Source organism: Tauraco erythrolophus, chromosome 6 (genome assembly GCF_009769465.1).
Source record: "Tauraco erythrolophus isolate bTauEry1 chromosome 6, bTauEry1.pri, whole genome shotgun sequence".
NCBI classification, from domain to species: Eukaryota; Metazoa; Chordata; class Aves; order Musophagiformes; family Musophagidae; genus Tauraco; species Tauraco erythrolophus.
Window position 1 is genome coordinate 46554011 of NC_141470.1, and position 106348 is coordinate 46660358.

The following is a 106348-nucleotide window of genomic DNA, read 5'->3' on the forward strand; positions in this document are numbered from 1 at the left end:
TTAGCATTATCATGTTCTATATCCATCTACAGGGCAACATATGGTGGAAGGATAATGTGAAAATGCCTGGTGTCTGCGACTTCAGTAGATCATCAGTGCTTCGCAAAGTTAAAGAACACTGATAAATAAAAACGTAGTGGGAGAGACTTTTATTCAAAGAATTTTCCTTCATGTAGGATTTGAAAGGAGATAGAGAGGAGCTGCATGGACATATGCATGAGCTATGTGTCCACTTCCACTGGGAAAGCATGCTGAGGAGACTAAGACAAGTAAGGCTGTGCTGTAAGAACTCAAAAGCCATTGTAGAGGAGATGGAAGAACATAGGGAGATCAGGTCTGTGACCTATCGGTATGAATCCACTGAAATTTGTCTAGACAAAGAGCAAGGTAGCTTTGAATCAGGTGCTGAAATAAATGACACACAACACACTTATGTGACAGAAGTGGGGGAGAAGTGACACTTCTTTGCACACTGAGGGGATGATGGCAAACATTGTTTCTACTGGGATTCAGGATGTCCATGGACACAGAAGGAGGCTGGGAGAAAGTCAAGACTGGATGAAGAACCAAGTCAACCCAATATGTGTGCCCTGAATGAAGGACAGATTTGCAAACAGAAATGGAAGAAGTGGAAAAGTTCAGCATCAAGGATAACGAAGCAGAACAATGGAAGAAGGCAAAGGATGAGCTGGATCAGGAAAATGTGAGATAGATCTCAGGCTGCTGAGGTGCCTCTCCCCAGAACAGTATTTGAGCCATTTGGCTGAGGAAAGCTCAAATAAAACCAGAATATATTCTGATCAAGACAGGCTGAAAAGGTTGCCAGAGATTAGTCACAGAGGTATTGAAATATAAGTAAGTATTGAAATTTAAATTCGGTTTGCTAATCACAAAAGCTTGCAGAGAGGCAAAGAGGAACGAGAGAAGGCATACTGAAAAACAGAGAGCCAACCACTGAGTTTTGCAGCTCAGTGATCAGAAACTCACAGACAGCTTGGCAGAAGAGGACAGAGCTGTCCTCACAACTTTGGAGGTATGGTCAGGAGAACAGAGAGGCCTCCAGCACCTCCAGGAGAAACAAAGAGGTGAGGATATGCAGGGTGCCACTGGGTGACGTTCCACTGCAAAGCCATCAAGACACCCCAGTGGGTAGGTGATGAAGTGCTTGGAGCAAAGCGATAGAAGTGCCAAGAAACTCCAGTATGTATCAGCAAGACCCGATGTCGATATCTCTACAGCCTGGCAGTGTTAAGAGCATTAACTTTGTATGAACTACAGTGCTTGCTTCAAATCACCAATCAAGGAGGCACAAAATGGTAAAGGTGACATATGCTGTAGAGTGGATCTCAGGCTGGCAAGCTCTGATGGGCTTGTCAAGTTGGGCTCTGTGGCAGCACTGCTTGAGCTAGAAAATGTTGTCATACTTGAATAACCCACGGCCCTGTACCTGTCCTTGGGTAGGGATGTAGAGCTAGGTCTGAAGGAAAAAGGGGAGGAAGAATGGTGCACAAAGAGCAATGAGAACGTGGGCTCAAGTTGAGAAGCAGCCCCTGTGCATCTCCACACCCTATGCGAGCCCTGGGCAGTTCTTCAGGGAGACCCACAATGCATGCCTCCTCACGCCAATACTGGTACCAAAAATAGGTAATTGCATCATTTCAGAGAGCTTCAGACCTGGTGCTCTTTGTTCTGCAGCAGACTTCAGCTTGGGGCCATATAACCCAGACAGTGCAAAGCTGAATCAGAGATGTGTGTTGAGGAACTCTTTCTGGAGAAATTTTAATCAGTTCCTGAAGAACTTGAGAATTAAAGGAATAATCAGAATATAATTCTCAATAATTTACTGCCAACCTGATAGCTTGAATTTTTACCCTAACAGACTCAGTCATGCTGAGGCAGGGTTTATGTAAGCCCAGGCTGAATTCTGGGGAAGGAAAATGCATACCATACCTGGGGAGACCCAGCGGGATGGTTCAGAAGACAAATCATGCATTAGCTAACATAGGCAAGACACAACCAAGGTTTGAGGTGGCAGGATGGCTTGTGATGGCCCTGTCAGCACCTGTAGTGTGGCCTCCCCACCTTCTAAGAGTGAAGCTGGCTGCTTAGGGTCAGCTCAGCTCACCAATATGGGCTGTTGTTAGGAAAGACCTGGAGGGAGCCTCAGTAAGGGTTGCCCTCTCCTTTGCTTGGCAGCTCCTTCTAAGCTGGACCTTGGCGCTTGCCTGAGCTACACTGCAGCTGTGCCTGTACCTGGCCTTGTAGCCCATTCATCCGCATCCCCACCCAGGGACTTGACTTCGCCACTTGAACTGTGATCTGCCTCATCCCCATCAACTTGTCTAGTGGTCTGGATTGGTGGCTCATTCTGGCTACTGCCCACAAACTGCTCTGCTTGCCTTGCTCAGGTATGGTGGGATGGGGCCCTGGCTGGAGGAATCCTGCCTTGATGACTGTGTTACCACACTTGGCTCCTGGCTTCCTGTCCCTTAGGGAGCAGCCAGCCCCTGCAGAACCCTGGCAGTCATCATTCTCCTCTTATGAACTATTTCCATCACTGTGGAGACACAAATTACTTCACAATTACAGCCGGGAATACCTGAAACACCAGGTCAGTACATGACTCCCTTGCAGCTCTGACAGGAGACGACCTCAGGAATACAGCCATTGGGGCGGAGATGCCTTCGGTTTGCTCAGGGAAGGTATGATATCCAGCATCTGCAGCAGCCTCAATCCTTTGTCAGGCCAAGACTCTAAACCAGGATTCCCAAAGTACGCAGGACATGGCCTGTGGGCAGTCAAAAAAACCTGTGGCTATCATGGACAGATTACACGGATTTCGAAAGCAGTTCCCAGCCCTCGCTGCACCATCACACACCAGGCACTGCAGAGCCTCCTCCAGAGACCAGGAGAGCCTCCATTTCAGAGGAAGGCAGGAGCTGTTAGACCTGATGGACCACCCTAGGGGCCTGCAAAGCTGAGAAGAGGAGGAATAGGGAGCTGCTTTCCATCAGAGCTGAGGTGGAAGATGGGCTTTTTGTGCTGATCTGGAGCTGCAGTCCCAGCCCCAGCTTGGTGTGCCACTGATTGAGTGGTCTCCACGAGCAGACTTTAGGAGCTACACTGTGGATTATTTACCACTATCAAAGTATGTGCTGTGGTGGAGCTTTTGCCTCAGCTTGAGTGAAACGGGGGATGCCTTAGGCTTTCTCTTAATTTAGCATCTTTTGTTGGGGTAGGGCTAGCAAGGGTGAGGTGTGCAGTATCCTGCCCATGGATAGTGAAAGGCGGTCACAGCTCCTGAAGAACCATGTGGCTCAGAAACAGTGCTCATGGGCAGGGGTGCCTAGAGAGTCCAAGCCACGATTTCACCACCTCTGATGGCATGAAGCCGGAGGTTTCTTCAACACACAATGTTCCCAGCTCTACACTGTTTCAAGGAACACAGCTCAGCTTTAATCCTTAGGTTTCCTCTGTGCACACGTATTGCCCTGCTGACCACGTATTTATCTCAGAATACGGGATGAGCAAGAAAGCCGGGGATGCCGGTGCTGCCCTACACGGCTGTTTTGCGCATTTTTCCCCCGGGGCCGGTGCCCCTCGCCGTACGCGGCCGGGCTGGAGCCGTGTTTATGAAAGCACGGATGCCTCCATCCTTCCCTAACCCCACCTTCCCCAGCACGGCTGGAGGCGAAGCCGGGCCGGGGCCTGCCCCACCGGGGCGGCCCCTCTCGCCGCGGGGGCGGGCTGCGGCCCCAGCCCGCCGGTGGGCACCGGCCCCAACCCGCCGAGCAGCGGCCCCGCCGCCGCCGGTGCCGGCTTTTTGGCATCCCTAATCGCGGCTGGCCCCTGTGATTGGCTGCGCGGCTCTGACCCCGCTCGGGCTCCCGGCTGGGCGGATAAAAGGGGACTGAGCCGGGGGCTCCCAGGCATTCCCGGAGCGGGCACCAGGGACCACCGGCCGCAGCATGACGGGCAAAGCGGGCGCGGCGCTGGCCCCCAGCCTGCCCGGTAAGCCCAAGCCCGACGGCGCGGCCGCCGCCACCGCCGCCCCGCCGCCGCCTCCGCCGCCCCCCACGGCCGGGGCCAAGCCCAGCTCCGGGCCCACCCCTCCCCGCTGCACCGGTTTCGGCATCCAGGAGATCCTGGGCTTGAACAAGGAGCCGCCGTCGCACCCTCGGGCCGCCCTGGACTCGCTGCCCGCCGGGCACCTGCTGGCGGCCCGCTCCGTCCTCAGCCCCGCCGGGGTGGGCGGCGTGGGGATGGGGCTGCTGGGGGCCGGCGGCATCCCCGGCTTCTACACCCAGCCCACCTTCCTGGAGGTGCTCTCCGACCCCCAGAGCGTTCACCTGCAGCCTCTGGCCCGGGCTCCCGGGCAGCTGGACAGCAGCCAGACGGCCAGCTCAGGTAGGCACGTCCCCGGCCCCCGGGGACACCGCCGCGTCCCGCCAGCGCCGCCGCCCGCCCCCAGCAGCCGCTGGCACCCGGCGCCCCTGCGGGAGGCCCCACGCCCGGCGGGGCGAAGGCGATTTCGTTTCGGTCCCGAGGAGGAAGAGAAGGGCGGGAGGGCGGGACCGTATTCCTCCCCGTCCGGGGCTGCAGCTGCGGTGTAATGGCGCGGCCGAGGGCGCCCGGCCCGGGAATACGCGGAGCCCCGGCGGAGAGGCCCCCGCGCGGCTCCAGCCGCCCCAACTCGTTGTCGAGGAATTAGGGGCCGCTCGGCATCCCTTTCCTAGACGGCAGCAACCGCCCTCAACCCTGCCCGCAGGCCCCGGTCCTAGGCCGCCTCCGGTCTCCCCGGAGCGACAGGCAACAGCGCCCGGCCCCGGCCCCCGGGGGCGACCCCCAGCATCCTGCCGGGAGCGGTCAGAGGCGTCCGGCGCGGTGCCCGGCCCGGGAGGTGCCCGCCGCTCCCGCCCGCAGCGCGGCCCGCCGAGCAGCGCGGCGCCGGGGCCGGGGCCGGGCGAGCGGCGAGGCGCCGCGGGCAGGAACGGGGTCGGACCGCAGCCAGAGCACGGGCCCGGCCCCGATCGGAGCGCGGCACAGGGGCGCTTATCGAAATGGGGGTCCCGGTTCCGTCCCCCGGCTGCTCCTTCGGGGCAAAGGCGGCGCCTCCCTGCCCTTAACACCCCCCCGACCGGGGCTGCCCTGGGGACCGGGGGGCCGCGGGCAAACACTAGCTCTTCCAGGTTTTTTTTTTCCTGGTAGCTCCATAAACCTCGATTTTTTCCTCCCCGCTCCAGTGTTTCTGCGGGGAATCCCGTCATCCCCAGGCTGGGGCAGGCGGCCGCGGGTGCCCGACCGCGGGGAAGGGGCTGCAGCTCCCCCATTTTCCTACGGTTTCGTTGAGATTGCCGGGCTCGGCGTTTTAGCAACGAGACAACAGCAGTCCCAGCAAACGACTCCGGGGGAGAGAGGGGAGAGCGAGAGCCCGGTCCCGGCCCGCAGCCTTCCCTGGCGGGGGCGGATCGCCCCAAACCGCCCGGGCCAGGACCGGCACCGGGACCGAGGCCGGGAGCAGCGCTGAGGCCGGGGCTGGGGCCCCGCCGGGCTGGAGGGAGCGGCCGGCGGCGGGCCCCCTCCGCGGCGCGGTCTCAACGAAACCTTCGGCCGGAACCGCCGGAGGGAGCGGAGCCGGCGGGCCCGGCCCTGCGCGGGAGTCCCCGGCGGGGAGGGAGCCCCAGCCCACGGCCACTGCCTGTCTCTCCGCAGATTCCGAGGATGTCTCCTCCAGCGATCGCAAAATGTCCAAATCCTCCCTAAACCAGAGCAAGAAACGAAAGAAGAGGCGGCACAGGTAAGCGAGCGGCCGCCACCCCGCCGGCTCCCGCCGACCCCCTCCCCGGGGCACTGGGCACCGGCAGCGCCGAGCCCCGCCGCCACGGCCGGGTCTCCGGCGGGGCCGATCCGCTCCCGCCTCGCTCCGGCACGGAGCGAAATATTCCTCCCGTCTCCGGCCGCCGGAGAGCCCCGGCGCCCCTGCGGCTTCTCCCACAGGCCCTTTCCTTTTTTCTTTCTCCCCATCCAAAATAAACCGGATTTGGGGACGTGCCTATAGGGAGCGGGAGGATCGGCCACAGGTGTCGTTTTATTTAATTTTTCTGGCTGCGGATCCAGGTATCCCGAGCCGGACACCCGAGCAGTCTGTGGGCATTCGGGCGGGATGCGGATCACTGTTGTTTGGCGGGGTGGAAAAATCATCAACCTGCCCGAAATAATCAAAACCGTCCCCGGCTCTGCATACAGCGATCTTAATATTGGTTGTCAGCAAGAGAAAATTTCTGTCAATGATTTAAACATTTTATTACTTATAAATAAATGGTTTGGCAATAGATCAGATAGTTGAGAATCAGACACAGCCTGCAGAGAAGGTGAAGAAGGCTGGAGAATTGCTTAAGGAAAAGAAGATCCGTTCTGGGAGATCCGGACGGGATTTGGTGTCCCCTCGGGAGCGGTCAGGGCACTAGACTTAGCCTGACTTCTCCCACAGCTAAAATGGAGTTGGATCTCGTCTGCACCTTAGAAACAGAAACGAAAAATCCTGTGCTGGGTTCTGGCATTGCTGTGACCGGAGACTCAGGACAAAGGAAAGCCCACCGTCCACCGTGGGTGATTTAGGAATAATTAAATCAATCCTGCCATGATGCAGGAAGGGTGGATTAAAAGACGCCCCAGTGAAAGCTTAGCAGGATGCGGGATGGAAGGAGACCAACTATCCCAGGAGACGTCCTGCTATGCGTGCAACAGGAGACTTGGTCTGCAGGACTCAACCCAAATCCGGGGTAACTCCCCAGGCAAATGCTCCCAGTTTGTGTGCTCCAGAGTAAATACGGGTTCGTTTTCTTTTTGGACTGGACTGGACAGGGCTGGGTGAAAACAGCAGGGGCTGGTGTACAGGTCACGGTTTGGGTAGCAGAGAGGAAAAGGAATTCACTTTCGTTTTATTTTCTGTTCTAGACAGAAACAGACCGGCAGCATTTAGCTGTAGTTGTGTACTCTGTAGTAAACGGTTAAGACCTCTGGTTGGATCAAGAAAGAGCTGGGAGATGACAGGTCAATCCTGCAGCTCTCTGCAGGGTAGAAACGCCAAAAGGGAAAGTGGATTGTGTATTGCAAAAGGGACAGGGGCTACCCAGGGATGAGAGCTAACAGGGGAAAACTTCAGCTGAACGTCAGGCAAAACCCTCCCGCCCGTGAGCCCTACTGGGCTTGGGTGCTCCGGTTAGAGGAGGGTGGAGGGGAATGCTTGAAATCTAAACTGGATCAAAATTGGAATAATTTTTCCTGTGGTCCCAGAGAGAGAAAATACACGAGTTAATACACCTCTGCTGTCCCCAGACTTCAGAGATTTGTCGGAGCTGAAGGAAAACTGTTTGAAAAGCAAATGGATTTAGGAGTGAATTTAAAGAAGGATCTGCTTGCAGGCAGGTCCCTGGCATTTGCATGCTGCTTTTGTTAGTAATGTTATTGATCTGGTGGAATCCTTTCTGTTCTGAATAGCAGAGGATATTTCTGAGATTTTCTGTTTATGCTCTCTGGAATTGTAGGGCTTTTCTGAAATTCAGATGTATTTTTAAAAAGACTTTTTTCCTCTTTCCTTCCCTCTTCTGGGAGACACATGTTTCTTAGTTTGATAATATATACATTTACTTTGAACAAAGGCTGCAATTCGTGTTTGGTTGGTGTTTTGTTTTTTGTGGTTTTTTTTTCCCTCCATTGGAACGTTGTTAGTTTTTATCAAAAATCGTGTTTCATATACCAGAAGGGTTGGAGGGGGGGAGTTTTAACCCTCGGGGGAGTGGAAGTGGTCCGAGACCTCTCATCCATCCCCTGGAGAAGGGCTTTCATCCGTCTCGCCTTTCCAGCTGCTGATTTTTCAATCTGGTTGTCCCAAGCTGAGAACTGGCTGTGCAGAGGCGGGTTGGTCTGCTGCCTGCCCAGGGCGGTCCAGGAAGATTTCCACTGGATAATGGGGTAACACAAACTGGCAGGGAGCAGCTAATGGGATATCGAAGTGGAAGCAACCAGGGTGAAGGCAGAGGAAGGGAGCTGGCACTGGCTTTTGTAGAGAAAGACTGGTGAAAAACAGTGGAGAGCAGAGTGGATAAAACCTTTGGAGGATTCAGGCGAGGACCAGGGCTCCAGGGGAGGATTATTTGCTCGTGGAGATTGAAGAGGCTGCGGACCAACAGCTGGGGAAGGGTTCGGCACCTCTCCAGACAGGGTGCTGAGGGGATGCTGCTTTATCTCAGCGTGACTATCAAAGAGTTAAGAAACCTCTGGATGCAAGAGGAGGAGGGGGTTGTTTTTGAGGCAGGGCAGGGGTGGGTGCACTGCCCTGTCGGTGGGGGGTGGGTGAGGGATAGGGGCACCCCCAGGTTTCTCACAAGAGGCAGCAGGGTCTGAGATGTAAGAGCAGCTGCTGTCGCTGTCGGTTTCGGGTGCTCACTGCTGGGGAGGGACCGTCTCCAGAGGCAAGTCCCTGAAAGGGAAAGTGATTTGTAACTGTTCAAAGCACTGTCTTCTGGCATTTTCTGGTTCTCCTTTCACCCTGGCACCTGACCTTTTTTGTGCACAGAAACACAGGAGATGGGGGGGGGAAAGCTATGCATTAGTGGGTTACCTGGGTTTCTGTAGCTTCTGTGTCCATTTCTCTGACTCTTCATCATCTTTGCTTCTTCTTCTTATGTTTTTTGATCAAAGAGTTTTACTCCCCTCAGGACAATCTTCACATCCTACCAACTGGAGGAACTGGAAAAGGCCTTCAATGAGGCCCACTATCCTGACGTATACGCTAGAGAGATGTTGGCCATGAAAACAGAGTTGCCAGAAGACAGGATACAGGTAATCATATCTCTCGGGCTCCCTTATCCTGCCTCTCTAAGCCATGTTCATCCCTCCCTGAAGAAAAGGTAGCAATATGGGAAGGCAGACATTGCTCCGAATATATCTCCCCAGGCTGTCCGCTCCCCGGCTCTTGATGGATAGGCAGACAGATCAGCTGTTCTTGGCAGATTTGTATTTGGTGTTTGCATGTCGACATGTGCTGTACATGGTGTGCTGAAACAGGGATCCACGGTGTGTGTAACAGATGAAATCCTGAATCATTGAAGGGCAACTGGTGTGCAAGAAAAGACCGCAGCCTTCCGAGGTCCCGGTGGTATAGGCAACGAGAGCCTCCTGGAGACTGGGTTTGGGTGGGCAATGTGGAAGGGAAAGAACTCATCTCTGCTCCTTCAGGCACAGGAGGATGGACGGGGATGTCGCAGGTGGATAGTTCCACTGTGGATAGGACAGCAGTGTGGCAATGAGGGCTGAGTCCCAGGGAAGTGTTTGCACCGTCTCTTCACTTTCTCTGCATCTGCTTCCTCAAGTGAATCTTCCCTGAAAGCTTCTGGGGATAATTTTTTATTAATGATTTTTAATGCTTGGGGTTTAATTGCGTGGCAGTCCTGTCATGCCACTGTGAGGAGGTAGAATGAGGCCATGTGGAGTATTGCCAGTGTGGTGAATCCTCCGGTGGTAAGGAGCAGCCTGAGCCGTAGGGCTGTGCCAGCACCAGCTTTTGGCATGTGTGGCAGCCAGTACACAGGCAGTCATTACTGCCCAAAATGCTGGAGAAGATTTACAGCTGCTGCGTACAGCGTGGGAGGCACAATGTGCCTGGGCAGACCAAACATGAAATTCACAAGGGTAAACTCCAGCAGCTTCTGCTGCCCCTGTACTCCCCATGCCTTGCTCCCATCATGTTACTGTACAAGAGCTGTAATGGCCAAGGCTTGAATCTTTTTTTGCTGATGCAGGTGATGTTTTTTGGCTGGCTGCAGGTTAAACTGGCCCAGTCACCCATGCAGTGGCCGTGGCTGCCTCTGTGGCTGGTGCATAGCGGTTCTTACAAGAGGCATTGGCCTGAGGGCCACATGGTGTTGGGAGGGTCCTGCTTTCCCTGGTTCCTCCTTCCGCTCAGTCCCGTCTCACGGACACTGAGCACCCACTGATCTGTTCCTTCAGACTGTGGTCTTTCTTTGCTGAAGAGACAGCCCAGGAGGCTGCTGCCTCGTGGGTTTGGAAGGTAGATCAGAGGGCACTTATCAAGGTAGTGCCAATGCTGGAAGCTGCTGAGATGTGACCCTGTGCAGGGACAGGGAAATCCTTCCAAACAAAAGTACAGCATTTTTTCCCTCAATCCTGAGCCCCCGTCACCACCCTTGTTCTTGTGCTCAATCAAGAGTGACATTTTTATAAAAGCAAGTCGTGCTTCTTATCCTGTTGTGCCGGCAGGACTCCCACTGACCTAACAGCTTGTAGATAACCTGTGCGCTGACAGGATTTCCACCCGTCTTCAGAACTAATGGTCCATCATCTGAAATCCTACCTGAGGCATTAGTATTTTGCTCTGAGCAACAGGCCCTGATTCTTTGTCTCTAGAGAGAGTGAGCTGGATGGAGGGTCACTTGTCCACTTGTGACCCTGTAGGACATCGAGTCAAGAGGGGAGAGACCTGGCAGGAGTTTGGTGTTGCCTGCACCCATCATCTGATGCTGGGCTGGAAAGAAGATCCTTCGATTTCCCAGAAAGGGCCTTTTCAAGGGATGAACTGCAGAGGCACCATTTCTCTGGCCAGAGCTGAGGGTCTTCATTACGGGTGAGGCGGAGGGAGATGTTATGCCAGACAATGCAGAGCTGGACGCTGCATCTACTGTTTCAGCATCTGGAGCATTCTTCTAGTGCTGAGACTCAGTGTTTTATCTGATTTGGAAGTGAAATAGTGGCTAACGTATCTTAGCTGTCACTGACCTGCTGCCAGCATGTCATTCAGCAGCTGGCTAATGAACAACCGCCTGCTCTTCCTGCACTGCAGAGTTTTTAAACCTAGGAATGCTCCTTACTGTGACTCCTCTGCCCTAGAGATCAGGTTAGACTCGAACAGCAGAAGCACCTCATGGTGTCGCTGTTCTGAACATCAGTGTTGCTAATGACACGTGTATTCCAGGAGAAGGTCCTTGTGAGTAACACTTCTGCTCATCACGAAGGGGGAAGTAATGAGAAACAGCAGAATTTCTGTGGCATCTGTTATGTGAGAGCATGAGCACCCTGCCAGGGTGAGCATCAGGGTCACGTAGGAGTCCTGGGCACCACTGGTCTTTCCAGTGCGTCAGCACCCGATCATCCCTTGCCACATATTCTGTGAAGTTTCCTCGTCCATACTTTTTTGTGTGTCACGAGCCATGACAAGATGATTGCCAGCCTTGGTCATGCTTCTTGATATCTTACCTGATGTTCCTTTTCAACTTTAGCCCGTTTTGTATGAGCCTAATTCTTTCCCCCTTGCTACGATATTCACACTCTTTAAATAAATCTAACCAATTTATTTTCCTGGCTGTCACTTTTGGTTTTCATCATCGCTTAAGCAAGCTGTGAAGATCATTTCTCAAATGGTTCTTCACAAATCACATGCTAGTCTCTGAATCATGTGATGTTTCTTCTGTGAAGCCCATCCTGCCTGTCAGTCTTCCTGGAGACTAAGGGACCACATGCCTACAGTGGCAACTGTGTGTGTTCACACCAACTCAGCTGGACGTCTGAGTCCTTGCAGAAACAGCCTTGGATTAGCACTGGTCTACTTGCTTCCATATTTATTCATTTATTTTTATCCAATTCCGTCACTTCAAGTTTTTTTAGACAGATTTTTTTTTATCCTCAGGATTTTTCCTTCAGTGTTCTGGGTTTCATATGGCATTTTTTTAACTTTAGTTAACAAGCATAATAAAGGCCCTACCAGCTCTGACACTGGCAAGAAGTTCTCCTGGGACTTTGAACACATGTAAATATCTTAATATCCCACAACAAGAAGTTCTGCAGCAGAACTGCACAAGTGAAGTAGATCTTGCTTTGAATCTATTAGCATCATTTAATGCCCCTTGGAAGAGACAGCTGACAATGAATCTTTATTCCCCTCTTCATAATATTTATAATTTCATGTTATCATTGTTTTTTTCTTGCATGAGTTTCTAACTGCTCAAGGGAGTTCTATATTTTTGCATTTTCATTGTAGCTTGCAGTTCCTCCCATCTTTCAACATTGTTCTCTCCCTCTTGTAGGTCATTAATGAAAGTGTTTTCTAAGATTGTTGTGAGTTTCACATGCTGTGGACTTTCACAGCATTTCATGTGAGTTCCCACTGGATCCACACCTAAGAGTGATATCTACCCCTTATTTTCATTCATGGAATTATTTCTCAGGAGGTAGTAGTCAAAGAGAAAGTAAATCACCTATGAAATTCAATATGAAAGTGAAATTCACAGAGTGCAATTGAGAGAATGATATATAGGAACTGCTTACATGTAAAACCTTCAGCAGAACACTACAAATAGCCATCAGAGGCCAAGAAAGTTATTGGTTTAAGAGAACATTGAGTTCAGGAAAAAATATTCAAATCCTCCATTTAAAGAGAAGATGAACGTGTCTGGGTTTTTTTCAAGACAGCACTTTCACATTGCATGCATCTTCCTCCCCATTGAGCTGGCTGCTCCTAGAAGGAACGTGAGCATCCTCCCATTGGGCAATGTGGGAAAATAATTTAATTTTCCTAGTGAGACACTTTGCACGAGTCAGAGCAGATGTCACTGTGGCCATTTTGCAAGATACTTGAAAAAGACTACATTAATCAGTGCATTTGAAAGAATATTCAGAAGAGTTGAAGTGCCGCTATTAGAATAAATCCAGACCATTCTGTAAAATCCAGGCAAGGTAAGTAGATTCCTGCAGGGAAGTATATCCTTAATAGACAACTTGAAGTATTCAAAATGGCCTCAAGCTGGCAACTATTCTGACACCTGACTGAAATCAATGTGTTTCTCATAACAGATACTCTGAAGTGTAATGGGTAAATTTTAGATAAGTTATCCCTATTGTATTTATTAATATGTGACATTTCCAAACTTTAAACACCAGCATCTACAATATTAAAGTTCAGTAACAGTTTGATTTGTGGTTATTGAAATGCCCGAGTATGTTTGTCATTACAGCATGTCTCCTACTGATCAAACAAATTGTCAGTTCTTGTTGTTAAATGATTGTATGGTAATTATGTGGATGAAGAATTTTGGGACAAATAAGATTGCTCACGTAAGCAAAAGGAACCCCAAGGAGATGCTGGTGCCATATGTGGGGAGTGACTGTGTATCCAGCAAGATTTGTCAGGCAGCTAAGATGCCAGTTTTGGCTAGGAGCAAAACAAAGCCAACTAAAACTCTAATTGGAAGTGTAAAGTTTTAGCTGCTATTAGATTAACAGGGTTCAGAATCACTGTGAAGCCCTTTAGGAGTTGAATGGGGATGGAGGAATCAGGAGGGGTGGTCACTTGGAGGGAAGAATTCATACCAAAAGTATTTTTCTAGAACAAGAGGCTTACCTTACTTCAGTTTTGCAAAAACATTCTGTATGTAGAAGTGAACATTATTTGGAAAGGTCTGAGGAACCTGTATTGCTCTGAGCAGGAGCTCAGGAGTGAACCCATGGAGTGTCCTCAAGAAACATGATAGAAGGTTTGAAGAAAATATTTGCTTTATGCAGCTTTAGCAGCCCTGACTTCTCCCGCTCCCCGTAACTTTTCCTGTGTACTGCAGAGTGTTGAATTGTAGTCCTAATCCCATGGCGTAAGTGTGGAATGGGGATGATTACTCCATGGAGTTGCTGGCCTTTCCTCAATCTATGCCTGGAATGGCCACTAAGGGATTTCTTAGTGCTGCAGAAAGCAGTGGTGGTGGTGGTTCTCTGAAGCTTATGTTTGTCACTATTACTCTCAATAAGTGAGGACCTAAACTAAAACTTCAGATGACTCTCACACTTAGAAGAGAGAAGGGCCAGCTGGAGGGAAATTACCAGAGCAATTAGGGTGGTTGGAGGTAAATTATCAAGGTGATGGAGAAGTGAAAGTGTTGCTGCTGTGTGAGCCAACAATTTCAATATCTTAATTTGGTTTTTTAAGAACACTGCAAGGCCTGCAAGAAGTTAATCATGAAATAGAGCTGAGCAGCTAGTGCTGACTACCTTTGCCAATAATTCCTGAGCACTGGGGCGAGCCACAGCAGTGTGATACCAGTTAAGTGTCATTAACTTCCCCTATGCTTTTAGAGATGTAGGAAGTGTACAAGTGAGAGCAATAAAACTCATCAAACTTACTGGCTTGGTGAGAATATTGTTATGAGTGTTTCTGGTGGCGTATGGTGCGTTTCTGCCTCCATGTCTTTAATTGGTATGTGAGGAGCTCATCTACTTTGCTGCCTCTTCAATAATGTGCTTGTTTAGTTGATCTAAATTCATATTAATTTCCATTTTTCAATTAAAAGTTGTTCAATTTGGCCCTTTCTGTAATGGAGTGTTTTCATTACCCTTTATCTGTGGCCCATTTTCAGTCCATGTGCTAGAACTTCGTTTACAAGTGAATTACCAGAGCCGAAAACAGAGGGGCTGGGTGATGGGCAAGAGCAGTGGCCCAGGCAAGCCTTCCCAAAGGGATTACTGTCTGAAAAATCTTAAACCACATGTCTTTGGACAGAGGAAGAAAACGTAGCAGGAGACAGGAAGGAAAATGGAGGGCCAGGAACATCTCTTCAGCTTACTGTGAAGTGGGGACTCTCCTGCTTGTTGCTGGACCATGCAGGTTACCTGCCCAGCTGGTGAGATATACCCTGCTGTAGCTGGGACTGTAGGTGCAGTTTAAAAGATGTTTTTAGTGCAGACATGGAGGTATGGAGTTATGAGTGTTTTGTATACCCAGGTACCACTTTATCCCTCTATGTTCAGTCCCTGAGTTGCTTCAGCCACAGACCAATTTTATAAATGGGACAGAAAAACAAATAAAACCAAACTTGCCTGTCCTTGTCTTCTGCTCTGTTCCTTGCAAGATGTTTGTGGCTGTCACAGCATAAGGGACAGTGTGACCACTCTGCTCTGCATTTATCCCCCTATTTTGTTAGGAACAGTAGGTTAAGGCTAGTGCTTCTGCAAGTTAGCTTAGGCACTGCGGGTTCCTCGATCACTTAAGCTCTTCTGGAAATGCTACCTTAAATCCCTGTGCTGGGAACACTTGCATTCACTCCTTCTTTTAATGATGAACTTTCTTTTCTGATACCACTGCAGTATTTCACAACTGATTTTTGAAAAAAATAATTGGGCAGCCCAGCAAGTTCAATAGTTAATTACCCTCCAGTCTTAGGATGCCTGGCAGAGGGACCAGCTGATGGTTGTGTGTTCAGGTTTTCCTTTAATGATCCTTTATTATAAAGTTTCCCTCCTTTCCTGACTTTGAATAGAGATTTTTTTAACAGTTCAATAACACATGCACTTTAGAGACATGGTTAATTTACTCTCCCCTTTATTTCTTAATGGATCTATTTTTCTCTATAGTGTTTATCTTTTACCCTGATAGATCTCAACAAGTTCTTCTGATTCTTCTCTGGCAGCACAAATCTCCTCTGCCTTTTCATTGCCCTTCTTTGTGGGTTCTGTGAGCCTGGCTTTGCACAGGCCTGTGCTGTTTTGAGAAGTCTAGTCCTCAACAGACGTACAGATGACCCTGATCTCTGCATGCGTGAGGCTGGCAGGTGCTTCTGTGGAGCAGAAAAGAGGAACTGAGCTGGAGAACAAACTGTTCCTACAATATCCTACAGCGCAGGAGGCTTCCAGATACCATCCTCATCAGAGGCTGTGAAAAAGCACTAGGTGCTCTTCTGTCTACTCTGAGTGGCATTGCCTTGGGAGAAGCAAGAGATGTTCAGTTTAGGACCTGCCTGGTGTGAGAAGCACAGTTTGCTCCCTGCTTTCTGTTTCAGTGGGTTTCTGTTAGGCTCCCAAATGTCTGAACAAACACAGAGCTGAAACTTTGGCTGGTAGTTATTAGAGTTTTCAGCTGCAGCTTTCTCTCCAATTTCATAGTGTGGGAACACAAGTGAAGCTTTTCTTATACCTGGTCACCATCCTGTGACTATGGCCTATATAAAAGCCCACGGCATGTGTGTTGCACATTCATAAACATAGGGATTATGTCCCCTCCATGGTCTAGAAGTAACCTACTGACTGACTCCTGCCTGGCTGCTGGAGCTGACCTGCTACAGTATAGATAAACAGCAGCACTTTACCAGGCTAGATTAGCCCGTACGCATGGTGTTCAGCCAGGCCAGTGCAGCCAGGCTGCCCACCCACACCTCTGGCAAGCTCTGTGTCACCTGCAGCTGCAGGCTCCGCAGGGTACGCCACTGCAGGAAATACCTTCTCAGCTGTGCTACCTCTCTGAAGGCTCTGCTCGGCTTACTCAGAGGGAGGTTGAACAGTGAGTATTGCTGGGAAACACCCCTTGGAAGGACCTAGCTGACCCATCCATCTAAATGTACCTGATAAGTGTCTGTGCTGGTCGCTGCTCTTAGCCAGACATGCTGGTCATGTCTGTTCCAAGATAACTCATTTTATGTTGATCAGGTGTTTCTGATATCTCCAGGTCCCTTCATATCTTTGGCTTCCCTGCCCTCCATCCAACTCAGAGTGTCCCATGGCTGTCACTACAGCATCCCACCATTTGTTAGTTGATTAGAACAACTCGTTGAGCTTATATGATGACCATGACTGAAATCAAGGCTTCAGTGGCTAAGTGACAACTGCCTGCCTGGGAGATCTTAGCTTGAGTGGACTGAGCATGGGTGATACCTGGGAATATCCTGGTGAGCTGGGATGTGCTGCCCTGGCGTGAGCAGCATCTATGAGCAGGTTGAGTGTTTCCAGCTCTGCAGGTCACACCATTAGCTGTGCTGTGCACTAGCCCAAGCTGACAATGTCAGCTGCAGGCTTCAGTGGCACAGCAGCCAGCGCCTGGAGCACAAGTCTTCTGCAGCTGTAAGGTGTCACATGAATACTCCTGGAATTGGGAATTACTCAAAGAAGGTTAAGGGTACACAGAGCTGAGAAACATGTAGAGCCAGTGGCAGACGTGATAGGAGCAGAGTGCTGAAGGGCCACGCCAGTGCAGCCAACAAAACTGCCAGTCCTGACCTGTTGGGTGATGGTCAGGGGACAGAACGCTGTTCTGGCCTGCTGTTTGACTGGTGGTGGTCTTCCTCATTCCCTAGATTCAAGAGAGCCCAGTGAAGGGTTTACTGAGTTTGGGCATTTAAATATCTCTTATTGCATGAGGCAAGGAATTGCAAACACCATCCTTACCATGTATCTTCCTAAGGGAAGATTGTAAAGGATGGCAATGTTCTCCTTTTGGTGCTCCGTCCAAGCTGCTGCATGGAAACTTATTACAATGTTTTACAATACATGGCACGTTTCTGTAGATATCTTCCAGCTAACGTTTCAACACACCAATAGTTGCTGTGCACTGGTGAGCCCACACTGTAGCCCTCAGGGGGCACATCGCAGGCTGTCCTGTGCATGCAGGGATGTGCTTGAGCTTTATCTCAGGAAATGGTGGGCAGCAGGTAATGCTGCAGACACCATCTCCTGCTGTGGCACAGCTTCTGTCTCCTACGTTTTTTTTTTTCTGGAGAAGGCCAGAGCACACTGTTGTCCTTTGTGCTGTGTGTACTGATAAAGGGCAACATGGAGCTGCTTCTGGCCTGCAACGGACAGCCTCAGAGCACAGGCAGTGCTCCAGAGCCTCTGAGGAAGCCTGGTGACCCAAGCTCTGATTTTAGTGTCCATTGAAAGACACCATGAAGGGCATGTGACATTTCTCCTCCGACTGCCCTGACTTGCCATGCTCTAACATTAGGGTGATAATATGGTGTGTCCCCCCATGTTCACAGAATGCATTGCATATGGCTATTCATGAAGACCTATGCTAAAGCTTCCTCTGTGGCAGAGGACCTGCAGAGCAGTGTTAGTGGGAGATGTCCTGTTTTTGGCTGGGATAGAGCTAATTTTCTTCTTAGGAGCTGGTATAGTGCTATGTTTTCAGATTTAGTGTGAGAACAATACTGATACTACACTGATGGTTTTGGTTGTTGCTAAGCAGTCAAGGACTTTCAGCTTCCCATGCTCTACCAGTGGCACAAGAAGATGGGAGGGAGCATAGTCAGGACAGTTGGCTCAAATCAGCCAATGGGATATTCCATATCATATAATGTCATGCTCAGCATATACACTGGGGGAGTTGGCCAGGGGCAGGAGATCGCTGCTTGGGAACGGGCTGGGCATTGGTCAGCAGGTGGTGAGCAGTTGTATTGTGCATCACTTGTTCTTTATATTCTTTTATTATTGTTGTTATTGTTAATTATTATTACTAGTTTTCCCCTGCCCTATTAAACTATCTTTATCTTAACCTATGAGTATTTTTTCCAATCCTCCTCCCCATTCCATTGGTGGGGAGAGTAAGCAAGCAGCTGCATTGTGCCTAGTTTCATCTGGGGTTAAAACACAACAGGGAAAAGGAGGCAAAATTGTTAACAGAGCCAGGCATTGTGAGCACCTAAAGGATGGATATACAGTATTGCCCTTTGTGATGATGACAAATGTCTCCCTGGGTTTGTGTAGACTAGGATAATGGATGCACACTTTCCAGCTTTCTTGGGACCATCATGAACCCATGACCTTGGTGTTTTTCCTGTTTTAAAACCAGCATGTTAGGAAAAGAGGAATTTGGGTGTTTATCTGCTTTGTTCCAGCATCTGGCAGCCTATATGGAGCTGTAGCTCCAGCTAAGCTGCTGGTCAGCTGATGTCATGGTCTGGCCATGATGAAGTCAGTGTCTCAGGGCTGCATTTGCTGTGCAGATGCACAGATTGAATGTGTGCTGAACCACTGATCTCACTATACCTACCATGCACATCATGTGCACACTTGGTTTTCTTTGTGGAAGATGGGAGCCCTGCACCTGAAGAAGTCCTCCACTTTGTGAAGGTTACAACAAGTGAGAAAACATGTCGCCCCATGAAGTGGTAAGGCCGGGTGAAAATCCCAGATTTGTCAAGGGGACATGGTTTCAGACATGTTCCCTGGTCAAGAGAGTTTTTACAGCTCTGGCTGTGTAAGTCAGATAAGTTGCAACAGGTAGCTGTACTTGGCCCACGTAGAGCTTTTAAGAGCAAGATTCAGAGGCAGGCCTGGCCCACAAGGCCAGTGACATGATAATAGCATGTGCATTTTTGCTGGGTGCCGTATTGAGCCTGTATTCAATGTGTGCTCTGTGCTAGTTTAGCTTAGAGGAGACCCAAGTTTGGATGAACCATCACATCTTTGCTCAAGAGGGATGAGTACCATCTCACGGCTCCTCTCAGTACATCTGGTTGGACCTGTTAACTGAGTGCATCGGACACAACTCCAGCTATTACCAGGAAGGGCTCTTGCCATGCTGTGTACGGAAATTGCTCTTTCTAGTGTGAGCTCAGAATGGTCTTTCCTCCCAGTGTTTAGTAACAGGAAGAGTGATGGGTCCTGTGATCAGCTATGCAGCCCGTGTGCAACCTTTACTGCTCTCATTTAACTTCATACCCACTTTACACCAGCCATAGAAAGTGATGTCACCATAAACAGTGCCAATGATTTTGACACTACATTTGAAAAGACAGCAATAAACGGTTTCCAGGCTTGCACACTGGTGTGATCTCTATCAGCAGCCTGGGGATGGGAAGCTTTCCTGGGGTGATCGCTACAGGGGAGGGATTTGGGCACCAGTCAGACCTTACACGCTTGTGCCAATTCATTAGAAAGCCACAGGGCCCATAAGAGTGAATGGGGACATGCTCTAAGGAAGATATGAGTCCGTTCTTTGCAGTGCTGGCATCCTCAGATTGAGCCCCGCCAGGGCCACCAGACCTGTCTAATACAAGGGTGAGGACATTGCTATTTTTTCAGAGGAGATTTTCATTTTGATTGCTCTCATTGAAGAGTCTTGGGTTGGAAAGGAAGAAGGTAGAAAGGGAGATGTGTAGTTGTCAGGAGGAACCGAGTGCTGAGGTGACAGCAGGGCCCCAGGCGTGGAGGTGAGCTGGAGGTGTTCTCTGGTCTGCAGCTGGACCCACCAGAGGGCTTCAAGTGGAAAAGTGACAGTTATGCCACTGGGCTTGATTTTAGGAGCAGCGTTCTGCTGTGAGGGTGATAGCGAGCCTGACCAGGTTTTTCTAGTCCAGGAGAAGAGAAATCAGTATGCAGGCAGAGGTGTGAAGAGCTTGCACTGGGAAACGGAGCTGCTCTGTGCCGATGCTTTGCTGTGCATACAGTGAGGTGACAGAATCAGTCCAGAGTAATGCGATAGAGAAAAGGACAGGGTGTATGAACATGAGAAGTTCAGCTTCCACATGGTTCAGCCTGAGATGTCTGGATCCCTGGGAGAAGAAAGTGGTGCTGGATGGATGTGAGTATGTTGGGTCAGAAAGTCATCAGCACCATCATGTCAGGTACAACCATGACAGCAGAATACAACCCAAGACAATGTCACAGGAGAAATTAGGAAACTCCTAGCTGAGCAGGACAGCATCTCTCTGCTATGCCCTCACTTGGTGAGCTCAAGTATCAGAAATGGCTTCTTTGCAGGGATTGTACAGAGCGACAGTTTGTCTCCCTGATGCTGACGGTTTGTGCTGGAGAATTGTCAGAGAGCAAAGATCCACGATTAGTTAGTCCATTGCTGCTGAGGAGGACTTGGGATTTTTTCCCTTGCCTTAGTTGCCAACAGCGGTGTGCAGCTGCTCCCCGCAGCCTGGCAAAGGCATGTGCTGGGGGTGGGTGGGGTGTGTGTGTGTGCGTGTGTCTATGTGCCTGTGTCTGTGTGTCCGTCCGTGCAAACGTGCATTTACTTGTGGCCATCTAGTGGACGTTTCCACCTGCGCTGCTTTGAGCCGGGACCATCTCGTGCTCCATAAACCTTGTTACTTTCAAAGACCACTGTTGAAATGCTGCGTCAAAGGTAGAACGTCAGAGTTGGTGAAGCAAAAATCCCCCATTATCTGGCCTGGAGTTTTCCTTTGAGAGATGAGGAATGCCTGGGCACGGAAAATGACTTTTTTTTTTTTTTGTTAGAAAGACAGAAAAGGTCACTACCAATTCTCCCGTCTGTGTGCCCCAGCTTGGAAAGTAGCAGCAAGAAAGTGAGTGTAACCAGTGAAAATTTTAGGTTGCAACAATACAGAAACAATACACAGTAACACCCTAGATGCCTTAAAATATCTCTTTGCTACTTCAAATTCCTGGCTCACGGCCAATCTCAGGGAGATTTCTCTCCTTAGCAGACAATGTTTCAGGAGCTGATTAGGTAAACAAACTAACTAATATGATGAATGCGGGTAACAAGGACACATCGAGACTCACGTCCCTTTGTAAAATGAGAGATTCCTCCTACTACAATTTGCTCTTCTGCATCATCAATAATCTGAAGCAGTATCGGTCATAATTTGGGATGCAGAGGAGGAAACTGGCAAGAATAACCTTGCCAGTCTTGACTCCGAAACGCTGCAACCCTGCAGTCGAGCACAGAGTGCCTCAACTTTTACCACTTTCAGCAGTGGGCACTGAGGGTGAGAATTAGATGATGATTAAGGTTAGAAACACCCCCATTTATAAGGCTTTGCAGTACTGCTGATTTTGGTAAGGGGGCCTCAGAAGAACAGGCATGTGGAACAAGGATCCAGGAGATGCCACTGAAAGTGCTGGCGTTTGCTGCTATCTTGGTTCATAGGCTGTGGCTGCTCTTGGAAGAGACAGTCAGTGTGATGTGCCCAGTGGGGTTAGAGAGTGTGGGATGCTCAGCTCTGACCAAATGATAGGGATTGAGCTGATGGGCAGATCCTCTCTGAGCAAGGTGTTATGTTACCACCCTCTCTCTATTTGCCTGCCTCATATAGAGAGCAGGTTTCACAAGGTGATGGGTTTTGGTCTTGCAGTCTTTCTATGCCTAGAGGACCAAAACCCATGGATATGGAAGAGCCTGCAGCTTCTGCAGGGTGTGCAGGCATGCCCAGCTTGTAGTGTGTAATGTGCAGTGAGCAGTGTCTTATCCTGCTGCCCGTGCAGGGAGGGCACCTGGCAGCTTTGCCAGAGGTATGCTTGGCTGCTGCCCCCAGCTCGGCCACAGCAGCAACCACCCCAGATCCAGCCCTTGGCGTGCCAAGGGCAGCACTTGTGGAGCCTCAGGCGTGGCCCAGGAGAGGGCTTTGGGCTGCTAAACAGCAAATGTGCATGCATGGGCTGAACTTAGATGCTAACACATCTGGTGGATAGCAAGGCAAACCTGTCCTTTTTACTCTGTTGTCCATTTTTTGAGGGTAAGGTTCCTGGAACAAGCTTCTCATGTTTCACAGAGGGTGCCTATGTGATAATGAAAAGGTGTAAATCATCTTAAGATGTAGGACATTGGTCCAAGAGACACCTTTGCGCATCAGATTGTGATAGCTTTGCACAAACATCTAACATGCTTCAGTCTAAAACTAACCAGGGGTTTCCACCACTACTTATGAAGTGTGGAAGCACAAACACAATCTTTTCACTGTACTGTGGGCTGTGCAACGGAGAACCAGCTGAAAGCAAGTGAGAAGGAAGTTGCGGGGTACACGGCCAAATCAATAAAGCATTTCACAAAGCTGGGCCAATCCACGTGATGGGAAGGGGCAAGAGGAAATGTGGACAAACCTAAACGTTGCTTGAAGCAGACTGAATTTTACAAAGCCGGAGGAAGTTGTAGAGTAGATCTCTCCAAGCGAAGACAACAAACAGCCAAAGAAGACGTGGAATACCAAAACTATGAGTAAACATACGTGTAAGGTTGAAACGCTCTCCAGGAAAAGTGAGGTGCCAGTAATAAATAACTGCATATTTGGGAGTTGTGGCTGATGTACCAACACAGTTGGAAATACCTCAGAATTACTACAACTGTTGCATAATTCAGCTCAGAATCAAGGCACAGGAAAATTTTGGTAACACATCAAGAATTCTGAAAAAAAGCAGTGAGATCTTCACACAGAAGAAAGATCCATTGATGGAGCCATCTGAATGAGGGCAAAATCCCGAGAAGGGGCCACGGAGAATAATTCTGCTGACCTGAAGCAGTGTGGGAGCTGCCAGTGCCATGTCGGAGCTCTTCCCTCCATGCTCCTGGGGACAGGCTTGTGGCAGAGGTGCTGGGCTGGGGTCTGAAGCCAACGGTATTCAGTATTGAGCACCACTGGTTTCACTCAACTTCATCTCAGATGATATTAAAGCAGCATGGTCAGTGTTGCCTGTTTCTGTTCTGCTAGAAATTATGGGATTTCAAACTTTCCTTTTTCCTAGTCAAAACCAAGAGGCAATTCCCATCAAATGACAGACTTTGGTTTGAGAAATCTCAGAATGATCATGCTGAGGTGTTGATGTCATTTCAATTTTCCCATTTGGCTTTAAAGCATAGATTTTGCATGTCTTAAGCAGCTAAGATTAAAAGACAGCATTGAGAAGAAAGCCATAGACAATTTTCATTACGCTTCCAGTGGCTGAATGCAGTTTTTCCTGTGCAATTTTTGATTGAAATTTTTCCACCAGCTCTAGTCAAAACTGGGCTGCCAGCTGGCAAAGCTTCTGCTGGCTCTGGCATTTGTGTGGCCCTGCTGTGGGAAAGGGGATGCTCCAGGGCAGCAGGTTTAGCAGCAGTGGGCAGCGCTGGGGCAGGCTGAGACCTGGCCAGGGAGAAGGGCAGGGAGCATGAGGCATGGGGATGGATGTTTGGGGCATCAAGGCAGGAGAGAGGGGAAAGAAGAAGGTAGTAAAAGCATCAGTGAAGAGGCATCTGGGTAAAAGAAGATTGAGGAGAGTTTAAAAAGTTACCCACTTGGTACTTGATGGAAAATCCTGTTCCTGGTTGAGATCCCAGGTGTGGCAACTGGTGACAATAACAGGCGTGCAGAGCTGAGCCCTGCAAGCTGCTCTTGGTACATGGAAAAGTGTCACTGCAGGCCCAAACCCAGGCAGATTTACAGAAGCCGTCCCTTGGGTTGCACAGGAATTTCTCCCTGAAGCCAAGGGAGACTGAGAGGAGCTCTGTGGTGAGGGATATAACTGTACTGCTTTTTCCAGGGCAGAACAGGCAGGATCCCTCTCCTGACCTTGGTGGGCCGAGCTGTTCCCTTGCAGCATGGAGGTGTCGGTGGTGGCTGCCCCACTGCCCCAGTTTGGCCGGTGAGAAGGAACCCCACGGGTTTGTGCCAAGGCTGGAGAGGGAGCGAATCGGTCCCTTCCATCTCTGCCCGCTGGGCCCTGGGATTGGGAGAAGTGTATGGCCTGGAGCGAGGAACACTGTCAGCATCCTGCCAACTGCACAACCCAGCAAACCAAACCCGTGTGTCACACAGGCATGGAGGAACGGGTGGAGAGAGTGAGCCATGCACTCCTGAGAGTCCTTGCTCCAGGCCCCAGTGGATTCACAGCTATCTATGGTCCAGGGGTTACATATCGGCAGTATGAAAGTGTAAATCAGACTGTTCCTCATGCAGAGATGACACGTGTGACAAAGCAGCCTGTCTGTCAAATCCCCTTGGACACGCACAGAGTGTATTCTGCTGGGAGAAGCTTGGATCACAGCCACTGGGTCCACCACCCCCGACACCCTGCAGAGCTCCCTGCAGGGTGGCCAGCCTGGCTCCCAGGAATGGCCAAGGCTGGCTGTCACCAGTGCTGGTGACAGTGCTTCCTACCCTGCAGCTCTGTCCCCATAAGGCTTCAGTGCTGGGCGGTTCCCCTCCGCACAGGTAGAAGCAGTGAGCTTGCCTTGCCAACTGAGAGCAGGACATCACTCCACAGCATCAGTCTCATGGTCCCTGCCGCAGAGCTGGGAGTCTGCCCTTGTCCCACAGTGCTCCCCACTGCGGCCTGAGCTCCCCCACGGCTATGGACAGTGGGGAAAAGAGAGGGTTAAGCTGTCAGCTCCATAATGTTAAACAGGTGTCAAAGGCACCTCCATATATCTGCAGATTGAAATCAAATTCTTTGCAGTATAAAAAGATAAATTACCCAGGCGATTCCCGCCTCATCCCACTCATCAGGCCAGCGCCAGACGGCAAGCAATTTTTTTTTTTAATGTGCTAACGACCTAATCAAGCAATCAAGTCGGAGAAGATTGCAGAGTGACCCCGAGCATCCATCTGCCAGCGAGACCCCGCCATTCATTTCCATTCTGCCGTGTACTTTCCGGGAAAGGGAGGGAAAAAAATAGAAAAGAAAAAAAAAAGCCTAAACAAATTAACACCCAATTTTCTGTGAGTCTAATTAGTTAAATGAGGAGGTGTTTGGGGTGTCCGCAGGGAGGGAGGGGCTGCCTCACGGAGAGGGGCCTGGTAACTCCATGGCATTAATTAGCGCAGGTCAATGGCGTGGTTCCCTGGGGACCAGCTGCTTTAATTTCCCGTGATATTTCAGTGCCTGAGGCCCATCGATTCAAACTGAAATTAACTTATTTTTCAATCAGGCCTGGGCTGCCCCTGGGGCTGACTCTTCCTTTGCCTCCTTCTGAATAGACCTCGAGCAATTTTTCATCTAAAGCTGATGCCTCCACTCGGCGGGAAGGGAGGGGAGCAGGGGAGGGAGGAGGGTGAGGGAGACAAGAGGAATGGAAATCGGAGAGCGAGTGCTAATAGATTTCTGCGAGCATCCCCCCCCCGCCCCCTCATTGCCACTCGCCTCTCTGCTGGCTGCCCCCCAGGTCACAGCTCAGAGATTATTCTGCCAATTTTCTGAGAAGATGAGGGGCTTTTCAAACTGGGAATTCAGGGCGAAGCACACGGATCAGCTTCCCCTTCTCGCACCTCTCCTGAGCATCCACCCCCATCCCGATCCTCCCTGCAGGCACCGCTGCCGGCAGCTCAGGCACCCAGTAAATAATGAAAGAGAATCCCAGGCACGAGAGCCAAAAGCCACTAGAAAAAGACACCGTGATGGCAAATTAATTACATCCTGCGGAGACGGATGGGACCTGCTCTCACACTTGGCCCTTGCCGCTCCTGCAAGGGAAGCGAGGGAGAGATACATGGGAGCTGCTGCATGGGGAAAGAGGTCGCAGTGCTTTCAAGATGAGCATCCACGCGTCCACCTTCCTCCCACTGCACAAGCACATGTGTGTTCCCATGCAGGAAGGGGACTGACACACCTTGTGCCCCCAAGAAAAAGATGTCCTTCTTTGTCATCCACCCCAGGTTTGGTTCCAGAACCGCCGGGCCAAGTGGCGGAAGAGGGAGAAGTGCTGGGGCAGGAGCAGTGTGATGGCTGAATATGGGCTCTACGGTGCCATGGTGCGTCACTCCATCCCACTGCCCGAATCCATCCTCAAGTCTGCCAAGGACGGCATCATGGAGTCCTGCGCCCCATGGCTCCTGGGTAAGCAAGCAGCCACCTTCATGGGAGATGGTGGGTGGGTTGAGATGAAGTGGGGTGATGCAAGGAAGAAACTGGAGCTGTGCCAAAAACGTGGGCGGAGGGCGGCGGGGCAAGGCCACCTTCCACCTCCTGTTCCCCAATGGCCCCTCCTCAATAGAATCTGACTGCTCATCCCAATTCCCTACCGGTCCTCGGATCCTGACCTGCAGGATCTGGCCAGGGCAGGAGTTTGACCCCTCGTGCTCAGGCTCGGTGTTGGCCTTTGGCTCTCATGGCAGGAGCATCCCTCACACCCAGCCCTGGAGCACCGGCTCCAACCCTTTCCAAGGCAGGAGGCCATCTTGATCCAGCTCCCTTGGCCCTGTGATGCTGTGTGGGGTGCTGGGACCTCCAAATGTGCTTCCTTTGCCTCAGATCCTGAGGCAACACGCTACTGCCTCCTCTTGCTCTCATCACCTGGAGGAGCTGCATTTCTGCCTGTTTTTGCTTGGTTTTCCATGCAGCCACGGAGGTAGCAGCTACCCTACCATGCTCCCGCTCTCTGCTTCCCACTTTCTGACCTTTCAGGCTGATTCTGCCCCAAAACTAATGTCTGACATCTTGACGATGGGCTGTCCTGTCCTTCTGTCTGTGTGAAACTGAGAGGCAGAGGGGTGGGTTGCATGAAGAGTGGGTTGATACAGGAATAGACAACGGGGGATTTCCCTTGGCAGCCTCAGTGAAGCTCAGGCAACTGTGCTGCTGTCTGAGACCTTCGTCCTCATGCGGGGACAAGTTAGCTTTAGGTTCACGGACAGAAGTGAAGGGGAGAGAGCGGTTAGAGACCTTTGGGGGCAGCCTCCAGCCATGGCTGTCGTGGCTGGGCTGCCCCAGCAGGCAGCTGCCTCGCCTGGGCTGCCCTCGCGCGGGGGCCACAGCGAGCGTGAAGCGAGGGTTTCTGCTTTTCCTTAATTCTGGCCTCTCTTTATCTTTGCTGTTTTCAGTTCAAGATGGCTTTCCCATGCCCAGGCGCTTTTCTAAACCCGAATACCAACAATTCTTTTTAGGGATGCACAAAAAGTCTCTGGAAGCAGCAGCTGAGGCGGGGAGGAAGACGGAGGTGGAACGCCAGGCCCTGCCCAAGCTTGACAAAGGTGACAAGGAAGAGAGGGGCCCAGATCCCAAAACCACCATTTCCCAGGAGGAACTGAGAGAAAACAGCATTGCTGCCCTCAGGGCCAAAGCTCAGGAGCACAGCACCAAAGTCCTGGGGACCATCGCCGGGGACACCCCGGCCCCAGGCAGGAAGACGGAGGCAGGGGAGGATGCAGCAGTGGAGGATGAGAGACAGACGGAGAAGTCAAATTCGTCGCAGAAGGAGGAGAAGCTGATCTAGGGGCGGGAAAGAGGTGGCAGAAGCCAGCCCTGACAGACACTGTGTCCTCCGGGGGCTGCAGCCCCCTTTGGACCACCAGCCCCCCAGCCGCCTCGGCAAGGAGCGAGACCCCAGTCTCTGTGTCCGGGGCTGCCCGGCACGGATGCCCCCGCCTTCCCCCCTGCCTCTTGCTCCTCCACCCTGCCAGGCCGTCCTCATCCCCCCACCCCTTTCTTTCGAGTGGGAAGTGTCTCATCATCGTCTCCACCTGGGAGAACACCAAGGCTCTGGGTCCCTCTGGCTTCGCAACCGGCTCCGGGGCTCTCTCCTCCTGCTCCAGACCCCACCCGCCATCTCAGAGGGAGCCTGTCCCCTGCTACCATGCCCCTCCTTGGTGCGCGTCTCTCCCCAGTGCTACCTGAGCACCTTCCCCTGGTGCCCTGTCCTGCCGTGTGCCAGGCAGACCCACCACCTTCCCCCCAGGCTGCCGTGGGACAAGCCCACGGCAGTGTTTGTGTGGAATGGCGACTCTCCATCCAGGGTGCTTTGCACCTTCCACCCATCTCTCTCCACCCAGCGCTGGGGTCTGCTGGGGAAGGGTCGCAGCTTTGGGGCGGTTGAGTTTTGTCTTCGTTTGGCAGGGAGAGGCAGGCTCAGTCTGCGGGTGTCGCTCCCTGGTCCCATCCGGCACCTCGAGGTGAGCCCAGCTCATGCCACTGGCTCCGGCAGGGCCAGCCACTGCAGCCGGCTCTGGCTCTGCTCCGAACGCCAAAGCCCGGGGAGCCTCCCACACCCCTGCAGAGGGGTACAACAGCGAACTTTTTTACCGACTACATTATTCCAGGCGAGAAAACAACATCCGCCCAGTGCATTTATTTAATTCTGTTTGTCCAGCTTGCTCTCTGAGTGTTAAAGGGAACGACAGCCATGCAGATCCACCCTGATACACCCCATAATGTGTGTACATGTCTCCCAGTCAGCCCCATACAAGCACATGCAGACCCATGCAGCCAAACCTGCTCCATGGTACCATCGCTGTCCCATCCCAGTAAGGCGCTGTTCCCCCTCGAAAGCTGTAGGACAGTGACTTCCAGGTGACCCTTTCTGTCCTGCTTTCAGCTGTGAGCACCCTTTCCCTAGAGCTACTGTTTTCCGTCAAAGGTTAAGCCTCCCCATCCATCCCGTTTGTCTTCATCCCCCAGTTGTTTGATGTGTTAGATGATAGCCCATGGTGTGTAAATAATGTATATACAGTGAGAAAAGAATTCAGTTTTGAGGTGTTTAAGATATGGAGCTGTAACAACTTCTAGTCATCCAGCATCTGTGATTTATGTGCCATTTTCTGTAAAGATATGAACAAGAATAAAACTAAACTGGAACACTGTGTATGAGTCCAGTCACCCACGTTGAGGGAGGGTGAATTCAGCCAAAGCTGAGAGGGAGTTGGATGTCAGGCCATAGCCAGAGAGAGGTGGCAGCTCCAAAGCAGCACAGAGAGAGGTCTTCAGCTTCCTTCTCATCCAGCCATGGAGAAGATGGGGTTTGAGTGCTGCTCTCCCTTTGTGGTGAAAGACAAAGCTGAAGGAAGAGCATTTTTACCTGGAGCAGAAGTTAAGTGTCACGACATGAAACTAGTCAGAAGACAAGTCACTTCAGCATCCAGAACAGCCTGGTGCTTTGGGTCATCCCCTATCACAGGTGCCCGGCGTTAGAGAGCGGGGCAGACCTTGGGGCAGGCTCAGGCTCTCTGCCAGGAGCAGCCTGCAGGAGTGGAGGGAGCTTGTTGAGAGGGAAGAGCACTGATGGGGATTTTCAGCAAGGTGAGCTTCGATTTGAGAGCAGCGGGAGCCCACATTGAGTTACCAAAGGAGGAGCTGAGATTTGCCTGCCCTGCTAAGGGCATCTGGGGATACTTTTATGGGAAAACTTGATGTCCTAGAGGGGAAAAAGGCTGAGGCAAAGCAGATGTGCATAGGAAATGAGACTTTGCTTGCGGAATGATGAGGCTGCTTGGGCTTAACTTTGTGGAGGAGCTGTAAACCCACAGGACTGTGTTTCCCTAGGGGGACAGAGCCCTTGTAGGTCCTCACCTGTCTCTGCGGGCAGCTCTGATACAAACCCAAGCATGTGGTCTGGGATGAGTGCACCCGCCGTCAAACAGTACCTGTCTCCCATACTAGTGTCCAGCCTGTTCAAACATACCAGCCCTGCAGACCACGAACAATGTCACACTATGAAGAGCAAAGAGATCTATTAACCCTCTCATGTCTGCTGTTGATCCCACTGGTGTGCCCAGCTGAGGACAGCCCTGCTTGCAGGTGGAGCCTTTTTCTGCTCTCGTCTTGTGTCTTATGGAAAGAGAGGGGAACTTGGTCAATAAATAAAGGAAATCCGCAAGCTTTGCCTTAAGAAACACTACCTATGTTGGGCCTGAAGGAAAGGAAGGCAGAAAAAAAACCTGTTTGGAGGCAGGGAGGCAGCTGAGCTCTGCTACAGTGGGTGGTGTGAGGTCTCAGCGTGGGGAGATGGGAGGCAGTGTTTTATGCCAAGCCACCACCCCCTTGCTCCGCCATGCCCTCATTGAGTGTTCCCAGTCTGCCCTGTCATATAGACCAGTCTGAAGTGCTTGGGAGGAGGCAGAGAGCCTAGCCCAGCTTGCTGGAGGGGACAGCTCTGACAGCTGCCCGGCAGTGAGATGGGATGGGATGGAGTATTATCCTCTTCTTGCAGCTGACAGCCGCAGGAGAAAAACCTTCCCCAGCCCACCAGAGACTGCACAGTCTAGCACTCTGCAGGGAATGAGCCTTAATTCTGGGAAGGGGATGGTCCCGTTACTCCCAAGATGAGCACGCTAACTTTCACAGGCGGGCTGCCCTGACTGCCCTCACAGCTGGCGGAGGACTGAGGGGCTGCAGCAGGGTGGCTGTGGGGGTGGGGACGAGTGGAAGGAGGGAGGTGAGCGAGGACAAAGCAGAGGGGTTCCGGGATGCAGCCCCAGGGGAGTGGTACAGGCTGTTGGAGCCTGACCCAGGCACCTTGGCCCCTGTGGGAAGCTCAGGCACCCGCTGAACCTGGCTCCTGTTCAAGGGCGGCTGTCAGGACTCAGATTAGCCTGGAGTCTATTTTCAGTCAAATATTTCTACAGCCCGCCCCTTTTCCCTCCCTTAAAGGGATTGAATTTCTTTTTCCACCTCATAGTGCTCTGGGAGAGGAGGAGAGGAGCAAGGCAGAGGAGAAGAGGTACCTGGGCTTCCTCCACGGGGGAGCTTTGTGTCTGGTCAGCTGAGGGACACGTCACCCCAGCTTCCACAGGGCTGTGTCTCGCCTGGGCCAAGTGTACTGAGTGGCCACCTACCTCTTGGGTGAGAGGCAGGTGCCCTGCAATGATGGCCAGGCTGCTGGTCAGGGCTTGCTGCCCCAAAGCTCTTCCTCAGGCACCAAGATGCTCCTCTGGCTCGGTGGCTGCCCGAGCCTGGAGCCACGGGCCCCTCACTGCCTGGAGCCAAGGGCCCCTCACTGCCTACATGCCCGAAGCCATCACTTTCCCTGGACCCAAGGACCACCAGGGCTTGTACAAGGTGTCGGTGGAGCAGCGGGACGCCTTCTGGGGAGCGCTGGGGAGGAGCCGGCTCACCTGGATCACCCCCTTTCACTCTGTCCAGGACTGTGACTTGCGCCAGGGCAAGGTCTCCTGGTTCCTGGGCGGGCAGCTGAACGTGGCAGGTAAGGAGATGGACATGGGAGCCCACCAGGCACCTGCAGGCTCCCGTCTCTGAAGGGCTTTGGGCCCAGGAGCAGGTCAGAGGAGTACAGAGATAAAGGGTTGGAGGGAAGGGTTTCCCTGAAAGGTCCGGTTGTTCCTGCAGTGACTGTAGTGTAGGGATGTGGCTGGTCCTAAGGGAACAAGCAGGTCTCTCTGGAGGGGCTGTAGCTGGATGAGGATCTGCTGAGAGCCAGGTGGCTCTCCCTCAGCCTCCATGGATCCCACAGCAGCATGACGCCTCCATTCTGCAGGATCATAGGCAACAGCACCAAACCCCATACTTTCAGCAGGCAGTATTGTACTGGCTTATCCCTGCCCGGTGAAGGCAGTATGTATCCACAGAAAGGAAAGTACAGGAGCCATGAGCGGTACTGGATGTCCCCATAGCCATGGGAGGCTCTTATTCTGTGGGCTGGGGCTCCTACCTTACAGGGACTATCAGGGGAAGACATAGGGGCTGGTGACAGTGTCCTGCCCACAGCACTGTTGGTTCCAGTGTTCAAAAGAGGAGGCAGATCTCTCAGAAATCAGGTCTTACACAGTCCATTTGGGCAGGAGAGCAGGAGTTATTTGCCTTTGGGATTTGAGATCTTACTGTTCCTCTTTTTGTGTGTGTTTCTTTTTCTCCTGGAAAAGTACAAATGGTCAGGAGAAAAAGGCATTTTGGTATGCAAACTGGGGCTGCTGCATCATCCCGTGACCTCAGTAGCAGGTTTAAGGAAAACACAGAGTGGAACAAGGCTTCTGAGGAAATTGCAGCTGCCAGCAATGCAGGAAACTGTTTTCAGCAGAACTACAGCTAAAGCCTCAGCCTACCATGTCCCTGGAAAGCCAGGGGCTGCACGCTCCTGGCCCTGGCTCTCTTCCATCTTGGACAAATGCACCCTGCAGCCTTCCTGAGCAGAGCTTTGCTGCGTCCTACATTGGTTATTTAGGAGCAGCGCCAGTAAAAAACTGCCCTAGTCCACCCCAGAGGCAGCTGGAAGGCTGTGTGGAATGATGGCCGAGTTAATGTTTGCCAGGCCTTCTGAGGGCACTGGGGATGTGACCTCCAAAGGGACGTCAGGTAGTTTCTGCTCTGGACTGCGTTACGTTGCAATTAAGGGGGAAGTTGATAGTGGGAACTGGTAGGTATTGGAGTGGTGAAGAGTGTAAGGGGCTTGGGATGGTGTTTGTGATCTGTCAATCGGTACCCACAAAGGTTGTTTCAGTGGATGCACAAGGCTAATGCTGAGAAGACTCACACACAGCCCTGACTCTGAGCTGAAAATGGGACTGACAGTGCTGGTTTTATGAGAGTCAAGAGGTACTGAGGGTTTCTCTGGCAATGAGACTGGGTTGTCTTTTCCAGTGAATTGTCTGGACCGACATGTCCATGTAGCCCCAGACAAAGTGGCCTTAATCTGGGAGAAGGATGAACCAGGAGAGCAGGAGCAGGTCACGTACAGGTCAGTATTTACGTCTGAGCATATGAGAGACATATTGCAGCGTGCATGAACACTGCACAGGGCTCATTGGCTGATGTGAATCATGTGAGGGGATGCAGCATTCCTTCACATAGATAGATCAATAATATGGTGGCTGTTGGCTTGCCTGTGCTGATATGAGACTTAGCCTACTTCTTGATTAACCCTCTGAGCCCTGAGGGATCCCTACCCAGCTGGGGAGGCAGATGTAAGCCTCTCATGGCAGCACTGCGATGCCTGTAGGTAAGACCACGTGGGAAAGTCACACGTGTGCCTTCCCAGCATGGTTTCTGGTGTCTGAACTTGCAGGTAAATGGTCTGCAAGAGAGGCCAGATTGACAGCCACATGACTGTTGAGAAGTCCCATGCTCATCTGCACGTCGGCAATGCTGCTGGGTTTGGCTCTCTGGGGGGACCGCCTGTCCAGCCCTGCTAGGCTGGGCCCCCGGCTAGACTGGTCTGAGACCCCAGATCTACCAGCTCCATTTGCCTGCTCTCTTGAGTCTCTGCTGCAGAATCCACTTAAATCCTTTTGCACGCAGAACAAATCCTTCTGTCCTCTCAGGCTCCAAACCTCACATGACAAACATGACCATTCACCCCTGCCAACCTCCCTGCATGGAGAGCTCTTCCATGAAATAAGTCACTGTCAGCCAAGCCATGGTTTCTGGGAGGGACAATTCGCGGGAGAGACATTGTTTTGCTTACTGCTTTCCTATAGCTGTTTTTCTCACTGGTGGGCAGAAGGTCTGGAGGACTCAATCTTCCCAGCTTTTGCAAAGCATGGGGCTCTGTTTTCATGGAGGGAAGATATCTAACTCCTCACCTGTAGCCCCCAGCCTTGCAGGGTTGCTCCAGTTGTATGGGCTGATAAGAAGCGTGCAGGCTGTCATTGGGAAAGTCAGCTGAGGTGTTGTGGGCTTGCTGAGCCAGAGGAATTGCCAGTGGCCATTGCTGGCCCTATGGCTAGTTCCTCATGCTGGCCTGTGAGAATGTCATGCTCGGAACAGAGGTCATTCTGATTTCTTTCTTTTCCATAAATAACAGCCCATGTTAGTCACTGTCTTCTCCTTTCCACCCTACTGACATTATACAGTTCTCCCATGGATGCCCAGTGGGGGGGGTTAGGGTGCGTAGGGATGTAGGCTGTGTACCTGTGGCTCTGAGGTCCCCCATCTTTATGCACACAGGCAAGACCTGCCAGAAAGTCTCTAACTGTGCCATTGCTTCTTTGGGCAGGCAACTGCTGGAGCTGACGTGCCGCCTGGGAAACACCTTGAAACGACAAGGGGTGAAACGGGATGACAGGGTGACAATCTATATGCCCCCGTGCCCGCTGGCGGTGGCAAGCATGCTGGCCTGTGCCCGCATCGGGGCTGTACACACCGTGGTGTTCGCTGGGTTCAGTGCAGAGTCCCTAGCAGACCGAATCCGGGACGGTAAGAGCCAGTGGGTAACAGGGACACGTGTTTCCCTTGGGGTACAGTGCTGAGCTTGTTGGTTCAGTAGCTGAGGGGCTCAGGGTTGTGCTGATGGTAAAGGTAAAGGTTGTGCTGATTCTAAGTAACACTCCCTGGGCTCACCGAGGACCTCTTGCCATGACGTATGGCCATAGAGCAACAATTAGCACCCCAGGAAATGGTATGGGCTCACTAAATATCTTCCAGCCCCTGGGATGGATGGTTCTCTCCTTCATCTGAGAGACTGAAGGGCTGGGATATGGCATCTCCTCTGAGGGGATGCAGCACAGGCAGGAATGAATGGCAAACAAAGATGCAAAGCTGCTGGTTTTGCTAAATGAAGGACATGAGTAACAGGGGCTGGGAGACAGAGGAAGAGGTGCAGGGTCATGGCAGAGCCAGACTGCTGTGTGACTGATGGAGAGGGGCAGAGCTGCTTATGTGGCTCTTCTGCCTTCTGCAGCCCAGTCGGAGACGGTGATCACAGTGAACCAAGGGCTGAGAGGCGGCAAGGTTATTGAGCTAAAGAAAACAGTGGACCAGGCTGTGAAGCAGTGCCCAGGAGTGAAACGGGTTCTGGTTTCCATGAGGACTGACAGCAGGGTTTCCATGACAGCCCTGGACGTGCCGCTGGAGGAGGTGAGAGGCTGCCCAGTGCCACTGCTGCTTCCTCTGGGCAATGTGCCCGCTCTGGGAGCAGGGAAAGGGGGTGGAGAGAGGGTCCTGCCTTGCTTGACAGTTTTTCTGGCATTGACACGATATGAGGACATTGTCCTGCAGCAGCAGCAGCAGCTCGAGCCGCACATAAGTACAGGAGAGTCCCAGGAGCCATCAGGAGGGGTAACTGGTGGCTCTTCCCGCAGCACCAGCCCTGTACTGTCAGGGGCAGGCAGTGCAAACTAGGGCTCGTAGCACGGTGGACCAGGGGCTAGAAACTAGCCCAGACACAGGCCGACACGTTGTGAGCCCAGCCTTGGACTGCCACTGCACTGTTACACTCCACTCCGTGGGCAGACCTGACATCCTCTGGCAGTGCTGCTGGCAGCTCACGCCCAGGCAAGCAGGCGGCGAGGTTGCTTGCATGCCCGTTATTTGTGGCATGGAGGATGGCCAGGCTGCCAGCACAGACCACTGCTTCTGAAGAGGTGAGCACCAGCCACGCGTTTGTTAGCTCCCTGGAGCTGCACAGAGGTTTCCTCGACTCTGCTCATCCCATCTGCAAGCAATTAGTGCTGGAAAGGCTTCCTGGAAGGCTTCCGTGCTGGTCAGAGCAACGGCAGCATAAAAACAGCTGCCTCTTACTCAGCAGGTCTGCTCTGGCTGAGGAGAGAGTTTGCCAGCTCAGCAAGGCGAAGGAGAGTTCAGGCTGGTGAGGAGGAGGGAAGGACAGTCCAGGGCCAGGAGAGTGGCACAGGTGCTCAGAGGGAGGCTCGGTGGCGAGATGGGCAAGTGGGTGTAGGGACAACAGAGGGAAGCCTGTGAGACCCCAGTAAACAACCACTGTGTTGTCTCCTGCAGGAGATGATGAAGGAGGATGTGCACTGTGAGCCTGTTGCCATGGACAGTGAAGACATGTTGTTCCTCCTCTATACATCAGGCAGCACCGGCAAACCCAAGGGTCTGGTTCATTCCCAAGCTGGTTACTTGCTGTTTGCTGCTCTCACACACAAGGTAACGGAGCCCAGCCACAGAGCACTCACAAGCTAGCGGTTCACAGGCAGTGCAGGGAACAGATGTGCTGCCTTGCTGCTCATCTCTACCCAGAGCAAAGTCTCTGGGAAGCCCTCCTAAGGCATCAGCCCAGTAGAGCACAACTGCCCACAAGTAATGGGGAAGAGCAGTGCATGCTCCGGAGCAGGGCCTCCCAAACGCATACTCCTCTGAGCTATCTTCTTGGCTTTCTTCTTTCTTTCACTGCCGTATCCTGGACTGAATCATTGTGTGGGATGCTCAGCCTTGCAAGGGTAGTTTTATATTGTTAAGTGAGGAGAAAGAAGCCAATTTGCTCCTAAAATCTCTGGCTCCCTTTTCCGAAGTGTAACTACTCCAACTCAGGTGGGAGATGGAAGGTAGCGCTCGTGGGAGATGGAAGGTAGTGCTCCTGGGAGGGGCACATTTGAGGATATCTGTAAAAGCTGGTGAGTGCCCTCAAGACAAAGAGTCTATACCTGAAGAGTATGGGTCATCTTTGGGAAGAGGAAGGCCTTTAATCTCTAGCATGCCCAAAGGACACTCTAACAGAGCTGGCTAAAAGGGCACTGAGCACAGCACAGAGCTGCACTCGGCTGAAGGAATGGTTGCGAGGGACATCTTAAGATATAATATGGAGTCGTCTGGAAGAGGGACTTCCTCTCCGAACAGTCCCTTAGCTTTGGGTCTGGCTCTCCCTGTGCGTGACCAAAGTTCCAGTAGTGCCTCAGACCACGCAGCCTCTAAGACAGCAAGCTCAGGGCTGGCTGGGTCTTATCTGTCAGCTGTGAGTGCTGGAGGCCAGACCTTCTGGAGTGTGTGCAGGGGGTGTGTGGAAGCCCTTGGTTTTCCAGCAAGCTAAGCTGCCTGTACAGTTGTGCCCAGCATGATACGTGACCCTCTCGAGATCATCAGAGCTGGTTTGTGAGAGCCAGTGCTGCCATCCCAGAATGGCAACGCAGGGAGCAAGCAGCACATGGCCATGTTAGCGCTCAGGAGCACTGGAAACCACGACACAGGGCTGGCACGCTCACATCTCTCGGTTGGGTGGGGCAGACCGCTGCTACCGTCATTCATCGCTCCGTTAGAAAGCCACAGAGCAAGCAGGGGAATTTTCCATTATGAGAAAAGGAATTGAGGCACCGGAGTCCCCAGCTGGAAGTCTGCAGACGGGGCTGCGGGAAGAGATAGGAAGGTCTGAACCAGCAGATGCCAAAGCAGAAGGTGAGAAATGATGGGGTAGTGGGAGACAGGCCTCTGGGGAGTTTTCCTGGCACCTCAGCGTCAGGAAAGGAAGGAGAGGACTTGTTGCTGCCAGTCTGATGGCACTCCATTCTGCCCTGTGCAGGGCAGGCATTGCTCCCTCATACTCCAGCCTTGCAGCCAAGGGTTTCCTGAGGAATAAACAGGGCAGCGGGAAGAGAAGCTTGTTCTGCTTTCTGCCTGCCTGCGCTTACCTAGCTGAGGCAGAGAGGTGCCAACTCCTGCGGGCAAGCTGGGGTGGCTTTGGGCCGAGGCATCTCACAGTCCTTCTGCTTGCTGCCTCAGTGCTCCTACGCTGGGCTCCTTGCTGAGCTCAGGGATTTCCTGAGTGTTTACTGTGCATTTGGAGCCCAGCAGTGCCTGGGGGTGGCTCATGGAGCCCTCCACCACATTGCCCTTGCCTACAACTCCTCTCCTTCCATGTGGTCATGTAGGTGTAGAAGGACCATCCTCATCCTTTCGATGTTACAGGATACTTGGATCAGCCTTGTCTAGACACCAGCAGAAGGAAGGAAAGGCTGTAGCTCTCTCCTTTGGAAAAGAGCAAACTTGGCTGTGGGTTGGTTTTTTTTTGAAGTCTGTCTCTCCTCCTGCACCTTCATAAGGCACCTGACATTTTAAACACTATTAAATAATGTTTAAAAAAAATTCTCTGCAGGAAGAAGGCGTCCCTGCAGGGACGGTGGGAAGACAGAAGGATGCAATAACATCGAGGCTGAAGGAGTACACTGCTCCCAGTCGTCCCCCTGGCTGGGAGGGCAGGGCCAGGCTGTACCCCTCACTGCCTCTCCTCTCTTGCACAGTACGTGTTTGACTACCAGGACAGGGACGTCTTTGGCTGCATGGCGGATATCGGCTGGATCACGGGGCACACCTATGCGGTCTATGGCCCCCTCTGCAATGGTGGCACCACGGTGCTTTTTGAGAGCACTCCTGTCCATCCCAACCCTGGTGAGTGAGAAGGTGTCTCAGGGGAGCTGGGAGATGCCACAGCCACCCTGCAAGACCCACAGCAGGCAGGGAGCTGGCAGCTTGATGCCAGGACACAGGCAGCCATGGTTCTGCTGCCACAGGAGCAGACTGCGGGCTGTGCCCATGAAGGGCTCTGAGGGGAAGAGTCTTTTCCTCTGGTTAGGAAGCCACTGCTGCTTCTCCAGGGGTGAAGCTGTTTCTCCCTGCCCCTCCCTGCAGCACAGACAGTAGCAGAACTAGGTGATGTGGAGGAAAAGGGGCTGCTGCTGCTCCTAGACTTCTTTAGTCCTTCCCAGCTTGTGATTAGGTTGGCTGAGCGTTCAGGCACTGCTAGAGAGCCCTTGCTCTCACCTCCTCTCCCTCTGTCTTGGTCTCAGGCTGGGAGGACCTGTGTGGGTGGTTACTGGCCTTGTTTCCATTCCAGGCCGCTACTGGGAAACCGTGGAAAGGTTAAAAATTAACCAGTTCTACGGGGCACCCACTGCCATCCGCCTGCTCCTGAGATATGGTGATGAATGGGTGAAGAAGTACAACCGCTCTTCTCTCAAAGTGCTCGGCTCAGGTAACTGCTGGTGGCATGGGCTGGAGCAGCAAATCCTTGGGCACCTGGTTGTGCCTCTTCCCACAAATGCCAAGAGCAGCAGCACATGAGAGCAGGAAGTTGGAAGACTGCACTCTTTGGTGGTGGCTCTCTGAGCAGGCCCTGGGAAGCTGTGTCTTTGACCTGATCTTTTGGCATTGTCCCCTTGTCTTTCCCTTTGCAGTGGGGGAACCCATCAACAGGGAGGCGTGGGAGTGGTACTTCCGTGTGGTCGGTGAGACACGGTGCCCAGTAGTGGACACATGGTGGCAAACCGGTGAGATGCGTATGACCGCTTCTTCCAGCTTCTGCTCTCCCAGGCTTTAGGAGCAACCTGCTGCTTTGCTGGCCAAGTGGGAACAGTTGTTACTGACACTTTTGTATGAGCAATGGTCATAAGGAGCTAGGGGCACCAAAACAGGAAAGAGAGAAATGGCCTTTAAAGCTAATGCAGAGAAACACAGGGGAGTTGATGGTATGGAGATCTCTGCTGAACTAAATAAGCAGGATCATCCTTCTGCAAAGAGCCTTCCCCAGCTCTCTGGCAAACCCGGCCCCAGCCTGCGGTCCAGCAGGGTGCAGTGAGGGCCAGGACAAAGGCTGCTGGCCAAGAGATTCTACCTGGCTTTCCTCTTGTCCCTGACTTTGATGAGCATTACAGTTTCTTTTGCTTCAGAAACAGGAGGCATCTGTATCTCACCCCGTCCTTCTAATCCTGGAGCTGAAATCCTTCCAGGCATGGCTATGAGACCCTTTTTTGGGATCAGCCCCTCCCTCCTGGACAACAAGGTACATTTATAACCTGCAGCCCAGGTACTGGCTAAGCCCACATTCCCCCAGGTGCTTGCAGGGTGTACTTGCTGACGAGAGCGGAGATCTGTAAGCATGTCTTTCCTGCTCACCTCTGCTAGACTGCAACCATCTTTACCAGAAAGGGACTAACAGTGAAGTTGTTCTTCCAACTAGTGCAGAAGTTGAGACATTTTCTAGCTCACTCTGTCCTGAAAAGACGGGTTGTGCTTAGGCTCCCTGGCATATGTCCCTCCAAGCTGAGGTAGCTGGGCAGGGACAGCCGGCCTCCCTGGAGGGGCCCTGCGTCCCACCATGGTAGGCATCTGCTGGGAGAGTCTGAGTCTGTCCCCTTGCAATCAGGGGCATGGGACTCTCCTCATTGCATTCCCTGACGTTTCCATCACTGGGCTGTTAAATAGACAAAGACTAAACATCCCAAGTACCCTCAGCCATGGTTACTAAAAGGTCACTATTTCACAGGGAAACGTCCTTCAGGAAAACAACATCTCTGGAGCCCTTTGCATCTCACAAGCCTGGCCGGGTATGGCACGAACCATTTACAATGACCACAAGAGATTTCTGGAAACCTATCTGACTCCTTATCCAGGTAAGGAAAATGCGTAGCAGGCCACTGCCGAGGTGCTTGGTTGGGTACAGTTGGGTCTGCCTGCTGGCTTTCTGCACGGAGGCAGGACTCAGGAGAGCTGGCACTATTGCTTCATTCTACAGACTCTCCACAGTGTTGAGGCCCTTCATCTCCCCCTGCCTGAGACCTCATCAATGCCACGGCAATGGGTCTCTCACCCACATTCCCCATGGGATCACATGTAGTTTTAGGGCAGCAGATTCTCCCTTCTGCCCCAACTCCCTTGAGCTCAGAGGCCTCTTGACACATCTCTTGCAAACCCTGTTGGTTCTTGTCACTCATCCAGAGGGACTGAGCAAGCCCAAGAGAGTGTCTCAATGTGAAGCAAAGGGGTGAAGCAGCAGGACCACAGGCAGCTGCACTAGGGCAAAGTGCTCCCAGCTTGTGGCTACGAGGTATGACAGGCATTAGCCAGCACACTGCAGAACGAGGGAAGCAGCCCAGTGATGGTGCAGGTACCAACAGAGGCAGAAGACTAACAGGGAAGGTAGGCACCTTCACCCTGAGCAGCTGAGAGGAAGAAGCAGAGTACATGAGCCCTGGTGCCAACAGAGAGGAGCAGGGGGCAAGGTGAGAATGTGGCTGGCGAGCAGCTCACATGCTCACGGCAACAAGTGACCACGGCACGGGTCTGGCCACTGCAGGGTTCTTCTTCACCGGGGATGGCGCATATCGTACCAGTGAGGGCTACTACCAGCTGACAGGACGGCTGGACGACATCATTAACATCAGCGGGCACCGGCTGGGCACTGCAGAGGTGGAAGATGTTGTGGTAAGAGGTGTGGGGGGGAGGTAAAGCCATCCGTGGGCCAGTAAAGATCGTGGGACCTGCTGGAGCAACCTGGAGGCACAGAACTGAGTCTAGAAAGTGCAAGCCTAAAGCAGCTAGGGGCACGGGGGAAGACTTGTGTTTGCAGACAGACCTGCTGAGGCAAGAAGGAAAAAGCGCTGTGGGCCATCGGAGACCCTTCCTTATCTCTCTGCATTACCATGGGCTGCAGCAGCCAGGCCAGGCCAGGGCAGCTCCCAGGTGGCAACCAGCCTGCCGAAAGCACGGAGCCAAACCCCAGCCCTCTTCTCTTCCAGAATCACCACATGGCAGTGGCAGAATCTGCTGTCATCGGCTACCCACATGAGATCAAGGGAGAAGGTGAGACGCTTGCTTTCCTGCCTTTAAACGTCTCTCCCAGGGCTATTGCATTGTGGTGGGAAGTGGCACTGTCACACCAATCCCTGGTAGCAATGCTGTGCCAATGTCGTACAGCATGTTAGTGGGGACCTCAGCACAGACATCACAACCTACACGAGACCAGCAGCAGCAGCAGCAGCAGCAGCAGCAGCAGCATGGCCAAAAGCACTTACAGCTCAGTCTGTAGAGCAACCCCTGAGGCTACCAGCAGAGAGAGACTTCTCCTGGCTCTAGGTCCAGGCAGGCTCTCACGGTCCTCAGTAACCTGGTGGTCCTTCTGCCAGGAGCCTATGTGTTTGTTGTGCTGAAGAAGGACAGTGGCTACACACAGGAGACTCTCGCTGCTGAGCTACGGGACATGATCTCAAAGAAGATTGCCAAGTATGCAGCTCCAGAGTACATTCAGGTAACACATGCTGGCTGGTCCAACACCTGCTCTCTGGCAGCCTGGCCAACCCTTTTCCCTCAGCCTTAGCTCTGCGCCTCCCTGTCACAGGTCACACACCGACTGCCCAAGACACGCTCAGGGAAGATTATGCGTCGGGTGCTACGGAAAATTGTGGAGGACAAGGCCAGTGAGCTCGGGGACGTAACCACCCTAGATGACCATGAAGCTGTGCAGCAGATCATAGAGGGACACAAGCGCTTGGTGGAGGGGCAGAAGAGCTGCTAGCTGGGCTCTGCCAGCAGCCACCTCCTGCTCCTCCACTGCAGAATGGGGGCCACGTCTAGAAATGTCCCTGGTGGCCAGTAAGTGCTCAGAGACTGTACCTCCACTGCAGTCTGAGAATGACCTCTCCACAACACAGAGACCCTCAAAACCTCTGTCTCCACACACCCGTGGGAGGCAGGGGAGAGAACATGACTCATCATAGACAGAACAGTAAAGGGAGGCAAGCTCTGTTTCCCCCCCCCAAGAGCAGAGGGCCAAAAGCCCTCCTTGGGGTTCCTTGTGCCTTCCAGTAGCTATGGAGGTAGCAGCAGGGCAGGACACCCAGCTCTGGATAGATATATTACTCCTACCCTTGCTCTGCTCTTCGGCAATACTGTAGCCAGGACCATTGCCAAGACACAAGCATCTCCTCCAAAGCAAACCCCAGAAAGAAAAGATGCAGCAGTCTGGTTAACAAATACTGACTCTTCTCCATAAATATCGTTGGAAAACAGGCCCCAGATTTTAATACAAAAATGTTCCTTTAACCCACAATCCTGTGTCATAAGGAGAGCAGAGACATATCCTTTTCTTTGCCAGCATTCTCCTCCCCTTACAGGGCATCCCTTGGCTCCTGCTGGGGAGCACAACCCTCAATAGAGCCACAGGTAGAGAAGCCTGTTCTGCAGAGCTGCATATCAAAGAGACAGAGGTCCCAGGGAGGCATAGAGGGCAGAACAGGAGGCTGCCTCCTAGCCTCGCACCACTGAATCCTGGACAAGCAGAGGTTCCTCTGGCCATTGCTTCTACAAGCCCCATGAGGCAGGATCTTCTCTTTGGGCAGCCTAGCAGCTTAGCCGTTTCCCCCATGAGAGGCAGAGAGGAAGGAGAAGGGGGCTGGGAGAAGGATGGCATAGACGTCTGCTTCTGGCAGAACCTCACACCATGAGTTCAGACTTGGCTCTGTGTCTATCAGAAAAATCCAGAACTGGTTTGGCACTGGATGAATCCTTTGTTGACAGCTGCTGGCTCAGCAGCTCCATGTCTCCTATTCAGAGCTCTCCCACACGTGTGCAGGTTTTGCGGCTGGCCAGACAATGGTGTGTTTTTCAGCATACTTCTCCAGCTGGGAGTCGCTTCATCTTCTCGCATCGAATGAGCTCCCATCTTCCCTCTCCATGAAGTTTCAAAATCCAGCTGTGGAACTACAATTGAACACGACGACTGAGGGATGTCTCTACGAGGACATGTCCTCCCACAGTGAGGCTCTCCAGCCTTAGTCACTCCCCTTTGCTGACCAGGGACCCTCTCTACCTCCACTGTCTTGCCACCACCAGGGAGGCCTGGAGTGCTGTCTCCCCACCTCACCTTTTCCAGGCTGGCCCTGTGTCCCACGCTGATCAGCGTCATGCCCAGCTGAAGGCACACACGGTACAGTTCATGCTCCACCTCTTCTGTCAGGGCACTGGTGGCTTCATCTAGCACTGAGAGAAAAGTTGTTAAAACCCACAAACCCTCTCCCGACCAGTCATCTCCCCCTAGGCAAAAGAGCAGCAACTGCAGAGAATATTTCACATTATTAACCAGAGTTCACCAAAAGCATCTGCAGAAGGCAAGTGAGGAGAAGCCTAAGGACTTTGATTTTCCTCTGACATAGCTGGTGTCAGTCAACCAGGAAAGCTGCCCTTCCCCACAAGTCTTCGAATCCACTCAAACAGTGCCATTCACCTCATTCCTCTCCCTCAAAGGCTGCCAGCCACTGCCTCGTCCCCACCATTGTTAAAGTCAAGATGCGACCTTCTCAAGGCAGGCCACGTGCCAGAGGGCTGGGCTGAGCGGCAGCCTGTGCCCCCCTCCAGCCCAGACCCCACCTGGAGCAGTCAGGACGGTCTGAGGCACCTTCCTGTCAGTTAAGGGTAAACACTATAGATCTGGAACAGATAAATTTGTTTTACGTCATCTAAACAGCTTTTAGTTTGCAATCCACAGGTTCCTTCTGCCCATACAGCGCCAAGCCATGCCGCGGGCTTCAGGGGAAGAGAGGTACTTACATGTGGCTACTCCGACAGTGGCTCTGTTCACCCACACCCATCCTCATGACAAGTCCTCCAACAGCCTCTTGATCTACCACCCTCCACACAGATAATGAAAGGCTTTCACCCCTGAATCCTCTGTGTGCTACACTGCTAAAATCATGGCCAAGACAAAGAATGTTCCTAGCAAAGGGATTTCATGAGCTGTCTCTGTACCAGCTTCTCTTTACATAAAAGACCTTGCCTTTTTCTCCCCCCCTCTCTTTTCTTACACAGTCACTAACTCACCTGCGTATTTTGGCTGGAGGTAGAAGAGCCGTGCAAACGAGAGCCTCTGCATCTCCCCTGGGGACAGGATGTCATACCTAGACCAGAGTCAAGATTCAAAATCTCCTTCAACAAAAAGAGTTTGTTTGCTGAAGAGCTTATGCTTGCTGATATCGGAGAGCCCAGCAAGCAGCTTCCCGAGTGTTCCCCTCCACAGTGGGACTGGCTCTGCAGCCCTGTGCACAGCCAGCTGCCTGCAGAGCAGCACGGCTGGTGATAGTTGGCATTGATGCTTTGTCCCTGTATACTGCGCACCTCCCACAGGACACAGCTGGGCACCGAGGTTCCTAAGTCCAGCAGCAAGAGGCATATGCTTAGAAGTGTTCCCCACCCAGAGGGATCACCTAAATTCACACAGACAGCGAGTTCCCTTACCAGTTCCAGTCCACCTGCTCATCCAGTCCTCCAGCCCTCGCCAGCAAATCAGTCTGCAGAAAGCACAGCAGACTGGTGAACACAGTCCCCAACCCTGTCATTCCAGGGCCCAGGGCATAACCACCCCCTCCCTGCTACTCCCTCTTTTCCCGCTTGAGCTGAAGTTGCTCCATATCCCTCCTCCTCTGCCTGCCCCAGCTGCAGACAATGTCCCCACATGTGTCCAGCACATGGTCATGCTGTGCTGCCACAAAACATCCTCATCCCTTCTTCCCTCAGTGGCAGCACCAGGAAAGAAAGCAGCAGCACTGCTGGGGACTCACCAGCCCAGCCAGCTCCAGGAATCGCACAATTCTCTCATCATCTGCAGAACCTAGGGGAGAAAGCAGCAAAGCATAAGCAGAGGCAATGTGTGCTGAGGCCATACCTGCAAGGAGGAGTTGGTGGGGCAGGAGGGAAGGATTGGGGGATCTCCTGAGGTCCAGTGTAGCTGACTCAACCACTTAAATATATTAGGTCCCGAGCTTTGGCACAGAAAGCTCCCGAAGACTGACCTTCCTTAAAAATGTTAACCATGCCTGTGAGCAGCATGCCAGGAGGTAGCTGAGCTCCATAGGTACACCTGAGACTTGGCTCAGTCCATGGTCACAGTCAGACACAGCCAGAACACAAGGATCCAGGCTTCAGTTGCCAAGGCCCTGCCCACCAGCCACTCTCCTATGGCTGACTGCTTATTGTACACTGCAGGTGGTGGAGTCATGGGAACAAGGCTTGAGTAACAGCCAGCAAAAGGATCCTCCATGGGATGGAAAAACCTCAGGGTGAACTAGCTGCGGAGCAGAACATACCCTTAAGCTGATACAGTCAGCAGCTATGGAAGCTGAGCAGAAGGGCTGTGTATCTGCCATGGACCTCTCTGAACCTGCTGAAGAGTCACAACAGTAGCTGATGGCTGCAGTTACTTTCTGCAAGACTGCGACTCCCAGGTGTTTGAAAGCAGCGCATAACACTGCTTCACTCAGACAGAAACTTAAACATGGACATCTGCAAACTGCAGCAGACCACTTGTGGTCTGGCTTGCAAAGAGGACAGGGGAGAGAAAGGGTCCATGTGGTCTGACCTCAACAGCACACAAGGCGCTAGGTCATCATTTGAAAAACAGGAGCAGTGAAAGATGGAGGTGGATGGAAAACAAGATGAAGGCAAACATAGCTTGCCCAAAGGTAGGTTGTACCAGACAGATCAGACGTATCCCAACAGCAAGGTGCCTCAACATATACGTATGTCTAGCACAACATGCAGAGTATGGTCAGGTTGTCCTCACTGCATTGAGAGAGGACGTTCCCTCCCTTTTGGGAGGGAATGTAGAGCTGACCTTAACCTACAGTGAGGTAAATCTTTCAGGGAAAAGCAGAGCGCAACATTAGTGAAAGAGACGAGCACTCCTGATGGTGTGTGGTAGGGGAGAAGCAGCACTGGGTACAGGACAGGGAGGTGACACCACAGGATTGCTCTGATGAATTTCCACCTACCTGAAACTGGGTAAATTTCCTTCAGGGGATAGATTACCTGTTTAACAGAGCAAAAGAAGCCATGTCAGAGGGAGCTGGACACAGACCATCAGAGACACACGATGGTGGCATGAACTCAGGCTCGAGGGAAGGAGCAGTCACAGGCACCCTCCCTTTTGCAGGCCTTTCTGCAGCACTCGGGTTCATGGGGCACGACCACAGCTGGGGGCAGAGTTGGGGGCAGAGCTGGGGCCAGAGCAGAGACAGTCCCTGGGCTCACCTGCTCGCGCAGGCTTCCATCGGTGAAGAAGGGCCGCTGCGGCAGGAACATCACTCCCCGGGGGCCGAAGCAGGTCAGCATCTTGATGCTCCCTGCACAGAGACACACTCATGCCAAGCCTGCTGTGCCAGCCACCAAGTCCCCACCACCCCTATGCAGTCCTGCCCCATGAAGTAATCAACGAATCCCAGAAAAGGTAGATTCGCAACACGGGGCAAAGCAATGAGAGCCAGAGTAGAGTATGCAACAGAGAGATGGGTGGCTCCAACACGTCAGCGACACATTCACCATCACAAGGTGGCACTGGCCTCACAATCCCACACTGCCACCAAACTCAGGGCAGCCCTGGTTGAGAAAGAGAAGGCAGAGGCCAGCAGCAGCCTTTACCCCGTGTGCTCTCCCACAGTCCTCCGAGGACCCTCAGGAGAGATGTCTTCCCCGTGCCAGTGTTCCCCACAATCATCATGCTGTTTCCTTGGGAGATCCTGAGGTTCAGGTCCTTGATGAGCAGCTTGCCAGTGGACGGCACCGAGAGCGTCACTCGCTCCAGAAGGAAAGCTGTGTCGCTTGACATTGGGTCTTCCTCAGAATGGCTGCTGTGTCACCATCAAGACAAAGGAGGAGAGATCTGGGGGTAAGCCATCATGCTGAGACTGGCAAAGATCAGGCACCTTAAACCTCCTGTGCCTCTGTGACAGCAGTCCTGCCCCACACACCCAGGAACAACAGATTACAGCGAGCAGTGCCTGCTCCAACCAACTGCATGCAACAGGCTGTGACACCAAGGGCCACCTCCATCCCGTAACAGCCCCACGCTCTGGCACCTAAGCTGCAAGCCAGCCAGCTGCTGAGGGGAGACTCACCCATCCAAATCCCAGCTGGCTTTGGCTTCTGAGTAGTTATCATCTTTTTTTCTACCAAGGCTCAGTAGGGTTTCCTGCAGTTCACCAATCCTGGACAACCAAGAGATTTAAAGAATGTCAGGGACAACTCCAGAAGCCTCTTCACAACATCCAACCTTGTCCATGCTTGCTCACAAGAGACTGGGTTTCTTACATATTTAGCACGGACCTGGGCAAAGAGTCTTGTCCCACACTTCCCTCTCCTGCAGAGACCTGCTTGCAGAGAAGCTCACCTGTGCGTGTAGCCAGCTACATCGGTCACGGTGCTGGAGAGATCTATGAGCTGGCTGAAGCAGCTGATGAGGTAGATGGAAACAAAGGCATTCTGGGGAAAAATCGCATGCCAGAGCAAGGGTCAGCACTGAGCTGGGGCACTGCCCTTTCCTCCATGGCTGCGAGGAGGCAGCCAAGGAGTTTAGAGCAGGATTAATGAAGGGCTGAGAAGTCACCCAGGGCAGTAAGAGTGAAGGAGAAGATGGCCATACTCAGATGGAGCAGGGCTTCCCTGCTTAGTACAGTTCTGGCCAGGGGTACATAGCTCCTGCCACCCAGGGATGGTGTGTGCAGAGTGTCTGCTGGCCAGCCCAGAGCCCAGTACACTTGCCCCATCTAAGTCATGCAGATCCATGCCACCAGCCCTGCCCTGGCACCATACATGGCTCAGAGCAGAGTGTCTCAGCCTGCAGTGCCTGCTTAGCTATTTTTAGCTCTGCATTCTCTATCACAAGCCAGTTTTGAGTATCTGGGAATGAGTCAGGCCAGGAAGGCTCCTCTCCAGCAGCCTGGCAGGCAAACGCAAGCCAGCTCAGTCTCACAGGGGACCAGGCTCACCATGGGCAACAGCCCAGGGCATAACCTGCTTCTGCAGCACTGTGTGGACCTAATCCCCACCCACAAGACTGAAAGGCAGAGGCTTTCTGACCTGCTTTTTAGACACAAGAGGTCTGAGCTAGGAAACATTTATGTAGATGTGTCCTTGACAGCTCTCATGCCCAGATTAATCATATACCAGCTGGCTCCAAGCTCCCATTTCCATGTCACCAAGGGAAGGGACAGTCTAACCTGAAGGTCAGTTGCTGTAGGTTATCCAGCCCCAATGTCATCAAGGTCCATCCTCAGCGCCCGCTCACCCTCCACATTAGGGTCTGGGAGATCACCGGTAGCTCACCTTGCTGACCAGGGCGCTGAGCTCTGTTGGACTCAGGCCACTGTAGACCCCAGAAAAGATGGGAATGGCAATGACCACGTAGCTCAGGATGCTGCCCAGGTAGTCAAAGGTGTTGATCCCAACTGGGCAGAATCACAATGAGAGAAGACAGTGAATTGGGGTAGGAACCTCTGTCTCAGCCAGGCCCAAGCGCAGCCCATGAGTTCAGGCAGAAAACAACCCATGGTCTTGCCTCAGCCCTTCACGATGCACCAGAGCAGAAGAACCCATTTTGCAGGATAGCACGAGCATCAGGGTGAAAATTCATTTGCCAAGCAAAAAGCACTTTGGGGCAGGCCCCTAAGCAGAGAAACATGATCCAGGCACACAGCTCAGGAACCATCACAGGGCAAAAGCCACTTTGCCTGCTTGTTACTACTCTTCAACAGCCTGGCTGACTCCCAAAAAATAGAAAGGAGGGCAAAAAGGAAGCTCTGGGGCAAGATGGTTGGCCACAAAGTCTGTCTTAGAGCACAGGACAGGCAGAAAGACTTAAGACCCCAAACACCTACAGACATGAGTGTTCAGGGCTATCCGTCCCTTACGCTGCTCAGAAGCTCACTATGCTGGTGAGACGAGGAAGAACTGTCTTGATAGTGGTCGTTTAACACTCAAACCTGGACCCAGTGACAATGAGAGAAGGGAGATTTTCAGGGGACAACTATGCTCAAGGGACAGGCTCTACAGGAAAGAAGTCTCCACAGATCCCAACCACATATACAGAGTCGTCTTCTTCTCCACAGCTCAAGCTCTTCCCTCTCTTCCTGGACATTGAACACCTGCCCCACAAAAAAAACACAGATTCCTGCCGATTGCTCTTTTGGTGCTTGCATTCTCTGACTTAGCTGATTCCTCCACAACTTTGCTGTCTACCAGACTTTTTCGCAACAGGATTCCCATTCAGTACTGCTGTTTAGGACTGCAGGAAGCACCCTCTGTTCACTCTCAGCACCATGCACCAGCAAGAGGAAAACCCAGCACTGCTGCTCCAGCAGTCCAGTTCCCCAGCCTGCAGGCCACTGCAACGGAGCTACCACATGTCCCAGTTCACCCTTCAAACTCCCCACTCACTGTATAGCCACAGCTCCTTGCCTATCAGCTCCCTCTGGGTCTGCAGCAGGCTCTGCAGCCTCCGGTCCGTGCGCATGTGCTCCACTCGCCCAGCCCTGTAAAATAAAGATTGCAACATGCCAGATGTTCCAGCAGCACTGCGATGTGGTCAAAGCACAGGTTTTAGGACTGAGCCTTGGAAAGGGTCTGGCACCACAGCCTCCAAGCGACAGCTCTGTGTTGAGCAGAACTGAACAGTCATGAGCTCCTTCCTGAAGGCATCTTCACTGAGAAACTCACTGAAACAAGCAGCCCTGCAAGTCTCTCACAGAGCCCGTGGGTGTTGCTGTTTCATACAGCAGGAGGTGAGGCAATGCCAGACACCATCAGACAAGCCCTGGCCTGGAGCAATGCACACTCAAAGTCACACACACTTTCCAAGCAGAACCTGGCTGGAAGAGAGGGACTGCACTGCTACACAGCTGAAGCTAGAAAGGAGAGTGCAGAGGTGAGCTCAGGAGGTGATGGCAAGCCAACGTCACCTGCAGAGCTGGCAGCCCCAATCTGCCTCTTCCCCTACCCCTCCCCAGAGGAGTGGGATGTGGATGTGCCTCAAGCAGCGTAGCCCTCAGTACAGGTGACCCCAGCCCCACAGTCTCCACTTTCCCAGGGGTATCCCCACGGCATGGGGGTTAGAACACCACCTGAGCCAGTGGGGATGCTCCTACAGCCAGGCTGAGCAGGTAGCAAGGAGGCACATCTCAGCTCTAAGCCATCACCTTCGGAAAGCGCGGCAGCTCCTTCTGCTCCTTCGCAAGAGCTGGGCTGCCCTCAGGTGGCAAAATGCAGAGAGCGCTCCACATCTCGCTCCAGACTCCCACCAGCCGCGGCAGCTGTTGCTCCTGCCACCCAACACATCCCTGTGCCCAGCACACACCCACACTGCCACCATGCTCCCAACCGGGGAGTCACTGGGGACCGAGCAGATAGGGCCAAGAGGTGCACAAAACCCCACAAATTTAGATTTCTGAAGAGTCTCAGTTCTAAAGATTTTCAGTTCTTGGAAAAATACATTTTCTTTCTCAAAAACGCATCTGGTTAGAATTCAATTTGGCATTACTGCCCTAAATCCCATCTCAGGTAACTACCGAGCTGCAATCTGTGTTGCTGGGTATCCGGAAAGGATAAAGCCTTGGACAGGAGTTAAAGGCAAGGAAGGCACCGGGGACCAGAGCTATTATTTCTTTTGCAGATGAGGAGAGACTGCTGTATTGGTTTCGGCTTTTCCTCCCATTCAGTTCACTTTTAAAGCAAGTTTGCCAAAGGCCTGGAAACCAAAGAAGTAAAAAGGTGACAGTGCTCAGGTTTTATTTCTTCCTTTACCAAAACAATGGTTAGGCAGCTGGAAGAGGACAAGACCTAACAGCTTCTACATGTTAGAGAAGTCCGGCAACCAAAACCAGCCATTTGCTACATGCTTCTCCTCTTGCAGGATTCTAGGAATGCAACTTTTTAAAAAATTCCTTTATTTTTAATTAAGATTCATACCATGAAAACGCCTGGGTTTGTGCAATTCAATTAAATTCTAGTTTCCCATAAGGTGAAGCTTTTCTGCTAACAAACTGTACTGAAGTAAGACACTCCATTTTCTGGTATAATAATACACTTTCCATTTTCTACTTAGTAATAGAACAAAAAACTTCAAAGTTGTGAGGAAAAGTACTGCAGCTTAAATAAGGGCACATAATTAGAGTATCTTCTCCATTAAGAAAAACTATCATCAACCAATAAGAATCAATCAGTCCACAAAGAAATAACTCGAACTTGCCAATGCAAACCAAGATTGATTTCAGTTATTTAAATCAGAGTTTCATGCCTGTCAATACAAATCTTTACGAAATCAGTGATTTTTGAATCAAACCACTTTGGGGACAACACCACAACACTTCAAATGCTCAGTCATTACAGCATGAAGGAGTCAGAGGTCATAGGCAGGGAAGACCAGAGACAGGACAGCTGGTGCTTGCTTAAATTCCTGGAAGAAGTGTGATTTCACAACGTGCGGGGCAAAGGCAGACACGTGACAAGAGAGGAGCAATGACCTCCTGCTACCAACCAGGCACCTCAACACAAGCTACAGTAAAATCGTGGCTATTTTCCTGGGTCCTAGACATTTCTGTGAAACACCTTAAAGGCTCCAAGCAGCAGCTCAACAGACTTCAGGGCATCAGTAAGCACTGGAGGTGCTGCTGGGCTCCCGACTGTGTGCTTAGCTCTGGGGTAAATGGCACTGAGCAAACTCAGAGTAGCAGTACAGTGTTGGGAGGGTCAGGGCACAGGCTGACCTAGAGGAGCAAGCAGAGGTAAGGAGGCCAGGAACAGCTAGCATACCCACAGGAGACACGCAGATCAGCAGCAGCAAGACAGGGCCAGAAGCAAGCTGCAACAAGTCCCCAGGAGAATATCCTGACAAGATGCAATGAGACCTTGAGCAACCTTCCAGGTAAGGACCTGGCAAAACATCAGCAATGGTCTCTAAGCCAGCGCCGAATCTGTATCAGGCCTCTGGGGATGTTAGCAGGGAGGCAGAGAAAAAATAGTTGTCTCCAGCTGCTGTGGAGTGTTTCTGCAGACGCACAGAATGCAAAGGAGACGAGTGTAAGGGCTGTATGATGCTGCAGCAGGATGGAGGGGGCAGAAAGTTCCAGCTGCAGCAATAGGACTTGGACTCCTCTGGGATACATGAATATAACAAGGATGCCTTGAGCTGGGAGGATCCTTACAAGGACGTAAAGAAATGAACACTACTAACCTGTAAAAAGCAGCTGGTTCCGCATTGACACGAATCTGCATGTGCTTGAACCTGGATAACCCAAAAAAATATCATCAAGATTCTGCACAAATGCCCAGTGAATTATATAGCCAACATCCTTGCTAGAGGAAACTCATCTTGTATCTGTCAGAGGACTGATCTGAGGCTTCTCTTGACAGAAATACTCTATAGGCTCAAAAAGGCACCAGAGACCAAGGCTTGGTACAAGGTGACATCTTTCTGGGCCAGCTCAGTGGTGCATTTTTTTGGTATTCCACTCTCTGTGCACATCTTCTCAGACCTTGGGCTTCCCATTTGCTAGCCCAGCATCTCCACTATACAGAATCACCACAACCAACTGCCTTGGTCTGGGCTCCCTATGCCACACCACCTTCTGCTGCTGTCCCTGGATGCCCTGAGCTCCAGGAAAAGCTGCAGAGCCCCTGCCACACACCCAGCCAGCCCTGCAGAGGAAGGGGAGGAGATGAGTTACTGAGCATATGGAAAGACTGTGTTGTTTTGGGCATTTCAGAAAGGTGGTGGTGAAGCAGAAACCTGATCTGTCAGTAAATGTGGTTCACTGAACTTGCATCTGCACCCAAGGAAGCTCCACGTGCAGTTTTCTTCAACATATCCAATGCCCTAGCAGAGGCATCAGCAACAGCAATGACCAGGCAAGCAGCCTGGAGCCTGAACCAGGAGCCTGAACCAAGGGCATTGACTGCCATGATGCAGGGCAGTGAAAGGGGTGGTGGGTGCTCAGTACACTGACTTTGGGGCAACACTATGCAAGCAGGTTTCTCTGAGGGTGGGGAAGGTCACGGACAAGAGAAATAGTTCCTTACATAGCACTGAACAGGGACAAAAATGCAGCTTTCGCAGGAGCTGCCAAGAGGCAGTGAAAATACTGCTCTGCTGGGACTCACCTGAAATCTCCCTCCAGTTTTTCCTGCTGCACAAGTTTTGACACAATCGGGCTCATCAATACCTTGTTGACAATCGTCCCAATGATGAAATACCCAAAGATGCTCACGGGGCCTAGCCAGCCTGTGCTATAGAGGAGGAGAAAGAGAAGTCAGCTAATAATCCAAGCGAAAGGATACCCCAGCACCCTCAGGCTCAAGCAGTCAGAGCCCTCAGCTGTCACCTCTCTTGGCTTCCATAGAGGTTTAGGGGCCAGCACCACACACCCCAGCAACCTCAAGGCAGAATTCCCTTTGGAATGCAGAGACCACTCACCCACATGTACAAGCGTCCATCTGCAGAGCTGTAACATAGGTGCCGGGCTCCAAAAAAGAGCATAGGCAAGAGGCGTGAAAGCAGGGCCAGGCTAGGTCCTTACCTGTGGAAGCACTGGTATGTGTAGTAGGCCAGTGTGAAGGGCGAGATGATGAGCTTGCTGGCCATGGAGCTGAGCTGCCTGCAGAACCTCTCCACATCCTGGCTGATGCGCTGGTCCCTGCTCAACACAAAGAGCCATTGACACCATTAAAGCCCAGAAGCAAGAACCAGTACTAACTCCCTGACAGGGCACAAGTCAGGCTGTTTTATTGCCTGAACTTAGGACAGGGCGCAGGTGAATAATCCTGCCTAGGAGGGACCTGCAGCTGTGACTCCCATTGCTCCATGGGGGACAATTTCAATGGCCCAGCAGGACCCACCTAAGGGCCTTCCTGGGACCCAGGAAGAACTGCTCCTACTGTTACTTTCACCCTGTTCCTTCTATTAATCCCTTGTTCCACTTTCAAGAACATTGTCCAGCTCTGTGCCAAAGATGTCTGCATCCTTGCCCTATACTGCTCTCCTGGACCCACTCCTGTACTACCAAAAACTACTGACTCTCCCTCAAACCTTCAGTACTGGTGCTGCATCTCAGGCACCAGTGCTACCAGGACTGGCTAGGGCACAGGCCAGGCCTTTGCCAACTGTTGGATATTTACAAACGCGCCCATCAAAGCCACGCTTCCACAGTAGCTGGTCCCTTCGCTCGGCATGCTCCCTTTGCTGCAAGGAAGAAAGTGCTTCTGCTCACTCCCATCCCACAAGAGCAGGCAGCAGTGCACCAAGCCTCCTCACCCATGGGCAGCACATGGGTGACAGACCCTCAAGTCCCACTGTCGTGGGTTAGGTTGAACCACCCCACACACACACAGCCGGTCACTACCCCTCCCCCACCCCCAGGAATGAGGGAGAGAATTAAAGGATAAACGTGAAATCCGTGGGTTGAGATAAGAGTGATTTAATACAGATGATTTAATACAATGTAGATGCTCACCACCCCCTCGTATGCGAAGCCCGTCTTGTCCCGAAAACTGCAAATCCCGGACGAACGCGAGGCCCCGAAATAGAGAGGGGCAGAGAGGGAGAGATAGTACTCCGAGAGTGGGAGTACTGGGAGAGAGAGAGAGGAAAGGAAAAAAAAGAAAAGCAATAGAGCGAAAAAAAACCAGCAAGCACAAAAGAGCAAAAGCGGCAAAAGCGCAAAAGCCAAAGCGCAAAAGCCCTTCTTCCCATCTGACCCTCGCTTTTATACTGGGCATGACGCTGCATGATATGGAATACTAATTGGCCAGTTTGGCCCTCAGTCTTAAGTTCCACACAAATCACAAGGGGAATCATGTCCCCCTTGTCCCATCTATGCTCCCCCCTTATCCCGCCGTGCTTCTGCACTCCGGCACACTGAAAAGTCCTTGGCAGCTTGTTATCAGTGTTCTTCTCAGAGTGAGCCTCTGAGTAAAACCAAAACATGGAGCTTTTCTAGCTGTTAAAAAAAAACAAACCCCTCTGTCCCAGCTAAAACTAGGACACCCACCCATCCCACTGCTAAGCAGGAGTTGCACTTGGGGTAACTAGAAAGGATTTCAGCATATTTACTCCCTCGGCACCTCATCTGTCCGGAGCACATGGATGAGGGCTTTAGCCTGATGTGCTAAGCACAGGTGGAAAGGTCATGACTGTGACGGCTGGAGTCCAGAATGAAGAGCAAGGCTGGACTCCTGCTTAGCCATCAGCACAGGTACAACCACAAGGACATTCATCTCCACTCTTTTGCCGTCCTGGAATAGCAATGGATTTAATTTTGGGGCAGCTCTCACCCTGACTGACCTTACAGTCATCATTTTTCCTTTTCCTCAGACTGTAATTGTTCCCATAAAGTTATAACTTAAGTCATGCTACAGACTCATGCCAGGATATTGCTTTTTACGAGCTATTAAGCAACACGCAATGATAACGCATAAACATCAACTCAAATGCCCTGCTAGGAGCCGCAGGTGTTTGTATGCCAATCAGAACCCGCTCTTTATTCCTTCTAGATGGACGACACCGTGCATCTAACACTCAGTTTGGTTGGCACTGCATAACAGGAGGTCACCCCGTTGCTCCAGTTCATTCTCTAAGTACCCAGTACAGGGAAAAATTCTCATCAAGGAATTGAAAGATAAAGAGAATTTTTGTAGTGGCACCAAAAAAGACACTAAACAGTAAGACTGAATGTTTGAGCAGAAGCAAGGTGGTAATGAAAAGTACTCTGCAACAATCCCACACATTCAGTCTGCTAAGGTCAGAAGAGCTGGCTCTGTCACTGCGGGGCAGACCGACCCAGTTATCTCATGCATTTCACTGCACAACATGAACACATTCCCTGGTTAAAAATAAACCTGAGTAGGAGAGTCATGTGGTGAGGGGCCTCTGTCCTCCCCTTCTCCCTCCACTTCCCAAAGGAAAAGACAGGTGTGCAGGAGCTTCTGGCCACAGCCAATGTGCTATGCTGCCTGGGATGCGCTGCATGCCTTGGGGACAGGCATGGCTTTTCAACCTTTCCTTGCAACTCCATACCACTGCAAAACACTATCAGAAATGAACATTTAACGAGGGTGGGAGTAACTCTGACAACGGCTGGAAAGTGCATCAGCATTTATTTATTATTATAAATATGTATATTTATAAACATACGTATTATACATAATATATATTGTATATTTATTATAAATATATATTATTATTAAGCTGCTATTTCATGTTTGGCAAGAGGGCTGTTTGACCCAAGCTAAGCCCTCTCCTTGCTTGCTGCTCCCCCTGCGCACAGCTGGTTGCTCTTACTCGGGCTGTTTCCTAGCACCGGGCCTGCAGAAGCAGCCAGGGAACAGGTCTGGCTGAAAAATCATAGAATCATAGAATGGCATAGGCTGGAAGGGACCTTAGGGATCATCTAATCCAACCTCCCTGTCATGGGCAGGGACGCCTCTCAACTAGATCAGGCTACTCAAGGCTCCGTCCAACCTGGCCTTGAACACCTCCAGGGAGGGGGCATCCACAACCTCTCTGGGCAATCTATTCCAAAGTCTCACCACCCTCATACTGAAGAATTTCTTCCTAAGATCTAATCTAAATCTTTTCTCCTTCAACTTAAACCCATTTCCCCTTGTTCTATCAGTGGACACTCTTGTAAAAAGTCCCTCCCCAGCCTTCCTGTAGGTTCCCTTCATGACACAGACTAAAAACCATCCGAGATACCCAGCATGACTTCACTGTGCAGCCACGCAGACCACCACACCGCGCAACAAAGGCGAAAGGAGGGCAGCCAGGAGCACTGGGTAGCAGAAGCACACAGGCTGCTTTGGTTCCTTGAGGTCACCGCTATCAGCGACAGTCAGGAATCCCTGCAAGACAGCCATTGCTCACAGGGACACCAGGCTTGGACTCCTCTGGTGCCATCAACATGGGAGATGGGACCGGCGCAGTGACTAGACCAGGGGTGCCCCCTCCAGGACAGGAGCGCTTGGGGTCTCAAAATAATTGTATAAGGCCACACAATCTGGAAAAAGTTATCCCCTGGTTTCTAGTTTTTCAGCACGTATTTAATAATAACTTCTTCAAACTCTGGAACTAAAAAAAGCCTCTACCTCTCACATGATGCCTAATATAGGATCTTTAACTCTTAAAAGTGCGTAACTTTGAAGACAGGCTGGAAAGTCAGGGTCAGCAGGTAGTTGTGAGGAAGGGAGGCGTTTGACCTTCGCTGCACAGCCCAGGTAGATCAGCAGCTCTGCAGTAAGCAGGACAGTGCATGAAGAAAACTGGAAGGGGATCTCAGGGTGGGCTGGGATAAGCAAGGAGGGACTGAATGCTCCTCCTTCTCTCATATTTCAGCTCACCCCTGACATTTCCTTCCTAGGAACGGGAAAGTGGAAATGCAGCCCTCATACAGTGCAAAACAAGGCCCTTCCTGGATGTGGCTCCCGTGGGTTATCAAAGCCATTAAAAACCTAACTCAACAAAACTGCGTTCAGCCAGAGATTCTGCTGGCTGAAGTTCAAACAGAACAACAGGGAACATCGTAACGTCCCGGCTGCGTGAAGGCAAGGAGAAGCAGTGCTCTCTGACTCCAGTCAGGCCCTTTGACACATCACACTGAGTGTCAAGGGTTCAGTTTGCAGACATCAAGTTTTATAGCAGCACTAGAACTTTGTTCTGCCAGGCCTCCATTTTCCTTGTAACAGAAATATCCTACCGCTAAAACCATCATGACCAGCAGTCACGGGAGTTTCCCAGCAACAGGCACTACCCCCCACCCAGGGCAGATGAGGGTATTTATGCCTAGCTGCCAAAAGCTTCTAGGGCTAAAGCCCCTACCCAGAGACACAGAGAAGCCAGGAAAAGGCATGGAGCGGCCCACTAGAAGCAAAGCAAGAGTTTGAGAGAAGCTGCAGGCAGCCTACGGGTTATCGATGTCCTCGCGCAGGATGTGCAGGCTGTAGTAGACCTGGCCCTGGAAGTAGCAGTTGTGGAGGTGTTCAGTAAGGGATTTCCTCCAGCTCACATACATCAAGTTGCAGATAAACTGGTCAAAACTTTTTAGCTGGAATGAGGGCAAGAAGACAGACAGGAAAAGATAAGTGAGAACAAGCATTTCCCAAAATGAAATAAAAACTATCAGTTTGTACCAGTGATCCATCCCATACGTAGGTACCTAACAGGGCAAGGGTAGACCTAGATCCTTTGTCACCAGGATCACGCCAGGAGCCGCAGGCAGCCTTCCCCTCCCATCCCAAGACAGGGGAGCCTCTGGCCTGTCTTACCGTGGAGTTCACTACGATCAGAGTCAGGGCAACAGCAGTCAATGTTTTGAACCCGGAGAAGTCCTTGTTCCCGAGGACCTCGTAGTACTGGCTGGGGATGACACCGACCTGGTAAATAACCAGCTGCTCTGGAGGAGAGAAGCGGGCACGGGAAGGAAATGAAGAGCAGCTGCGGCACGGCAGAGGAGGGGAGCACGGGGGAACGGGGAGGGGAACTGGGAGCCGAACGGGGGTGCAGCCCTCCCGTCCCCACCACCCCCGGCTCACCCAGCAAGGCGACGCAGAGCAGCGTCAGGAACATCAGGGCGCTCGGAGACGGCCACCCGGGGAAGAGCACAGCCCGCAGCCGCAGGAAGCGCCGCAGGAACAGCCCGTCTAGCCGGGGGCCAGGCCTGCGACGGAGGAAGACGCGGGGGCCGTCTGTGAGCTCTCGGGGGTCCCCACCTCCCCTCCGCCCCACCGGGACCCCGGCTGCCGAGGCACCCCCGAGCCCGCCCCTCTCTCACCACCGGCCCGGCCCGGGCCGGGCCAGCCCAACCCGCCCCCTCCTCACCGGCCGCCGGCCGCCCGCGCCCTGGCGCTGCCTCCCGCCATCAGCCGACAGTCGGGCGCGGCCCCACCCACCCGGGCGCTACAGCCTGAATATTCGTCACCTCTCCTCGCCGTGCATGAGCCCCGCACCGCCCGCCAGCGCTTCCGGGCGCGGCGTCACCATAGAGACCCCGCCCGCCAGCACCGCCTCCCCCCGCAGGCGACCGAGCGGGAGCGCCCCCGTGCGAGGCGACACGCCGCCCGCGGGACACCGCGCCCCCTGGCGGCGCCGGGAGGTAGGGCGGAGCGCTGGGCGCCGCCCGGTGCCGCCGCCGCCGCCTCCTCCGGCACCCGCGGCCACCCCGCGCGGGGCCGGGCAGGGCGGTGGGCTCGCGTCCCTCGCCGCCTCCTCGCTGCCTGCCTGACTCACGCAGCCGGCCCGCTGGCTGAGCCGCGCTGTCCCGGCCGCCTCTTCTGGGAGAGGAGCTGCTCAGGCACGAGCTGCTCCCTCGGGGGCGCCGGAGGTCCCCGCGGGCAGCCGGCGTCGCCTCCTTGTCACCGGGGACACGGGAGAGGAGGGGCAGGGCTGATTCCTGCGCGTTTGGGTTATTGTGGGGCAGGCCGTGAAGTTTGAGGGTGCTTCGAAAGGACACACAACTTGTGGTGGCCACTGCCTGCGGAGGATTTCTCGAGCAGGGACTTCGGGATAAGGCAGCGATCCCCAGCGATGGGTGAATGGCAGCGCCTGCGCCCCGCTCTCCTGCGGGAAAGGGAGCGAAACCCCGGGCGGAGTAGGTAGGGAGGGACTTCCAGAAAGCAGCAATGGGGTGTGTCGGTGAATTGACCCTCTGTGGCTTCTCAGTGATGTCAAGTTTAATACCGAAACCAACTATTTTTTTTTTTTTTCCAGGTTTGGATAGTCACCTGAACTCTTGGTTGTGAAATGTTTCAGCACAAGTACATTTCTGGAGTAGTCTAATGATAAGAGACCAGGGATCCTATGAGATGGAGTCCCTTCCTTCCTCAAGCACCTCTCACACCCACCATCCTGTTCATGCTGCTTCTTCTGTAGAGTCTTTGGGCTTCTGCACACACCCTTTGGGTCTCTCTTACCATGCACCATGCAGCTTCATTCTCCTGCCAGTCCCCCACCTCCCAGCCCTCTCTTTCTTCTTCTCCCCCAGCCTTGTCTCCCTCGTCTTTGCTCTGCTGCTACCTGCTCAGGGGTCCAGGCACTTCAAAATGCAAAATCAGAGTATAGACACTCAGGGATGAAAGAAGGCACATCAGTCTGTTTCCTCAGCAAATGGCCCTGTCCCTAAGCGACGTCCCTTTCTCCTTGCCCTCATCTCCCTTCTCTCAGCTTTTTTACTGCTGGAATTCACAATGCTATCAGTCATACCTAAAGGTTAAGCTCCAAAGGGCAGAGATCAGCCCTCTGAAAACCTGACCTCAGCGATGACTAATTTTTATGTTAAAAGGATCTTTTTTTTTTCTCAGCTGTTGCATCAGACCTGGGTGATGATTGCTCCTAGGCAGTCACATCCTCTCACATTGCGGTATTGCAGCTGTGGCAATTATGTGTGTCACCTTGTCAGTGGTTACCAGGACTGAACGGACTCCATTGCTCCCTCACCCACCTTACAGCAAGGAGTTATTCCTCCCCTTCCCTCCCCTGGTGATCAAATGGCTTCCCAGCACCAAGGGAGCCAGGGGATCTGACATGGAGATGACGTGATCACAACTGTCTATCCCAAATCTTTCCTCCTACCTCCTCCTCCCTGCCCTTTGTCCCATCCCTGTCGCCCCACGACCACCACCTAATAAAACATATGCTGTGAGCTCCCTTTACTGAATCAGCTCCAGGATTTTTCCTGGGACCTCTCCCAAGGCAGCCAAGATCAAGAACAGCAGAGAAGTGCCTTCTCAGTGCCTCTCCATCCCCCCACCGAGGCTGTGCCCTAGACACTCCTGCCCTAGACGTGCTGCTCTCAGCACGGAGACATTTACATCTTTTACAGCACTCTGGCTCTACTTCTCACGTTTCTCCCCCAGCAAACACCATGGCCGTTTCAAAGTGTGCCTGGGGGCAGGGCTCGGGAAAGGACTGGGGAATCACAACTTGAGCAGGGTTGTATGGTTCTGTTTACACTGCAGGGCCATATCTCAGCTCCCTGACTAGCTACAGACCCAAGAGACCCAAGAGAAACCCCCTCGGCATTGCTAACCCTTCACTAAACAGTCTGCCGTGGATGGAGGGAAGGCAGAGCCGGGCATGGTTTGCTAAATCCCAGGCTCCTTGTGGCAGTGCAAGTTAATTCCTTGTGGCGTTTAATCCCAGCCCCATCTGCTCCTGCTTGCTAGGTGTGAAACATCCCATCCCCCGTCCTCCCCTGCCTGCTGTCCGATGCATTTTCCCCCTGCCCAGGACCGGTGGGGTAAACCCCGGTCCAGATCCTCCCACACCCCTGGCCTCCCAGCCATCCCCACTGCCTCCCTGTCCCTCTCTGCCTGCTGGCTTGTAGCTGGCACGTAGGGAGCAGCCTGACAAACCCATCGTTCAGTGCCTTTGCAGGGTAAGCGGCCCTGAGTGCTCTCTGAAAAAAGCAGCAGCTGCTGTGAGCACCGAAAGAAACACAAAACCACAGCCTTGTCTCCACAGCTTGCTTTCCCTCGGGTTTCCCATCCCAGGTCTTTCTCAATGCTGCCGGGTTTGTGCAGTGTTGTGTAACAAAGCACTGCCAGAAGAAGATAGCCTTCCCAGGTTTTCCAAAATTCAATTTCCTGTTTTCTGCCTGTGTTTCCAGTCTCCAACCTCTTCTTATGTGCCTGTCCTCACTGGAGCTTGCAGCTTCTTCAGTTTGGGATCACCTGCAAGCTTTAGCCCTCTCTCTGATCATTAGCATCTCTCCAAGATAATGAAGACTCCCATCCTGAATTTCAGCTCTGTCTGTATTAGGGTATGAACTAAACCAACTAATTTTCAGCTGGATCAGAAACCTGAACTGACAGACAGAGTCCCCCACTCTCCTGTGCCACCCTGAAGCGAAGGGTGGGAATGGAGAACCAAGGAGGAGTGAACAGCAGAGGCCAGGCTCAGCATGGCTTAAACCTCCATGGAGCCCCACCACCGGCTCCTGCTGTGATACCTTAATGATTCTGCCTTTTCCTCCTCCACGCTCTGTGCCTTAATTAGCCTTTTCCCCTCCTGTGGGCCAAACTGCTCTGCTTTCTTTTCAATCCTCTTTCCTCGTGCTTTGCCCCTACAGTGTCATTCTACTGTACACTTCAAAGGCTTTGCTTAGCTGCATCTCCCCCGTGCAGGCAGCAGCTGGTAACACCCCAAAGCGGGCCAGGTCTGCCATGAACTCACAGTCATTGAAATGGCTTCAGGCCCTTTGGATCTGGGCAAGAAGCAGGCATGGGGGAGGAGGGGTGGAAGGATTTTCACCATTTCACCTCTGGGAAGAGTTATTAGTAACACAGGAAAACGAGGGGGAAAGCAGCCCCCTCCTCCACTTACCCTCCCCAGGGAGAGCCTGCTGAGGGCAGAGTGCTTTTATGTGCAAGTAGGAGGGAAGGAGAGTGTTAGGGCTTCAGAGAGAAACGCTTTGATCTTGACTTTGAATCTCCTGCAGTTCCCGGCTCTCCCCCACCCCTCCCACCTATGGCCAGGACCCCGAGATGTGGCCAAGACTCCTGGTCCTTGCCCGACGCTGTGGTACTGCGCTTGGTGCTTCATGTTTAATTCCCTTCCATCTGGCCGGGAGCCTCGGGGAGCCTCAGGGAGCAAGGGCACAGCACAGGCACCAAGTTCGAACCTTCCCTCCCATCTCATGGAATGGGAAGGAAGAGGGAGCCCAGCTGGACAGAAGCCAGAAGGGAGAACAGCCCTGAGCCAAGCAGAGGAGAATTAGACACGGGACCTACTGTCAGGGCTCCGCTACCCCAGAGCAGGGGATAGGCAGACCTGGCTCTCCTGTGTACTCCTGCTGCATTAGACTGGTCAGTCCTGAACATCACCTGCAAGATGAACTGGGAGGCAGCCACCATTAGGAGAGGGACAGGGTACTCTGGGTGACTCTCACGGGGCAGCACTGAGGTCCCTGGAGGGATTTTAAGTCAGAGAGAACAGCAATGGGAGCCCCAGGTGTTCTCTACAGGACGGGGAGGAGGTGGCACTGAGAGGTGCTGGAGGAAGGGGAATGACCCCGAACTCTGAGTCACTGCAGAGAAAGAGGGTGACACGGTGTAGGAGAGCCTTAGAGGCCTCCGGTATCTTGTATAAGGTGCCCAGACCAGCTCCCCACTTCCCTTGGGCAGATGAAACTCCTGGCTGGGCTTTGCTGTCAAACTGTCCTGAAGTTAAGGCCGCATTCTTCTGCCCTCTGTGCCATCCCTCTGTCCTTGGTCACACAGCTGAAGTCAACCATGTTAACTGCTCTTCCTCACCGAGGTTGATGCACTTGGCTGTCCCTGCCAGCCAGTTCTCACTTCAGCACCACTAAATAGATTTTGCTCCTTGCGTCATCTCCTATAATTCAATCACTCCAGCCCCATTGCTCCTGGCTGAAAATTCCCTATAGTTTGTCACTCTCCCTCTCAGTGTGATGTGAGCAGAACTGAATAAAATTGTCATCATCTGTCTGCTGGTGCCCAGCATCATGCCGGGGCATTCACAGGCATGAGGGTGCCTCATGGGACCTCTCTGCGGAACCCGGCAGTCTGTCTATCTGAGCATCCCTTTAAGGGCTTCAGTCCAGGCATGAGGCAGCAGGTTCAGAGATGGTTTCAGGACTGGGAATGAGAAATACCAGATAATGTGAACCCCAAAACAGGACTTCTGTCATTCAGTCTGAACAGGTTACTACAAAAATTGGGGCGGACTCCATGTTTTCCAGGTCCCTTTTGGGCATAGTTACACCAGAACCACGTGCCCTTCCTTCCCCCTAAAACTGGTAGGCAGACTGCAGCTGCAGCAACCCTATTTCTGTTGCCATCTCAGGCTGTGAGCTCTGCTCTTTTCCTCATGGAGAAACTCAGGCAAGACAGCAGGCACTTAGGACCCTCCTGGAAGCCCACATGCTCTCAGTCCTTCCAGCCCCTCAGCAGTCTCAACTCTGCCAACTTCCCAGAAGGAAGATTCTGACTCTAAAGTTCTCTGCAGGGAGAAAGATGGAAAAAACAGAATCTGGGAGACCAGCAATGGCTTTGAGGGAATGGACATGAGGGACAGCTCTGGAGTCCCCAACACAAGAAGGACATGGAGCTACTGGAACGAGTCCAGAGGAGGGCCACGAAGATGATCAGAAGGCTGGAGCACCTCTGCTATGAAGACAGGCTGAGAGAGTTGGGGCTGTTCAGCCTGGAGAAGAGAAGGCTCCGGGGTGATCTTATAGCAGCTTTCCAGTACTTAAAGGGGGCCTACAGGAAAGCTGGAGAGGGACTTTTTACAAGGGTGTGTAGTGATAGGACAAGGGGCAACGGATTTAAACTGAAAGAGGGCAGATTTAGGTTATATATAAGAAAGAAATTCTTTACATTGAGGGTGGTGAGGTACTGGAACAGGTTGCCCAGAGAAGTTGTGGATGCCCCATCCCTGGCAGTGTTCAAGGCCAGGTTGGATGAGGCTTTGGGCAACCTGGTGTAGTGGAGGATTTCCCTGCCCATGGCAGGGGGGTTGGAACTAGATGATCTTTGAGGTCCCTTCCAACCCTAACCATTCTATGATTCTATGACATGTCAATTTAGCCCATTTAGGTCAATCTCTTCCAATTCCAGAGGTGGTTTTGGCAACTGGTCCACTGTCTGACCTGCCCTGAATGGCAGCTGGCTGCCCCAGGTGTTTCAGCCATATCCCATCCTATCTGAATGGTCTCCTCTGGTCCAGCCATGGACAGAGCTGCAGTGGGTAGGGTGCTCTGCCTCCCTCCACCCCTGGAGGTCCCCTAGCTGGGAGTGGAGGTGGGACTGAGTAGCTTTCCTGCTACCTGGGGGGGATAACTGAGTGTTTGAATCTTAACGCCACATGTGGCACTGTTAGGATTGTCACATTCCAGTGACAGAGCCAGAGGAAGCCCTACCTTGTACAAGAACCCAGTGCCAAGTCCTCAGGACACCCTTCCTCATCAGATTCAAACCAATGAGAATTTTATCTGTTGAACAGAGAGGTTGCTCTTGACTTGGGAGAAGACTCCATGCCCAAACCTGGCACAGTAAAACCTGCCTTCCAGTGTGACTGGAAACACAGTGCCCTGAGATTCTTGTGCAGCTGGATGTCTCTGCGCCTTTGCTCTGAGACTCGCCTGAAAGCGGATGGGCTGCAGCAGGCAGGTTAAAGCACAACTGGCAGAAAATCTTCTGGCAGCCAGAGCTAAACTGCAAAGGTCTCCATGGCCTACTGTCATGCTGAAGCATCCCGCACTAAACCAGGGAGCACTCTGGTCCCCCACCGAACTCCTCCAAGGAACAGAAAAATGCTAACTACTTGTTTATGTGCTGGAAGCTGGTGTGTGCAGTCATCTGCATAACAGAACTGCCCAGGCTGTCTCTTTGTGTGTTTTCCAGCTCCTATGTTAATCACTGACCCTGCTGACTCCGGCATTTACCAGTGTCTCACTGCCCTGTGAGCACCGTTTTGCATTTGCAACCAAAGAAGTTAAAAGGATGAAGGATGAGAAGGGGAGCTCAGCAGCTGTGGATATGAACACCAGCCCGCAGGGGAAAAGATCCAGGACTGGCCAGGTTGATAGCGAGAGCGGAGCTGGCTTTGGAGATATGAAAATTGCCCGAGGGGGGAAAAAAGCTCACCAGGGGATGGTTTAAGTCTCTCTTCCTTGCCTGTAGCTTTCCTATGTCGAGTGAGAGTGAGCCCTGTGAGCACTGAAGGCTGGAGTTCGGTGTCAGCTGGAGTGGTGGCTCCTAGCTGAGGCTGGAAGGACTCATAGCGGCCAGTCCACAGCTTCCAGGGAGCCCGTTTCTCCTGTCAAACTCTCCTTGCCTGGCCTCCCCCTGTGCTCTTGGGCTCAGAAGTGAGACAAGAGAAGTGGGAAAAAATGCTCTGGGGTATGTGCTTCTGGGGGAGGTAGGACACAAGGAAGGTGTGCCTTGATGTGTGCTACAATGCTTCCTCCTGGACTAACACAGAAGGGAGGGCAGCTGGAGAGGGAGCTGGGCACATTTTCCCTCTTTGAAAGGTCCATGTTTAGTTTTCTGCCCAAATGACACAAGAATCCCATACATGGTGTCTCTACGAGCCTTCCTGCCCTCTTGTTGCCAAACGCTGCAGCAGAAATGAGTGATCACAGTGAGGTTCCTCACAGGTGGTGGCATGCGGGGCGGGAAGCCCTTGCCGTCTCTGACATCAGGAGTTACTTTGTACCCCTCACTGGATGAGGGGGTTGTGGTGGGGCCCGGGCTGATCCCAGAGGGTAGTCTGGGGAGAGGAAACCAGATGCTGCTTGCAACTGGAGCTAAGCAAACAGGGGATGTGAAGCACCAAGACCGGTCGGTGAAGAGCTCAACTCCTCCCTGTTGTCCAGGCTGTGTGTCCCCTCATTATAAGGCAGCCAGCCCTCACACCCAAGACTAGATAGGTTCCTCAAGGACCCGTTTCAGGGTGGCGTAGCTTGGGATGAAGCAGGCCCTGGAGGAAGCTCTAGATGTTCTGGGCTTGTGAGGAGGATGCGGGGTGGAGCTGGCATTGGCGGCTCAGGGATGCCGGAGTGAGATGCCTGGCGCGCCTGCTGTTTGCACAGCCTCACGTGATGGCCGAGGGACGAGATGAACCCATTGTGCGAGTGGGAGTTAAGGAGGGGGACCTCGGCCACAAGATTAGGCTTGGGAGGCAGTGGGGCAGATAGCAGGGAGGAAGGCTGCTCCACTGAGGGCCCAGACACAGGCGGGTTGGATGTAAGCCTGTCCGGGAGGCTTCCCAGACCTGAGACCAGGGAAAATGCTGCCATCATTTGGGTGCCTCATACAGACAAATGAGAAGGTTTTGAAGGGCAGCCCAGCTAAGCTTCGTCAGCCCTATGAGCCCAGGAGTCCCACCAGCATTGCCTTGCTGGGGGGAGAACGGACACCACTTAGGGAGGGGAGAGGGAAGAGTAACCATCTCCTAGCTAGCAGCATGAAGGAAGGATCACGGCCTCGGCAGGAGCGAGTGGGGAGAGGAGGCAGACACGCACATGGGCCATGCCACTGCCACGGTCCCGTGGCTACAGTGACACCCACTCGAGGCATGCACTCCGTGGGACACCCACCCTGCAGCCCCAGTGGGCTCCATCGCCCACTCCCGGCCGGGGCAGGGTATGGGGCAGGAGGATGCTGCGGGGCGGCTGGGTGCCGGGGCGCAGCGGGGCAGGGCGGCGGGAGGCGGCGGGCCCTTTAAGCGCGGCGGCGGCGGGACAATGGCCATTATCACTTTAGCTTTGGAAGTGACCCCCGGCCCGCTCCGCTTTCATCTGGGCCGGGGCCGCGGGGATGGCCCGCTTCCTGGCGGGGGAGGGGAGGGAGTGGGCAGGCGGGGAGGGGCGGCCCGGCCCGGCTCGGCCCGGCCCGGCGCCGCCCGCGGCCGCCCGCTCCCGAGGGTCACTGCGGGGCTGGCACCGGAGCGGCGGCGGCGGGTCCGCGCCGCTTCCTGCCGCCGCCCTTAAAGGTGCGCGGCGGCCCAGGGCGCGGGCGGGGCGCGACCCGACTCGCGGAGCCAGGTGAGTGTGGTGCGGGGCCGGGCGCCGTCGGGGCCGCGGCTCCCCGCCGTCCCTCCCTAACCCTGACCCCGCGGGCTGCCCTGCCGCGGCGGGCACCTTCCTCCGGTGGCCGGGCGCCCCGCCTCGCCTTGCTCTCGGTCCCTGCTCGGCGGCTGCCCGGCTACCGGCGACCTCTCCCCCTCCCCGAGGCTGTTCGTCCTTTTGTCTCCCGGGCGAGAGGAGCGGCCGCCTGTGCCCCCATCCCGGTCCCGGGGCTTTCCCCGTCCCAGGGCGGCCGCACGGAGCCGCCTCCGTCCGCCGCGTTCGAGAGAGGCGTGAGCGGCCGTGGGGGCGGCCGCGGGTGCGCGCTCACGGGTGGCCGTGGCTGGAGGCGGCTGTCAGGCACCGCTCGCAGCCCGGGCGGTCGGTGAGACGGCAGAAGCCGGGCTCAGCTGCAGAGCTTTGGCCTGGGGTGAGGCAGGTCCGTGGTTTTCCTCTCTCCAGGCAAGTGTTGCCCCATTTCTGGGCTTCGGTGGAGATGTGGGTGTCGGCAGACAGAGTGGGCTTCTCCTGCTGCCTGGGCTACCGGTGCTGCTCACCCACCAGAATCCAAGTCCTTGCTCTAGGATTTCTGGTGTGGTGACGTTTCTGGCCTAGACAGCTCCTTGAGATTCCTACTTCCGTTGTGCAGTTGCAGTGGTTCAAACTGTCTCCTCAATGAGAACCTGTACTGCTGGGACGGCCTGAGCCCGCAGCTGGGTCTGGGCGTGAGCCACTCAACCCAGCGGGGCTGGGGTGCATGGACGCCCCTGCTCCTGAAAGTCACAGGCAGTCGTGAGCAGCCGGGGCAGCAGGAGCTGAGGTCTCCTGGATTCCTGCTGGTGGGAGCGTTTTTGGGGCTGGCTTGGGGAACTTGCACTACTGGATGCCACCAACCCATCAGTTTAGGTGAGGGAACGTGATCTGCAAGTGCTTGCTTATCTGCTACAATGCAAAAGTGGCCAGGTTAGGTAAAGCCTCCTTTATCAGCAGCAAAAAGCTCCTTTGGCTGCCTCTTGGTGCTGAGGCGGTTTACAGAGCACTCGTTCAGCTGGCTTTGCTGGGGCTGTGCAGGTGAAAACGTTCCTTTTGCAGCAGGTCCTCCGTGTTGAGCTGCTGGGTTTGATCTGATGATGAACCCAAGCCCCCAGCTTGGCTGACTTTTGCTTCTGACTTACCCAATCCCCTTTTCGCTCTGCCCCAGGAGCTCGTTTGTGCCGCTTCAGCTGGAGGTTTTGCCTCAGGATTGCCTTCAAAGTCCTGGTGCTCGGGACAGCAGGAGCTGGCAGTGACATTGAGGCTGGGGGGTTATTGCTAAAGAAAAGGATTCAGTCCTGTGCCTCCAGCTCTCCCTCTCACACCACACCCCCCCACCCCGCATTTTTCCCCACAAGCTATAAGGGGGTGGGAAATGCCCACCAGGCCATAAAGACCAGGGTTGTTACTGATGTTCTCTAGCCTGTCAGCTCCTCACTCCCTCCAGGGGAAAAGCTTGTCTTGCCTTCCCTGGCTCTGCCGGGAGGGGCGAGTGCTGAGCTGGGCTGCGGAGGCTGAAAGGGGAGCCGGGGGCGGCTGCTGCTGCAGGGGGAGGTGGCCAGCCCTGAAAAAGCTTGGCAGGCTATGCCAGCCCTGCAGCTCTCCTGAGGGATGTCTTTGCTTCAGCTCCTCGAGCACATGTTGTTCACTACAGGCTTAGTCAAAATTTCTATGAACCTCTACAAACTACGGGAGAACAACAATGCAGACCTGACTTGAAGTGACAACCCTATACGTGCTCAGACCAGGATCTCCCCTGCTTCACAGTTGTGTGCGTTCTCCTGTGTTGTCTCTGACACCTGATGCCCCACAGCTGTGGGAACAGCTGTAAGAGAGGGCCCTGGCGCTTGACATGTGGAAGACGGTGAAGGAGCTTGGAGCAGGGGAAGAGAGTCAATTTGGTCATGAGCTGTGACTTGATTAATGGCAAGGGGCAGAAGCAGCATGGAGGCTTCTTGTGGTGAAGTAGCTAGGATGTGTCTGTGTGATTCTGTGGCACCTCGTTTTGCTTGCTGTTTGGTCATGGCCAGGGTCAGTAGATGCTACAGCAATAATAACCTTACCTGCAGCAGGGTGCAGGGCTGAGAATTGGGAGAGGTCAGGAGGGACATCTGCTTTACTGCAGAGCTGCTGCTTTTCCTGCCTGGTTCTGCTATTTCCCCATCTCCCTGTGGAGCTGCAAGTCCATAGTGATACCTGTGAAGTGCTGTGAGAAGGTGTGTTTCCAGCTGGGATGTGAATCGAGCATACTACAAAGTGATGCCCCACACATTGGGGGTGGCATGTGAATGAGCCTTAGGAGACAATAGATCAGATTTGGTTTCCTGGTTGAGTGAAGTGTTGTAGTGCCTTGGTTGAAGAGGGAGGGACTGGACTGGCGAATGGGGAAAAGGGTGCTGAAGAGGGATGCGCTGGTGGAGCTGGATCATGGGGTATGGACTACAGCCATCATGAAAGCTCCTGGGGCGGTGAGGGCAGAGCCACGTAGGCATCAGGACCAAAGCTGACAAAGGGGAGGAGTGCAGGTTTGACCCTTTGGATTGCCTGAGTGGAAGCTGGTGTGCAGAGGGACGAGGGACAGGACTGGGATGGGCTTGGGCAGGGAAGAGGGCTCCAAACAGCCTCTGAACTATCCACCCAGCACTCATGCTCTGACTGCGCTTTTGGGTTGTCTCCTGCCTGGTAGCTCGTCTAGGAGAAGCCCTCCTTCTGTGGCTTTTCCCTGGCTGGTGGTGTGTGTCTGCTGAGCAGCAAGTGACATCTAGTGTCAGCTCGGGCAGCAGTAACTGTGGCTTGGGCTGCCTCTGTCTCTTCCCTTCCCAGGTTCTGTGACAGCAGTTTTTGGTGCATGCGATGGGTGCAGCTGCAGTGCCCTGCTCTGAGGCAGGGGAAAGCTCCTTGCCCCTCTTGTTGGGCTTGAACACCTTGACCGGGTCCCTCTGCACCCCCATACAGTATTGCTCTGTCACAGGTCCCTTCCTGCAGAGATGACAAACGTTTCCCCTTTGAGGCTCTCTTCTCTCTGGGTTCTGGTAGAGGGCTGGGATGGAAGCGAAAGGGATGGAGCTACTGGTGGGAGAGATGGATGTAGGAGTGAGGTTGGTGCAAAGCCAGGTGTGCAGGGGCAGGAGGTGACCTGGCTTCCCACCCCGATGGATGCAGTCACTCCTTGGTTTCACCTAGGTGAGTGTCTCTGGAGGCTGTGCGCCATGTGTGCTGCCCACAGGAGGTCATTGGAGAGCAAGCTGAGCCCGTGTCCCTGTCCCAGGTCTGCCTGTGCGGACCCAGGCTTTGTCCTCTGTCCTTGGGAGTGTGGGTGGAAGGGTGAGCAGTGGCCTTTCTTCTACCTTCTTCTCTCGTCTTGCCCTTTGGGGAAGAACTGAACCTGGAGGCCAGGCCCGTGGCAGTCTGGAGCATGCACTGCCTTCATCTCCAGTGACTTCTTTCTTTTTGCCATCCTTCAGGATGATCCAGCGGCACCAGCTGGTGCAGTCTGTGCTGCAGGAGCTGCAGGAAGCCACGGAATGCTTTGGTCTGGAGGGCCTCACCAGTGCTGCGCTGGAGGCAGAGAGGACCCTGTCATCTTTCTCCCTGCCTGGCTATTGTGCAAGGCAGTTTCAAGAGGAGCTGGAGGTTGACCGGGTAGCCAGGAGCCTCTATCCTGAGGATGCCCCAAGTAACATGCTGCCTCTCGTTTGCAAAGGTGAGGGCAACCGCCTCTTTGAGGCTGCCAGTGTGCTGCTCTGGGGCAACCCCAGCCTCAGCCTGGAGCTGCAGGTGCGTACGGTGGTGGAGATGCTGCTACACAAGCAATACTACTTGAATGGCATGATTGACTCCAAGGTGATGCTGCAGGCTGCCCGCTACTCCCTCTGCACTGAGGAGACCCCAGAGATGACCAGCCTCCCCATGGCTATCCTGGAGGCCATCTTCGATGCTGATATCAAAGCTACTTGTTTTCCTGGCACCTTTGCCAACATGTGGCATGTCTATGCTCTTGCCTCAGTACTGCAGTGTAATATCTACTCCATCTACCCTATGAGCAACTTGAAGATCCGGCCCTATTTCAACCGGCTCATCCGGCCCAGGAAGTGTGGCCCACGAACCTCAACGCTCCACATCATGTGGTCGGGGCAGCAGCTCTCCCGGCAGGTCTTCAAGGCGCAGTATTTCGTGGCTGTGGTTGGCCTGGAGGAGCTAGAACCCACAATGCCTTCGCCAGAGCCTCCTGTCCAACCCATGAAGACCCTTGAGCTGCTGAACAGTGACCCCCAGCTGACCTACTCCAACCTGCGTGACCGGTACAGCATTACCAAGAGCACCTTCTACCGCTGGAAGCGCCAGTCTCGTGAACATCGGCAGAAAGCAGCTGCCAGGTTTGCAGCTAAACACTTCCTCCAGTCCTGCTTTCAGGAGGGCAATATAATCCCCCTCCAGCACTTCCGACAAATGTTTCCAGAAATCTCACGATCCACGTACTACGCCTGGAAGCATGAGATGCAGAGCATGGCCAATGGTGATGCCTCTGCTCTGGCTGAGGCCCACAGGTTGCAGGAGCTTCACAGGGTTGTCCCAAAAAAGGCTAATGTGGATGAGCCAGCAAATTCAGGGGGGAGCTTAAGATGCCCGAGTCCTTCCCTGGACCCCATCCAAGCAGGGATCTTCATGCAAGGAGCCAAGTCCTACCTGGAGAAATGCATTTCCATGAACACTCTGGTGCCTTACAGATGCTTCAAGCGCAGCTTCCCTGGCATCTCCAGGTCCACTTACTACAATTGGCGAAGAAAAGCAATCAAGGACAACCCCAACTTCAAACCCCCCCAGTCTCCCTTGGATAACCAGAAACCTCTAGTGATAGGAAAGCCATTCCTGCAGTTGAAGCCAAGTAGCATGCCTGTTAGGAAGAGGCTGAATGGAGACCAACTGGCACCCAGGAGTCTCCTGCAGCTCAAGCCCTCTCTGTGCTGGAGAAAGCAGCTGCGAGATGTGGCCAGGAGGCAGGTCCAGCAGTGGCGGCTGCCGTTCTGCAAGTACCGCCTGCGTTACCCATCTCTCTCCTCCACAGCCTACTGGTTTTGGAAGGGAAGTGGCCGGGCTCTTGGGCAGCATCGCCTGCCCTGGACCAGCTCTGGCCAGCCATTGAACCGAGTGGCTTCCCTGGTGCCTCCAAGAGCAGAGCCAGGCCTCAAGCCCCAGTGCCACATGGAGGTAGCCACCAAGCACCTAGACAAGACGGTGCCAGCTACACCATACAATGCCACCATTTCAGGCTATGCCATGTCGGAGAGAGCCAACAGCCGGATGTTTGTGATGGATGTGATTGCCACTGCCCAGTTCAAGGCACAGGCCAAGCTGTTCCTGCAGCAGCGCTTCGAGTCAAAGACCTTCCCCACCTACAAGGAATTCAGTGCCCGCTTCCCGCTCACAGCTCGTTCTACATATTACATGTGGAAGCGCGCCCTGCATGATGGGCTGACGCTCGTGGATGCTTGAGTGCTGGTTGCCAGCTGGCTTGGCCACAGCTCCTCTGCTGATGTGCCCTTTGGCTCTCTGGTGGGGTGCCTGGGCTGGGGCCCCAATCTAACTTTTGTTCCAGTTTGGTTTTGTTTTGTTCCTAGTCTCTGGTTTTCTTTTGTGTGTGGCTCAATCAGGTATGGGAGCATCTGCACAGTGCCCGTTCCCAGAGACAGGAGGAGTGGAAGGAGAAGGCACTGAGCTGCCCCGAAGGAGAGGGGCTGGGAGGTTGTCCTTTCTGTGCTCGGAGGGTGAGCGAGGGAGCAAGTACCATGCCCGTGTCACAGGATGCTGCTGGGCCTCTTGAGATGGAGGATGTGAAGGTGTCTTTGCCCTGGACACTTGCTTGAATGGGTAATGTAGAGGTGCCCAGCATGCCTGTGGTGAGCAGAGCAGCATTGTCTCAGCTGTGGGTGAGGAGGGGCTTGGATAGTTTTGAGGAGCTCAGCTTTACAGGAGGAGCACCTTTGATCTGGGTCCTTTTCAGCTAAGGAGAATATAAGCTTCGCTTGGGGTCAGCACTGATGCCACCTTGGCTTGCTGACTCTTAATGCCTGCCTCTGGTGGAAGAGGTAGCAGAGGCTGGTGGAAGAGGAGACTTCTTCATGTCTCCACTGTCATCTGTCTGTGGAAATGCTAAGCTAGGAGCCAGTGTCCTTTGCAGGCTCCAGAGAAGCTGTCCCTGACAGCTAGTCTTGTAGCAATAACCTGTCATGCAATCCTTAACTCACACAGCTGGCAGCTGCCTTATTTTCCTGGTGTCTCTCTTCCCTGGTGTCTGGGAGAAGGCAGAGAGACCAAAACTTGTGTGCCCAGCATCCCTGCACCTCCAGCGCTGTGCTGCAAGCTGGACGCAGCATGGGTGTCTCCTTGCAGCAAGCCTAGGTGCACGTATCTCACTTGTAAGAAACCAAAGCAATAAAGAATCTTCCACTCCTAGTCTTGTGTGGACCCTTACTCTTGCTTGTGATTTCTGGGCAGGATTCTCGCATCCACATCTGCTTCTAAATCTGGCTTGTGGCCAGGGAGAGCCTGTGCATGCCTCAATCCCTGCCTGTGTGAAGGTTCTCTTCTGCTTCCTGGGACCTGGTGGGGACCACCTGCTCAGTGGTGCTCTGGAGGCCTGGCACGGGCTGAGCTCTCCCTGGAGAGAGGCTGGGACTCGCCTCCCAGACACAATGCAAGGCTAGGGGATGACACAGTGGGCACAGCTCTGTGTGACAGCAGGGAGGCGGTGGCAAGCTCTGAGATGTCAGCAGGTGGCCCTGCCCTGGTGCTGTACTGGGAGGCTGAAACCAGCTGTTTGCATTTCTGCCCTGCCAGCATCTCAGGGTGTGGGGGTTCCTGCAAGCCCAGGAGCTGCTGGGAACTTCCAAAAAGCCTTCACTTTGTAGTGTCTGAGCTTCCCTGTGCAGGAGAGCATGGCTGTGCAGGGATGGGCTCTGGGGCTGGTGCTACTGCTGAGGAGGATGGTGACAACTGCAGTACCTGCTCTGATTTCCCACTGAGCTGCTGGGAGTCAGAGTGCCCTGCAGATGTGAGAAGAGAGCTTCTTGAGCCCTGCATCTACAAGATCAGCCCCTGAGGCTGGGTCTAACAGCAGGGTTGAGTCTTGTCTTCCTTACCCTCAGGCCTTTGCAGGGGGATAGGGAACTTCAGTGACCTTGATAGGAATTGAGATGCTATAACACCCCCCTCAGCCTTGCTCGCAAATACCTTTTCTTTCTTCAAAAGGCTGGGACCTCTCAGTCCCTACTGCAGCCTGGTCCTGCTTTAGATGCAATCTGGCTTTGTTGACCACCAGTTCGTTAGGCAGAGGGTGACCTGTGCTAGAAAGCCCAGCTGAGCTTTCCTGGGCATCAGCCTGTTTGAGAAAGGAGGGCTCAGAGTCTTTCTGTGGCACCTTTGGACCTGAGCTGTGTGCTGGAGTGGTGCTGAGCCAGTGGGGTGTCTCTTCACATACCACTTAGCTCCATGTCCTTGGTGCCTGTGCATTCTCACCACCAGCCATCCACCCCAACGTACCCTGTGCAGTCCCTGAGGAGGGGATCCAGGGCAGTGGGTGCCCTGGGGAGCTGCGGAGCATCGCCGAGTGCTGCTGCAGAGACCCCTGGGCTCTGTGTGTCAGCAAGTAATTGGAGTAATTATCTGCCAGCGACTTCTTACCAGTGAACTCCTCCAAGGGAGTAAGCTGGTAATTACTCCAGAATGATTACCTGTGTCTTTAAACTCCTGGAGGCCAGAGCTAGCTGCTTTCAGCAGCGGCTGCAAAGGTGGACGCGAGACCACTGGAGTGTGCCCTTCCTCAGCTGAGCTGAGGGAAGGAGCAGGGAGGGTTTTCTGACCATGGGTGCTAACACAGGCCCCGTTTGGGTGACCCTGAGGGTGGGGCAGAGTGTGCCCAGCAGCAGGGCAGTGGCTGGGGCATCCATCCGTGTGGCACAGCGTGGTGGGTGGCTGCCAGCTGCTGCTGGGGGCAGGTGAGCACCAGGGGAGCCTGGGGGAACCTCCGTGGTGGGAGGTACCCGTTGCTCTGCAGGGCAGGGGGATGGCTTCTCCTGCTTCCCATCACCCTCCTCTCCCCAAACTGGGAGCATTGCATGCCTCGCACTGGGGTGTGATTGCAAGATGAACCTGTCCCTGGCACAGGCCTTGGGTTTCTTCCCCCATCCTCCACCAGCCCCTTGGAAGACACTTTTGAGGAGCCCTGGTAAAGAGATCTAGGTGTGATGGCTTTTCTGCCCTTAGCTGGATGACTGGGTGGGGCATGGTTGGAAAATAATACTCATCCCTCTGGGGAGTTCTACAAGTGCCCTTTCGTGTCTCCTTCCCTGCACCTTGATGGCAGCAGAGTCATGGTGGGTCTCTGCCAGTCAGCACCACCTAAATAGCAGCTGCTTGGTATTTACTGATGTAGTTTGTGGCAGAGCAGAGTTTAAACGGGGGAAACCGTAGCACTTGATTCATACCTGTCGCGCTGCTCTCACTTTGAGCTGGTGGCAGGAAACAAATCTGAGGCAGCCTCAGCTGCTCGGCACCATGCTGCTGGGCACGAGCCCGTGCATCTCTCCCTTTGCATGTGCAGAGCAAGGTTTAGCTCAAGTGCCACCTGAGCTCCTTCGCAGGTGGGTGCTTAAAGGCACCAACCCCAGCAAAGGTGGAAATTCAAAGGTAAGTGAAATGCAGAGCCCCCACCCACCTGCAATTTAGGGCTCTGCTCCACCACTAATGCACCCGGTTCATGTCCGTGGGACGGGGTTTGCAGGTGCAGGAGGTGGGTGACAGTGCAGCAGAGCCTGCCTGGACGCTGTGCCATGGGAAGAGTTGATTATTCCCAAGCAAAGCTTTGGGGCACTTACCTGGTACATGTTAGCTCAAGCACCGCTTTGCCTCCAGATTTTGCACAGGCAGCTGGTTATTGGTGCAGAGAGTAGTAGTGTTGGTCTTAAAAGCATCTCAAGGTAGCAAAAGGGTTGAGGTTGGCAAGACAGGTCTTGTGCTTTGCTGGCATCGTCAGAGTGGAGATGTAGCAGCAACAGGAGGACAGAAAAGTCAGTGCCACCACTCAAAACTGCTCCTGAGCTGACAGGCACAAAAGCAATTCATTATCAAGAATATCCATGTGGGGAGGGAAGGAGAGAAGAGAAGGAGAAAAAGGAAAAAAGTAATTCCCTCCATAGGTCCAGGCTACAAGCGACTAGCGCTGCTGAGCCAACCCAGTTGTTGAGAGGAGAGTCCTTTTCCTTCTGTGCCCCCAGGGTTTTTGTGGGGAACCATCTGCCTCCGTCCCAGCAGGTTACACTAGCCATGGCCAGGTCCCTGTTCTCATTTTCCTGCCCCCCGCTTTTGCCTCCTTCCCATTAAACCCCATATCGTGCGCACCATGGCTGAGAATGTCTCCTGGAGTCCAGCTGTGGCCCACCACTGCCCTGGTGTTGTCCTGCATGGATCTGCTGACCAATTTGCCCTGTAGATCTTCACATCAGATCCACCTTTTTCACGTTGCAGCGATGGCTCAGGCCTTTCCCTGGTCCCTGCTGGCTGAGGAGCTCCCTGCCTGCAGCAGCAATTCCTGCTGGCAACCCCTCATCGCTTCTCCTTGAACTTCATCCAGTTTTCCACCTCTCCTGCCTTCAAGACAGCCCAGTTTCTTTACTCTTCCTCTGTGTTTCCAAACCCTCCTGATTTTGTCTCATTAGCCAATGGCACCACGGCACCCCTCCTATCTATGCTGACTTGCTAGGGAAGATATGGATGGCCAGTCCTCATATGGATCCCCAAGTATTTTGTCCTCCAGCCCAACAGATAGATCTTCTAAAATATTAATAACCCATTAATACCTGTCTTAGCTTTCTTGAACCAGCCCCCACCTGGCAACTGTTGGTGTGGCACCATGCCAGCAGTCTGGCCAAGGTCTGGATGCTGCGTTCTGTGTCTTTCCTCTTCTAGAAAACAAGGGAGCTGACGTGTAATGCTAATTTAGCACAGTCAACATCTGCAAAACGCTGGAGTTTCAGAGAAAATACTCAGATATGACAGCACTTCAGGAAGGAAAAACTTCCATCTTTCTAGCCTAATACTGTCAAGAGTTTACTGCCTGCGTCTCGATTTTGATATATTACTTTGAGGAAGGTGTTTTGGCAGATACTGCATTTATTTGCATTTCATTTCTCCTTCCCTGGCTTCTTCCTTTGCCCCTCTCCTCATCTGTCCTCCATTGCTTCAGTAGCCACAGCACTGGGGGAAGGTAGGAGAGCTGCAGCGGGATGGACACCTCCTGCCAAACTCAGATGCTTGAAAATAAAGTTCTGTCTTACTAGAGCTTCTGCAACCAGGTGAGTGTGGGCCGGGGGCAGGCAGGGAGCCTGCCTGTGCGGCGGGAGGGAACCCTTGCCCATGGGGCTGTCCCTCAGCTCCCCATGGCAGGAGAAGGCAGCATTCCAACTGCACTCCGGCTTCCGCGAGACACTGGGTTTGGTCCTGCCTGACGTTTTGATTAAGCAACAGGATTGATTTAAAAACAAAGCCAGCAAGTGCTGACCGGATTAAAAACCAGTTAAGTGCCATGTCTCCAAAAGTAAAGAGGGAGCCCTTGCGGAGCCAGGGGATTTCTGCTGCGAAGCCTCCAAAAGGCTCCCAAGGACGGGAGCGAGCTGAGTGCAGCCCTGCAGCCAGAAAAGCTCCTGAGCAGAAATGGGCACAGGGGTTGTGTTGTCTGTGTCCAGCGCTAGAGCAATTGCAGGACATCACAGCGTTTTTCGGAAGTGAATAATCTGGAAAAGCCCGGATGAACTGGGGAGCTTCAGAGAGGAGCAGCGATGGGGAAGATGTGCCCTACGGGGACAGAGCCTGGCAGCTCAGCCTCTCCCAGGCAGCAGAGATGACGGTATGAGCAAAGGGAGCCGGGTGGACCTTGGTGGCACCAGGGCCGAGGGCTGGCAGCAGAAAGGAGCCCCATGCACGTGGGACCTGAGCAGCACGTTTGAAACGTCAGCGGAAGTCATGAGAGGGAACCGCTTCCCCAAGGGCCAGATGGCTGCTGCTTTTGCTTGCTGGGAAAAGGAGGTGGAAAAATCCCGGCTGTGCAGAGTGTGGGAGCTGGGGGGAGAAGAGAGTCTCTTCCACCAGCCACACGTGAGCCCATGTCCCAGTCCCATCCTGCTCTCTGGCACGGCTGAAGAGGCAGCACCAGCTGCTCTGCTTGGGGGAGCTCCTGCCCATTGGGGTGAGAGGACACAAGCCCTGTCTGACCTTGCAGCTCGCAAGTCAGACTCTTTGGCACTTGTTAGTCTGGAGTCTCCAAAGCCCCCAAAGTTTGACTTCTGAGGATATTTAAATTGCATTTTTAAGATACACCTTCTACAGGGGAGCTGTGGTTCACTTGCAAAGTCCTTGGCTCTGAGACACAGCCCGGGCACCAGCGACAGCAACACAGGTCTGCTCAGAGGAGGGGTACATCTGCAGACATGGTCTCCTGTGCCCAGACACCACGGGGACATGGAGGGGGACAGTGGAGAGGGCGTCGTGTGGGGGTACAGCCCCTCCGTGCTGCAGAGGGGACAGATGAGCAGCGCAGAGTGATGCCAAGACCCTCCAGTGCATCACCCTCACTAACCAACCCCTCCCGTGGCATCGCACCGAGACCCATGGATCACCGCATGCCATGGGGACAGCATCTGCTGTGTCCCCAGCAAGGTGTCCTCACCTGGCACTCTGTCCCCTCTCAGCACCGCTTGTCCTCCTGCCTCATGGGGATAGCTCAGCCCCACCAGTGCGTGCCAGCATGTGTGGCTACCGGAGGCGGTGGAAGTGGGAGCTGGTGTCTGCATCTGCGGGGAGAGGAGAGGTAACGAGCCTCCTGATTTCACAGCAGCTGATGCCTGAGTGATGGCTCTTAATTGGCTTCTCTCTGCAATAATCCTCTCCTGCCAGCCCCAGGAGAGATGGCATTGCCACAGGCTGTGCCTCCCTGCGCTCGCTCCGCTGCGGGCTGGTTTTGGGGAGCAAAGGGGAAAGGATAATCTAGGCAAAAAGCTACACTGCTAAATGGGTTTTTTTGTTGTTTTGGTTTTTTTTTTGACAGGAGTAGAAAATTTGCCCTGTCTCAGATAATTAGCTATTTCCTTACGGGATTACTGTGAAGGGAAAACACTGACTGTGCCATTAAGTGAGGTGAAGGACTTACTCCGCTTTTATTTCCCTGTGTCTCTTTTCTCGCCAGCCTCCAGAGGACAGGTAGGGGGAGAATCGACATGTTTCTGCCCCACCACCACTGCTTGCAATCCCACCCCACCAACGGGCACTGCTTGGAGGGCAGGCGGTGGCTTTGCCTCTGCAATGGGCTGCGTCCTCCCGGGGAGCTGGAGGTGCTGGGAACGCAGCAGGAAGGACACCCCGCACCCCACCCCGGTGCTTTCCACATCACCCACCTCGGGGATGACCCCAAGGAGAGGCAGGTTGCCTGGGAGGATGCGGGAGGAGCAGTGCCCCAGTGCATCTCTTCAGCTGGTGACAGGGTCCTGCAGGGGTCTTGTATCCCCCACAAACCGCACCAACTTCTTTTCCCTTCTTCTCCGTCCTCTCACCTCATCCCTGTGAGAAAAGGAATGAGATCCAGAACAGCCCCATCCCCACATCCCTCATCACCACTCCGCAGCCCTGGTCTGCAGCTAGTGACCCCATTTCAGCATGCCGCAGTGCTTGCTGAGGGGCGAGCAGCGCTGGGGGAAACTGGCAGTGGCTCAGATGCATCAGTTGCTCAGATCTTTGGACGAGGCACCAGCACTTTCCTTCCTCGGCAGCCTTCTCCCTGGCTGCATCCCAGAAGGAGGCAGGATTCAAAGTCCGCCCTTGCCCTTCTCATGGACTCCATCTGCCTTGTCCTTAGCTGTTTCCAAAGAAAAATGCCTGCCGGGAATTGCTCACCTTGATGTTGCAGAGGTTACGGAAGGAGCTCAAGCTGGAAGACAACACGTTTTTCACTGCTGGGAAAAGAAACGGGAGCCCAGCACACCTCAGACATCGATCCCCGAGCTCTTGGCTGAGCGAGGAGCATCCCCAGGGCAGGGGAGGGAGGGACGAGGTGTTCAGCCGGCCTTGGGGAGCGGGGAGTGGGGCTTGCTCATCTGCCTTGTCATCACAGCAGGAGGGCATCTGGGACACCTGGTGACAGCACTTCTCGCAGTCCAAAAGCCACCCAGCATGTGAGAGAAGAGAGGGGTGGCGGGTGTGGGCAGGGGAGAAGAGGCAGGGGATAGGCTTTCTGGTGGCTTTCTTTGTCTCTTGGTGGCACCACCTTGGAGTGAGGACTGGAGTTGCTGGTGGGGCAGCAGGGCCAGGGCAGGGGCGTTTGGGGAGCAGTGGGCAAGAGGGCAGTGGGACAGGGTCACTGGAGCCAGGGACTGCAGGACCGAGCCTGCGCTGGGGGTGCCAGACGGCTCCTGCATTCGCAGGGACGGGCACCTGCAGCCAGCTGGTGGGGAACTCAGTTGCAAATAGATGTTCTAATTATGGACAAATAATTACTCATGAATGGAGAAGGGGGAGCTTGTTCTGGTATATCATGGGACCCTTCAGCACCTCTTGTGATTATCTTTTAGAAAGCTCTGGGGTGCGGGGAAGGACAGCAGGTTGCGGTGTACACCCCTGTAGGACATGACTATTTAACCAAGCTCAGAGAACCCCAAATCTGCTCTCACCAGCCACCAGGAATCCCGCTCCTCCACTGCCCCTGTGCACGGGCACAGACTGTCTCCGCACTCCCTGCCCTTCGCATCGCCTCCTGCAGCTGCGACCTGCCAGACCCCCTGCTCTCCCTTCTCCTTTTCTGGCTAGATGTGTTGCCAGGCCAGAATTCAAGGCTATCCCTCCTTCACCCCAGATTTCTGAGTATCCCCTGTGGGATCAGGACCATTACAGAGCTCTGCCGTGGGGCTGGGGTCCTGAGTGGGAGAGGGAACCCCTCCTCTGGCAGGACAGGAGGCAGGGGGTGAAAAGTCACCTCTTCCACACCCACTGGTAGGGTTTAGTTTAACTTTTTTTTTTGTAAGCACAATCACATTTCTGGAGCTTGTGTATTCCCTGGCTGCGGTGCCTGGTTGCCTTTTGCTTTCTTCCCGTCTGCTCTGGTGGCTGCAGCAGAAGCTGTGAGTCTATAATAAGTTATTCAGCAGCAGTCTCCATGCTGGTCCTCAGATTTCAATTTCCACGTGTTTCCCTTCAGGCTGTTTCCAACTAATTTCTCCATTTGCATAATGCCCCCGTTAGGGATGCTATGGCACAGCCCCTTTTCCCCCCTTTGACAAGATTGTCAGAGATTCAGACTATTAGTGGAAAACACTTTAATTCTGTTGGCCCTTTAGCCTGTCCTTGACTGTTGCATCTCCAATTAAAAAATGACAAAGAGGCAAGTTGGGGAGCAGGGGAACGGGGTGCCCACGGGCAGTGGGCTGGGGGCTGCTGCCCCCCAACCCAGGGCAGACACTGGAGGAAACCAGCTGGCAGAGCTGCAAATTCACAGCAAATGCACTTTCTCTTTGCCGATTCTGGTCCAGCAGCCCCGACGGTTTTGTCTGGACCAGAATCGGCGGAGAGCCCCCCACCCCTGTCCCCAGCAGCCGGCCACCCCTCATTTGGGGATGCTTGAGGGCGAGAGGTGGGGAGGGCTTTGGATGGGGTGGCACTGAGCTGGGGGGGGCAGTGGGTCTGGTCGCACCCGCGGATGTCCCCTCTCCTGACACAGTGCTCCTGCCCCGCTTGGTTATTTGGGGAGACAGATGCGCAGGAAGGCTGAGCACGTACAGGAGAGGGTGCCCCTCATCGCTTCTCTCTAAGCCACATCATCTCTTCTGGACACCCTAGTCCTTCCCTGCAGATCCCATTTCTCTGTCCACCATCAGGAGCGAGAGTTGCTTATTCCCTCCTGACATTCGTATTCTTCTGTCCCTCTTTGAGCACGTGTATTTTACGCTTCTGCTACACGCGAAGCAGCCTGAACATAGGCAAGGCTCCAGTCTCTCTCCCTAACTCTTGTCTATCTGCACATGGCAAGAAGCCTACATTTCCATCCTGCTCCCAGTGCCACGCTGCAATCTGCATCGCAGTACGTCTCCCTCTGAGTTGCCCAGACACCAGCTGGATTATAACTTCCTTTGGGATCTGCATAAACCCCTCTGGGTTTCCGCGAGCTCAGCATTCCTGCAAAGCTCACCTCCTCGCTAGCCAGCTCCATGTCCTTACAAACAGAGACGTTTTTTCCTGCTTTTTTTATTAGCTCTTCCATGTTATAAAATGTAACGGGAACTTTCCGACTGGCTCCTGAACAGGTCTCTGATGTGCTTGTCTTTTATGGCTCAAGTACAACAGCAATCGCAGACATTAACATGCTTCTTTAGGATGAAATGTACATTTGAATGGCACCCAGCTGGAGGAACATGCTGTGCCTCTCGAAGAGCTGGCCGCAGCCTGCCCAGAAATCCCGTGAAGGGGGCGATGGGTGCCCAGAGTCTGCCCACAGCCCCCTGTACATGTGGGAAGGAGGCGGCAGGGGAGCCGTGGCCAGGGCGAGGGAAGGTCAAGGTGGATGCTGGGAAAGGGGGGGTGAGGCAGGGCTTTTCAACCGCAGCCTTTTGGGGCAGTTATTGCCTTCACACCCACCTCTGAAGCACCTGATGTGTCGCTGACGATATACAAATTAGCGAAAGTAAGATGGAGGTGGGAGGCATGGGATGTCCTTATCAGCAGAGCCTTTGGATGGACGGAGACACTCCTCTCCGAGGTGTAGGAAGAAGTGTGCTGGGGTCACCCGTGCATCTCAGGCTCTGTCCAAGTCTTCCCCCTCTCTCTCTGGATCTCATCCTCTCACAAGCAGCACTCCCACCCTGGGCTCTGAGTGTCACACTGCACTTTTCTTTCCACCCCTTTTTGTGTGCGAGGCCCTGCCGAAGTGCCACCAGTGGAGTCCTTCAGGCCTCCACCCCTCCCAGATTTCTGGGTAGAAATTACCATCATAAGCCTTTGCAGGGCCCAGTGCCGTGGGACGCCAACTTTACGGGGGCTCCAACTTGCAATTGTCATGACAATCATTACGAACAGGGAGAAAACCTTGCTGTCTTTGCCAGCTTGCTCTAACGATGGGAGTGACGGTGTGCAACCACCAGCCTGCCTTCCTCGTTGTTTCTTGCCTGGGATGAGCCAGCAACTGGGATGTCCCCTGGATCAGAGGTCTGTCTGCAGGAGGATGCGGAGAGCACGCCCTTCCATCATGTTCGTGGTCTGTCCTCCTACTTGGCTGCAACTGAAGGGCCACATGCCATCCCATGGCACTGAAATGAGAATGTTGTCCCCATCATGGGAGTCTGGAGGCTCCACCAAGACCCCAGCCTCCCAGGGTCATTCCCCAGCACCTTGTCCCCTCTCCTCCCTGTGTGTCCCCTTCACGGGCCAAGTCTGGGCACCAGCAGCGGATCTTCCGGCTGTGGGGCTGGGAGGGGAAGCTGTGGCCCCAGAGCAGGAGTGGTGGCACCAGCCCAGCAGCAGCACGCAGCGTCTCTCCTGCATGTCTTCCACCAGACAAACGTGCTCCTCCTGGTCCCAGCAGCCAGGTTGGTGCCCAGTTCCCTGACATCAGATGGTGGCGCCCCACAGCCTTGGGGACAACGGAGGTCTACTGTTTGTCTGAAAGGGGAAAGAACCTGTGCAGGGCATCCAAGCTGGGGTCCCACCGTGCAAGCAGCCCTTGCAGGCGCTGGCACCCCGTGGTCCACAGGAAAGCTCAATCCCAGGAGGGCCGGTAGCTGGGGACGGCGCTGACGTGCGGGTGGCAGCTATACGTGGCCCCCTTTGGAGAGATAAGCGATCAGCGCAACCACCACCCCGACGTACACTCCTGTGCCAATGGTTATGGAGAGTGCGGCAAGGAAGAGAGCTCGGCGGGAAGCTGAACTGGCCAGGTGGAAATCTCCTTTGGAGACAGCCTTGCTGGTCTGGAAGGAGAAGAAACACTCATTGCTCACAGCCATACCAACCCAGCCTTTCGGCCTGCGCACAGTCGTTTTGCTGCGGAGTCAGCCCCCCCTTCCCTGGCCGAGGGCTGGGGATGGACAGCGAGGCATCCATTAGTCCGGGAGGGCTCAGCACAGCAGTGCCATCTACACATATCTTCCCCACGCATTTTGCCTCCAAGAGCAGTGTGGGCTTTGGCCGTTTGTCTGAAAGCCCCAGTCATCTGGGTGCTCAGTCAGAGCTGCAAGCAGGTGGCCCAGGCAGACGGTCGGTGCACAGGGGCTGCATGGTGCCAACTACATACAAATACACCCTATAAATGTATATAATCAGTACTGCCCACTCTCAGGGAGCTGACTCCAGGAAGCACAGACCCTTGGTCAGGCTGTGCTGCCGCTTGTTGCCTGCATGGGGTTTTCAGTGGAAGCCTGTTTGCCATAGAAAGGCTGACGGTGGCAGCAATGGAGGCAAATATAGGTTTTGGCTTTCTGGGCTGGCAACTTCCAGCTCCCCTGAGTGCTCAGGGCACGTTCAGAGCTACTCTCAGTATGACCCACTATTTGTGTTTGAGTTGCCATGTGGAGATCAGGACACCCACTGCGCACAGGCACCGAATCGAGAGATGGCCCTTGCCTCAGCGAGTGAATGAACGTGGTAGTTGTAGCAAACGGAGCTAAACTTAAATGGCACCAAGTACATCCTCACATGGAGAGAGCACTGTGCGACCCTGCGCCACTTGGGAAAATGTGAAATCAGCTGCTCATCGGGGTCCTCATCGTTTAAAGCTTCCCCTGCCTCTCACCGCCCCTGTGCCAGGTACTCGTGTTATATACTTTTCCATTTCTGTTTCTATCATCTTGATTTAACTTCTTAATGCCTCCCCTCCATCTATTCTTGGTACAGCTGCATCGATGCAAATGTAGAGTAAATCCCCTGGCTCTGCATGAATTATTTTGGGTCAACAGTGCTGTAAGTGAGCCCAGGCTCTGGGCTAAGCCCTCAAGAAGGCAGCAGCAGCTCCTCTGAGCTGGTGCAGCCCAAGGGCCACCACCCCCTCCAGCCTCTGCTAGCACGGCGTTGGCTCACACAGCTTAGTCAATGTGTGTCGGAAATAAGTGTAATAGGGGAACTGTAGTGTGATATGGAGACCAGGCTCCCTGTTGAGTCTGGTCTCCAGAGCAGCCTGACTCTCAGGGCATGAGCTGCTCGGACTGGGTCATGGTGTAGGACCTCCGCATTACTGGAGAATGAGAGGGCAGGTGGGAAAACGCCATTTTCCTGAGCCTGGGTGGAGGGTGAGAACTTGGGCAAGGGAGCAAGGGGAGCCCCAGTTCCCTAAACAAGACCCGAAAGACTCAAAGGAAAAGCCTGACCTCTAGTAACCAACACAAGAGCTGGAGGGCTTGCAACTCCACAGCAGTTGTGGAGACATCCAGGAGCCAAGAGCATCCTTTGCCTCAGCCATGGCACAGAGATGAGCCTTGGAGCCAGAAAGGTGCCCGGTCCCCTCCAAGGGTTGCTGTGGCTTGCGGGGCCCTCGTTCCAGTGCTCAGCGCACGTGGGCAAGCAAAGGGATTTCTTACCCCTTGGGAGAAGTAGAAGGCAGCGATCCCCAGGGGCCAGAAGCAGCACAGCATGGAGAAAAGGGCCAAGCCCAAGTGGTCCCGAGGGGGAAGCATCAGGAAATGATCCTCACTTTCGCTGTCGCTGGAGGAGTCACTCTGCAAAACCAGATGGATTAAGCATGCGCCCACCTGCCTGTGCCACCCCACAGGCTACATCTCAGCCCCCCTTCTCCCAGCTCCTGCTCTCTCCTGGCCCCAAACCATATTCTCAACGTTTACCACCTGCAAATTCAAGGAGTGAGTTTCAAAACTATTTTTGCCTCCTCAGCTCGGTTTAATGAGAAAAAATGTAGCTCAGCAAATTCGGGAGCGAAGCGGCTTCTCGGCTCCTTGCCAGAGCAAATGCTGAGCTCGCTTGCTGGGGGTCTGGGATTTCCCTGTGTGATAGACAGTCTTAAACTGAAATATCTTGAGCTTTGGCAGAACTGGCTGTTTGTCAGCTTAAACAAACTTAAACAAAGTGCCTTATCCCCATTAGGGACTAGGAGATCAATATCCTGCTAAACTAATTTAGCGAGTGAGGGAAGGCAGTTGAATTGGAGCCTCCATCGCAGGGACGTGTCCTGTCCCCTTAGCAGGCACGTTGCTCAAAGCGGCTGTGGTCAGCCTGCCTGCCTTTGGGCACGGCTCTACCAGCCACACACCAGCCTGGAAGAGATGTCTTGGTGGGGAAGACATGCAGAGGTGGGGACAACCCTGCTGCCATCTGAAAAGGCCACACCACCGGCACGGAAAGCAGCAGAGCTGTGCTGGGTCATCAGACATCAGCTCTGGTGGGCTCTGGGGACCCGCTCCCATCTCTTGAGGTCCTGGATGATGTTCTCAGCCTCTGCATCGCCACTCGAGCCGTGGTGGGGCATGGAGCGCAGCATGGGGCTGCTTTGCCAGCTCTCACTCTTCCTTTGCAAGATTCATCTTGTCTTTATATATAAAGCTTCTCTCAGCTGCTGCCATCAGGCATGTGAATTTTGCTGTTACACAAGGATTGCTATTTCCCATTAGCTCAAGTGCTGCAGCGGCAGCAGGCTGCCCTTGTCAAAGGGTCCCCATACACCCAAGGGTCCTGCAGAGACAGCCCCAGCTCCCCTTTGCTCCCAGTGGGCATGCAGTCAGGCTGACCTCAGGGAAGCTGATCCCCTCCTGAGGTCTGTGAGGAGGAAAAGCAACCAGAAATGACAAGGCGAAAGAAGAAATACGAGGTGAGCAGGGAGAGGCTGGTGAGGTGGGAGATGGTAGGGTCTGCGGGGGGACAGTTCTGGGGAAAGAAGGGAAAATGAATGACCAAGAATTTGGACCAATGGACAGAGTTACCAGAGGAGGAGTTTAGTGCCATCCCACCTGGCAAAGCTCACCTCGTACTCCTGGAGCTCCTCTTCCTCCACCTCATAGGACACAGTTTGGATGCGGATGTCGCTCTCCACCAGGCAGGACCCTTGTGCCTCATGCCCATCAGGACCTTCGGATGGAGCCTCTTTGCTTTCAGTAAAAGTGGTCTCGCAACTTTCTGTCTTGCTGTCCTTGGCCTTGAGAGCCTTCTCATCCTTCACGAGGATGAAATTTGGGCCGTACAAGGCTTCAACGGCCAGCTGCAGGGAGCTGGCATCCAGCAGCTGGTGAGTCCTGGCACCACCAGTGTTTTGGAAGATGTAGGAATACAGTTTCCCTTGGCAGCGATGACTGGAGTAGTCCTGGCTGTGATGCTGGTGGTAAGAATAGCTGCTGTGAAGATGCCCGTTGGCCTTGGCCAAGAGCGGGTTTTGGAGCTCACGCACGCTCTCCATGCTGCCGGCGGTGGGGAGGGGGGAGCGATCCTGCGAGAGCAGAGAGAGTGGGAGGGAGGAGGCTGTTATTTCAGCAAGGCAAGGTTGCAGAAAAACCTCTCGCCCGTGCGGAGCTGATGTCAAGACGAAGCTAGTGGGAACAGAGAGATTTGGCAATGCTGGAGAAAACAAGAGCCCTCCCCCCTTCTCCGCAGCTCAAATGCTATCTCGGCAAACTGAGCATCTCTTCATCTCTCCCCAGCTGGTAGTAAGATAAGGATGCAGCCCTGCAACAAGATGATCTGATTCAGGCTGGATTAAGACAAGGATTTGCTGTATCTATAATGCATCTTGAGACGGCCATGTGCAACCTGACAGGAAAGGACCTACTGCATCTTTTCTGCTGGTTCATAATTTGTGCTGCGATAAAGCGTAACAGACAGCACAGAAGTAGATCAAGATGCTGACAGCCACTTGAGGGGCCTTCCTGACTTCCCAAAGCGGAGGCTCGCACAGTGAATTACAGCCCTCCGGGCATTACACATGCACCTCACGGCTTTCAGGTACCGGCAAGGTTTTCTAGGGCTCTTCCAAGGCTGAGCGAGGGCTGGGGTGAGAGTAGGTAGCCATGGAGGGAAGCTGAGAGGCTGCTGTGAGGACACAGAGGCGGTGTTTAGGCTGAGATGGGAAGTGTCGGATGCTCAGCCGGCCGTGTGGAGGAATGGAGGGATGTGGAGGTTAAAGGGGAGACCCCACGGGGCAATTTAAGTAAACAACCCATCCAACCAGACCCCTGTTTAAACCGGCACCACTCCCAGGTACGGCTGGCAACCACGCAGCCCCGGCTCTGGGCCACCGGCTTCAGAAAATGCCAAGTCCAAACGGGATGCTCAGCTACAAATGTCAACGTGAGCTTCTTCCTCAGGAAAACCCACCCCTCTCTCCTTTCCTCCATTTCAGAGTGCTGAAACCCTGGGCTGCTTTTTTTTTTTTTTGCATTAAAATTTCTGAGATTAAATATTTCAATATCTTTTCTTAGGAGGAGCATTTGCTATTTCGGCTTCCCAGCCCACCTTGGCACAAAGAAAACGTGTAGCGAAATATCAGCATTCCCCAGGAGAGAGAAACAATTACTTTGTGCTCTTCAGTATCCAAGCCCCATGTTTCACAGCCCCTCTCTAGCACGTTCCCAGCTCCTCAACCATGCCACCTTACTGCCTTGCAACCCCAAATGCTCCCGTCCTCCTCAGAGACCTCCGTCACTGCCTCTTCTGCAGGATGCCATGTAGCAGAGACACGCTTCCACCTGCTCTAGGGTTCCCCTAGGTGCACTGGGCTTTCTGATAGAAGGCACATCACCTTGGCTTTAAATCTGTCCTCGAGAAGAAAATCTAAATAAAGAAGTTGGAGTTGAAGACTCCAGAGAGTGAAAAGCCCAAGTGGTCCTGTTCCCTTGGTCAAACTCTGCCATACCGAACAGGTTCAAGTGTCGTACCCAGTTTTAAATGATGCAGTTGATGGGCTTTGTTCTGGCAGCAGTCATCACATTTTGGAAAGCTGTTCAGGAAAATGAAGCCATTTGAAAACACTCCTATATCACTAAAACTCTGTATGTTTGGGTGAATGCCCTCCAATTCTCCCTCCCCAAAACCATTCTCTGCTTTCTGCAGTCTCCCACCTTACTAATAAAGCTTGTAACGGCTCGTACAGCAGATGGCCGTTGAGTATTTTCAAAATATTTAAGGGAAATGCATATTTGTAGCACAGACGGTTTTGTTTCCTGCACAGATACAGAGAATCACAAAGCTTCATCCCAGTTTTCAAGCAAGGAAAGCACGAACCTCTTCTTTGCTTACCTCAACGTGCAAATTAGATTTCAAAAAAAACATCTTGCTTTTTAATGAAACAGTAAGGAGAAACCGGTTGCTGAGTGCCATTTGAGAGCAGCAGCCCAAGCAGGAGCAGAAGCCCAGGTCTAGCGAGAGAAAGTTGGCAGTTTTGGTAGGACGTCCACACCTCATCTCAAGAAATGTTTCTGGCAGCAAGCTAGGGAGGGATGGGATCTTGCTGGGAGCTGCCAGTGGGGACCGGCCCCAAATGTGCTGAGAAACGCCGTATACAGGCTGCAGGCAGGCTGCTGGGCAGTGGATGCTGCCTGTCTGGAGGTTGCTGCTCTGCTTGCTTCAGGTCATCAGCAGCAGGTCAGAGGAGGGGGAGAGCTGTGCGGCAAAGCCATGTGTTCACAGCAACAAGCGCCGGGCAACGCTCAGAGCGTGGCCGGGGAAAGAAGGGAAAGGAGCCAGGAGGGATTGGAAACCTAAAAGACAGCTTGGGAGGAGGCAGGTATCACAGTCCGGGGTGGGAAGAGTGCGTCTATGCAGCTGGACTGCTGTTGGATACGGACCCGCTGACTTTGGGCATCCAGAAGGATGCTAAAGGAGTGGGCTGATGGGAGGTGGCTGGGTGACCTGGGCTAGGGGGGAGAGGCAGGGATGTCCTGCAGGTAGCAAATATCCCAGGGTGAACGTATCTCAGAAGAAGTGAAAGACGCAGCAGGAAAATACTACTGAAGCATGGGGAACTCTCCCCAAATACAGACTGAAAGCTTTCCCCAGAGGGAGCCAGGAGAGCCCAAACCTCCATGGTCCTTCAAACTGCCCTGGAGCCAGCCCTAGGACTGGGCCAGGACCTCAGAGGCTGCTATGCTGCACAAAGTGTGGGAGCACAAGCCCGCAGCCCAGGGCAGAGTCTGCTTTTGGGACAGGGAAAGGCTGCAGCTAGAAGACTTCAGTCCATGCTAGTCTTGTGCCCTCTGGGATTATAAAAGATTTACCTGTGCTAAATACTCTTTTCTCCTTATTGCCTTCCACTCTCGGGAGCTGGGGACGATGCTTTCCCTGGGAGCAGGATGGCATGATACCAGGGCTGCAGGGACAAGGGGAAAGGCGCAAAAGGAGAACTCAGTGCGATTCTCATAAATACGCAGTGACTGCCAAGTGCAGCCCTAGCACCCAGTCCTGGTGTTTGTCGGCAGTGGGGAGGGGACGCCGAGGGCCAGCGTCGCAGCATGCCTTCAGCAGCGTGCTCAGCCCTGCTGGAAAGCAGCCAGGCTGAAACCTTGCTCTCTGATGGCTGATGTGAAGAGCCCCAGTGCCGGAGGGGTTAGAGGCGCTTCCCGCTCCTTAGTCACCAAGATCGCTGCATCACACAGAGACCGCGCCTGTGCGCGCAAGCACGAGGTCGCGTGCGCCGAAGGGTCTGGGTTTGCAGGTGGAGACAAAGGCCATCAAACCGCTAGAGGTGGCATTAGAGAGGGATCGTCAGGGAGGGCGAGGACCAGCCCCACGTGCACACACGCAGGGAAGGACAGAGCCTCGCCTCGCCATCGTCCCCAAACCCCATTTTGAGGATCTGGATCCTGCAGTGAATTTAGCCACATGGAGACTTAATAAAGTAAGCCTAGTAATACAGTGAGCTTGGTAATAACCAGGCTTCGGGGAAGAGAAATGAAGCCAGCAGATGAAAGCAAGAAAGCTGTAAAAGACAAAATTGGCGAAGAGCAGCTATTCTCCATCCTCATTACAAGTGTGACTGGATAGCGTGCATAACTATCAGCCCCACAGGACTAGTCTGGGCAACACCAGCAGCAGGTGATGGCAGCGAGATGCTCTTAGGTGCAGAGGGAGGATGCACACATGCAAGTGTATATGCACAGTGCGATCCCAGAGAGAGGGCACACGTGGGAGGAGGCAGACTCCAGTGCCCTGATTGAGCTGGACTATTGCTGCAGCTCTGCCACTGGGACTAACGACTGCTGGGACCCTGACGAGCCACCTTCCCCCCTGCACGGCTGCTCCCGTAACCACGCGGCAGGCAGGGCCCCCCACACTCCCCAGGCCGGTTGCAGCGTTCCCCAGCAGAGTGGGAAATGCACAACTGCATCATATGCTCTCAGCTTCTCAAGGTGAGTGATGGATGAAAGGAGCCAAAATAAGGCAGGAAAATAACGAGGAAGCAAATTTAGCTTTGTGCTTCATGGATCTCACCTCCACACCACATCCCCTGAGGTGGTCCAGGTCCCCTCAGGACCATCCTGAGTGTTTTCCCCCGATGTGAGAGGTGCTCAGGTCACTGGCAGCCTCCGTCAGCAGCAGCGCAGCCCTCAGAGGGACCGTCCGCACAGATGCCGGCTCTGATAAGCCCAGTTAATGATGAATTAAGTAGCTGTTCCAGGAATCAATCATCATTTAATTACCTTGTCAAGCAAACACTCTGCCTCGCTTCCCGGGCTCATTAGCAGGTTGTGACTGCATGGCATGGCCCCAGACTCCCAAGCGAACAGGTTAGCCCATCCTGACCAAAGGCTTCCCCCTTGAGAAGCAAAGGCAGAGCATTGCAGGGAGGGAAGCTGGCGTTTGAGAGAGGGAATACAGAGTGAAGGAAGGGTTGTGAGGACTCGTGGATGCTGTGCTTGGCAGGGGTAGACCAAGCCCTCTCTCAGCCCCAGGAGCCCGCACAGCAGCATGGATACCTGGATACCTGCCACATCCCAGCCGTGAGCCCTGCAGAGTGAAGTATGGCTCAAGGGGAGAAAGAAGCACTTTCATCAGCCTCACGGACACGGCTGCGGAACGCAGCCATGCTCCAGCCAACACGCAAGCCCTCCTGCGGGTGCTTGTCTCCATGCCACTGCTCCCACCTGGGGTGCAGCACCAGAGTGCAGAGCAGGGGGCTGTTCATCCCTGGCGTGTAACGAAGCCTTCATCTGTCCTGGGAAAGGCCACCGCAGCAGGAGCAGCAGGTGAGGAGGTGGCTGGGAGGCAGAAGGGGCAGTGGGGTGTGGGGCAGGAGGCAGGCCTCTGCAGTGAGCAGCAGGGGAGGGCAGTGGGGTGTGAAAACCCCATTGGGGCTGGCAGAGGTCATACCCAGAAAAGCAAAGGGGCACAGTAGGGGCAGTGGTGGGAAGGGGAACGGTGGGCAAAAGGCATGGGGCAAGGTAAGCAAAGCGATGTCTAAGCCAGTCAGAGAGCTGGGCCCTGGCCACTGGGATGGAGAATAAAGGGCCTGTGAAGCTGCTGGAGGGGAAAAAGTTGGTGAGGATCAGGAGGGAAGGAAGGTGACACAGAGCCTGTGGACATGGATTAGAGGGAAGATAGCTGAGGTGTTTGTGATGAAGAGCATCTAATTCACAACTTTGATGCAGCCGGTCTGATAGAGCTGGAAAGGAATGAATAAAGGGCTTATTCTGAACTCCTGACAGGTAGAGAGCCAGTGCCTCGGCAATAGGCTCCCGGCTCCAACAGAGACTAAATTGCTCTGAGAATTGGGATGTGATGGGCTGCTTTTCAAGGTTCGCAAGTCAAATTGGGCAATTTCCAGGTTGAAATCGAGTCTTTATTCTCCCTGATAAAAATGTTTCTCTGCAGCAGTGTTTCGACCCAGCTGTGCTCAGAGCTAAGGCGCTGCTCCTAATGGTAAGAAATAGCAAATCCACGCCTGGGGCTGGCAGGGAAGAACCGGGCTGCTTCCGGAGATGCTGTGCCAGGGGCCCTGCAGGGCTGCGGGCTCCCCCACCGCCTGGTCCCCAGCGAGCCGGACATCCCGCCCGCGAGCATCAATCAGCAGGGGAGCGGCGTGAACTCCATCGCCTCCAAACACTCGAAATTCACGCTCGTAGCACTCAAACCCACAGCCTCAAACCCACGGCGCCTCCCGACGGGCTGCGCCCAGCCGCTGCGGCCCCCGCGGCTGCGGGGGACTGGCAGGGCGCTCGCGTCCCCCCGCCACCCTGTGCCCCATCGCCAGCCGGGCACCTCCGGGCCGGCACCCACCCCCCCGGGCAGGGCCCGGCATTTGGAGAGGTGGCCGCTAGATGTCCCAGGCGCTCCACGCAGCGCGAGCTGCCGCTCCGGCCGCCGCACCGCCCCGGGGCCGCCGGCCGCTTCCCCCGGTCCCCGCCCGGCTCTGCCGGCCCAGCGTCCCGCAGCGCCGCGGGGACCAGCCGGTACCGGCACGCAGAGGCTGGGCCCAGCACCTGTGTGTCCCAATGGTTGGGCACAGCCACGCCGCCTCAACACCCCGCGGCTGGCCTTGGCCTTGCCGGTGCGACCCCCGCGCCTGCCCGGAGTCGGAGCCCACCGGCACGGATGCGGCCGCGGGCCGAGGCCCGCTGGGATGCAGCCCTCCGTGCCCCTCATGCAAGGGAGAGCAGGAAAAGGCTCAGCGAGCTAGCAAGGGGGAGAGGAGGAAGAAGCCTGGAGGGTGATGGTAATAAAACACATGGCTGTGTGGGTGGCTAGGTGTATAATCAGCAGGTTTGGACTCTCTCAGCATCCTTTTTTTAGCTGGAGACGCAAACAAGTAAATAAGGTGACTGTCAGGAGTTTCCGCAGGCTCTCCTGGTGTGGGTCTCCTGGGTGCGTGGGACCGGGGAGGAGAGGGGGCAATGCAGGGTGGCCCCGGGGCAGCTGGCCGAGGCGGAGCAGGGTGGGCGACCTGGCCGGCCATGCTGTGCTAGGGAAGTGAGCCAGGATGGGATCAGGGATGGGCAAGCTCTGGAGGTGCCCGGAGCCACACTGGCGCTGTCTGCTCAGCCCTGGGATGCTCCTGTTGGATTTGTACCCAAACAATGTTCAGCCCTGCAGCGCCCTCAACAACAAGCTCTAGTGACGGGCTTTAAAGGGGCACATGATGCCAAGCAAAATTGATTGATAGCTCTCACTGGAGGCTGCTTCACTTTCCTGTTTGGGGAGCCAGGTGGGGAGCTGGGAGGAAGTGGAGGTCGCCAGGGACTTGACTCTCACACAGGGAGGCTGCTGGGGCTGTCCCTCAGCATCTCCAGCCTTTTGAGGCATCAGCCAGCGAGATGAGCTTGGGAGGCTGTCAGGTTCTGACTGCTCATCCTAGCCACAAAATGCCAGCCCAGGGTCGGGGGAAGTGAATTTCCCAGTCTACTGCAGAATCCACATCACTGGCCTGAGGAAACATGAACTCAGACTGGGTCGAGGCTTCAGCCTCCTCTTCCTCAGCTCAGGACCACCCTAAGGCTGCTGCACACCCAGCTGCCTGGAGAGAGGGGTATTGACACCCTACCCTCAATGTTGAAAGCCTGCTTAGAAGTGTTCACACCTACAGAACTGCTGGGAGCAAAACTCACTGATCCCTGGGCTCTGGGAAGAATGAATGCTTCCAGCATGGAGGCAGCCCTGTCCCTCACCGAGACCAGGCTCCCTGCCCACTGTGCCCATATGGACACCAAGCCCATGCTGTCAGGAGCGTCTCGCAGAGGTTCCCCAAGACATGTTTATTACCAGGACGTTCTCACTGCTGCTGAAAGATGCACAGAAGCATGTGCTTGCAATTTTGTTCATGGCCGATTTTCCTATGCTAATTGTTACAGTCCCCAATTTCATGTTTGTTTTTCTCTATTTATACCCAGCACTGAACTGAACACAGAGGGTACCCTAGATGGCTCCAAGGTCTTCTCCCAGCTTCTCCTATTTCACCCACACCCTTTGCTCCAGTTCCATCATCTCCACTTCAAGGCTTTTCTCCCGGCTTTTCTCCCACAAGCCGTTGCCCCTTCATGGCTGTTGCTGCCCCGGGACCCTGCACCCCATCCTCCCCACAGACCACTCTGGGCTGCCTGGTCCTGTGGCACAGGGTGAGAATCACCCTCAGGGAGCAGTGATACCCTGTGCTGGAGGTACTGAGCAGTGATAACTGCGCCTCGTGCTCTCCTCTGGGACCAGCCCGGCACCCCTCAGCCCTCCAGCCCAGTCTGCCTCAGGGCTGTGCGTGGGGTCTGCACCCCAGGGATGCTCTCCCTGCCACGGCCTGTCACCTAGCATGGAAGTGATCTGACAAATAGGACCTAGCTTTCTTCCATGTGAGAGACCCACACTGGCCAACACCAAGATAGGGACAGAGACATAGCGTGACAGTTGGCAGCTGGCATCGGGGGGACAGAGAGATGTCCTCCCCTTTGCAGCTGTGCCTTGCTGATAGAGCAGCTTAGCCGCAGCACCCAGCTCCGTCCTCACATCTCTCTGCAAATCCCTCTCCTATCAATTGAAGTTGGCAGTGTAAAGCGGCTGTTAAGGACTGCTCATTTGTCTCTGTTTAAAACATATTCGTACTCAAATGATTCATAACCGCCCTGAAGGCTAGCGCATGCCGGCACTCTCCTTTCCCCACTGTCCTGTTTATTTTATCCACCGTCTGCCTGCCTTCAGCTCACGGCTATTTCCACTTTGCTTACTGTGGCCTGATTCTCCTGGGGATTCACAAGACTCCTCTACAGTTCAGATGTTTAATTCATTTGCCAATGATCTGCTTTCTCTTTAAAAATGAACTTATGCTGTGGAGATGACACCTTTCTAGCTTACTTTTCCAAACCCTAAGTTTCCAAACAGAGATGGTATTCACGAGCAGTACGCTGATGTCCTCTTCCAGCAAATAAGTGGATTGCTCTCTTCCCGCTCTGGCTAATGTCCGCAGCCTGAGACAAACTTCAAGGTGTTAAATTATTACCTGAGTCAATAGGTGAAATCCAAATCAAATGCTGACCCTCTCTTTAACGCTTGTTATTGCTGAAGAAATTGAATCCTTGGGTGGAGATGTTCCTTCTGTGTTTAAGGAGGGGCAGTTCACACTGGTGGGAGCTATAGGAGAGCTTTATTCTGTCTTCAGGAACACAGCAAGAGGAAAGGCAGCAGCTGTCCCCAACCATCCCACAGCTCTTGTCCATCCCACAGTCCCCAGGGGCAGCAGAGGATGATGCTAAATCATCTTCCATATGGTATAGAAAGAGACACTACAAAATGATGTCACATTTTCTTTCCCACAGCTCTGTCGAGTCCCAATCATGCCCAGCTGAGGGGCACTCTGGGCTGCTCCTGCCTCTGCCATATGGATGCTTTCCCTCTCTTCCTGGCCCATTTCTCTCCCCTGCCCACACCACCACCAGATTTAGACCAGCTCTTCCTGGGACTGGGCTCAGGCTGCTGCTTGCGCCTGTCTAGAGTCATGGTGTGTCACAGGAGGTGGCTCTGGATTGTCCTCCTCCACAATTAGGAGGAAAATTAACTCTATCCCAGCTGAAACCAGGACACTCTGCTCTGGGTGCGCAGCACTGTGTAAGCTGAACGAGGACATCCTGCCCACAGCGTGTCCCTTCCAGCATGTCCCTGCTGGGCAGGGTCGAGCCTCAGCACCCTCCATCTCGCCCTACCTTCCCATCTCGGAGGCCTCGGGGAGCTGGAAGGGTTTGTGGAGAAACCTCTGCCCAGCTCAGGAGCAGCACCAGTGCAGCTGCTGCACATGGCATCACATCTCCGACCCGCTGCACAAGTGCCCAGGGCCAATTTTTCATGCCAACAGTTGAGTCTCCAGACAAAGAGCTTGGAGACCAATCCTATGACTGGCTCCACTTTTCAAAAGGTACCTGATGTCTTTCACTCCAAAAGGAAGCTGGTTTAAGCGATGCACCTGAAAAACGCTGGAGATCAGTGGAGCCTCCCCTTCCAGGCTGAGCAAAGCATTTGGGCTGGTTTCCTGCCTCTTTCACTTGACAGAGAAGCAGCAACAAAAGGACAATTTGGAGGAAATCTATAATGGACTTTTTTTTTCCCCTCTCTAAAGCTGTGGCTTGGCCCTTCAGCCAGAAAAGTCAATCATTTGCCCATCACTCATTCTACAGCTAGAGAAATACTGGCTGTAGACCTTGCCTGAAATTACTCCCTGAAAGCAGCAGCAGAGCCATGTCCTGTGAGTGGTGCCTGGCAGTCCCAGGCTTGGGGACATGGCTTTAGAAAACAGGCAGAAGAGAGCCCAAATCTGCCAGATTCAGAGAACATGCTTGCAAGGGAGCTGGAAAACAATTCCAAGCATGGATATTAAATGGGAGGAAGGGCATTGAGGGAGTAAGAGAAGCTTGAGAAAGGGGCATAGTGTATCAATGTCCAGGGTCTAACACGGACAGGGACAGGGTGGCACCAGGGGCACCCAGTGAGAAGAGCGGGGAGAAGGAAGGGCAGAGCTTTGGGCTGCCTGTTGAGGTCAAGAATGATCCTGGGGAGCTGCAAGCAATCCCATCCCATGCAGAGGGGCTGTGAAGGGGGCAGTCGAACCATGAGGGCCTGGAGTGCCCATGCCCGTGCCAGGGGGCCATTCCCTACAGCCCACAGGCTGCTCTGCCGCAGACTGCCAGGCAGGACTGGCCCCTCTGGGGCTTGCTCCGTCGAGGTTGCTGGTGACAGAAGGGGATGTTAATGGGCAAGTTTTTGCCAAGCATTTGGTCACCTCTCCGCAAGCGATGCTGACGTCTGCAGGCTGGGCTGAGGGCAGGGAGGGGTTGGGTACCACGCAAAGGCAGGGATTTGCTGTACAAATTCACCATGCCAGAGCTGCAGCAAATTACTCATTCTTTAATAATGGTGTTTATTACCTGCCTCTGATGGTGGTTCAGGGAGTCGAAGTGAAGCGGATTCAGCTCCCCAAAGCTTTAGCTCTGCCAGCCATTTTTACAACACAAGAAACTTTTCCCAGAGACATGCAGTCACTACATTTTAGCTTGGGTAATTCCTTCTCCTGACAGCCTACAAAGTAACCAGCCACTATTCCCCAGAGACCAAGGCTTTTTTTGCCTTGTGCGTTGCATTCTGGCTCAGACCCCGCTCCTCTGGTTATCCCTGCTATTTACATAGAGCTACCTTCCTCCTGGGAAAAAGGTTTCTACTGGTGGCAGATCCCAAGCTCATGAAAAGGGAATTTTATTTTTTTTTTTTTCAGAAGCAAAGCAGACAGCCTGGTAAAGTGGGTTTGAGGAGAGTGGCACGGCTTTTGTGAAACCCGCAGTAGCTTCGGAGAAGGAATTATAAACAGGCGCTGGGCAGAGATGGAAAGCGCTTCCCTTCAAAACTCCTGAACACGCGGCTCTTCCCCCAGACACAAGCCAGGAGGGCATTCTCAGGGCTATCGGGAGATGGTGCCACTCAGGGGAGTAATTTCCTCGGCACAATTAATTGCACTGGCAGTAGCCCTCCAAACCGAGGTCCTCGGACCATTCCCCTGCCCGAGCACATCCCAGGGACGCGCACCCAGGGTGGCTGGCGGCAGGGTGGCTCCCGCCGGCTGCTGAAGCTCCTCAGCAGAAGGAAAACAACCCCCAAACTTCAGCCAGCAGCCGAGCCGCCTCCCAGGGAGGGAGCCCCGATGGCTGGCTGGGTCCAAGGTGCCATTGCAGTTGCTCTGACATATCCGGCCTCCGAAACTTTTGCTGAAATCCTTACATATTGCCCACCCCACAGCCTCCGATCGGGTAATTTTGTCCTGGTTTCTCCAGGCTGCCGCCTTTCAGCTTTACGGTCCCCAACACGTTTCCTCACCCCCCGTGGCCAACCCGAGCTCCATTGGTGCCGGGCGGACTTGCCCCGGGGACCCGCTGCCGCCCCACGGGAACAGCCTGGGGACGAGCGCCCAGACCAACCCCCCCGCCCCAGGAAAGCCGCCCACCCTCCCGCCAGGGGGGCCGAGCGCGGGCGCCGGGTCCTCACCTGCGTGTCGAGGAAGGGCTCAGCCGCCAAGTTGGAGCGGCGGCGGCAGAAGTGGGGCAGCGGCGGCCGGCATGACCGCGGCCGGCGGCGGCTGGGCTGCGGGGACGCCGCGGCCTGTCGCCCGGGTGGGCGTCCGGCGGCCCTGCGGCGGGGCGGGCCCGGCCGCGGGCTTGGCGGGGAGCGGCGCGGCGGAGCCCCAGCCGGTGCCCGGGTGTGCGGCAGCGGCTGGCACCGCGCGGGGCTGCGCGGCGGCAGCGAAGCCCTCTAGCTGCGGCGGGGCCGCACTTCACGGCCGCGTCCGGGGACCCGGCGGTCGCTGGCTCCCGCTCGCTGCCTTCGGGATCGCCACCGAGCGCCGTGCCTCGCCGCCGCTCCTCTTCTACGGCGTCCTCCCGACGGGGTTTCTTCTCCCGCTGGTTTGGATAACACGGCAGAAACTCTCTCTTCGCTCTTCTGCTGGCTGCCTCTCCCAGCGCACAGCCCTTCCCACTCCCCCAGCGAGGGAAAGACCCAGTGCCAGCAAGCAGAGTTTAAAGGAAAAGGATAAACAGGATTTCTGGCTGCAGGAGCCGGTGCTGAGGGGGAGTCAGGCAGCCCGGCCTGGGGTCTGCATCCCAGGGGCAGACGGCTCAGACAGGTATTTTTCTGTCCTGCTCCTTAAGGCCCCGGGTGAGGTGTTGATTTGCCTCACACAAACCTGGGCATTACTCCGGTTAGTGGAGTTAATCCAGGTGTGTACAGCGGGCGTCAGCACCACAACCTCTGCAGCCCATCCTGCACCCTCCCCAGCCCAGGTAATGCCTCGGGGAGCCCGCACTGCTCCCCCACGCTCCAGCAGCTCCCCGAGCCCTGCATTGTCTCCCCACTTGCTCCTAAACTCCCCAAGTGCCACTCTAGTGGGTCCCCCCAGCTCAGGAGCACCCAGCACCAGGACGATGCTAGCAGATATATATGCGTGGCTGAAGCCTGGTCAAGCCAGGGAGGATCTGCTCTAGTGTGGGCAGAGAGCTGCCTGCCCTCACCTGTCCCCTGTGCTGCTCTGCCAGGAGCAGACCGTGCCAGGCAGACCCAGGTGTGACCCACAGCTACCCATGCCCACCACCCACGCTAGCTGGCTGTCCGCCCTCACAGCCCACACCAGGGCCCCTTCGGGACCACACTGTGGCTTCTCAGCATGGCATGGCTTTCTGGAGGTCTGGGCTTGTCTCTTAACGCCCCTCCAGCTTCTTCCAAGTGCTGAGCTGACATATGACGGGTTATGTGCCAGGGCAGGTGGGTCCCAAGGCCCCATTCTCAGAGGGAGTGGGGCTCTGACTAGGGTAGGAGATGGCAGCGCAGCCTCCTCTCTGCTCCATCTCCCAGAGAGGTGCATGTCCTTCCAGTAGCAGCTGCAAGATCCTTTTGCAAAACCAAAGGGCAGACTGGATTACACGGGCTAACGATGGGACCAAAGAGCTTGTGTTTCCTGAAGAACCAGTGACGAGTGGTCAGCTTGCCCTCCCTGGGGGCAATCTACATGTCTCATTGTCAACATCCCCCAAGAGGTCTAGGAAGGATGCGAGCCCAAAATGCCAGTCCCAGGCTGGGGGCCTCAGCCAGGAGGCTGTCTTGCAGTATGTCAGCTGCAGCGTAGAGTTGCTGCTATGAGCAGAGCAATGCCCAGGGAAAAGGTGTCCCTGTTGGCCAGACCCAGCCAGCATTGCTTGAGAGGCGTCTTAGAAGGGAATAGTCCATCTCCATGTCCATAGGGAGTGGGACAGAGAGGAAAGGGCTTGGGATGCACAAAGGAGGTTTGGCATCGCCATCATCTGAGGTCTGTCAGTCCAGGTTAGAGGCATCCTTTGGGAACAGCCTCAGCAGGGAACACCTCATCTTGGGGCAGAGAAATGGAGCAGATGACTCCCAATGGCCCCTCCTGCTCTCCAGCAACTCCAACTCAGCTGAACTCATGGTGAGTGTGAAGCAAAGCCCTGGCTGTGCACGCACCAGGACGTCGAGGTGTTTGCAAGCAGAGCCCAGGTCCCCAGTTCTGCGTGGGCACGAGGTGAGCTGGAGCCCTGTGAGGAAACGGGGGAGGCAGTGGGACTTGCCATTGCATGGCTGGGAACAAGGAGGTTTGGTGACAATCACCTTTCCCGGGTCAGAGTCCCCATAAGGATCCTCCTTGTGTTCCTGGGAGCTCATGGGTTCACTGGTTGCCTGCTTTCCAGGTCCTGTTGTTTGCCTCGGTTATCAGATCCCGTGCAGCCCTGTCCAGCAGCATGTGCCAATTAAAGGCAAACAGACAGGGCCTCATCACACGCCAACAGCCTTTTGGCAAGGCTGGAGGGGCTGTGGAGGTGGAGGGAAGCGAGACGTGGGCTTGAAACGTCTTTCTTCATACCACGGTGGAGCTTGAAAGAAAAACTTGGTCAATGGATGAAGCATCTTCATCCATGGCTTGCCAAGGCCCTGAGAGCTGCCTCGGCTTAACACCACTCCAAGGTGCCAAGGTGACCAGCAGAAGGCGAGTGGGAGGACGGCTGCCACCGCGGTGTGTGTGGTCACCTCCACCACAGCTGCCCCTGCATAGTCCCTGCCCGCTGTTTTCGTCAGCCTGGGGCAGCCACTCCATCCTTTGCCGGAGCTGCACACATCGCTGGATTAACACACAGGCGCTGCGATTGCCCGGCGGGGCGGGGGATTAGCCCTCACCAACTTTTACAGATAGGCTGCTCAGCGGCAGAGCTGCAGCAGTGTTTCTCCTGCTTTAACAATGATAAGGCGACATTAGCATCCCAAATCAAAGTCTCTCCTACCTGTGGTGGCTCTGAGAGAAATGTATGCATGCACAGATATTCTATGGACATGCTAGTGCTGATGGAGGTATGGTGAAAAACAGCCTAAGCGATGTGGTCTGGGGCTTTGCTTTTATAACCGCAGCCATTCAGTCCAGATTAAAGAAGGATAGTGTCCCTGGGAGGTGACACGAGGCAAAAGGGCTGTGTGACCTAGAAGAGTCGGTCAGAGATGAACCACCTCTGGGGCACTGAGGATTAGCTGCCAGTCAGAAACTTTCCCACTCAGAGAAGGAAAAGGAACAGTCTCCGAAGGGAATGCAGCAAAATGCACAGAAACTTCTTGTTGTATTTATGCATCTGCTGGGATGAATGAAAGAAAAGTGGAATAAGTGATATTGAAATGGCTCTTTGCTCTCAGCTGCAAGGGAGACCTCTGGCAAGAGCCCATCCAGCAGAAGGAAATGAGATCTCATTACATTAAATATTAGCTGACGCGCTATCACATTGGACTTGTTATACCAGCTAAATGATGCCCCTCTTCAAAAAATAATTAGGAAAAATGTTGCCGTAGATATAAAATACTCAAGGAAAAGGCTGTACTTGTGTTTCAGGACTGCCTTGCACAGGAAGGTGGGGTTTTGTTTTCGATTATGTTCTCTCAAACATTAAAAACCTCCCCGCCAATATGTCCTGAGCTTCACATGCTTTGTCTAACTACAGACATAGCAACAGATAAATATACCACAGCAAATTTGGTAACATTACTTTATTGACAGCCAAAAAAAAACCCAGATCACTCGAGACTGAAAGCTTGAACTCCTGCCAAACAGTCGCAAGTGGAGAGCTGAGATGAAAGATTTCGCGCCAGAAAACTACTAAAACCCCCAATAACTGGAAGGTCTCCAAGAAGGTGAGGACCCATCTGCAGAGCATCCTCGAAGAAGCAGAAACAGAGAGCGGAGACACAACGAGAGGGAAAAAAATCACACTCGAGACGATTGGATATTGCCGCTCAGGTGGCTGCACCAGCGGGACCAGAGGACATCAGGCAGGACCCGCTCGTCAGAGGCACTTGGTGCCCCTTGCATCGGCAAAATAAGTGGGAGGATTTGAAGTACTTATTTATGATGACTGGGAGGAGCACTGAACAGATAAAAGTTATATTCACAGCCGTTAAAAATGATCAGATTAGTGAAATCTAGAGAGGAGAGAGAAGCTTCAGAGGGATCAGCCAAAGCTAATTAATTGGGCAGTGTGATGGGAGAAGAAATTAAGCGTGGAGAAGGTAAAGCATATTGGAAGGAACAACTTCAACCCTTCATAATCACTAGTGATTTCTAAATTAACTGGAAGCATGAAGGGGAAAAAAGATGTGGGTGTATCTGTGGACAATAGAGTGAAAACCATCTGGTTAATGTACAGTGGTGAGGAAAAAAAAAACACCTCAACATGCTGTCAGATTGCTTTCATGGACAGATACAGAAAATAATAAAAATATTACAGTATTGTGTTGGTAGTGACTCAGCTTTTATGGATAAGTTGAGGTTTTTCAATTAGAAGACAGATTCAGCTCATTTATTGTGCAAAATACAGTTAAAAAAATTAAAGTCTTTTGTAAAAGTGAAGAGCCAAGCCCTGGAGCGCAGAATGAAGTTTTTAAGTGTTTATGAGGAGAGGAAATCTGGTCGTAGCGTAAGCTGCGAGTGCCTTACGAAACATAGCACCCAGCATCAGATTTCGCCACGCCTCTGATATGATTAGCACCTGATAACACAGACGTCTCCAACTTCCCAAGTAGCTAAAGCTCCTGAGAAGCCCATGTCTGCGGTGTGTTTGAACAGCATCCTTCTGGGACTAGTGTCATCTTCCTCCCTCAGTGGACGTCGGCTTCTGAGGAGGCTGGAGGCTAAAGCGCTTCAGCGCAGAGAAATCCATGGGGAAGCTGCTCGTTACCCTCCATTGCCCCGCATCGCCCATGGCCCGACAGCATCTCGTGTGACCACGCCAAAGCGGAGCTCTCTTCTTCCTACCCCTTGTCGGCGGTGCTGGAGCAGTATTCAGGCCGTGTGGTGCCAGGCACTTTTCTTCAGCAGGTGATGGATGGGGGAAGTCAGATGCCTTTGGAAAGCTATTCAGAGCACCTGAATTCTGCGGTGATTAAGCCCTCAATTGACATGCTGTGAATAATCGTTCCGTGAGACCTTTCCTCAGTTCAGCTAGGGAGCCTTGTTGGATACCTAAAGCATGTGGCAGCATCTTCAGCTCCTCACAGTGTAGGAAACTCCCATCTTCCTGGAGAGCTGCTTGGATGCCTGTCCTTCCTGGGACAACAGGACGTGGAGGTTGTTGTGTAAAAGGGGATGTCCTTGTGAGGGCAAGAGACCTCCATGAATTCAAAACATCCCCTTCAGAGCTGATGCTCATGGACTGAAGCCAGCCGAGGTGTAGGATGGGAGAGGAGGAAAGCAGTGCAGGATGTACAAGGATCTGAAGGGGAGGGCAAGGAGGGAGAAGGAGGTGGTAAGTATGGGTGCATGCGTATCACGTAGGTGATGTGTTCAGGCAAATAGCGGGCATCTGGAGGACGAGCAGGATAGGGAAGGGAGCCCTGTGTGCTGTCTAGCTGCTTTGCATCGCTCTGGCAAAGCAAAGCAGCTCTAAACCCAGAATAGCTGGTCCATATGCTGTAGCTGCTTTCGCCTGCAGCCAGAGTCTTGTGGTAAATCTGGCCGTGAAAGATAACAGTCTCTTAAAAAAAACAAAGCTGAGCTTGTGGTACTACCTGCCTGCCAAGGATGACCTCAGTACGGTCCTTCCAGCTGTGATTCTGCGACCATGTAGTGTCAGTGAATGGCAGAGCTGAGATTGCTGTTGAAGGTGAAACTCTAAGTTTTCAAGAAAATCAAGGAGGAAAAGCCACTGAACCTTGCGTAAACACAACCCCAAACCTGTACTCCCATGTAGCCTGTACCAAAAAATCTCACTGAGCTACAGTTGTAAAAAATGTAGATGTGTTTGGGCCAGGGCAGGGTTAAGGGTGTCTGAGACCTGTCCATGCACTTCTGCGTCCTGTTATGTCCGATTTAGGGCATAAAGTGAAGACTTCACTCTAACATAATTCGTCCCAAGAATAGAAGCCCATGACACGTGCTTGCCTGGCAAACTTTACCCGGCTCAGATCAGGATGGAAGTGAGGTCAATGGCTGACGGACATGATTCAGCCTTTCTGCTACCAGGGCTGGTTCTGCTGCTGGTACTGACAGCAGCCACGAGTCCCCAGGGGCTTGGACGGCAAGAAGGAAATAGCAAGACTGAGCCGTGTTTGGAGAAGAGATGGCAGAGCGCGAACTCCCCATGTCCCAGAGCTGGCCTTGAGCCAAGAGAGTTCAATCCTGTCATCGCACAAGGGCCTGATCTGCAATGCTTCACCTCCTCAAAGGTTCATCTACTTCTTTTTCTCTGTTGCCTCTTGTTTTTTAGAGTTGCCTTGCTCTACCCAAAAAGGCCATGTCGAGCAAGGACACATCCCAGCCTGCACATGCGGCTGGGGGCTCTCAGGCTGCCTCCGTGCCGCGATATAGCTGC

The 106348-nt window shown here is 53.6% G+C and overlaps 5 protein-coding genes across 9 annotated transcripts; 3 read left to right on the forward strand and 2 right to left on the reverse strand.

The window, feature by feature from the left end:
* The first annotated feature begins 3968 nt into the window (after positions 1 to 3968).
* Positions 3969 to 27703, forward strand: VSX2 (visual system homeobox 2). Of its 2 annotated transcripts, none has more exons than XM_086613960.1 (5): positions 3969 to 4407; positions 5713 to 5797; positions 8721 to 8844; positions 26148 to 26328; positions 27312 to 27703. In XM_086613960.1, exons 1-5 carry the CDS (start codon positions 3969 to 3971, stop codon positions 27701 to 27703), a joined length of 1221 nt encoding a protein of 406 aa, XP_086470086.1. The 2 variants fall into 2 exon arrangements, with proteins under 2 accessions (XP_086470086.1, XP_086470087.1); XM_086613961.1 differs by having other exon boundaries at positions 27375 to 27703.
* Positions 27704 to 31065: 3362 nt separating this feature from the next.
* LOC104383968 (acyl-CoA synthetase short chain family member 1) lies at positions 31066 to 42175 on the forward strand. Its single transcript, XM_086613161.1, has 14 exons — positions 31066 to 31405; positions 32797 to 32893; positions 34151 to 34350; positions 34835 to 35010; positions 35890 to 36042; positions 38127 to 38274; positions 38720 to 38857; positions 39060 to 39152; positions 39552 to 39664; positions 40148 to 40274; positions 40958 to 41085; positions 41400 to 41463; positions 41787 to 41908; positions 41999 to 42175. The coding sequence occupies exons 1-14, from the start codon at positions 31066 to 31068 to the stop codon at positions 42173 to 42175; spliced, it is 2076 nt and encodes a 691-aa protein (XP_086469287.1).
* A 483-nt stretch (positions 42176 to 42658) lies between these two features.
* ABCD4 (ATP binding cassette subfamily D member 4) lies at positions 42659 to 59413 on the reverse strand. 4 transcript variants are annotated; one of them, XM_086613194.1, is made up of 19 exons: positions 59385 to 59413; positions 58999 to 59123; positions 58732 to 58859; positions 58372 to 58511; positions 53994 to 54110; positions 53578 to 53703; positions 52652 to 52702; positions 49861 to 49955; positions 48751 to 48872; positions 47816 to 47907; positions 47544 to 47633; positions 47068 to 47273; positions 46681 to 46772; positions 46422 to 46458; positions 45213 to 45262; positions 44890 to 44942; positions 44476 to 44552; positions 43523 to 43638; positions 42659 to 43359 (listed from the first exon to the last, which is right to left on the reverse strand). In XM_086613194.1, exons 1-19 carry the CDS (start codon positions 59399 to 59401, stop codon positions 43264 to 43266), a joined length of 1830 nt encoding a protein of 609 aa, XP_086469320.1. In that variant the 5' UTR covers positions 59402 to 59413; the 3' UTR covers positions 42659 to 43263. The 4 variants fall into 4 exon arrangements, with proteins under 4 accessions (XP_086469320.1, XP_086469317.1, XP_086469321.1 ...); XM_086613191.1 differs by lacking the exon at positions 59385 to 59413 and adding an exon at positions 59285 to 59325 and having other exon boundaries at positions 47068 to 47276; XM_086613195.1 differs by lacking the exon at positions 59385 to 59413 and having other exon boundaries at positions 47068 to 47276; positions 58732 to 58854; positions 58999 to 59016.
* A 12079-nt stretch (positions 59414 to 71492) lies between these two features.
* Positions 71493 to 73520, forward strand: VRTN (vertebrae development associated). Its single transcript, XM_086613830.1, has one exon. It carries the CDS (start codon positions 71493 to 71495, stop codon positions 73518 to 73520), a length of 2028 nt encoding a protein of 675 aa, XP_086469956.1.
* An 11345-nt stretch (positions 73521 to 84865) lies between these two features.
* SYNDIG1L (synapse differentiation inducing 1 like) lies at positions 84866 to 88449 on the reverse strand. Its single transcript, XM_009985250.2, has 3 exons — positions 88021 to 88449; positions 86627 to 86764; positions 84866 to 85024 (listed from the first exon to the last, which is right to left on the reverse strand). Exons 1-3 carry the CDS (start codon positions 88447 to 88449, stop codon positions 84866 to 84868), a joined length of 726 nt encoding a protein of 241 aa, XP_009983552.1.
* Between the last annotated feature and the right edge of the window lie 17899 nt (positions 88450 to 106348).

Bases quoted from the DNA above. Each gene is read 5' to 3' on its own strand.
- VSX2 (XM_086613960.1), top strand. From the start codon at position 3,969: ATGACGGGCAAAGCGGGCGCGGCGCTGGCCCCCAGCCTGCCCGGTAAG. The intron at 8,845-26,147 runs GTAATCATATCT...CATCCACCCCAG, and splicing joins TGCCAGAAGACAGGATACAG to GTTTGGTTCCAGAACCGCCG. The intron at 26,329-27,311 runs GTAAGCAAGCAG...TGCTGTTTTCAG, and splicing joins CTGCGCCCCATGGCTCCTGG to TTCAAGATGGCTTTCCCATG.
- LOC104383968 (XM_086613161.1), top strand. From the start codon at position 31,066: ATGATGGCCAGGCTGCTGGTCAGGGCTTGCTGCCCCAAAGCTCTTCCT. The intron at 34,351-34,834 runs GTAAGAGCCAGT...TGCCTTCTGCAG, and splicing joins AGCAGACCGAATCCGGGACG to CCCAGTCGGAGACGGTGATC. The intron at 41,086-41,399 runs GTAAGAGGTGTG...CTTCTCTTCCAG, and splicing joins CAGAGGTGGAAGATGTTGTG to AATCACCACATGGCAGTGGC.
- ABCD4 (XM_086613191.1), bottom strand. From the start codon at position 59,325: ATGGCGGGAGGCAGCGCCAGGGCGCGGGCGGCCGGCGGCCG. The intron at 47,634-47,815 runs GTGAGCTTCTCT...TTGGTTGTCCAG, and splicing joins GTAGCTGGCTACACGCACAG to GATTGGTGAACTGCAGGAAA. The intron at 46,459-46,680 runs GTGAGCCCAGGG...TCTGTTAAACAG, and splicing joins ATGGAAGCCTGCGCGAGCAG to GTAATCTATCCCCTGAAGGA.
- VRTN (XM_086613830.1), top strand. From the start codon at position 71,493: ATGATCCAGCGGCACCAGCTGGTGCAGTCTGTGCTGCAGGAGCTGCAG.
- SYNDIG1L (XM_009985250.2), bottom strand. From the start codon at position 88,449: ATGGAGAGCGTGCGTGAGCTCCAAAACCCGCTCTTGGCCAAGGCCAAC. The intron at 86,765-88,020 runs GTGAGCTTTGCC...CTGGTTTTGCAG, and splicing joins AGGAGCTCCAGGAGTACGAG to AGTGACTCCTCCAGCGACAG. The intron at 85,025-86,626 runs GTAAGAAATCCC...TTCTCCTTCCAG, and splicing joins CCTTCTACTTCTCCCAAGGG to ACCAGCAAGGCTGTCTCCAA.